The sequence below is a fragment of the Brachyhypopomus gauderio genome, chromosome 13 (assembly GCF_052324685.1).
Source record: "Brachyhypopomus gauderio isolate BG-103 chromosome 13, BGAUD_0.2, whole genome shotgun sequence".
In the NCBI taxonomy this organism is placed as follows: domain Eukaryota; kingdom Metazoa; phylum Chordata; class Actinopteri; order Gymnotiformes; family Hypopomidae; genus Brachyhypopomus; species Brachyhypopomus gauderio.
The window spans coordinates 8,965,710-9,073,105 of NC_135223.1; the positions used below are offsets into that span (position 1 = coordinate 8,965,710).

Consider the following 107,396-nt stretch of genomic DNA (forward strand, 5'->3'; position numbering starts at 1 on the left):
CTTTAAAGTAAGAAAACCAAGAGAAGCTGGAACCAGGCCAGTAGGACAGTCCAAGGACCGGTGTGTACGGACATACGGAGGTGTGGAATTGAGTTATAGAGATGGTACAGCCTCGAGCTGGACTTTTGACTTATGTGAGGTAGTGGACTGCGGGGGAGCCAATGCCTCATACAGAGGATGTGATTTGTACATATGTTGGACCAATCAAGTTAATGCGGGCTGTCAAGGAAGGGGGAGTTTCTATAGTGCAGACTGGTGTCCTGGTTGGGGGTCAGTGATAAAGTACTCAGGGAGATGGAAACCGACATTAGGAGATAAGAAAGGTAACCCTTCCACGACCTCTTTGAGCAAATGGTGGGTCGATGTGTCGTTTCAGCGAGATTATCACGTGTCCCAAAATCCAGTGACTTTTTCTGTCAAATGGAATGGGCAGTCTGTAATAACAGACCGTTGTACTTCACCCTGGGGGTGGAACAATCAGGACGTGACATATGGGGAATAATTAAACTCAGCTATTTAGCCAAACCCAAGCCACTCAGCCCAGCAAAACCTGAGGCAAAAATAGAGAAGATGGAGGATTCAGCAGACAAGTTCACTCTAACCACAGATTTCACTAAATTATCGTCCCAGCAGTTAATAGAATTAGCAACCGGTTACAGCGGCTCGAATTTGTGGTTGTCATGGCTAGAACAAAACAGTAGAGAAAATGGGTTAGAAGGTTGTGTGGCCTGTGCAGCGGCCCGACCCGCGTTAATGACCTCACCAGCCCCAATGAATCCTGAAACAGATCCAGTAGGATATCAGTGTATGTTGAATTTAACTAAGGTGAGAAGTATTACGACCTCAAATTGTTCCAGCCTGGACAGTATTTTTCCGTATGTCAAAAATTTGGAAGGAGGTAACGCTCCTTCCGTGCCAGTAAAACTTAAAGGACAGTACCAATGTTTTAACTTGACCGAGAAAGACGCAATCATGAGTGTGGGAGAAATTGAACCAGATTGGTGTAACGCCACAACGAAGGTCCCGGGGATAGGGAGAGTAGCCCGGGCAGGGATCTGGTGGTACTGCGGAGGACACACTCTGCTGGCATTAATACCAGGAAAAGCTAAAGGAATCTGTGCTATGGTTAGACTAATCACACCAATAACAATGATAGGGCTGAGGGAAATCACACCGCAGCCTGCTATAGCCCAAGGGAGAAAGAAGCGTGATGCCTTTGATTTGTCCATAGGGTCACCAACATACATTGACTCCATAGGAGTGCCTCGGGGGGTTCCCAATGAATACAAGCTAGTTGATCAAATAGCTACGGGCTTTGAGAACATTCCAATTATATCAGCCTTGTTTCCAGTAACACCGAACAAGAATGTAGATAGGATCAACTTTGTCCATTACAATGTGCTGAGATTAACCAACCTAACGAGAGACGCAATAGAGGGGCTGAGCGAACAACTGAGAGCTACCTCACTGATGGCCGTACAAAACAGAATGGCTCTAGATATGCTCCTGGCGGAAAAAGGGGGTGTATGTTTCATGTTTGGCGACAACTGTTGTACCTTCATTCCCAATAACACAGCACCGGATGGGTCGGTGACCAGAGCTCTGGACGGACTGAAGGCTTTATCTAAGGAGATGCAGGAGGCCTCAGGTATCAGTAACCCCATGGAGGAGTGGTTCACGAAGGTGTTTGGGAAATGGAAGGCACTAATTATGTCCTTGTTTATGTCAGTAGCAGTGTTTATTGCAATTGTTGTTATTTGTGGATGTTGTTGTATACCATGTATCAGATCTCTCACCCAAAGGTTGATCACAGCCGCGATTGAGAAGGGGGATGCAAAGAACCCACCACCATACACCATGCCACTGATGGTGGAGGATGATGATGACATATCATCTGAAGAAGACGATTCTGTGTGAAAAACTTGTTGTTTTTGATTAATTATGCTTGCTTTGTAGGTATTGGCAGCGTCAGCGACTGATGAAGAATGAAGACGCACCACACATTAGAGCACAACCAACAGCACATGAAAGCTGATTCACTAGCTTAAAAGTAATATGCATGACACATGGGCACATTAATAGAACGGGTCGAGGTGATCTCCCACCAGGCGGGACCTGGGTCTCGGGGACAACGTCAAGTCACGAGACCGTGGGAGATGAAGGGGGGCATCTCCGAATAGTCTGAAAGGTCTCGGCCCACGACTGGGGAGTGATCCAGAACCCACCAATCACATAAAAGAACACATAGACGTTGTACTAACTGACATAGTCACACTATGAATGTATACACATTTAGGGATTTTTATGATTGTCTTTCTTTTAATAAGTGCACTGGGCTAGATAGATTTTAGTATTAGACTAGAGTTAGACCAATGTTTTGGTCTAAAAGGGGGAATGTTGGAAAAAAGAAAATTAAAGGCTAATAACTTGATGTGTCAATTTAGTGTTTTTCAGGAAGACTGGGAAAGCAGGAGTAAGGAGGCCTCAGTGGCCTTGAGGAGAACAGAAGGGGCCTATTCAGTGCAGGATGTGTAGCAAGCAGTTTTTAGATAACCAGGCACACAGGCTGGGAGAAGAGGAGCAGGTGAATTTCCATGGAGAGCAGCCAGGATTGGGGGAGTTATCGAAACTTAACAAATCGAAACTTATGGACAGGGAGTATGAAAGAAAGGACATCGCCCAGCACGAGAGGCTTTTCGCTTGGACACTGCTGAGATCCACTTGGGTTAGGTAGATTCCTAGGCAACTAGCACCAGTGCACTGAAGAGTTTGTACCACGAATACTTCTATTATATTGCATTCATTAATATTCTATATAAATCATTTTAAAAGAACTTTTGTTGTCAAGACTTTGCTTGGACCACTCAGTCAAAAACCAGTCGGTTCATCGGGGCGGTGTTGGGGCCCGTCTGGGTCGGAGAAGAAAATTCCCAACAAATGGCACATGTTGAATGTGCTGAATACAACAAAAGACACTTGTCTTACATACGTGTGCAAAAAATGTTTTAAAAGTTTTATAAGTTACTGTTGAAAAAGGTTATGGTGGTGTGCTTGGTTTGTATACAAGTTTTAAAAGAAATTATTAAACTGCATATCCATGTTTCTCTTGTCCATACAGTGCACACAGTTAGTAGTCATGTAAAAAAAAATGGGTCTGTACAGGAAGCATGATTTGATAAGGGAAGCATTATTTATGATATCAGCCTATCGAGATATTAATATTTTACATGGGTAGCATAAGGAAGCTATAATGGATTTAAATCTATTCTTCCCTTGTCCATACATACAGTGCACGTACTTGATTTTATAATTACAATGTGTCATAATACTGAGTTAAGCCAGGTTCATACTACACGATTTTAGGCAGGTTTTTCAGTCGCCGACTGTTTTTTGTAGATCGCCGACAGAAATCTGGTCGGAGCAGTGGCGGATGCAGCCGGCAATTTTTGGACGGGCCAGTGTGTAATTGGGGTGGGCAAGCGTGGGCGAACGAAAGTTGTTGAGTGGGAGCGGGTGTCGAACGAAATTTGTTCGGGGTGGGCGGGGTATATGATCATTAAATGACTCGTGCGCTAGGCGAAAAGTTTTTATTTAAAAACTGTATTCTGTATTTTATTTTATTAAAACTGAATTCTGAGCTTGTGATTGGGTGGGCCCAGCTGCTAATCAGGGTGGGCCCGGCCCACCCAGGCCCACCCGTAGATCCGCCCCTGGGTCAGAGGCAAATCGGCGATCACTCGGCCCTCGCTCAGTCGTGTAGTGTAAACTGCTGAAAGACGGTCACCGACTCATCGCAGATGCCAGGCAAATATCTAGCATGTTTAATATCTAGCCCAGTCGGCGACGGAGTCAACAGCAGCGTCTAGCTACAGCCAATGGGAACGTGGAGAGAGAACCGCGGCACCGCTGACGATATCTCCTTTTTTTTGACATGTCCAGTGACCTGTACCACAACAGAGGAAATTTCCATTTAGGAAATGACCTCTCTTCTACGAGGTGTTGCTGGTTCTCACAAGAGTTTCGTTTTCTCGTGTTTTTGAACGGCAGCCCGATGAGTCGTCAGCGATTCCCCAGTCGTTTAATTCGTGAGCCCGATCAGTCATGTAGTGTGAAAGCCACAACAGCACAACCAGTCATGTAGTGCGAACGGCACAAAAACCTGACGACTGAAAAGTCATGTAGTGTGAAGCAGGCATTAGGCTATATTTTATAGGAAACACACAACTGGAAGCGTAAATCGATAACGTAACCATTTCTCGATGGCGTAGCACAGATCGATAGAGTCTGCTGTCGATTAATGCTACGGTAGCATTTTTCAACAAAGTAGCACAACTCGACAGAACACCGGGATCACGCTGACAGAGATAGGCAGCCCCGTCGACAGGGGGGGACAACCAGGTCTATTGTCCCGGACCCCAGCGCCAGGGGGGCCCATCAAAGAGCCCAGCAATTTATTTTTATTTAAAGTCTATAATTTTAAATAATCTTGAAATCTTTCATTACTATAACTTTCTTTACTCAAAATAAGCTAAATGGCTAAAATATATGTTTTTTTCTTATCTATCTGCATATTTTCCATTAAGTGCATACACCCCCGCCTCACACTGAAATATGGTTTGATCCAGCACCGACTGTAGCCGGCTGGTACCCGCCCAACAGCGGCAAATACAGTGGTGGATCGTTAAAGTAAAGTAAATACAGAAATCTGGAGCGCAGAAAAGAAAGGAAAAACATTTACCTGACGAATTTTAATGTTGCATTGTGTTCCAGGTTTGAATAATGCTGAAATTTAGGCTAAAGTACTTGAAAATGCTTGAAATTGTAACTACTTCGTTTCACAACAAATAGCTGTCTGACTGAACAGTTCCTGTATTACGTTAACAAATACGAGCCTCTTGTAATTCCAGGACAAAACATGAGAGAACGTGAAGACGTTAAGATTGGGCGTTTTGAAAATAAACAACCATTAAATAATGTGATAAAAAAGCGAATTATTTCGAATCATTTCGAGTATATTTAACTTAATTAAAAAAAATTTTTTTTAAAGTTTAACGTGCTGGGAAATATTGAAATGGACCTTTAAAGTGATGTACAAGTGCTTTAATTCCACCTTGTAAAGGTGTATGAACCCTGCAAACGTGAATTTGTTCATTGCGCTGAAGCGCGGCGCGCGCGAAGTTACAAAATTCGAGAGGTGCACGACCTCGCGTCTTTGTGTTGCTTTTATTATTTTTTCTTTCGACAGCGCGTGAGGCCCGGTGGCGGTGCCATTGCGATTACGTAATTTTCGCCGCGCGGACCCTCGCGCCGCGCCAAGTATAAACCAGTAAGCTGTCAGAAACAGCTTTGATGTGTGGCTATATTATATACTACAGAGGAAATTCAAATGACGTTATCGGGGGGGGGGGGGGGGGGGTACATGAAACCAGGGCCGGCGCCAGAACATATACAGTGAGGGGGCGTCAGAAAATTTCGGGGGGGGGGGGGGGGGGGGGGGGGTTGGCGAACGCAAGTTGTTGAGCGGGGGATGCCGTGTAACGATTTATGAGCGGCCGAGGGGGCGCCATGTAGCGATTGTTGTAAAATAAATGGGTCTTATTATTTACATTGAGGGGGCGGGACACCTCAACTGAGGGGGCGACGCCCCCATTCGCCCCCCGTGGTGCCGGCCCTGCATGAAACTTTCTTGTCCCGGGCCCCACCAAGACTGTCAACGGGCTTGGAGATAGGTAAAGCCTATAGTCAGTGTGAAAGAGACGCGAGCACACAGAACAATGCAGATAATTCAATGCGTGCAAAACGAAACTTGACCGTAGAGATACGGGAAAGAAAAAATAATAAAAGCAACACAAAGACGCGGAAAAAAACAAAACTGCCAGGGGAATTCTGGCAGCAGGCAAAACACGCCGCAGTAAAATAAAACCTTCCCAAAATAAAGGTAAAACGGATAGGAAGAAAACAGTAGGGGGAAAACTTGAGATTGGCTAGAAAGCAGCGCAGGAGATAGAGACTCGAATAAGTGAAAGACAAGCAAGAAAAAGGTGGTGAGACACCTTGCAAACGAACGCAACAAGCAGTGAAGCCAGGGTAAGGCTGAAAGCGTAATGGCATAACCAAAACGATTCAACAGTGATTCGTCTCCACAAGCATCCTTAAGAAGCCTAAAAACAGCTGAGACGAATCACTGCTGATTACACCGATTAAGTCTGGAACTGTTGCCTCCAGTGACAGCTGGGGGAATGGCATCCGAGCCAGCCCTGACAGTTATACTTGATCTATGCAAAACAGGTTTTTGATCTTCCTGCAAAACAAATCAAAATATATGACTCATATGGGAAACACTCCACGATTGAAGAGGATGTAATGAAAATGTTCAGGTATGACTTTTTTGGTATTTATTAGGATTAATGTGATTGTTTTATAATTTTGTATTATAAAAATTGTATTCTGTATTATAATCACTGAGATGTTTGGTCTTTGTTGTTGTAGACATGCCTTTCAATATCATGGCTCATTACATGGCTGGAAAATCTGTACACCTCAAATGTGGCAGCAGTCAGATTCTTTCAACTGAGTTTGTATGAACGGTATGGTTAATATTTTTAATTTCTTTATTTGTGTGTCATTTTTTAAACAGTTTAAATGTTTACTAATTTACAGTTACATTACATTATATTACAAAAAACAGATGGCCAAGATGGACATAAAGAAAGTAAACATGTCCTCAGAAGTCCTTCATCATGAGCAGCTGTGTCATCTGTGTATTCATGATGCTTCATGTTTGGTCAAGGACTTGAAATTTGACATAGGAAATTATATCTTTGATTTTACAGTTAATAAATTGTCTCAATGCAACAGTGATTAAAGTCCTTTTATCTTTCAGGACATTCCATCACAACAAAAAACTAAATACAAAGAAAAAGGAGGAAACCACTGTCTTGCACAGGACATCTTTGCTTGTGTATATTAGAGTCAGAAAGGTTATTTATTTATATTAATTATTTATTTTGATTAATTCTGTTAATTGATGCAATGCACCAAAGCTATTTCAGTGCTAACACATTATTATGTAAAAATTGAGTGAGTGAATGAATGTTAAAATATATAAAGACATTTAAAGTCATGCATTTTCTTGTATGTACAGGTCAATGCACCCACAAGTGAAAACTGTCAATTGGGTGCAATGTGACAATTGTGATGGTTGGCTGCACTTTGAGTGTGCAGGGATTGATGTCAAGTCAAAGTCAAAGTGAACTTTATTGTCATTCAGACTTTACAACAGAGTGCGTAGCTGAACGAGATTGTGTTTCTCCAAACTCCAATGTGCAGATATAAAAGCGCAACACAAGACATACAACTAACATGACATAAGTAACAAAATAAGCAGTAAAATGTATGTATTAGTAGTGAGGTATATTATAGGAGGTAGATTTGCTATAAAATAAGTAAATCCTTTGCAGACATATTGCACTTAGAGGGAATATATATATATATATATATATATATATATATATATATATATATATATATATATATATATATATGTGTGTGTATATATATATTGCACAAGGTCATACTATTGCACGTTATAACAATAACTAACTTAAGTTATATAAAATAAACAACCCTGTAAACTTTAAATGTGTAAACTTGAAATGTGTAAGGTGGTAAAAAGGTGCATAATTGTAAAAAACAATGAGTCTATTGCACACAACTTGCAGCATTAAATGTATATTAATGGCGTCCAAGGGTTTAACAGTCTGCTCGTTGGGAGGTGTTTAGCAGTCTGATGGCCTGGGGAAAGAAATTCTTGCTCAGCCTCGAAGTCCTGCACCGCATACTGCGGTAACGTTTTCCAGAGGGCAGCAGACTGAACAGTCCGTGAGCTGGGTGGGTGGGATCTCTGACCATCTTGGTGGCTCTGCTGTGGCACCGTGATGGGTACAGATCTTTTACAGGTGGGAGTGGGGTCCTGATGATGCGCTCTGCTGTCCTCACCACTCTCTGGAGTGATTTCTGTTCTGCAATGGTGCAGCTGCTGTACCAGACCGTGAGACTGCTGGTCAAGATACTCTCTATTGTTCTTCTGTAGAATGTTGTGAGGATGTGAGGGGGGAGGTTAGCTCTTCTCATCCTTCGTAGGAAGTGAAGGCGCTGCTGTGCTTTCTTAACCAGGGAGGTGATGTGTGTGGTCCATGTCAGGTCATCTGCGATGTGCACCCCCAGAAACTTGGTGCTCTTCACAGACTCCACAGTTTTGCCATGGATTGTGAGCGGTGTGTGCACTGCACGTTTTCTCCTGAAGTCAACAGTCATTTCTTTTGTCTTGTTGACATTCAGTGACAGGTTGTTGCTGTCGCACCAGGCAACAAGTTGGTTCACCTCCTCTCTGTAGGCAGAGTCATCGTCGTTACTGATGAGGCCCACTACTGTAGTATCATCTGCAAACCTGATGATGTGGTTTGAGTTGTACTTGGCACAGCAGTCGTGGGTCAACAGAGTGAACAACAATGGGCTCAACACGCATCCTTGGGGAACACCCGTGTTCATGATGGTGGTTTGGGAGGTGTTTTCTCCAACTCGCACTGTCTGCGGTCTGCCTGTGAGGAAGCCCAAAAGCCAGTTGCATAGTGAGGTGTCAGTGCCTAATGGGCCAAGTTTTTCCACAAGGTGCTGGCTGACTGTGTTAAAGGCGGAGCTGAAGTCAATGAAAAGCATCCGCACATAACTGTTCTTGTTTTCCAGATGAGTCCGACTCAGGTGGAGTGCTGTTGTTATTGCATCATCAGTGGAGCGGTTGGGGCGGTATGCAAATTGAAGTGGGTCGAATGTTGGAGGCAGTAGAGATGTGATGTGTTCTTTGACCAGTCTCTCAAAACACTTCATTATGATGGGAGTCAGTGCGATGGGTCGGTAGTCATTCAGTGTTACTGCTGGTGACTTTTTTGGCAGTGGTACTATGGTTGTGGCTTTGAGGCACTGAGGCACAATGGCTTGGCTCAGAGAGGTGTTGTAGATGTCTGCCAGGACATTTGCCAGCTGTTCAGCACATTCCTTAAGTACATACCCTGGAATGTTATCAGGACCTGCTGCTTTCCGAGGGTTGACCTTGCGCAGAGCCTTCTGAAATAGAAATAGAATTTCTCAAATGTGACCACATTTGAGAAGGAAACCCCATTCAGTTGTGGTTGTCATCTTCCATATCCATACAAAAGGTAGATTATAGTCTTATATACACAACTGTATTGTAATTATACATTTTATTTTGTGAAAACATTTGGCAGATTTTTATCATGAATATTTTTGCCTTTATGTGACTGACAAATTAAATATATATATATTTCTATTTCTAGTACTCATGCTGCAGTACGGAAAGGACTGGTGATTAATCTTCTAAAAGATGAGGGAATTGTGGTAGAGTAAGTTTCATAAGATTATTTTATGCTAATCATGATTAAGGCTTGCCAAAGTGTACAATTTTTTTTGTCCTTTGATTTTTTTGGTTTTGCATAGTTTCTTCAAAATGAACTTGTATCTGGATCACTGAAGTCCAGCAGGCTGTATCTCCACCAGAACCCCACATTTGACCTAAAAATGAAGCAACAAAGAGACAGAAGCACTTCAGTATTTGATGAAGATCAAGTAAGTAATTAACTTTTAACTAACCAGAAAAATGTAAACAAATTACTAAAATTGACCATTTTTTAGTAGGGAAGTACTGTATTTTCCGGACTATAAGCCGCTACTTTTTTCCCCCCACTCTTTGAACCATGCAGCTTATAATGAGGTGTAGCTTTTCTGTAGATTTTTCTTCACCCGTCAGCAGTGATGGCTTAGTTACCTTGGAAAAAGTAATCCGATTTCTGATTACTCCTTTTAAAAGTAACTGTTAGAATACAAGTTACTTTAGTAGTTACAAACCTGGAACACAATGCAACATTAAAATTCGTCAGGTAAATGTTCCTTCCCCTGTTTTTGAGGGGTATTTCTTTACACTACCACATATTGTTACGGTGAATACAAGAATGATGTGTAAAACTCGCTCGCTGCTCTCACAGGTTCGCACGCAGCGTGCGGAGTCGAGCGCTACGGTCAGACGCAAAAGTATAACTGAGCCAAGAAGAAAGCAATAATATATATTTTACTAAGGAAAATAAAAATAGTAATGCACAGTTACTTGAATAAGCTACTTTAATCTGATTACTGGACTGGAAATAGTAACTCGTTATATTACTCATTACTGAAAAAAGTGGTAAGATTACATCCTGACATCACTGCCCGACAGGACGCGGAGCAGAGATTTAATCAGGTGGTAGGTCAAAGTTGTAGTCAAAGTGCTCATTTTCATTGAGCTCATGCAAGCAGCAGGCACGACGGAGAAATTTTTTTCAAACCAACATGTGTTGTGCCCAGTGACAGTATATATAATGGACGGTACTCCACCGTTGACTCCCATTGTGAACTTTTGAAGCCACCAAGATGGCCGCACGGACACCGCCATGTTGGATGTGCCTGCGCAGTAGATGAAAATTGGAGCCAGAGCATGCGCATTAGAACCGGTAGGCTGGACAGTATCTCCGCCAGAGACCGTATCTCCGCCCCAACATTCATTAGGATATGCCCACCAGTACAGACACTTTTGACGTTTTACAAAATAAACAAAGGTAAAAGGTTTTAATACTGCTGTCGAGAGTTTTGCTGTAAAGAGTTTTGATAGTTTTGCTGTTGAGCGCGTTCACGTTTGAGCATCTGGTATTAGATGTCAATCAACGCAGCTATTAACTGTCAATCACCTTATCGCCACACCCCTTTAAATAACACTTAATAACTTCTATAAAATCTGTTTATCGTAGAGAAAAACACTGGGAGAAATACTAACGCAATGGGGTCTTATAGAATTGACAAAATAAATAAAAATTCTAAGTTTCTCGTCCGACCTTTTCACTTACATGGGAATGGGCGGGGTTAAAAGTTGTACTGCAGCTAGCCACTAGGGGGCAGCTGACTCACGGAGGCTTCACTTTTCACTAGTGTCGTCCAGTCCACTTATATATACGGTCTCTGGTTGTGCCAAATTCCAAGTCTTCTCGTTTGCACACGCATAAAATCACTACAGATGAATGAATGAATAGCGCCTTTCTAGAACCCAAGGTTGCTTTACAATTTTAATACAGGTACAACTCGTACACAACCAATCACACACCGGCGAGAAGCGGCAGCCAATTGCGCACAGCGTACTCTCTACCGGGATCCACAGTCCCCTGGGGGACTGAATGGGGTGCAGGAAGGGGAGAGAGGACAGACCCTAGTGACAGAGCACCATCCACCACTGGGCATACAAGCGCACACACATTCATGCACACACACTCAGACAACTGCTTTTTTAATGGTCATGAAGACACACAGACACACTAAGGGAGAATTTGTCAGGGAATCAGGGAATGCCAATTTACCTAACCTCCATGTTTTTGTACTGTGGGAGGAAACAAGAGACCCTGGAGGAAACCCACGCAAACGGGGAGAACATGGAAACTCCACTCAGATAGGGACTTGAACCCAAGACCCCAGTGCTGAGAGGCAAACTCAGCCTCTCTCTCAAAAATCATTTGTGCCCAAATGATGATATTAGGGAGTTACAGTGATTATAACTTAGTTCATTGAGCACTCTAGTTTTGACCTAACTAGATATTTAGACATAATACTGCTGTAATACTGCGAAGTCATGTGTGAAGTCAGAGGTGAACTTCGGTATAGTCAGTGTGGTTTTTTTATTTTAAATAATTAACACCCTTGAGCCAGTGTGGCTTTGGACATAAATGATGCCGTGCCGTTTGCTGTGATGGATAATTAAAGTCTAGCTCTTATTTATGCATAGAAACATAAATCGATAATATAGCGTCATTATGCGCAGATAAATGAGGGGAGTCGGATTCTGCCGGGAAGTCAGAATTCGGCATAACACTGGCTGAAAGCCAAATCTGTCACACGTGAAATGCTACAGGCACCGTTGGGAAACTGATCAGTTCAGTTAAATGTATTCAGTTCAGAAGATATAATGCAGCTTTTAGCCTGGTGTGACTTATACTTATATTTATTTTATGGACTCTGTCTGGTGCTGCTCATATGTGCCCATGATGTTTCGGCTGTTTTGGTCTATGATCGGCAAGCGTTACTGCAGATTAGACATTCGGTGGAAAGTTTGTCTGCTGCTAAGAACTTTGCTTTTCCCGGACCGGCATTTTGTTTACCTGTTGGCGGGCTGCCGGTGTTGCGTGGTTGGGGGAGTGGGTCGGAGGCATCGCAGACGAAGTGCGGAAGAGAGGAAAGAGAGCTGGTGTCCAGGTGAAACTTCGATGGTTTTGGAAGCGAATGCTGCTGCTCTCCAGCCTTGTGCTCCAGGAATTCCTTGGGGGATGTTTGGTTCCTCGGGGGGACAGGAGGCAGTGTGCGCGGCATGGAACCGGTGCGGCCGTGGCAGATCTTCCTACTTGCGGGTGGTGAGTCCTAGTGTATGCGGAGTTCCAACTATTCCTTGGCGACCTCACCAGCGTTATTGGAAAGGCCGGAAATACGATGGACAGCGTGTGATTCGTCACATTGCATGCGCCGCTAAACCTCCTTCTTCCTACGTTACGGTCACTTCGGAGTTCTCATTTAGAATGTGTGATTAATGCTCGCTCTGTGGCAAATAAGGCTCATGTTTTAAATGACTTGGTTTTAGAAAACAGGCTGAGTTTTTTGTTTTTAACTGAAACTTGGCAACATGATATGAACTACACTCATTTAAATGAACTCTGCCCTCTGGATTGTTCTGTTACTGGGACTCCTCATTCATCTGGTCGTGGTGAAGGGCTTGCAATTATTTGGAATAAGCAGTTTGTTTGCCAGCTAGTTAACACAAATACCTATTCCACATTTGAACTGCAACTCACTAAAGTTGGTAGGGCAAAGCCTTTTTATTGTGCCGTAATTTATCGTCCCCCAGGACCAGCTGGTCAGTTTTTATTTGAGTTTACGGATTTCTTGACTTCTCTTATTAAGTTGGATAGAGTTCTTTTGGCTAGAGATTTTAATTTGCATATCGATGACGTCACTGATTGTATAGCCACTGAATTTCTATGTATTACTGATTCTTTTCATTTTAGGCAGTTTGTGTCAGGCCCCACTCATATAGGTGGCCATACACTAGATCTTGTGTTTTCTTTTGGATTAGGCATAAATCAGATTTGCTGTGAAGATCTTCAAATCACTGATCATAGATGTATCTTTTTTTTATCTCTCTGGCATTTCAGTCCCCCTCTGTCCCAAAAAAACATTCCATTCCCGCATGATAACTCAGAATGCAGCTCACCAATTCTCAGATCTTTATGATTTTAATATAGATTCTGATGATACTGAGTTTTTAATGCAGTCCTTCAATGAACATTGTTCTGTAATAATGGATAAAGTGGCACCTGTAAAATTGAGGACTGAATCTACCTTTAATACTGCCCCCTGGCTAACACAGGAGGTTTGTTCTTTCAGGCTGAAGTGTCACAGGGCTGAGAGACTGTGGAAAGCTACGGGGTTGGAAGTGCATCGCCTGTACCTTAAAGATCTTTGTTTTTCTTTTAATGTTTTAGTGAAGGAAGCTAGGTCCTCTTATTTTTCTAAGTTAATTTTATCGTCTAAGAGAAATCCCAAGATTTTATTTCATACCATAAATAATATAGTTGCTCCCTCAGTCACACCTTCACCTTGTTTTTCGGATGAGGATTGTAATATGTTTGTCCTTTTTTAATGAAAAGGTGATGAAAATTAGATCTAGTATTCAACCTGTGATTAAGAGATTGAAACCTTCTACTTGCCCTTTAGATGTCATACCATCATCAGTATTTTTTTTAGTATTGCCAGATATAGGTCTGACAGTATTAACTCTTATAAATTCATCATTGTCATCAGGTTGGGTTCCTTCTTATTTTAAGCATGCTTCTTGTTCAGCCATTGATGAAAAAACCCAATCTGGATCCTGCAGAGCTAAAAAAATTATAGACCAATATCTAAACTCCCCTATATGTCGAAAATTCTGGAGAAAGTGGTGGCTAATCAACTCACTGCTTTTATGGAGAAGCATGATGTATATGATAAGTTTCAGTCTGGTTTTCGGAAGCGACACTCTACAGAGACAGCCCTATTGAGGGTTTCTAACGATTTGCTGATGTCCTCTGATGTAGGTGACTGCTCCGTACTGATACTGCTTTATCTTAGCTCGGCATTTGATACTGTTGACCATCGCATTTTAATTAATAGATTACAAGAGTGGGTGGGGTTATCTGGTACTGTTTTTAAATGGTTTACATCCTATCTAACTGAGAGAAGTTTTGCAGTTTCAATAGGAAACTATGTTTCTGACTCTGCTCCACTGTCATGTGGTGTTCCACAGGGTTCCGTTTTGGGGCCTTTATTATTCTCTCTTTATATGTTACTTTTAGGTCAGATTATTGATTATTTTAATGTTCCATATCATTTCTTTGCAGATGACATTCAGCTCCATTTCTCTTTTAAATCCAGTGAAATTCAGAGTCTTCAGAGGTTGTTGGATTGTTTGGAAGCTATAAAACACTGGACGGCTGATAATTTCTTGCAGTTAAATGCAGATAAGACAGAGATACTGATTTTTGCTCCTGAGAAGGTGAACCCTCTTATCAAATATGTCCTTGGGTCTTTTTCTTCTGCTATCCACTCGAGTATGCGTAATTTGGGAGTTGTATTTGATCAGTTGATGTTGTTTGACAAACATGTTAAACAGCTCACAAGTTCATGCTTCTTGCACCTAAGAAATATTAGCAAATTGAGATCTGTAGTTTCTAATGCAGAATTAGAGATGCTTATTCACTCTTTCATCTCATCTCGCATTGATTACTGTAATGCTCTTTTTACATCTCTTAGTGTGTCTGCTCGAAATTGCCTTCAGACAATTCAGAATGCTGCAGCTAGATTGATTACTCGGTCGAATAAACGTTCCCATATTACTCTGTTACTCTCATCATTGCATTGGCTTCTGGTTGAGCAGCAGTTCAAAATTCTTACCCTTACTTTAAGAGCGTTACATGGCCAAGCTCCCATGTATGTAACTGATCCAGGCCCGTAGCCAGCATTGTGATGGGGGGGATCTTTTCCCCCAAAAGTGGACTTCATTTGGCTCTCTACTCCAATGCCCCCTAAATACACGAGCGCACTTCAAACCTTTTATTTTAAACTAGGGGTGGGCATAGATAAATTTTTTTAATCTAGATTAATCTCACTGAAATCTTGAAATTAATCTAGATTCATCTATATTAAAATGGCTCATATGCGTGCTACCCAATTAATGACTAAAAGTCAGTTTTTGAGATAGGGTTTCTTAACACAGAGGGTGCATTAGACTAGGGGCTCATCTCCTGTTTCCAAAATGCATCAATGACTGCTTGAGAGAGCTGTTTTACTTTGATACTTCAAGAAAAAAAACATGCTCAATAAAATGTAGGCTACTCGTGTTCAATGGTTTATTCAGTTAAACATGAATTTGTAAGCCTACATATTGTACATTAAAAGGGGTTGATAACATGTTTATTCAGCTAAACATGATATTTGAAATGTAAGCCAACATTTAGTACATTTAATTTGGGGGGAACTTTTTCAAAAGCCGGTTTTGGTCCTCTGCAGTTTTAACGGTTAAAAAAGAAATATTTAAATAGCGAAGAATCTAGCGCTAGGACCATGCAGAAAACGACCGCTCCGAGCTCCGCTCCGGTAACACTTTACGTTCCTAAAAATGAATTTTCCATGAAGCAAACCTGGCGACTTTGTGGCTATATCCATGTAAACACACGTACGATTAGTAATTCACAGGTTTGAAAACTCGTTCTCGCCCCTACTGTGCAATTTGGTTAGGAATACAGCCGAGCTAAACTATCAAGTTGAAAGTCATCATAGTTTGCTTACCCATTTTGACCCAGTTCCCAACCCAACTTTAAGAATAGATTAACGGCGATAATTTTTATATCGCCCGATAAGAGTATCAAATTAACGAACACTGTTAACGCCACCACTAATTTAAACATATTATTAATTTTAAGCAAGGTTGCCAACTTTTCAAAATCACTAGTGAGATTAGATTGGGGGGGGTCGAACGAACCCTTCGATCCCCCCTGGCTACGGGCCTGTGATCTTCTTCGTCCCATGTATCATCACACCCTCTCAGATCCAATAACTTAAACTTACTTTCTGTTCCGCGCTCTAGGTTAAAGACACAAGGTGATCGAGCATATGAGGTCGCTGGAATACTCTACCATACTCGTTGAGAGTTGTTGAATCAGTGGAGTCTTTCAAAAAGCAATTGAAGACTTACCTGTTTAACAGGCCTTTGATTAATTGTTCAGGTGTATTGTGTCATTTTAATGCATATGAAATTTCCATTTTATTGTTTGTTTCCTTTGTAAAGCATTTTGTGACAGTTGTCTGAGATAAATGCTATATAAATAAATTTTACTTACTTACTTATACAGCATTTTCCTTTTTTTTTGCACTCTATAGTCGAGAAAATACGGTACATGCCCTCGTTGTTACATGCCTTTGTTTTAAACACTGTTTATGATAACAGTAATGGTGTCTTCCCTCAGTAAACTAGATGTTAAACTCATCTACTTGCATTCTGCCTACAACTCTCCTGTTACAGTACTGTATTAAAATACAGTCACATACCTCCACCATCACATCACAAATTAAGGTGGTGGATGATATCGATGGAGATATTGTAGCTTTTGTAAGTTTTATCCCCCACACCTCATTTTCAGCCATCTATGCAAAAAACAAAGTGAAAATTTATAGAGAGAAAAAAAACAACACTTGTTTACTTACTGTGCATTCAAAAACACCACAGTTTTGAGAATCTCTGTTGTGGACACTATATGCTTCAGCAAGATTCCAGGTCTCCTGAAAACCCTGTCTATATATGAAAATCAATCACATTTTTTAAACTGAACATAACAATGGCCTTTTAATAAAACTAGTATACTTTAATTACCTTAGTATGTCCATTTCCCAGTCTTTTGGAGAAAGAGTTTTTGGCTAGTTTTAACATGGTCCTTATGTCAGATATACCTTAGTATAGTTGTAGTATAAAATCTGAATACTTGCCCAATGAATAAAATGGTTCCCACTGTCAAGGGTTTTACCACCAACAATCCTGGGGAAAAAGATGACTGTGTCTGTTGCAAGGCCCTGTTGGTATTGTTTTAAATGATCTAGTACAGACATTTAGGGCAAGCCTTATAATTATGCTTTATAAAGACTCTTGATTGAATCACTTAATGATTGCTTACATTTTAAATAATTTAGCAAATCTCCATTCCCCATTCCATACGAAATAATTTAGTAAATAATAATAATCTTTATTTATATAGCACCTTTCATACATACATGCAACTCAAAGTGCTTTACAGTATAAATAAAAGAAACATAAAAAGAAGACAAAAAGAAAATGTTAAAGAAATTAAAGTAAAATAACATAAAATGTAAAAAAGTAAAGTAAACAATATAATAAAAAAGTAAAGTAAATAAAACTAATTAAGATAAGTAAATATAAGAAGATAAAAATAAAATATTAAAATTAAAGATAAAAAGAAATAATTAAATAAAGTGACAAATTATAAAATAATAGACTAGAATTTCTTAACTAAAAGCAGATCTAAACAGGAAAGTTTTGAGACTGTTCTTGAAACTATTCAGGGATGAAATGCATCTGAGCTCTTCAGGAAGAGAATTCCAGAGCTTTGGGCCATAGTGGCTAAAAGCACCCTCACCAATCTTTAATCGGCATCTAGGAATCACCAGTAGATTACTGTTTGAAGACCTCAGAGACCTGACTGGAACATATCTAACCATCATTTCACTGAGGTAAAGAGGGGCAAGACCATGAAGACATTTAAAAACCATATATATATATCTATATATATATAAATGTATAATACTTCCATGATCTTTTTGTTACAGGATGTAATTGTCAGGGCTGGCTTGGCTTACCACAGGAGGGGGCTCATGAGTCAGCACTAGGTGGAGCATACACAATCAGCAGTGATCTGTGACACCTGGTGTCCTGGTTACTTAAGGAAGTTTGTTGTGCCTATCACTCTGTCAGTTTTTGCTGTTACAAGGTGTCTTGCCACCTTCCTCTCTCTTGCTACTCTTTCACTTATTCGAGTCCCTATCTCCTGCGCTGCTCTCTGGCCCATCTCAAGTTTTCCCCCAGCTGTTATACTTCCTATCAGTTATACTTTTAATTTGGGAAGGGTTTTTTTGTTTGTTGTGGTGCTCACCTGCTGCCAGTTACTTCCCCTGGTGTCTTTAGTTCTGTTTTTACGTTTTCCGCATCTTTTGAGTTACCTTTATTGTTTTCTCCCATCTTTCTACAGTCGAGTTTTGCTTTTTACGCATCGAGTTTTTCCGTGTTTTGTTTTTCCTCCCAAATTCATTCGGTTGAGTATTTCTGTGCTCGTTGAGTGTTCTGCGTTATTGTTTGTTTGAGGTACTTTTACTGTGAGCGTGCATTTCTCTCTCTCACTGACTACTGGCTTGGCCAATCTCGCTGTTTGTGTGAGCTGGCACTTGGGTCCACCTCTTTCTGTTTTTACACGCGGTGTGTACACTCCTGTACCCACCACGTTACAGTAATTGATACTGAGGTCCTGTAGTCACGCCACCAGCAAACAAATTCAAATGTTGGGAGGAACTTGAACTGTGAAACAATTTCACAAACAATTTTACAAATATTATGTTAAGTGATACATAAGCTGACCTTATGTCCATCTGCTAACTGACTAATCCTGCAGTTTACAATCTGTGATCATATCATTTAACTCAAATCTATATCATAATAATCCTTATAAATTTAGACAAACATCCTTACATCATCAGTTAGCCAAGGGCAAGCTGGCACATAATCCTGTCAAGTTTTCCAGAGGCAGAATAGACTGAAGATCTGGTAATCTTGCAAGACAGGTCCAATTCCACCAGTGGCTGTTTCACATTATTCACCTTCTTGTGTAATAGCACAAGCTGTTCCTTTGGAAAAAAAAATGCATAGAATTATTTATTCATTCATTTAACTTCTAAACCACTTTATCCAATTTCATGAAAGCCTGAGCCTTTCCCAGCCTTTCCCAGCAGCACTGGGCACATGCTATGAACCAGCCCTGGACAAGGTGCCAGTCAATCACAGGCCACTTGAAATGTGGGAGAAAACACGAATACACAGAATATGCAAATTCCACACAGGCATTGGCTGAAGCAGGAAATAAGCCTGGATCACTATAGCTGTGTGTGTATGGGTGTTTGTGTGACAACATATAAAAACATACTTCATTTTCTTCCAATTGGGAAGAGTGTCCCAGAGAATTGTTGACTTTAATGACTACTTTCTGTACTTTTTTTCTGGAAAGCTTCTATCAACAATCTTTATTTTTGTCACTGCCTCAGGAAAAAAATATATTTCCTGATCTGCAAGAAAAATGATAAAATATCTCAAACTGAAGTTCACAATCATTATCAAAATGTCCATTTGTAAACACTGAATACACTGACCATCACCAAAGAGGCATATTCTTCCATTTATGCCAACAGTTGCTTTCCCCTTAGACAGACAGACAACATTTTTTTCAAAGAAGGTGTTGTTCATTTGCTGATTGTGCAGGTGAAATACCAGGTGTAGCATGAACATGTAATGCATGCCCTTCAGCAGGCAGAGGAAATACCGGGAATTGGCAAATTCTTTGTTCAGCTGTTCTGCCACTGAGGAATTGAGGACTCCAGTCAGTTCTGGAAGAAGATCTCAACTTCCAAAAATATATTTTTTCTGGTCTCTTCTGGTTCCCTTGGTGGAATCTGTCATAGGGCAGGAGAGGCCAACCTGCGACTCTTTGCTTGGTTTCATGCGGCTCTTAGGGTGCACTCACACTAGGGCCATTCAAACCGTGCATGAAGTATCTTTGCTAAACTGTAATTCTGCTTTGAGTCTCGTTGGTGAGACGCGGTCTTCTGTTGTACGTTTTGGAATAAACCACATACAAGGTGCAGCAAAGACGACTGAGGGAGGCTTCAAAACTACTGCCGCTGTCTTCCTAAAGGTGAGCGCAGGTCAGTGGCATTGTAACAAGTGTTGATAACTGAGTTTATCAGTTTAGTTCAGCGTTCACTTGAAGAGAAAAAAAAAGGATAGAGGAGCTTGGCCCGGATCGTCCAAATTTACAAATTCAGCAGAAGGCAAGTGATCGAGGACGAGCTTACACCCAATCCTTTTCCAGCTCTTCCTATGACAAACGGAGCTGGCACACACACACACACACACACCAGTGATTACTAGGGGGCTGTGGATCACACGTGCCCAGAGCGGTGGGCAGCCCTAGCCCGGCGCCCGGGGAGCAGTTGGGGTTAGGTGCCTTACTCAAGGGCACCTCAGTCATGGGGCCTCAGGTCTGGGAATCGAACCCACGACCCTCCGGTCACAAGACCAGTTCCCTAACCGCCAGGCCATGACTGCCCCATGTACTGTCCTTGGTGATCATGTGAGCCCTCCTGAGACAACGAGTTCTGTAGAGGTCTTCCAGGGAGGGGAGAGAGTGTCCGATGACCTTCTGCGCCATGTTGATGATCCTCTGTAGGGCTTTTTTGTGTTAGAACCCCATTGGAGTTCTGCATCCATGTACACCCCCAGGAACTTGAAGCTGGACACCCTCTCCACATACTGTCCATCAATATGAATTGGCTGCAAGTTGGGCTTCCTTCTTCTGAAGTCTACAATCAGTTTTTTAGTCTTGGAGGTATTGACACGTTGCCTCAGAAGGACCTGGACTTCTTTATTCATCCAGGGTCTCTGGTTGGAGTAGATCCGGCAACATTTGTCCACAGTGATGTTTTCTACACAGAAGTTGTAGGAAAGCACAGAATCGGTGTACAACTCCAGATCCTCATGCTCGAATACAGTCCAGTCTGTACTCCCAAGACCAGCTTGTAGCTGCAGCAGTGCTCCTTCAGGCCATGTTTTCACAGTCTTTGTGGATGGAGGGATTCTCCTCCTGCAGGGTGTGTATGCAGGAATCAGCAGCATGGACATGTGGTCAGACAAGCCTAGATGTGGTAATGGGGTTGTCCTATAGGGTTTCCTGATGTTGCTGTAAACTGTTATTTCCCCTCGTTGCACACTGGATGTACTGCTCAAACTTAGGGAATACTGTTTTTAAGTCCGTGTGGTTGAAATCCCCCGCTACAATGTGCACTGCATCCGGGTATGAGTTCTGTTTGTTGCTTATGGCTTCATGTAGCTTGCTCAAGGCTCGGTTGGCATTCGCATCGGGAGGTATATATACCGCCGTTACCAAGGTTACACAGAATTTGCGTGGTAAATATGTGGGCCTGGCTTTAACATTAATTTCTCAGCTCTTCATTGTTCATGGAAGGGGACATTAACTAAATCGCTTATGTTAGTATTTTTTAAACTTTGTTATAATTAATTAGTAAAATTTACTTTGCATTAAATATAGTGGGGTAACAACTTTCACAGCTTATCTTCTGCAAATTCTGCTGTCACAAAAACTTTTAATGCAACTATTAATAGTACTGCCAAAGTACAGTTTAAAGCCAACAAAATACAAAAAAGTCTCACCCAGTTTGTCATTGGAGGCCCAGATCCAGGAGGCTTTGCCAATGAACACATGGCACAGACTTATTGTCTAAGTCAAAGACTAAACAAATGGAAAAAAAAACTTTTACAACAGCATTTATTAATTATAATATACAATGTTGGGCAAAACTACTAGTATACATTAGCTGAACATCATGTTAAATTAGCATTGAACTGAAACTTTTTAGTCTAAGAGTTTTAAGAGTTTAGGTAAAATTAGTTAACAGTCAGTCCATTAAGCAGTTTATTTTGTGATGTGACAATAACATTTTGGTTGTGTTAAATGTTGTGCTGGTATTATTTAGATGCCCTGCAGCAGTGGCGTGCACACATAGACATCAGGTGGTTGCTAAAGCACCACCAACTCTGCTCTTTATCAACGAAAGTGCCCTTTTGAAACTTCGGGGTTTTTTTTTTTTTTTTTTTTATTATCATTTTACTGAGGTCGGTTTTAAATGATCTTTTGAAAACCTGAGCGATTAAAAACAATGCCCTAAAATAAGCCACCACCTCGCACACACCCGACCTCTCTCTTCCTTTAACACCATATGCGCTGCAGCAGCAGTTCAGTTCAGCGAGTGGAAGGAAGCGTCTTTAGCACAGCACGCACGGTCACAGATAGACTTCTTCTCCTGTGCCCCACCAGCCAGGTCACATACACATCAAGTAAAATCGTACCATTTGCCCTCTAAGCCCAACGTGAAATCATTTTCTTGTGCAGTAAAATGTCTCTTACAACACCAAACTACTAAGCATTTTTAGCCGACTGGTCACCTGATAAACTAGTCGCTTTAGCCCAAATCAATGAAAGATAACGTGAGGACGACCACATACAAATAATTAAGGTAGAGTTTGCAAATCTATGTATTAAGCTGAACGTCTTCTGTTGTATACGTTTTGTTAGGCAACATAAATTAACACATTCATTTGTGAAAGAAGAAATGGGAAGTTCCCCATTACCTGTGAAAAATGCCCATCTGCATTCATGTAATGACAACACTCAGTAGCCTATAACCAGTGTTGGGAACGTTACTTTAAAAAAGTAATTATAGTTACTCACTACTTGTTCAAAATGTAACTGAGTTAGTAACTGAATTACTCTATAATAAAAGTAGCTCGTTACCAGGGAAAGTACTTTTGCGTTACAGTAAAAAAACAGTTATATGCCAATGAATAAGGATTTTTTTGAAAAAGCAGTTTTCACAGTCAGCTGAAATGAGTAGATCAGAAAGGTGTTTAACTTTGGATATTTATTGCACATCCACAGACTAGTGCAGGATAAAATCCTTTAAAATCCCAAATCTTTGTGGAAAAAAAAGAAGCAAAAGTAAACAGTTACACTATATAAAGTGCATTTACATCTATCAAATGAAATTAAATTCTCTCAACCTGAGACATCTGGTTGTTCCCAACAGAAGTAAACTTAACAATAAAACCTCTATTCTTAATTAAATAAATCAAATACCCAGTCCGGTAGACATTCAGGAACTTGTACTTTCTTAAATAATGTTTATATCGCCACCTTGAAAATGCTAATTTTTCTTCTGCTTGCTCCTGACTCGCCATTTCTGCCTCTTCTCCGTTTGTGTCTGTGTCATGTCACTAGCACGCGTGTAAAAACACTGGGTCTGATTGGCTACCATAACGCTGCCTTGGCCAATCGCTTACTGACTTGTTAAGTTAAACAGGTGTTACACTGAGAACTGTGACCTATCGAGATCTGTTACTCCTCACTAGCCTGGGCAGCGGTCCGCTCGCATTACTGTTAGTATATCAATATATAGTAACGCACTGCTTTTAATGACCAGTAACGTCAACGGCGTTGTAACTACAGGAAAAGTAATTAATTATATTATCCTGTTACTGACAAAATGACGCCGTTATTTTTAACGGCGTTATTCGCAACACTGCCTATAACTCCTTCTCCTACTTTTTGGTCTTTTTACTGTTTTAATTGTAGACCTATATTGATTTACTAATTGCAAAATATATGCAACAAGGCCTGAGACAGTGGAGGGTAAACAGAAGTTAACTGAAGGACATGACTGTATATAGTTAATATTGGATATGAATATTATCAGTTGGCTGCGTGACTTTTTCCATTGAAAATTCACGTTTAGAGAATGTGACAAATAAAAGTCAAATTTCATTCAACATGTGCGTACGCTAAAAAGGGCCTTCAGCACTGCCCTTGTCATCTAAACCAACACAAATATTAAAAACGTGTTCAACTCTTCCACTTTTGTAGTTTATGGCTAGAAAAAATAATTATTTACTTTCATTTATTTTAATTTGCAGAACACAGACTTGAAGTAACCAACATGATAATGTTATTGCATTTAAACATTTTAAATGAATTTAATTCTAAAACACTTAACTTGATGACAATAACCCCACAGCTGGTACCATCTTTCTGAACTGGATGGGCCAGAACTCCTCCCTTCCACTTTGTCCACCCATTCTGGTTTGCCATGGCACGTTCTCCTCATTTTCAGGTAATCAATCACTGTATGTGATTTATCATAGAATACTTTAATATTATTTATTTGTGTAACAAAACAAAATGTTTGCTATTTATGACTGAAATTGTATGTACATTCCAAACATATTTTTATAGTATATTACAAATCCTCACCAAAATATTTCCCAAATGTTAAGTTCTTTGCCATGTAATTTTTTTTTTTACATTTTCTTTCCTCAGGCTACACTCATAACTAATTAGTGATTTTATTTGAGATTTTCTGTTTGTTTCTCAAATGGTGCAATTAAATATTCATGCCAACATATGCATTACATACAATGAAAAACCCAAGGTTAAATGGACAATGATTGGGCTGTGATTTCTTCAGTACTGCACAATTGGATCTTGAACATAAAAAATAGCCACAAAATGATATGATTGATGTCATGAAAAAATACCTATTTTTTTGGCTGCAACATTGGATTCTTCTTCCTCTGTGGAAACTTTCATTGGATCTACCAGGTATACAGTCTGGTTTATGTACTAAAAATTAAAAATAAGCATTGGCATATTTTTATGACAATTTCTCGATTTTGAGATTGTACATGCAAGAATAATTTGCTTACTATCCAGAAACTTCCAGTGGACATGGTCTGGTAATTGTCAAAGTTCACCTATGAACAAATATGAATATTAATTATGCCATTACACATTGCTGTAGTTGGGCCATTTTTACAACAGTATTCTGACTCACATCATTCATAACACTTTATGTCCAAATCTCTCTCTCACACACACACACACACACACACACACACACACACACACACACACACAAATACATCCAGCCATGCAGATTACCTTCCGCAATGTGTGCCGGGCAAGCTGTGTTCTTTCACCAAACAGAATCAAACCTGAGGTATAATGATTCATAATGTATGCAGTGTTCCCCATCTTGTTTGCATAAAGATGCAGAAGGCTTTCAACGATGTATCAAGAATGGTGGGAAGGTATGTTTTCGTATTAGTACTGTACATTGAAAAGTCATGTACTGTATTGTTTGTAGGTTTAAAACTGTAACTCCACAGCATTTGTAGCCTACAGTTAACTTTTAAAAATAGAAGTTTGGAAAAAAAGATATCAAGGCTAATTATTTATAAAATCAACAAGTAATTTCTGTTCATGAAATATTTATCACATTTACTAATATCAATTACAAATTTCTGTACATATTGTACATTATGTACAAAACCATTGGGACAACTACATAAGCCTTTATGACCTCACATTCTAAATGCATAAGCATTAATACAAAGTTTATTCCCTCGTTGCATAGCACCAACCTGTAACAACCTATGCATAACTGCATTATGCATATGCACAAATATATTTTGTTCCTAGACATAATTATGACATTATATAACCCTATGCTTTAATGTATTTCATCAACGCTACTAATAATTTGGAAAAATAAAAGTGTACCTCGCCTGTTAGCCACTGGTGAGGTTGAAGTGTACACAGTTCACTATGGTGGACAATAAAACTGTTTCCTTTGACCTGGGAGGGAATTACAGACACCACAACCTCTGTATGGTTCTTTTTCCACAAAGATGTGACCTGCATATAATTAATTAAAAACAAACAGAATATGCACAAGGGTAAACAAAAATATTAGAATGTTCTTTCCCACAGCTATAAAAAATCTGTTCAACCTTTTCTTTGATATTTTAGGCTTAGTTATTATTATCCTTTTAAATTGTTAATAATTATTGTTTGTAGTTAAGTATGAGCTGTAAACTACCATACCTCTTTGTGTAGATTTTTAACATTTGTTGGGGAAAGACTCTTTGAAGTCTTTGTAAGTGTTTCTTCTTGTGGATGGGGTCTTTTCGATTCCTTTACTGGTTTCTGTGACGTTTCTGAGATGTCGCAGTGTATACCAGGCTTTGCTTTTAAATTTCCCTCTTGGGTTTTTCCAAGGGTGGCAACAATCAGTGAGGAATCAACCTATTGGCAGTGTGGGTACAAACATGACATATCTCATTTAGTTTTTAGTTGTCTTTCAGTCTTAGTTTTAGCCTTACTGCTATGCTGTTTTTTTCTGCTGCATTACATATACATTATGTATCTTCTAATTAAGTAACACACTAGTAAATAAAGTTTGGTAAATACACTGCAATAGTGGATGCTTTTGTAGTTACTTTGTAGTCAATTACTCCCCTTGCCATAGCCAAACTAAAATAAAAATTTCTTGGTTGTCTATAACTTATTTTTTGTCACTGATAAATGACAATTAGTAATTATTGTTAACTGAGTGAAATGAACAATGGATATACATTTATGAAATACCTTGTTAGTAGCTGTTTTGAAGGGGAATGGCTTGCGGATTGAAGAAACGTATGTCCCCCCCCTCTTTTTCTGCTGCCTTTCCTTCCATATCTCAACATTCACTTGGAATGTCTAAATGAAGATATAATACATGAAAGCAATCAGTGAGAATTGAAATTGATTTGAGATCCAGTTATAGAGCAAACATACATTTCACATTATAGCATGACACTGATGTTTATGAGTCAAATCAGATTTGCAATCAAATTGCTTAATACATTGTAGAAATTGGAGTTTGCACATGCTGTGGACTTTGCAAAGTTTGGCCAATCACTATTGTCATAAATGTACCTTATAATGCATGACGGTATATAATTTAACTGTAATGGTGAGGATTGAGAGAAAGCAAGACGTAGCAGATGTAACGTGGTTTGGTTTATTATTGGCGTAATAGGATACACAGCAAAACATACGCAGAGTAGCTCGGTCAACAGTGGATGTGAGACAAACACAGAGGCACGCTTAAATAGACAGACAACAATGAGACGCAGGTGTGACGAGTAACTCAGACGAGACAGATTGACAGGTGAGAATAGGGCGACACGCCCACACACACACAGACGTGAGTCCGAGGAAGATGTGGGGCTCCCGTGACATTAACAATATTTTTGTCACTGGGACAGGTTGTGTAACGCTTTAAAAAAATATTTGTTGGATGCATTATTGTAACCATAATGTTTTAATGTTCGTTGCTGGATTTTGCAAATAGACATTTACAAAAAATTATTAAATACTTAAACGGATTTGTCATTTACAAAAAGGAATGGTGCTTACTGCTATTTTGTGTGTTTTGTTAAGAGCATGATATAATAAATGTAATGCGCTAACCTTTCTTTGAAAAACCCTTTCATACTCCTTCAGCAGAGCAGTATTGGTGATTTGATATCGGACAACAAAATCATCTAATTTGGTGAGCCTTCTTGACTGGAAACGGATATGTTTCAAGTCCCATTGGCTCTTCTCCATGATTCTTTGTGTCTTATTGTAACGAACTGCGTGACGCAGATCATGGAGGTGGACACAAATGCTGAGGAGAGCGAGATTTATTAAATGGAATTCCATAGGCAGAGTCAAAATAACGGGCAGGGGTCATACCAGGCAGGCAGTCCGAACACAAAATGTACACAGGCATACTGACAGGGAATGACACCACTGGAAACAGGCACAGGTACACAGACTTGGACAGACACCACTACGGGGACAGGAACCAACACAAAACCAGGGACAGGACTGGGGAGCATGGGCAACGAGACAAGCTCACAGGGCAGAGTAGGAAGTACATTAAGTCCATGCCACTAGAGGGCAGCACAGTCTCTGGGGAAACAGGCGTGGCTGGCAGACGGGCAGTGGGAACAGGCGTGACGGGCAGCGGGAACAGGCGTTGACCCCCTCTGGGTCGCGGGAACAGGAACCGGCGTGGTGGACCCCTACCGGATTGCGGGACCGCCAAGCCGACGTCCTCGGGGGGCGGGACCGCCAAGCCGACGTCCTCGGGGGGCGGAGCCGCCATACTGACATGGCCACTACTTCCCCCCCCAAAAACTTCTTGGGGAACCATAGGGGAGTGGCTGCCGGAATCAGAGGAGGGAGGTCCTCATCCACGGCATCCTGGGTGAGCCTGGAAGAATACACAGACACAAAAGCCTCTCGGTTGCTCTCTCTGCGACGGCTCCGCCTCCCTCGAGGCGTCGGGAGCTCGCAGTAGCCATTGAGAGCTAACCGAGGGTTAAGCCAACGTTCGTCTGTGCACTGATTCCGTCTGCCCGTAACTTGCACTACAGGTTGCTCCTCCCTGTAGTGTTCACCAAGTCGGACAGACACATAGCACTCAATAGGAGTCTCGTCGCGAAAGGCAGTCGAAACCGAAAGTGACTGTGCTTTCTTCTGTGTGCGACGAGACTTCCTTGTTCCCACAGCGCCAGGAGAATTCCTGTCTCTGGTTCGTTTGTGCTGTAACACACGAGAGTTACTCCATGGAAGTAGCCAACAACTTGTTACAGCGACTGAACTCACCAGAGTCTCACTCCCTCGCTGTGTCCTTGTATGGTCTGTTATTATGTAACGAACTGTGTGATGCAGAACATGGAGGCGGACACAAACGCTGAGGAGAGCGAGATTTATTTAATGGAATTCCATAGGCAGAGTTGAAATAACAGGCAGGGATCATGCCAGGCAAGCAGTCCAAACACAAAATGTACACAGGCATACTGACAGGGAATGAAAACAAGTTTAAGTTTATTTATTTATAAAACACTCTCTACACACCCAACACTGACCAAAGTGCTGTACATAAAGTCTAATGACTACACATGAAAAACAACAAACATAGGTAAGGAAATCACATATTAAAACATGTTAAGATGTTAAAACGAGTAGCCCACCATAATACACAAGGCTAAATAAAATGAATAAAATAAAGATAAAAAGTGTTAAATCATGAATAAGCTCACTGTTCGAAAGCAAGTTTGTATAAGTGAGTCTTTAGACCTGTTTTAAAAACCAAGACAGAGGTAGCTTGACGAATAGCAGGCGGCAGACTGTTCCACAGTCTTGGAGCGTACACCGAAAATGCACGATCACCTTTGAGTTTCAAACGAACCCTAGGAACAGCCAACAAGTTGTGTGATGATGATCTCAGAGATCACAGTGAGACTGTGGGGGTAACCATATCCGCAATATAAGAAGGTGCCAGACCATTTAATGCTTTAAAAACAACTAAAAACACTTTAAACTGTATTCTATAATGTACTGGAAGCCAATGAAGTGAGGCGAGAACTGGTGTTATATGTTCTCTTTTCTTAGTTCTGGTCAGTAATCTACATGCAGCATTCTGGACTAACTGTAGGCGATGCAATAGAGACTGGTTAATCCCAATGTATAAAGAATTACAATAGTCTATACGTGAAGAGATGAAAGCATGGATAACTTTTTTCAAGGTCAGAGAAACTAAGAAAAGGCTACAGTTTTGCAATGTTTCTGAGTTGGAAGAAACTACTTTTAACCACAGTGTTGATTTGCTTGTCAAATCTGAGACCGGAATCAAAAACAACACCCAGATTTCTCACTGAGGACTTCACATATGATGACAGGTGACCAATGTTAGTTGAGACATTGTTACACAGATGTGGAGTACCAAAATAATAAGCTCTGTTTTGCTTTCATTGAGGTGAAGGAAATTGACAGCCATCCACTTTTTTATGTCCTCGAGGCAGTTCTTGAGTGACATAAAGGAGCTATTGTCATTGGATCTGATAGGAAGATACAGCTGAATGTCATCTGCATAAAAGTGAAAGTTGACATTGTGCTTTTTAATAATTTGACCTAAAAGGTAGCATGTATAATGAAAAGAGGATGGGCCCTAATATGGACCCCTGTGGAACACCAAACCTCACGTCAGCTGAGGTGGAATGGCAATTGTCCATATTTACTGAAAAAGTCCTATTTTCAAGGTAAGACTTAAACCATCTTAAGTCCACACCCTGTAGTCCCACCCACTCTTTTAAGCAACCAGTATGTATGTTATGGTCAACTGTGTCGAAAGCAGAGCTTAGATCCAATAACATGAGGATGGCACCATTTCCCGAATCGACAGTTAGCAAAAGGTCATTTGTCACCTTAAGGAGCGCAGATTCAGTGCTGTGCATAGCCTTAAAACCAGACTGAAAAATCTCAAAAACACTATTGTAGTTTAAAAATGGTAAAAGCTGAGAGTATACAACCTTTTCAAGGACCTTAGCTAAAAGTGGCAATTTAGAGATTGGGCGATAGTTACTAATTATTGTAGCATCAAGGTTCTGCTTTTTAAGCAAATGAGTAACTACAGCATGTTTAAAAACTGCAGGAACCACACCAGTGGCTAGAGAACTATTGATAATGTTCAAGACAAATGGTCCTATGATATCAAATGTTTCCTTAATCAGCTGTGGGGGCATAAAATCAAGCGGAGTTGCTGTTGGCTTTACGCTCAACAATAATCCTCTGAGCTCTGGCAGGGAAACGGATTCAAACTCTGAAAACACCTTTACATGACGGGACAAGTGAGCAATCTAAACCCACATCAGGAATAAGAGACCTGAGAGTCTCTGTCTTTCCAATAAAGAAGTCTAAAAAATCTTCACAACGGCCATGAGATGGATGTTCTGTACCTAATTCCGGTTTAAGTAAGGTGTTAATGGTGCTGAACAGAATATTTGGGCGGTTGCAGTTTTTGGCAATTGTTTGAAAAGTATACTTCTCTAGCAGATTTAACAGCTAGCTGATAATCGCGTAAGCAACTCAGGAAAATGTCAAGGTTCACTTGTAGTCTGTGTTTTTTCCATTTCCTCTCGGCTCTTCTACAAGCCTGTCTAATTTTCTGAGTGGCTGGATTTAGCCAGGGCTGTACCTTAGATTTAAAACGTTTAAATCTCATCTCAAAGGGGCAACAGAGTCAAGAACATTGGAACAATTTTGATAGAATGACGTTACTAAGTCATCTACAAAATTGAAGTTATCCAAGTCATGAGTAGTTAACTTCAAAGAGTCTGAGAATACGCTGGTAAAGTCACTGGCTGTGGATGAACTGATATGCCTACACAGACGACCTAAAACAGGAGCATTGATATGCCCAGTAAAAATGGAGCTAAAAACTACTGGTCTGTGATCAGAAAAACTAGCCTCTTCAATAACTAGGTTATCGATATCAATTCCGGTTGAAAATAACAAATCAAGCATATGGCCTTGGATATGAGTTGGTTCATGAACCTTTTGATTAAAGTTAAAAGATTCCAGAAGCTGTGCAAAATCATTAGCCATGTATTTATCAGGGCAACAGACATGTATATTAAAATCTCCTGTAAGGAAAAGTAGAGTGGACTTTAAAAACTAGTGATTCAAAACTTTTGAACACCCCAATGTTCACAATTTAACATCCAAGTCGTTGTTTAAAAACCACCGCAACTCCTCCGCCTCTACCCGTACTCCATGGCACATTGAAGAAACCGCAGCCTGTTGGGCAAAGTTCCAGGAAGGGGGCGTGGTCACCAGCGGTAACCCATGTCTCAGTTAAAAACAACAAATCCAGTGTGTGGGAGGTGAAGAAGTCCTGTAAAATGAACGTTTTATTGTAAACAGAGCGTGCGTTCACCAGTGCCATATGAACTGGCACAGTACAAGGCAGCGGGAGTTGCATCCGCTCAAGTGTTTTATGGTTATTCGGATCTACGCCTCTGTTCCGGGTCCGAACCCGCAGCCGAGGGTAAGATTGTAAAGTTGACTGTTCCGGAAACACAGGTACCAGCCAGTTGTAAATCGGAGCACGCCGGGTAAATCCCAGCTTGTCCTCCGAATAATTCCTTATTCTCACTTGGACACCTCCTCGTTTCCCCAGTTTCCTACGACGCTTCTTTCCGTGGATAAGGCAGGGATAGCGACAAGCCCATCTCGGCCAGTGAGCCACAAACTCTGAGTGAAAGCCACTTTGTTCCCCAGCACTCCGGTTCCAGGGATCCCCCATAGAGGTACGAATGTTGAGTAGTGTTTGACGGTCATAAACTAGCACCAACGGATCACTAAGAGCACTGCCACAGAACAGTAGCACACAACACATAACTAAAACTAAAAACATAACAGGCAGAGAGAGACGGCTTGCCGACAGACACACTGGCGCCATCTTGTCCCAAGCTGACAGACACACTCAAGACAAACAACAAGTCAGGAAGACCAGAACATAAACTCACAATACTCACAAAACTACAAAATCCACACAGGCATGAATGGGCACGAGAACTGAATGAACAAAATAACCGATACAGACATGGGAGACACATGGACTATAAATACACGGAACTTAAACAGACACAGCTGGAAACACTGACGACAAGGGCGTGGCAGACAATGGGGAAACCAGGGCAACAGACAAGCATTATGACCCACCTAGCATTATCCCAGTCCACAAAGCAGCATATGGAAGCAGATACTTAGCAATGTGAGCCACAAGGCCTTTACAGTAGTAAATGTTGGGTTCACCATCTGTCTCCAGTGGAGCTTCTGAAATGACATGCTTGTAATGTCAATGGTGTTTCCCTTGATTACCTACATTTTAATGTAAATTTAAGTGTAAGCATAATTTGGATGTGTTAACAACAAAATGTACATGCCAACAGCAGATAGATTCTGACAACTACAGTGGGTACAAATATGTGCTACATTACTAAAAGTTCATTTAAAAAAAATAGCCTTTTTATGTTTTTCATAAAAGAACACTGTCACGGTACAGCGGGCCCCGTACTGGTCGCCTCCGTCTACAGTGGCAGTTGTCCTGTTGTGTTGTGTTCGTCCCTCAGGTTCGTCCCTCAGGCGCAGCCCGCGATCCGTCTCACCTGAGGGTTGTTTGTTTATATATATGTTTTGTCTTTGTACCAGTTGACCGCTGGTCATTATATCCTTCATTTGGATGGAGTCATGGGTTTCTGGTTTGTGCACATTTTCTATTAAACCATCCTTTTCCCCTGAGACTTGGCATGATCGTTTCCTTTTTGTTTCGCTCACCCTGCCCGTCACAAAATGACCAGCCACTTTTCGGAAGCCGCCAGTCTTTTTCTTTCTCCTTCGTTCGTGGTCATGTCTCGTGGTAAGTGTTTGTCTGCGTGGTGTTTGTATGTTTCATAAGAGAGTGAGCTGGGTCAGTCTCCGCTTGTCCCGCCATGTTTAAATGTTTGTCTGGTATATTTTATGTAACACTGCGAGGACTAGAAACCGTGACCTCCATAAGTCTCCTCTTTTTATGAACATGTGTTTTTTGTTATGAAGTGTGTGGACAGTCGGACCGAAGTGTGCTGCACGCACACGTTTGAATGGTGTGCATGTGAGACGCCAGAGCCTCTCGTCATTGTCGCCTCGCGTCCATTTGTCCTTTGTATTTTCGAGTTCATTTCGTCCTAGCGTGTTGCTTGATTTGTTGTGTTTAATTCCCCAGAGGGACCGCCCCCTAAAAAAATTTTTTTTGGGGGGGGGGGCTATGGGGTCCCAAGTCCCCATGTGGCTCGGAGAGCGTAGTTCCGTAAGGAGGCCCTGACCATTTGGAGGGATTCGTGAGCCAGTAGGTGCCCCTGAACTCTATTAAGTAGGCAAGGTATGCCTGGGGGTTTGTGAAATAGGATGTCGCCTCCTGCTGAGAAGGAGTTCTCTCCCCCCTGTGTAGTGGGGTTAAATTGGTCAAAATGGTAGGTGTTCCTGTGGCGGATTTCCCAGGCCTGTTGGGGTGCCCAGGGCCCTGGTCTCTGGTGCTCCTGGGTTGGGTGGAGGAGTCCACCTTGCGATGAGTGGCCCCGGGAGGGGTTGACTCCCCAGGAGCCTGGGGTGACCCCTAGCAAAGGGCAGGGGTCAGCTCCGAGATGTAAGATAGCCGGGAGCGGTTAGTGGGTGGAGTAGCCTCGCCCCAGGGAGGCACCCTGTGCACTCAGGCACCACGGATGAGTGGGGAGCTGTTGCTCTCCGTCCGCACACCATGGGGGCCTCAGCGGTCAGATGCCCGCTAGGGTGCGATGGCCCTGTGACCGACTGGGGCGTGGTTGTCATCTCATTGATGGCCCAGATGGTCCAGGGCCCCGCCCAATGAGGGGGAGCTAACCTATGTGTGTGTTTGTTACAGCTCCAGGACTGCAGGGAGCAGGTCCCTACCCTGTCCCCGCCAGTGCCGCTGTTCGGCATACGCAGACCACGCAGCCTGCGTAGGGCCCCAACCATACTCCGGGGCCTCCAATTTACTGAAAAATGTGTTGAAATTGACAATTTTTGTCTTTAAACATTGTATGTGCCCCTACCTCATTACTTAATCGGGGTAAATAAATTAATAGTTTTTTGCCCAATATAAAGCCCCCATGATCCACCTCCGCCCCGATTCCCTGAAATGGCACGGTCCTGTCTTTCTCTGTTCGCTGTGTCACCTAACACCAAGATTGCCAGATGTGATGATTTCCAGTCCAATAAATGCTCAATTAATGCATCCAATAAATGCATAGAGTTAGATGAAAAAACGTCCCCAATCTGGCAACCCTGGTCCTAAGTGTAGCAATGCGAGCTCACTTTCGAATTAAATGCCTAAATGACATGAAGTAAATGACAATGAAGCAACAGCATGACTCCAGAGCTGAAAAGCGGAGGAAAAGAAAAAACAAAAAGATGATGCCCGTGCAACACTTGCTGGTAAATATATGTTAAAGTTACTATCTATCATACATACTATCTACTATCTATCTATCTATCTATATTTGTGTTAGAAGCATTTGATAGAAGCATTTGTGTTTCTGCTTGTTTGTGATCTAAACAGCAGGCTTGAATCTTGCTCTTTGTATTATACGTCTTGGATATTATACGTCTTGGAAGGGACCCCTTCCCCCCACCGCCTCCTTCCGCTTTAGTTTAGTTAGTTTAGTTAGTCCGTTGGATCGGCGTGTGCGGCTGGACACCTGGCCTGCGACCTGGCGCTCGACTTGAGTGTTTGTTCTGTATCTGCGGACGGAGCTCGGAGGATTGGCGTTCGGCGTGTGCGGCTGGTTGCCTGGCCCGCGGTCCGGGGCTGTCTGCCCAGTTCTGGGCGCTCTGCCCGGTGTCCTGGTTTGGCACTTCGGATTGTGGCTTGTTTGGCTGGGCTCGTGGGAGGCTTTCTCATCAACTCTCAAGTATGGCGTCCTACACTCATTTATATACCATTCTGATACTTTGTATGATCTCTATACCACACAAGACTGTGAACGATCGCCATTGCCTTGCGATATTACCTTCCAGCGAAACAGACAGTATTGCCCTGTATGATAGAGACTTGGACGCTTGGATAATTGCAAATGTGTTCAAATTCGTGTCAATTGTGTCTTTTAATATGCTGCCTATGTGGTCATCATACGCCTTGAATCAGTTTTACAATATGTCCTGTTTATCATTTCAATATGTTAATTCCCGGAACGCGCACAAAGAAAAATTTTGTAGTTTTTCTTGTGCTCTCTCTCGTTCATTGATTTTGTTGTTACTTCTGGTGTCTGGCAATGTCCATGTAGACCCTGGTCCCCCTATTAATATTGCCACTTCAGTTACCGAGCCAAATCTAAACGGCATAAGCTTCATTGATTTCTGCGAACGCAAAAACTTTGGTTTTTTACACATCAACGCAAGAAGTTTACTCCCTAAAATCGATCATGTGAGAGCATGGGTCGAAAGTTCTAATCCCGAGGTCTTAGTGGTCACTGAAACCTGGTTACGTCCTTCTTTCTCTTATACTGATTTAAATATACCTGGTTACAACTTGTTTCGACAAGATAGATCATCTAAGGGTGGAGGAGTTGCATTATTTGTTAAAGAACACCTTCTGTGCTCTGTTTCACTAGCCAAGTCTATTCCCAAGCAGTTCGATTTACTCGTTCTTAATATTAGGCTTTCCACGAATTTTTCATTGTCAGTGGCTGGGTGCTATCGCCCTCCCTCAGCCCCTGCATGTACACTGTTGGCCTTAAGCAATGCCCTGGTCCCATTTCTAAAGTCTGAACTGGTTTTATTAGGGGATTTAAACTGGGATATGTTAAAAACTCCAGAGAAACTAATTCAACAGCTTGATTCTCTTAATCTTCATCAGCTAATATCCCAACCCACTAGGTTTAATCCTAAAACTCCTGAAAGAGCCTCTTTGATTGATATTATTTTAACTAATTCCCCACATCGTTACCTTTCTGGCGTATTCTGTAATGACATTAGTGACCATTGTTTCATAGCCTGTGTCCGTAAAGGTCACTCTGTTAAACTACCTGCCCTCATTAGTAAAAAACGGATTCTTAAACATTTTAACATTCAAGCTTTTTTACGTGACATAGTTGAGGTCAACTGGAGCAGAGTCAGCCTGATCCCTACGGTAAATGATGCTTGGAATCTATTCTTAGACCTTTTTAACTCAGTTGTTGACAAGCATGCACCTATCAAACGTTTACGATTAAAGAATCGTAATAGCCCTTGGTTTTCCCGAGACTTAGCTGTACTATTACAGCAAAAAAATGCTGCTTGGCGCAAAGCACGCTTGACTGGGTCCCCCCTAGACTGGCTTCTGTTCCGACAGATTCGGAATAAATCTACACAAGCAGTGCGTCAGTCTAAATCTAATTATTACAAGGAGCAATTTAAACGTTGTGGTTCTGATTCTCGTCTGTTCTGGAAAACTGTCAGAGAGTTGGAACATAAACCAGTCGGCACGCCGTCGGCACTAAGATCTGGCGATATTTTAGTCTCTGATAAAAAACGTATGGCGGATATTTTTAATCAACATTTTAGCAATCCTGGTCAGTTTTATGAACCCTTAAATTCTGCTGGGCTGACAAATAGTTTACTGGACTCTCTCCCTATTTCCCCTCCCTTTGCAGCTTCTTCTTTTACCAGGCCCAGTTCTACGTTTACAATTCAGCCCTTTTCAGTATGTGAGGTTTTAACTGAACTGTTGGCACTGGACCCCAAAAAGTCCCCAGGGTTAGATGAGCTAGCACCATTTTTTCTAAATTCTGCAGCTCGTTTTATTGCAGCCCCTGTCACAGATCTTTTTAACTTATCTGTTTGTTCATCTGAATTACCCGCTGATTGGAAAACAGCTATTATCCGTCCTCTTTTTAAAGGTGGTGATCAGGCTGATCCAAACTCGTACAGGCCTATCTCTATTCTGCCATGCTTATCTAAAGTTTTAGAGAAACTCGTAAATAGGCAGCTCACTAAGTATCTCGATGAAAATAATATTCTTTGTCCGATGCAATCTGGTTTTCGCCCAGGCTATGGCTGTGTCACTGCCACCATGAAGGTCCTTAATGATATTACTCATGCATTAGATGCAAAACAATATTGCGCCGCAATATTCATAGACTTAGCTAAAGCCTTTGATTCTGTAGACCATTCCATTCTTCTAAGTAGGTTGGTCAGTGTCGGAGTTTCAGATCATTCTTTGGCCTGGTTTTCTCATTATCTTTCTGATAGGACACAGCAGGTTAGGCTAGATAATTGCCTTTCTCACCCTTTCTCTGTACTTAAAGGTGTTCCACAGGGCTCAATACTAGGACCTACATTGTTCTCTATATACATTAACAACATCTTTCATGCTGCACAAAATTCATTTATTCACCTGTATGCTGATGACACAATCTTGTATGCCACTGGCCCCTCCCCTGCTTCTGTGGAAAAAGGTCCCCAGGACAGTTTTATTCAAATTCAACAGGCTTTTTGTACCCTCAATCTAACGCTAAACTCCTCTAAGACCAAAGTTATGTGGTTTAGTCGAAAAGGGATGGAATCCTCTCCTCCTCTAAAGATCTCATCCATCGAGGGTAAGGTTCTGGAATTGGTCAACACTTATAAATATTTAGGCATTTGGTTAGACAGTTCACTATCATTTTCCCATCATATCTCCATGTTACAATTAAAGATTAAGGCAAAACTCAGTTTTTTATACAGAAATCGTTCTTCATTTACTATAGCGGTCAAACTTATGCTCATTCAAATGACTATACTTCCTCTGTTTGATTATGGTGACATTATCTATCAATCAGCTTCCAAATCCTTGCTTCATAAGTTGGACACTCTCTATCATTCTGCCATACGGTTTGCAACAAACGCTCCATTTAGAACTCATCATTGTACGCTCTACTCATCTGTTAACTGGCCCTCTCTGTTCACTCGACGTAAAATTCACTGGTTTACCTTTATCTACAAAACTCTACTTGGTCATTCACCTCCTTATCTATGTAATTTACTGCAAATAGATTCAGCTACATATAACACAAGGTCTTCATCATATATTAAGCTAAAACCTTCTAAAACATCTACTGCTCTAGGCTGTACTGCATTTCAACATGCTGCTGCCAACGACTGGAACAAACTGCAAGAAACCCTAAAATTGGACACTTTTATTTCATTAACTGCCTTCAAGGACTGCATTAAGAAATTACTTATTGATGCTTGTAATTGTTCTTAAATTTTTTATCTTCTTTACTTCTCTTTTTCTTTTTTCTGTTTCTCTTTTCTTCTCAAGTGTCCTGTGGCGCTTGTCAGGCCGCCATTGTAAATAAGAATATTGTTCTTACTGGCTTGCCTGGTTAAATTAAAGGTTAATAAAATAAAATAATAATAAATAATAAATTGTACATTTCTTATACTATTTATCTATCTATATTTGTGTTAGAAGCATTTGATAGAAGCATTTGTGTTTCTGCTTGTTTGTGATCTAAACAGCAGGCTTGAATCTTGCTCTTTGTACATTTCTTATACTATCTATCTATCTATCTATCTATCTATCTATATTTGTGTTAGAAGCATTTGATAGAAGCATTTGTGTTTCTGCTTGTTTGTGATCTAAACAGCAGGCTTGAATCTTGCTCTTTGTACATTTCTCATACTATCTATCTATCTATATTTGTGTTAGAAGCATTTGATAGAAGCATTTGTGTTTCTGCTTGTTTGTGATCTAAACAGCAGGCTTGAATCTTGCTCTTTGTACATTTCTTATACTATCTATCTATCTATCTATATTTGTGTTAGAAGCATTTGGTAGAAGCATTTGTGTTTCTGCTTGTTTGTGATCAGAGACTTTCTGGGTGAGGCTGCTGCCTCAGTCTTGCTCTGTGAATTAACATAATAAAGGGTGATGTTTGGCTTTGCTAATTGCTGGCAAGAAGGAGAAGAAGGAGGGGTGATGTCCTCAGAATCCTGAATTCTCAGGAGCTCTAGTGTTAAATTGTTTGATTACTTAATGTTCAGATTCCCCATTAGGGCAAGGAGAGGGTGACACCTGCTGGTAAATGATTTTGTTGTGGTTGTTTATGGTTTCACAATGCCACCACTGTTTTGCTTGACGTGTAATATTTTAATAGTAATAGTTTTTTTAATATTTAGGTATTTTCCTATGTGTCCATAATTTAATATAATGGTTTCATGTAGCTTTTCATGTAGCCCTATCATTATGGAATACACTGGATACTAGATAAAATAATATTGTGTTTTACAGTTAAACAGAAAACCTTAACTGATGCACATTTTATGCACTTGTTATCATATTATGAGCAATAGTACAACATGGTATTTTGTTTGGGGGAAAATGTAAAAAAATTAATGTTTTTGTATTTTTGTTTAGCATTACTAATGCTATTTTCCAATTTAAAACATTTTGACAGGATCAATGCTTAAATATGTACAAGGAGCACCAGCAATTCAGCAAGAGGATGATCAAGAGTCAAATGATCAACCATCTATACTTCAAGCAGCCAACAACCCTGGCAAGGTTCCAGTTCAGGTACAGACACGCAAACCTTAGAATGTAGTAGGCCTACTACATCCACATCTGAAAGCCTTCCGTCTTTAAGTGATGATGCAGAGATAAATGTGCCATCTCCAACAGACCCCGCCCTTTGGCCTGTAAATATTTCAGACAGTGACAAAGTCGAGCTTGTGGGGAGAGGACCATTTATGGTTCCAGACACATTTTCTTTCCCAAGAGGCCCAGATGGAAGGGCATTTCACACCAGCCTGCAATTTAAATGCCTTCCCAATAAAGAAAAAAAAAATTAAAGAAGCTGGATGATCTACTCTCCACAGAACAATGCTATGTTCTGTTTTCCATGTAAGCTGTTTGGATCAAAGAGCATTAAGTTAACAGAAACAGGCTATAGCGACTGGTCCAACATAAACACCTGCTTGCGCAGCCATGAATGTAGTTCAGACCATACCAATTGCATGTTGAAATGGAGGGAACTGGATATGAGACTAAGGAAGAATCTAGCTATAGACCAGCAGGAGCTGTCCTTAATGGAGGCGGAGAGGAAAAGATGGCACAATGTACTGAAACGGCTGTTCTCAATCACCTTGTCTCTAGCTACCAGAAATTTGCCTTTTAGGGGCTCTTCACAAAGTTTATACACACGACAATTTTTTGAAAGAGGTTGAGCTGCTGGCTCAGTTTGATTCAGTAATAGAGGGACATGTGGCCAGAATTAAAGACGAGGCTTCCAGAACGCACAATGTTTTTGACAACAAACTCAAAACGAAATAATTGAGATTATCTCCTCCCAGACAGTTCAAAACATTGTGGCAAAAATCCAAGAGGCAAAATATTATGCCATCATCCTTGATTGCACCCCAGACATCAGCCATAAGGAACAAATGTCTCTTGTGCGCATTGTGGAATTGGTGCCTGAGCCACACATTAACGAGTACTTCCTTGTATACATGAACGTGGTTGAAATGACGGGCCTCAATCTGTCAAATGTTGTTCTGGAAAAGTTGAGGGAACTTGGTATTCCCTTTGACAATTGCAGAGGACAGGCCGATGATAACGATGCCAACATGAAAGGAAAGAGGCAAGGAGTGCAGGCCAGACTGCTACAGCTGAATCCAAGGGCGGCCTTTATCCCTTGTGCCGCACATACAATGAATCTGGTCATATCAGATGCAGCCAAGTCATCTACAGATGCAATTAGCTATTTTGGATACCTTCAGAGGCTGTTTTGTTTCTTCTCAGAAGCCACACAGTCGTGGGACATCTTACTCAAACATGTTAAGTTGACTCTGAAATCATGGTCTGATGTAAGATGGGAGAGCAGACTTCAGAGTGTTGTAGCTGTCCGAAGTCAAGTTAAAGAAGTGAGAGAAGCTCTCTTAGAAGCAAGACAAGCAGTTACTAAACCTGTTGCAAGGTCAGAGGGTCAAGGCCTGGCAGAAGAGTTTGGCTCATTCAGATTTCTGATGTGCACTGTTGTTTGGGCTGAAGTTCTTTCCATCACCAGCCAGGTGAACAAGGTGCTGCAGTCATCCTCAATGCAGCTTGACATTGCTGCCAGGCTCATCGAGACTGCAAAAGCCTCTCTTACAAAGTACAGGCAGTCTGGGTTTTCTGAGGCCATAGAAACTGCCAAGGAGATGTGTGAGGCTCTTAACATCGAACCTGAGCTCAAACAGAAGAGATTGAGAAGCACTAAAAGGCAGTTTGGTTATGAAGCACCTGATGAGCCCTTCAGTGATGCACAAAAGAGACTAGAGGTGGAATTTTTCAACCGTGTCGTTAACTCTGCTCTGACATCGCTGCAGGAACGGTTTGAGACCATGAGTCAAGTGAGAGACTCCAAAACCTTAGCAGTGGCCCTGTATACTATCAGTCAGCACTGTGGTGGCAAGAGTCTGCCCGTGACCATGGGGATGCCCTCTTGAGTTTCCGACATCCTCCTACAGTGTATATTTCAGACATTGCTGGACGGGTGGCTCCACATGTAAATAACCGCACAAATCAACGCTTCTTCCAGCCAAATGATGGAAGACTTTGTGCTGTTTCAGATGAAAATATTCAAGTTGCAACCAGCAAAAATCTGCATATACATTTACCCTGGGTCTCAACGATTGGCTTTACAACAGGAAACACTAACACAAAAGATAGTTCAGGGGACCGGTTGTCCTGCATTCACCCTGATACTGGAACCAGCAGTAGGTACTCCCTATATGATCGATTCCATCAGAAAAACCAAAAAAGACCTGAAGAACTACTGAGGAGTCTGAAGTTGGTACCAGATCTGGCAACCTTGATTAATTCACCTTCTGCTGAACAGGGGTGAGTTTCCCGAAATGTTCGTAGCGCTAAGTACTTCTTAACCTCATACGTTTCATACGAGGTTACGAAGTCCTTAGCGCTACAAACGTTTCGGGAAACCCACCCCAAATCAACAGAGAGCTCTCAGCTAGTAAATATTCATTTTGTCAGATGAAGGACATTCATTTTATGTTTTCTCTGCGACTATATTTCCATTTGCACAATCAGAAAATAAATAACAAATATATGAAAGACTTGCAGAGACAGACCAAAGAAGTCCTGCAGATGGGCCCCAGTCGAAAACTCGCATTTGGGACACAAGGTACACTCATGCATAAAATGATTCATGAACATCATGCTTTTTAGATTTTGTTATACTCACTGTCCTTTATCATTATCCATTTTGCTAATTCATGGTATCTTATTTATACTTTAATGCACATATGTCAAAGTCAAGGCCCGCGGGCCAGATCCGGCCCGCGAACTGATTATCTATGGCCCCCTGGATGATATTTAATTACTATTAGAACCGGCCCGCAGACCACAGCCGCCCGCTGGTGTTTTGCACGCACAAACACTACATTCCCCACAATGCAACGGTATCCCGCGAAGTCACTGCAGCGCGCACAAGCGGCTTAATTATTCATCAGCAGTCAGAGCAGATATTAACATTCAGCTATCCCCCTCCTCAAAAATGGCTAAGCGTAAGGTGGACAGCGAGAACAGGGGGTTTCAAGCCAGGTGGGAGGCAGAGTATATGTTTACGGAGGTAAAGGGTAAACCCGTGTGTCTTCTGTGTGGAGAAAGTTTGGCAGTGATGAAAGAGTATAATTTAAGAAGGCACTATCAAACGTCTCAGAAGCACACAGACAAAGACAAGAATATGGACACGGAACAAAGGCTACAGAAGGTGGAAGAATTAAAACGAGGTCTTAAGTCCAGGCAGGCTATGTTCACATATGCCAAATCACAAAGCGAGGCTTCTGTCAAGGCTAGCTTTATTGTGGCTAAAGAGGTCGCAAAATCAGCCCGGCCCTTTACAGAAGGAGAGTTTATCAAAAACTGTATGCTTGAAGTTTGTGACGCAGTGTGCCCAGACAAAAGACAACTGTTCTCAAACGTGAGCCTGAGCAGAAACACCGTTGCTGAACGTGTAGACCAGCTTTCCACCAACATATAAGAACAGCTTATTAGAAAGGGGAAAGATTTCATTGCATATTCTCTTGCTGTGGATGAGAGCTCAGACACGTCTGACATTGCCCAGCTGTCCATTTTCGTCCGTGGAGTAGACTCCAGCCTGAACATAACAGAGGAGTTTTTGGCATTACGTCCTATGCATGGCACAACTACAGGACAAGATCTGTATGAAGAGGTATCCAGATGTGTAAATGAGATGGGACTGCCTTGGGAAAAACTCGTGGGATTAACCACAGACGGAGCACCCGCAATGTGTGGGCACAGGAGTGGATTAGTGGCGAGGATGCGGGAGAGGATGCGGGAGGAAAACGTCACAGATGAGCTGACAGCTTATCACTGCATCATACACCAAGAGTCGTTGTGTGGAAAAGCCTTAAAAATGGAACATGTAATGAGCACCATAACGCGAGCAGTTAACACCATCAGAGCCAAAGGTTTAAATCACCGCCAGTTCAAGGCATTTCTGGGCGAGTTGGATACAGAGTATGGTGACTTACCGTATCACACAGAGGTGCGATGGCTAAGCCAGGGAAAGGTGCTGCAAAGATGTTTCGAGCTGCGTGAGGAGATCTGTCTTTTCATGGAAAGCAAGGGGAAAGACACAACAGAGCTCCGAGATGAAACTTTCCTGTGTGAAATGGCGTTTCTCTGCGACATCACAAGCCATCTGAATGTGATGAATCTGCAGCTGCAGGGACGGGGATGTGTCATCTCTGATATGTACAGTACAGTGAAGGCCTTTAAAACCAAGCTGAGTCTGTGGGAGACGCAGATGCAGAAAGATAACTTAAGCCACTTTTCCAGCTGCCAGACCATGAAAGAGAAGCTCTCTACCGCTGTGTTCCCGAGTGCACGGTTTGCTGATAAACTGAACATACTTGCCGCCGACTTCCGACGCCGATTTGCTGACTTCGAAGCCCAAAAAAGCAGGTTTGAACTGCTCAGCAATCCTTTTGCAGTTGATGTAGAAAGCGCACCACTAAATCTACAAATGGAGTTGATTGAGCTCCAGTGCAATGACACACTGAAGGACAAATATGAGAGAGTGGGTGCTGCTGAGTTTGCACGTTTCATCCCCGACACGATGCCCCAGTTGCGCATCCAAGCTGCTCGGACGCTCTCTATGTTTGGCAGCACATACCTGCGTGAACAACTGTTTTCTTTGATGAAGCTAAACAAAACAACACACAGGAGCCGTCTTACTGATAATCACCTTCACTCAATTCTAAGGATTTCCTCAGCTCAGAGCCTAACCCCGAACATTGATGAACTTGTACAAAAGATGAGACACCACCAAGTATCAGGCTCAGCCTCAGATAAGTGAGCATCACAGAACAGTAACGTTTCATTCTGGTAAATGTTTACATTTGTTTCTACAAGATGTGTGCCATAGATTTTTGTATTTTATTTAATTGTATTTTATTTAATTGTATTTATTTTTCAGTTAAATGAATACAGGGAAATTTTCAGATAAAGCCTTGAGAAAGAATACTGATTTATTTTTTATTTTATTATTTTGTTATTTGAAAGCAGTGATCTGTAGGATCGTAGAGCAGCACAATAATGCATTTTAATTTTATAATGCATGCACTTTTATTTATGCATTTATTTTGATATTAAGAATCATATTTTGTTTTTTGTTAATTTTTTGCTTGTTGAAAATGTTTTCCCTTGAAGTTATGCCTCTGTCAGTAACAAAATATTGCTTTATTCATTTAAGCATTAAATAATATACACTGCGTTAGGTAGTGAACTTGGTTCAGTAGGCTATGTTAAATCATTTCAATATGTTTCAATAAACATTGAACCAGTCCGGCCCTCGGCTTGTAGCAAATTTGGTTTTTTGGCCCTCGGTGTATTTGACTTTGACATCCCTGCTTTAATGCATCTTCATACAATTAAGCTAGTTAAAATAAAAATATCCCATGAATACTTTTTAATGATTATGATTGCATGATGATTGTAGAATGCTTATCTTGTTTCTCCTTTCCTATTTTACTAACAGACAGAAGACAACTCTATTGTCCATATTCATAGAGGCAAACAGAGCCCCAGAGTTCTTCTGGCACCACATTTTCAGTCACAATGTTTTCTATAGAGCCTGGAAATTTGGTAATTACAGTTTTTAAAGTTTCAAAGGCCACTAGATTTAATGTGGAGATTGATTGATTTTTTTTTTTATACAGGAAAAACTCCAAGAGGTGGCTGCCAAACAGTTCTTCAGTTCACAGATAATGCTGCACTAAATGTGAGATCTGATGAGCATCTGTCCTCAGGACCTTGTTGAAGCGCCAGTGTCCCCAAAGTCAAGGCTACCCTGGCTTTTTTTTATCAGTTCTTTTTAAAAGTATTATTATTTAAATATTTTATTTAATCCTGTATTTAAAAATTACGTATAGATATTTGTTGCTTTGTTAATTAAAGGCTGTTAATTCCCGCATTGCCCAGATCGCAAAAGAAAAACAAAATGTAAGTGTGACGTATTATGTATGTAACAGAAACAAGCCTTGAACAAGAAATCAATTCTGTACCAATCTTTTAAAATCCCAGGTTTATTAGTTTCTGTTGTAGTCACTACGTTTTTTTCACTTGCCTGTAGACTGTGGCCCTTGCAACACACCAGTTTGTTGTGTGGCACAGAGAATGGCAAGAAAACAGGCACATACCTGAAAATGAAACAGAACAACTCAAGGTAGTATTTCCAAAACAAATAGCTTTTATTAAGTAGTATTTAAAATAACTTATGGATATAATGTTTAACATTAATGTTTTTATATTCATAGGATGCGCAGAAGGTCCTCTGGCCACGAACTGTTGGAGAAACACTCTGACCTGACTCACTCTGGGGAAACCATTTTATTCTTTGGGTGATGTTCACTCATATATATATATATATATATATATATATATATATATATATATATATATATATATATATATATATATATATATATCTTTATTAAATTTGTGTTAAATTTCTTAACACAAACCAGGTCTTTGATATCCCTGCATTAGGAGTGTCAACATTTGCTGAGGCATATTCATATTCCTGACAGATGAAGCCCTTCAAATAATGAGTGACAGAGGCCTCATCTCAAGATGCAGAAAAAAAGAATGTTGGGGAAATGAATGCAAAGGCATCTTCTGAAGAAGTGGACTGTGTTTTTCCAGTCTTTTAGGGAGAATATATTTATATATTTTTCTGTGTATACAAATCAAAAGGACAACTGGTGTCAGTTTGGAAGAACTCGTGTCATATTCGATAGTCGGGTCAGTGGCACTGCCAGTGTCGATTGCAGAGCAAGGTCACATGCATACACAGGTACCTTTCAATTTGGTACATTTTTCAGGAACATCCATATTTATTAAAAGCAACAGCAGATTTGAATTTAGAGGATATCGATGACATGGAAGAGAGAGCCACAGACAAAGACAAACCACAAAGGCAGTATGCTGAAAGGTTGACCGATGTGATTAAAATGAAAAAATATTTGTGGAAGGGAAAAAAATCCCAGAAGACCTGCCTTATGACCTTGCCACTAAAGAACAGCCAGTCCCAGTCAATTGAACCACTGGAGATGGTAAGTCTATACTACCCTGGACCGTGTCCTCCAGCTCTGGACCAGAGACAACTAGTGACAACACACGGGACAGTATATTGCATTTTCTCTGTGACCAAAGGTGAGTTATTCACGAAGTTTTAATTTTTTTTTTTGCTATATGAATGCCTAATTACAAATTGTTGTATATTTCCAGCTGTTCCAGTTTATGTAAAAAGGTGTCAAGTTTGCAGAATGGTTGTCAGATTCCAAAACTATATGAGTGGGTTTCACAACTTCAATGACAATGTTTTTTTGTCACTTCCGTTATACTCGCTAATGACATCTGGAATCTCAGTGAGCACACATAATAGTTTTAATTTAGAAATACATTCTATTACATCTGTGGTATTATTTCAATGCAATTAATATTATTTTTCTTAAAGTGTTTTGTTTTTTTTTTGGGGGGGGGGGGGACAGAACCACATAGCAGTGGGCCTGAATACACTTGAAGATCACTCCAAAATCATTATTCCTCATGAGACAATTAGAAGAGCCTTCTACCATTTCAGTGCAATGAGGAATTTCTCTTATGATTTTACCTGCCTTCGATGTGGCCACAATCCACCCATTTTAATTGCAGATGCAAACTGGAAAACTGCATTCGATGTACCAGGTGAAACATTCCCCTTTCTTTTAATTATTTGACAGATTAGAGTCTGAAAAGATTTAGATATTGTTGTGACAATCATGTATGTAAAATCAATGTAGTTTTATTTTTGGATGTAAATAATGACAGTTATGACCATCAGAAATTAAGAACAGCCCTTTTCTTACTTATAGTGTTCTGCTAGTATATTTTGACAGGACAGCTGGATGGAAAATATTTAAGGAGCAAGTCAGAGGTTGAAACAAAGTATATATGATTACTTATTTTTTCTACTTGTCCATGTATTTTACAGTTCATCCACTAAAGTGCCCGACTACTACCAATACTGGTCCAGAAGACATCAAAGTGAACATAAAGACAAGATGGCAAATGCTTGAAAAAGAAACCATAGCATCTGGATTTTGTGATGTTGTTTTAAAAGTTAATTTGCAATGCATTCTGGAATACACATTTGTATTTATGAATGTTAATCATGGTCATAATATTTTCTCCTTAGTCACTACTGCCAACAATCAGCACTCTGCATTCACACCATGGATTGGAGAAAATACACAAGTTCATAATATTGTCCCAAAGACAATAAAAAAAAAAACAGTGACTTCAAATCAAGTGGCATGTGCAGCATTGATGAGGATACCCTATTAAGTGTTTTGGAATCAAAAACGGTAAATTACGAATGATGCACCAAACTACAGTATAAATAATATCGATATTATTAATTATAAATTAATTAAATATATATATATATATATATATATATATATATATATATATATATATATATATATTTTTTTTAATTAAATTAATATATAAATTAATATTTATATATAAATATAGAAATATATCTGTCTACTCAGCCAAGGAAAGAGGAGTTAGTTGCTGCCTGCCATGCTCTCCAGAAGCTGGATCCATAACGGATATCATAAACAGGCTTGAGGAGCTGCTTCTTTACAAGGATTTATACCCTAAAATGTTCATCAAACTTCAGAAAACTGGAGGTACAATCGGATACTTAAGATACAGCCATTCAGAAGATATCATTATTGGTGTTCAAAATTGCAAAAATTCTGAAAAGTTATGCACATTACTATTTAGTGTTTCTGAGCATAAACATTTAGTTTTGGTAAACATTTTGTGAATGTATTACTGAACCAATATTTCAGTTGGTGTTTTAGTTCTGTTACAGCTGTAACTGCTTGTAATTGCTGTAATTGTAAGGTGGCGTTTTACACATGGGATGTATACATTCTGTTGTGTATTATGAGTCTCGGCTGTGGTGGCAGGAGTCAGCTCATGATCATGGGGATGCCCTACTGAGCTTCAAACATCCACCCACTGCTTATATTTCAGACATTGCAGGACGTGTGGCACGACATGTCAATGACCACACGGCTCAGCATTTTTTCCAGCCAAATGATGGTCGGCTTTGTGCTTCAAGTAATGAAAACATACAAGCTGCAGTTAGCAAAAATCTGCAAATACATTTCACATGGATTTCACGCATTGGGCTAATGTGTGGAACTGCAGAGCAAAATGATGGTTCAGGGGATCGCTGGTCTAGCAGTCATGCTGAGACGGGAACGAGTAATTCCACCAAAAGAATCAGAAAAAAACAGAAGAACTACTCAGAAGTTTAAAGCTGATGCCAGATCCGACACCTCTGGTAAATTCGTCTGCGGCTGAGCAAATCAACAGGGAGCTTTCATCAAGCAAATACTCACTCTGTCAAATGAAGGACATTCATTTCATGTTTTCTCTGCACCTTTATTTCCATATGCATAACAAAAAAAAAAAAAGAAAAACAAGTACATACAAAATTTGCAGAGACAGACCAAGGAAGTACTGCTGATGGGTCCAAATGGAAAACCAACATGCAAGGTACACAAATGCATATAGGGGCAGACAAATATACGTAGTCACTATCCACTGTTGTAATTCACAGAGAAGTCTGCATTTGGATTCTTTTTGTTCAGCTTTTAAGATACAAGTAATATTTTTGTAACTCAACATTAGGAAATAATGTTTTTTTTATTATTTAGCATTAAAGTATATTAGATTACCTTGTGCTCACAGAATGTAGATTTAACATGTTTTTATTTGATTTCTAGAGAGAAGACTACTATATTTTCCAGATGCAGAATTACAGCCACAATCTGAGCCCCATAGCCCGTGGCAGCACATTTTCATTGTTCCCAACAGAGCCTGAATATTCGGTAAGTATATACACTGCTCAAAAAAATAAAGGGAACACTTAAACAACACAATATAACTCCGTCAGCCACACTTCTGTGAAACCAACCTGTTCAGTTAGGAAGCAACACTGATTGTGAATCAATTTCACCTGCTGTTGTGCAAATGGAATAGACAACAGGTAGAAATGAGAGGCAATTAGCAAGACCCCCCCCTATAAAGGAGTGGTTCTGCAGGTGGGGACCACAGACCACTTCTCAGTACCTATGCTTTCTGGCTGATGTTTTGGTCACTTTTGAATGTTGGTGGTCCTTTCACACTCGTGGTAGCATGAGACGGACTCTACAACCCACACAAGTGGCTCAAGTAGTGCAGCTCATCCAGGATGGCACATCAATGCGAGCTGAGGCAAGAAGGTTTGCTGTGTCTGTCAGCGTAGTGTCCAGAGGCTGGAGGTGCTACCAGGAGACAGGCCAGTACACCAGGAGACGTGGAGGAGGTCGTAGGAGGGCAACAACCCAGCAGCAGGACCGCTACCTCCGCCTTTGTGCAAGAAGGAACAGGAGGAGCACTGCCAGAGCCCTGCAAAATGACCTCCAGCAGGCCACAAATGTGCATGTGTCTGCACAAACGGTTAGAAACCGACTCCATGAGGATGGTATGAGGGCCCGACGTCCACAGATGGGGGTTGTGCTCACAGCCCAACACCGTGTAGGACGCTTGGCATTTGCCAGAGAATACCAGGATTGGCAAATTCGCCACTGCATCCTTCAGCATGACCGGTTTGGCAGTGGGTCAGTAATGGTGTGGGGTGGCATTTCTTTGGAAAGCCGCACAGCCCTCCATGTGCTCACCAGAGGTAGCCTGACTGCCATTAGGTACCGAGATGAGATCCTCAGACCCCTTGTGAGACCATGCTGGTGCTGGGTTCCTCCTAATGCAAGACAATGCTAGACCTCATGTGGCTGGAGTGTGTCAGCAGTTCCTGCAAGATGAAGGCATTGAAGCTATGGACTGGCCCACCCGTTCCCCAGACCTGAATCCGATTGAGCACATCTGGGACATCATGTCTCGCTCCATCCACCAACGTCACGTTGCACCACAGACTGTCCAGGAGTTGGCAGATGCTTTAGTCCAGGTCTGGGAGGAGATCCCTCAGGAGACCATCCGCCATCTCATCAGGAGCATGCCCAGGCATTGTAGGGAGGTCATACAGGCACGTGGAGGCCACACACAATACTGAGCCTCATTTTGACTTTGATTACATCAAAATTGGATCAGCCTGTAGTGTTTTTCCACTTTAATTTTGTGTGTGGCTCCAAATCCAGGCCTTCATTGGTTAATAAATTTGATTTCCATTGATGATTTTTGTGCGATTTTGTTGTCAGCACATTCAACTTTGTACAGAACAAAGTATTCAATGAGAATATTTCATTCATTCAGATCTAGGATGTGTTATTTGAGTGTTCCCTTTATTTTTTGGGCAGTGTTTTTTTCCATTTTACTTTTGAAAGTGGTCTCAACTAATCAGTTGTATTGTATATTTATGTAATGTTTTCAAAGTAATTGATTGTACAATTTCAAGAGTTTGTCCTATGTAAAAAGACATGAGGAATGACTGACAGACACTTGCCAGGTTCACTGATAATGCAGCAATAAACCTCAGAGATCTCATGAGCATTTGTCCAGATTATCTAATTGAAGCTCCAAAGTCCCCAAAGACAAGCCTTCCCTGGCTTACTGACGATGTAATTTGATATCTTCCCAATATTTTTTTAATTCTTGCTTTAAAATCTCGTTTTTCAAAGGCTGTTAATTCTCGTGTTGCCCAGATTGCAAAAAACAGTAAGTGTGTAAGTGTGACTAAAATGTAAGTGTGCTGAGTTGTGCATGTGATACTCCAAAAATCTAATCAAACATTTTTTTCATGCTTAAGAAACTCTGTGTAACTTGCTTTTCTCTCTTCTCCATCTACAAGACAGTGGCACTTGCAACACACCAATTTATTGTTTAGTACAGAGAATTGCAGACTAACCGGGCACTTACCCAACAGTAAAATTGCCCTTCTGATGGTAAAATAAATCCTTGAATTATACATTAGTCACATTTTGCAGGTTTAATGTCATTATATAATTTCGTAAATTACTCCTTACATTTTCTATGAATGTTTCTTTATTTAAAGGATGCAAAGAAGGTTCTCTGGCCTCGTATTGTTGGAGGATCCCTTGTTTGAGTGGGTAAACCATTTTTTAATTTGGATAATTAAATTTTCACTTTGTAGCACAACACATTTTTACTAAATATAAAAAGCAGTTAATTGTATGTTTTTAATGTTATTGTAATGCGGTAGTACCAACGAGTACACACCGCATGTAAAAACTGAGTGAGAGGTGGACCCAAGTGCCGGTGTTCTGTCGAGTTGTGCTTCACATCGATGTGTGCTAGTTTGCGGTTTTGCGCATGTGCAGACCCACAGGCTTGTCATTTGATTCAACGCCCATAAATCTATGCTCCCTTTCTGTTGAGTAATTTATCTTTTTTATAATTTTTTAATAATAATAATGTTGTATGCAAACACATACATACAACATTCGAGGTGAGCAATATATATATATTTTTTCATTCATAGCTTTTGACCTATGTAAATATTTTACATATTGGCTTTGCAAAGATGACATGAGGCAGGATTTCATGAGGCAAATTCATGGTGGTGCCTCCACATTTCTTTCCATGCTGTCTACTTCACTGTAATCCATGCCTTAAAAACAAACAAAAATATATATATAGCGCATTATACTCAGTACCCTAAAATGATTGTATCCCAAACTATTAGAACATGCGATAGCCTGCTTAACAAGCCCACTTTTAAAGATTAAATAAAATTGCTCATTGAGTTACTTGTTTGCTACTTTACTTTTAACATTTTATTTAATAATTTTTATGAGGGCGATCAACAGCCGTTGTTCTCAGTCCATGGTCCATTTTTACAACCATTTCTTTTGCAAGTATTTCTCTTATTATAATGAAATGTACAATTTTACATCCAAACAAAACTATAAAAGTTATCCCATCTCTCTCTCTCCCTCTCTATATACATATTCACTGAATTCACTGAAAAGGGTGAGCATTTATTTGTTTAAATGTAGCCAGTGTCTTGGTAAGGTAGCTCTTTAATGAATGTTACTCTTACTCTTTGCAGAAGATTATCTCCAGAGGAGAAACATCAGCGCTGTCCAGACATCCCCACAATATGTTAACAAGGCACGATTTGAAGTGGCCTGTGCACTGCTGCAGTGTAAAGGTCAGTGGTATCAAACACTGCATGAAAGCAGTGCCATAAAGTTTTCTTTAGTTAAAGCCCATATAAATCCATATTCCATCATCTGACTCAAAGGTAATGAAACTATCAATCTGAGTCCTGTACCGTAAAGCTTCTGCAAAGACTCTTTACTACATGATTATTTCTAGAGAATGAGTGAAGTTGCTACGGTTTTAAAACCATACTAAAATCATTGTTTCTAGGGAATTCAGATGATTACTGTGTGCAGAGCCGGCCCTGACCAATGTGGTGCCCTAGGCGAGATTTTGGTTGGTGCCCCCTGTATCATCAATCATCGGGTTGATTGTGTCACTATTAAAGAAACAAATAAAAAGCAAATGACTTAAATATTACCATATAACAAGCAATAAATATAAAGGTGTTGCACAAAAAATATTTTAAAACTATTTTACATAATGTAGTGCAGAGAACAACTTTTAAATATTAATAATAAATAAAAAAATAAATAAAAAACAACAACTACCACCAGTGCAAATCAGGGCAATTTGCCTACTGCAACATTATTATTTCAAAAGTGCATCTGCAATGAACAGAGGAGCATATGTGTGTTTTAGTATATATTTATTTTAAGCTAAGCTAATCATAGCACCTACTAGGATTGGGCAGTATGATGACAGTGGCGGTTTTCATCATACAGAGATCATACAGAGGGGAAAAAGCCACAATGACGATTGAGTGTTAGTTGTGAGTCAAGCGAGCTGGTTTCAAGGAAAAACACAACAGCTACAGATTGGCAACATTTTGGATTTGTTTCAAATAAAAATGAGAGACCATTGGAGCACGCCCCCACAATTCTAATTCGATAATATGATTGGTTGATAAAACTGCCAATCTATAATAAAAGCTCTCAATGTAAAAGGGTCTTTCTCTCTTTTACCTAGAAACAACGGTGTGAAATATTCTGATTGGTTGATTTTTTTATTTCACCGCTGAGGTTTTTTTCAAGCACAAGTACAAAAAGTGGATTTGAAAGCCGATTTATAGGAAAAATACAAATTATTGGTGAAGCATTATTAACATATATTACATATAATAGATAAAGCATCCTTTTAAAGATCAATTAACCTTCAGAGAAGGCGTTGAAGTCCCTGACGTCAATGGTATAGTGTTAGTTCACCACATATTACCATTATATTACCTGTTTTTTGCCGCCTTTCCTCCTCCACGTTTCTCATTTTTCTACCCTGGGCACCAGAGGACTTCTGCCTTTTTGAGGTCTTTACAGGGAGATGTCACTCACTCTGTGGTGTACAGAGAAACAGTAACGAGGTGCGCAAAGCGCGCGGGGGAGGGCGGGTTGGCGCGCGGTTGATAGGTGTCGTGTGTTGTTATTATAAGAATTATTAATTTGACTAATATTATTAAACAATGAAATTATGATTATGTGGACTTTGCTTGTTTTCACATTTATTAATTGTTCATTTGTTAAAAAAATAAAATAAAAATGCATGCACGCGAGCGCCCCCCTGGACAGCCGGCGCCACTAGCATTTGCCTATATCGCCTAATGGAAGGGCCGGCCCTGACTGTGTGGTGTATTCCTTGCTAGAATCTGATGCAGACAAGAGCATGATTGAAATGTAATGTATAACAAGCATACTTTGTATTATTAGACAACTGGAGCAGTATTAGTTCCAATATGTACCTAATGGCTTTTTTTGGGGTAGGTGCAGTGTGATTTCTGCAGGGCAGATGTTGAATGTGCTGAATACAACAAAGACGCTTGTCTTACTTTTTTTAAACATTTTTTGCACACGTAAGTTACTGTTGTAAAAAGTTCTAAAAGAAATTATTAAACTGCATATCCATGTTTCCCTTGTCCATACAGTGCACACAGAGTTAGTAGTGATGTAAAAAATATGGGTCTGTACTGGAAGTATGATTTGATAAGGGGAGCATTATTTGATGTATGATACCAGCCTATCGAGATATGCTACCCATGTAAATTTTAATAAGGAAGCTATAATGGATTTAAATCCATGCTTCCCTTCTCCATACATACAGTGCACGTACTTGATTTTATAATTACAATGCATCATAATACAAAGTTAGGCTATATTTTATAGGAAACGCACAACTGGAAGCGTAAATCGATAAAGTAAGCATTTATCGATGGCGTAGCACAGATCGATAGAGTCTGCTGTCGATTAACGCTATGGTAGCATTGTTCAACAAAGTAGCACAACCGGCTCACGCTGACAGATAGGCAAAGTCTATCGTCAGTGTGAAAGAGACGCGAGCACACAGAAGAAAAATAAACACAAAGCAACGCGGATAATTCAACACGTGCAAAACTAAACTTAACCATAGAGAAACGGGAAGGAAAAAATAATAAAGGCAACACAAAGGACATGGAAAAAACTCAACTCGTAAAACGAAACTGAGAATGCTAGGGAATTGGGGAAGTAACTGGCAGCAGGCAAAACACGCCGCAGTAAAATAAAACCCTTCCCAAAAAAAAGGTAAAACGGATAGGAAGAAAACAGTAGGGGGAAAACTTGAGATTGGCTAGAAAGCAGCGCAGGAGATAGAGACTCGAATAAGTGAAAGACAAGCAAAAGAGTGAAAGTGAAACGAACTCAACAAGCAGTGAAGGCAGGGAAAGGCTGAAAGCATGATGGCATAACCAAAAACGATTCAGCAATGAATCGGCTCCACAAGCTTCCTTAAGAAGCCTAAAAACAGCTGAGACGAATCACTGCTGATTACGGCGATTAAGTCTGGGACTGACTCGGTTGCCTCCAGTGACGGCTGGGGGAATGGCATCTGAGCCAGCCCTGACAGTTATACTTGATCTATGCAAAACAGGTTTTTGATATTCCTGCAAAACAAATCAAAATATATGACTCATATGGGAAATACTCCACGATTGAAGAGGATGTAATGAAAATGGTCAAGTATGATTTTTTTTTGGTATTTATTAGGATTAATGTAATTGTTTTATAATTTTGTATTATAATCACTCAGATGTTTGGGTTTTGTAGACATGCCTTTCAACATCATGGCTCATTACATGGCTGGATAATCTGTACATGTCAAATGTGGCAGCAGTCAGATTCATTCGACTGTGTTTGTATGAACGGTATGATTAATATTTTTAATTTCTTTATTTGTGTGTCATATTTGAAACAGTCTAAATGTTTACTAATTTATAGATATATTACAGAATGCCTCAATGCAACAGTGATTAAAGTCCTTTTGTCTTTCAGGACATTCCATCACATTCCATCACTTTGCTTGTGTATATCAGTCAGAAAAGTTATTTATTTATATTAATTATTTATTTTGATTAATAAAGACATTTAAAGTCATGCATTTTCTTGTATGTACAGGTCAATGCACCCACAAGTGAAAACTGTCAATTGGGTGCAATGTGACAATTGTGATGGTTGGCTGCACTTTGAGTGTGCAGGGATTGATGTGACCACATTTGAGAAGGAAACCCCATTCAGTTGTGGTTGTCATCTTCCATATCCATACAAAAGGTAGATTATAGTCTTATATACACAACTGTATTGTAATTATACATTTTATTTTGCGAAAACGTTTGACAGATTTTTATCATGAATATTTTTGCCTTTATGTGACTAACAATTTATATATATATTAGTGGTGGGACTTTAACGCGTTAATTTCGATTAGTTAATTACAGGAAAATTAACAAACTAAAAAAATTAACGCATTTTAATGCATTTAACGCATAAAACACTTTTGCACCGTGGAATGTTTCTCAGTGCACGAGTTCCAGGCAGACAGATTATATGGACGCACAATAAGATGAGCATGATGGAGATGACTGAAGAGGCTACGCTGGTGGATGGAAAATTTAAATATAAGAAACTTCCAGATGGAAGTACAACTTCGTTACCACCTCAACGCAAAACATGTTGGGGCTAACGCGCAGGTCAGTAATGATAACTTTAGGGGTGACCTGCAATAGTCGCTGATTCGACTATAGTCGACTATACCCCCTAGTCGACTATGAACGTCATAGTCGAATGTACCATTCTAACTGCATGGAGGTGCCCAAGGATGCTGCTAAGCATTAGTTGTTACATGAAATGTCTGTTTTCGTTATATATAGCCTTTTGTCAAATAAAATCTTCCTAATTTATGTTAATAAATATTAAAAAATTATGTTTGCGCATTAACAATTGGCATTCCAATTCCTTACTACACATTAATAAATCACACCCTGCAGTTGCACAATCCAAATGAGCGGAGCTGAACACGCTACAGAATACGCAGCATCTACCGAGATTATAACGGCTACTAAAAAACTTTAAAAGTATTTTGAAAAAGATAAAGATGAATCAAACAAAAGTATAGTGCAAGTTATGTCATCAACGTCTTTCATTTCGCACGACAACAACCAATGGCATACAATTTAAAATGCATAAGGCGAAAAAAAACAGTTCAGCCGTGTCGTCTCGTCTCATCATCTCGGAAAGTAGGCCTATAAACATTTTTTGTTGTTGTTTGCTTTTAAACCTCATTACTTGAACCTTTCCTTATATTTTTTTGCTGTTGTGTGGCAATTTTTTTATATTTTCAGGCAGGCATATTTTATTTAAAATATTTTTGACATTTTGCACAGTGCCTGACTGACAGTTCGATATGCGCACTGCGCATGACGGTTAATGTTCTCTAACGTTTCATTAAAAAATAAATAAGTAAATAAATAAAAGCTGAATAAAGCCAACCTACCGTGTTGATTCATTTATCTGAGTGTTTTAGGTTTTTACTTTGAAGAGGAAAAAAGTCCTGAATGAGAACTATTGGTTGACTAAAGAGAAAAGCTTCGACTATGAAAATCCTTAGTTGAATACACCACTAGTCAACACAATTGGGTAAGAATAATAAAACGTGTGATTGGTGTTCTCCTTATCAGGAGAGGAGGCACAGTAAACAGGATCTAGGGGAAGTGGAAAAATACAGGGAGAGAGGTAGAGACACACACACAGATAAGGGAGTGAACTGAATGTAAGTGTTCTGACTGAGGGTCACAGACAGAAAAATCACAAATTCCCTTACAACCCCCTCTTAGAAGATTACTTAAGATTACTTAATCAGTGCATGGGTTGACAAAACCATGCACGGAAGAGTTGAAGAGGTATGGAGCTTTTTCAGTGTCACCAGACCCTGAACCCGAAATCATTATTACTTGAAAAAAAAGTTCAAATGAATGAATCATTTGAGAAAACTTTCTGAATCGAATCATTTCCTCAGGTGATTAGTTCCTTGCTCAGTTCCTTTCTCAGTTCTCAGCTCAGCTGTGTTGGCCAGCAAGGGAACTGCTGTGTGGTCTGTGAATCACTGAATCACTCCCGAATCTGGTGGCGGAGACTCTTATTGCGAGGGAACTGTGCATGCGCAATGATTCGTTCACTGAAATGAGGGCTCCCGTTCACTCACTGATTCGTTCACTTAATGTACGGTCACTGTGATTCACATTCGCGCTGCCACCCAGAGGACTGTTGCTGAGAATGTGATTCATGTTTGCACTGCCACTCACTCACATGGAGTCAAGCCATATAAATATAAACACACACCTCCCCCTTGTTTTAACAGATTTAGTTTCTAGAAACAATCTAAAAGTGTCATGTAACAAGTACTGTATAAAACAAGTAGCAACAGAAATAAACCTAAGTGAGTTCTACCATATATTGTGGTAGAACAAATATATAAATGTCAAAGTTATGAATAGAATTAAAATATGAGAATTACAGAAAGCTTATTACACATTTCAGATTATGGCAACAAATATATCAATAGAAGAACACACTATGATTAGCCGAGCACAAAATGGCAAAAACGAATAAATACTACAATAAAACTAAAATAAAACAACATTAAGCTTTTACTCCAAAGGGTATTTGATAGTTTTTATTGTTACTATTATAGCTGCATTGTCATGTGAGAATACTGTCTGTGATTTTGAAGGCAAATTTTCACTTGAACTGTCACATCCAAAGAAAGTCATGAATCTGTCAATCAAACTTTGGCTCCTGGTTGTCTGGATTGACCTAGGTTGTTGCCATGGAAACTTGACTTCAGAGGAGTCTTCAATTAAGGCTTTAACTTACTGTTGCTAGCTAAATGAGGTGTCACTGTAATAAACTAACGAGAACGTATTGTGTACTGTATGCTTGACTTTAATTTTAAGTGTACTTCTTTGTTTTTCATGTGTTGTTTTCTTCATTGTAGTTACATGCAGAACTCAACCATCAGGTCTACAAGGGAGGGATGAATACACACGCGTACACACTTCATTGAAAGCTGTCCATATGTGCAAACAATCATAGTATGTCCCTCACACCTATACAAATACTCACATACATTATGATGGTACAGGGTATCTGCACATTTTTTAATCTCAAATTCAATGACTTAAGACCTTGTTATTTTCTGCATGGTCCTAGCGCTAGATTCGGCAAAGTTCACATCGCGCCAACTACCATGCGGAATATACGGCCGTTGCGGAAATGATAATATACATATCGTCGGTAAAATAAAACAGAACAACTGAGCAACACACACTTATAATAATTTAATGCCTCCCCTCATACAATTCCAGACATTTTAAGACATTTTTAGGCCTTGAATATGGAAAACTAAATTTAAGACATTTAAAGACTTTTTAAGGACCAGCGGCTACCCTGTAGTAAACCTTTGGCCATTTTAGAGTTGTGCTGAAATCTTCAGCATCACCTTCACCCTTCTTTCCTGTTAATTGGTATAGTCCAACCATCTCCTTGTACCCACTAACACCCTACCTCCAAAGTGAGAGTTTGAGAGTGAGAAAGTCGAGTTATCAAGATGAGTGATTCCAGAAGTGTTGTACGGACACAAATTCATTTCATTTCAGCAACAACTGCATCATGCACAATTTGCAAGGCCAAACTGTCCACCAAATGAGGTTCCACAAGCAATCTACACCGGCATTTAAGGTTGAAACATCCCAGTGTGCAGCTACAGGCAAGAGATGAACCTCAGCCTGAGCCTGCTCCTACTATCAGTGCTAGCAGCACCAGCACTGCACCAGCAGCAAGAGGAACCAGCACCGTCAGCACTGCTCCTCCAACCAGTAGCAGCACCATCACTGGTCCAGCTCCAGCTACTGTTGCCACACCACCAGGGGAAACAGGAGGTAGGCCCCGAGTAATAGGAGGAACACAAGCCAGACTGACCCATTTTGTGTCAAGGCCTATCAACTCCCTTAGACAAAGGGCTTTAGATGAAATGCTGGCAAGAATGATTGTAAAGGATTTTCAGCCATAATCCATCACTGAAGACACACCCCAACTATGTGTTTCCCAGCAGGAAAACACTGTCCAACACAATTATTCCAGACATGTACAGGAAGACGCATGAAGAAATAAGAGTGAAGGTGGATGAAGCCAAAGCTGTGTGCCTGGACATCCAGATCGTTATCATCATTTATGTCAGGGCTGGCTCGGATGCCACGCCTTCTACCTCCACAAGAGGCACCCGAGTCAGTCCTAGACTGAATCGGCGCAATCAGCGATGATCCGTTTCACCTGTTGCCATGGCTTCTTAAGGAAGCTTGTGGAGACGGATCATTGCTGATTAGTTTTGGCTTGCCCGTTACGTTCTCAGCCCTTTCTCTGTTCTGCCGTTGTTCTCTTTTTGTGAAGGTGTTTCGCCACCGTTCTCTCTCTCTCTCTCTCTCTCTCTCTCTCGTCTCTACCTTTTACTTATTCGAGTGTTCATCTCCTGCGCCTCTTACTGGCCCATCTCAAGTTTTCCTCCAGCTATCTCTCTTCCTATCGGTTACTCTTTTATTTTGGGAAGAGTTTTGTTTTGTTGCGGCGTTCGCCTGCTGCCAGTATTCCCCTGGCGTCCTTAGTTCCATTGTCACACGTTGAAGTTATTCTGCGTTCTTTCCGTTGTCTTTGTTATTTTTCTCTCCCATGTGTTCATGGTTTTGTTTATTTTGAAATCAGTGGTGAGGAGTAAGTGTTTTACTGTTATTATTGCACAGTCAGAATAATGTGATTATGAAGGCCTAATTTTCATTTGTTCAATCACATCCAGAAAAAGTCATAAATCTGTCAATCAAGCTCCTGCCTGTCGGGCTTGACCCAAGTCAAAATAAATAGAACATATTGTGTTGTCTATCGGTAATGAATGTTCTTGTTATAAAAATATTATTACTAATAGTATTATAAATAATAACCACGATAACAATATACATTATTATTACTACCATCAGGCCTCAACCTTGTTTTTCTTTCTCTCAGGTATGTGACTGCTTCAAAAGTGATACTTCTGGCAAGAGGTCTGCAGATGATTGCTTCAATCGATGGATGAGCTGGAAACCTGACAGATTCTGCAAGAACCATTTGCCAGCAGATGTCACACTGTTTTGATAAAATTGAGCCCCATGCTTTGCTCTCTGAGGCAGCAGCACTGAAAAAGGCCTTCAGGAAGGAAGTAGATGCTGATAGGGCCTATCAACAACTCCGCAGTGCTGCAGCAAGGGTGACACTCCCCAACCAGCAGGCTGAAGGAGAAGAGGCAGCTCAGGGAGCAGCAGGAGGAGACAGTTCCACTGAGGAGAGACTTTGACCAGCAGGTCTCCGGGCTTGTGACCAGTAGGCCACCTTTATCATGATGATCTTGTTTGAATTTAATTTGCTCTGCACCTACAACAGTGAGTGTATGCATGTATATTTGTTCCATTTAAATTAATTTATTTTAGTTTTTCTTGACCTTTTTGTTTTGCAAAAGCTACTGTAATGGTAGCTAGCTAAGTAATCCAGCTAACACAGTACTAACATTACTACTAACCTTATTTTGTAGTTAGCTAGTTAAATACCTGTCTACTTTGCTGACCAACATGTTACTCTATGACAGAAAAGGCATGGAGTTGATAAATGAAGATAATACTTACATGTATGCTGGTGTGACCTCCTGGTGGTGAGAATGCAGGCATCAGATGTGTAAGAGGGACAGAAATTGTATCCTGACAGTCACAGTTGTTAAAACTCAAAGTTCCAAAAGCAAAGCATTGAGATTCAGTATGAAATGCTTGGGGTAATTTTTGACCCCACTTATGTAAAAATGGGGTAGTGACACAAAAACTGCAATTTATTAAAATGTATACATTTGTAAAAATTCAAATGGCCTCAAGTCACAAACATGTTTTATGAGGAATACCTGGAATATGCCAGCATGTTTGGACACACTGAGAACCTGAGGGGTGAGAATGTACAGTAGACAGTTTTGGCCTTACATGAGCATCTCTCTGAATAGTAGTTTTCCTGTTTCAGTATAAGCAGCCGATGTGTCATAGAAACAGCCGATGTGTCAGTGGGTCAAGGCAGACCTCCATTGTTACGTGTTAACTGTTAAAATGTGAATATATCTACTGAAAGATAACGGCTTTTCGGCAGAGCTGTGCACAATCCTACGTGTACCTTAGAAGGTCACACTACAGATACAGTAAGGTACATGTCAATGCTGTGTGGAGAAAAACATAGAAACATTGAAACAAGCAATGATTCGACATGTGTGTTTTTCTTGATGTGCATCAGGAGGAAGAGGTGCAAGAAGAGGAAGATGTTAGTCATGACATTAGAGACAAAGACGTAAGCAGAGGAAACATCAAAATTAAATTCTGAGTCTCCAGAAAATGATATGAAAACTGACTCATCTCATGAAGTTCTTCAAAAGGTGTCTCTCCTTTCAAAAGGTGTAATGCTCTGGGCTCTAAGAAGAGCATTGATATTTTCCACAGGCGAACAAAGGAGGACATGGTGTACCTGGATGCAACAGGCAGTATTGTAAAAAATACCCAATCCAGCTCAGGACCCTTTGGTGTATGAGCTGGTAGTGAGAAACCAAAGCAAAGAATCTCCTCCATTCCCTGTAGCAACATGTGACGTGTCATCACACCACTGCATCTGTTCTATATTTTCAGTTCATTTCAAACAGATCATGCCAAACTTTATGGACAGAGGAACATACAACCAATATCGATTATATGTGATGGCTCTATAGTCCTCATGCAGGCCATATCACAAGTGTTGTCAGACAAGCCTCAATGATTTGCTGCTGAAGTACGTCAACAGTACTGTAACTGGAAAAGGCACTACAGAAGAATTAAATAAAATCCTATTCTCCATCGTTGTCTGAGCCATATAATGAAGAATGCAAAGGCACTGTGCAAAAAACAGTAAGTAAAATGTTTATAAGTTAATCTGTATTACATAAATAGGCCTACAGTATGTATACGATGATAAATCTATGCGATCCATGTCACCCCTAGTGAGCCCAGACACTACAGGCTGGCCATGCACATCTTTGGCCTCTTGACTTCTGCAAGCTCAGAACTGGATGAGATGCTCTGCACTGTTCTCTTCTCCAGCCCATGTGCTTCTGAGAGTGTTGAGAAGCACTTCACCAACTTACAGGACATGCTCACTGCAATTGGAGAACCACCTGTCAATGACAGTTCTACTGTCGCTGAAGACTTTGAGGTACATACTAAATGAAAATTTCCAATAATATATATTTTTATTGCAACATTATACAACTAATAAGTCATTTTAAATGCAAAGCACATCATGGACCTGGCTTGTTAGTTACCCAGTCTCTCACTCACATTTACAGTTTTTTACGACTGCTAACATGCGTTTCCCAATACTTGAGATACATTTTCAAAACTCCAAACACAGCAACACATTTATCTCATACAAATAGCCAAATAGTTAATATACTGTTCAAAAGCGCATTTTCTTAACTAAATACCAACTCTGCATTTCACAACACAAAGTTCCCTTTACACTCTTTGTTAAAACCGGAATCTATTGCATCCAGGATGGACATTTGGTCATGAGGCCGATGATCATACACCTTCCACCTCCAGACTGAAAAAAGTTCATTAGTGGGGTTGAGGCGGGTAGGGCGGGAGGAAAAGGGACATCACTCTTGGATGGTCTATAAACCAGTTTGTGATGACATGAGAATGACAGAATGCTACATTGTCCCATCACGAATGTCCTCGTGTTTCCTCCCACCTGTTCCCTTTCTGCTTCTGGAACCAGTTATTGGTAGAGTTCATTCAAAAACGAAAGGAGGCCACTGTTATAGGGACCAATCTGGCATTTGTGAAGGACCAAACCAGCACTTGAGATTGCAGGACAAATTATTATAATGTGCTCCTCTCTGACCTGGTATATTACTGTACTTCATTTTATTTCATTGATCTACCGTATATGTGCAAAAAATATGTATTACAGTAATATATTTTCAGCTGCCTTTGTAAATGTGTAAATGTAAATGTGTAAATGTACAATATTTTGTCAATTGTGATTTTTACACCCCAATCCAAATTTGTCCTCCGCTTTTAACCCATCTGTGCAGTCAGAACACACACACACACACACACACACACACACTAGTGATTACCAGGGGGCTGTGGATCACACGTGCCCAGAGCGGTGGGCAGCCCTAGCCCTGCGCCCTGACATAGCCCTGAGGGCCATGACTGCCCCTGTTTGTTTTTGCAGAACTTTGCATTTTATACAATATTTAAGGTTTTGAACCTTAGGTTTTCATTTTTTATATGCTGTGTGTAAGCATTTGTAAATAAGACAAAAATGATCCAGAATTTTGTTATTGGATAACTTTGTATGTATAGAAAATGTAAACATTATAGAAACATGTAAAATGACTGCATTTTGTGCCAAAACATGAATTGTATATTGTATAGCCACTGAAAACCGATGTTAGAGTTCTGAAAATGTGACAACAGATTGGACAAACGCATGTTAGCATTCGTAAAAAACTGGAATATAATTCACAAGGTGTGCAGTTAATACTGAAATATCTTTGCATCAGTGTCTTTCCCTTCATAAAAACACAGCCACAACCTAAGGGAGAAACAGACAAAGTGGAAGTTTACGGTGTCTGCAGAACCTCCCATAATAAAGAGGTGATGGTCCAGTGCAGCAGATGCAGCTCCTGGTACCACCCAAACTGTGTGCCTGTGCCAAGCAGTGCCTTAGACACCACAACAGAAGATGGCATTGTCAAATCTACACAGATTAAACAAGTGGTAGCAGAAGACCAAGAAGATGACGACCATGCTTATGGCAGGAAATGTTCTGAAGTCTGTTTAAATATGTGCATTTAATTGTTTATATGATGGTTGTGGTGGAAGCAGTGATAGTAATGAAGATTGATCAGAATTAATAAATCAATATGTATAAAAAAGTAATATATTTTCCATCTCATTATTTCAAAATGCACTGGCAAATCACATGAATAATATATTAGCAAGTGTACTTCAAGAATATAGTAGAGTAATTTGATAATTTGATTTGTGTAATTTATTGAGCTCCAAATAGTGAAAATAAGCAACCAAATCGCCATTTAACATGATTTTGCCATCTTCTTATTTGAGTTTGGTATCATATGACTTAAAATGCCCAACAGTTAAAATAACTGAAAGGCAAATTATGAGCATTTTAGATATATTTAATTAAGGTTCAGAACATCAATTCATGGGATTTCAATATCTGCACTTAGATTTCCTCCTGCGTCGTTTCCAAAAGCGCTACCGTAATACCTGAGCTGTCAGTGTAGATAACCAAAGTTATCCAAACAGCGTTCATGCAAACAATAGCCAACACAGCACAAGCACCGGTTACTTACCACCGTTGTCTTCCCCGTCTGAGTCGTGCAGGCCGCTTTCGTACAACCGTGACGTGTGGGTTCGCGTCGCGTTCAAGCTGTGCGCTGAAGCCGGGCAACTCCGTTGCTGATATTTTGCTGACAGTGTTGACGACTGTCCAACAAACTTCAAAGTCGTTGAGCGGCTGAATAGGGGATGCCCGACGCGTTAGAGCATTTGAACGTAAATCCAAGCTTCAGGTAGCGTTGTTTTATTTTGTATCAAATCAAGTATTCCAGTATTTAAAGCATCAGCGTCCACAGACCCCCACAATCCACAAACGACATAAAATCCAGATGCAAGCAGTAATTCATAGGCAACGTTCACGTTAGCAACTTACAGCATTTAAACGGTCAGCAAAAGTACGCTCCCCCCCATCACCCACTCACTCACACTACACCCTCTCACCTAGCAAGTGCACAGGTGATATTACAAATCATTACCGACACCACGTGACCCAAATAGTACACGTCATGACATAAGTGCACACAAGGCCTAAACCCAAGTCTACGCCTGTCCACAACATGTACTATTCCAACAACATGTACTATATCCCTTCATAATGTGTACTATTCCAACACATTCATCCCTTCCTTGGCTACTTTCTTCTTGCCCCAGGCAGCTCTGTGGACAAGTTTAATGCTGGGTAGGATATGTCATATATTCACTTCTAAAAATAGATAAAGCAATGAACATTTTAACGTATAATCTTCATTTTCCTTTTATTTATAATGTTCAAATACTGTATATATTATTTGTGAATGTAAAATCTAACATCCATAAAATGTTTTAGGAGACATGCAAAGACATGGGATTGCTTATCAGCAATTTTCAAAAAATTTAAGAATTTCACAGAAGGCAACGCCGGTAAAGTACAAGTTGAATATGCATTTAGCTAAATACAGTGGAACCTCGGTAAGTGAACGCCTCCGATAGCGAACAATTTGGATAACAACCAAAGATTTAGCTAAAAATTTGCACTGGATAGCGAACAGCTACGTAACCCATACGGTGAAAGTACCATGCGCATGCGCAGTAGTCCTAGGTAGGTCGTTCGATGGGTAGCACAGATTTTCATAACACATGTCCAGGGCCAGAGCGGGTGTGATGCATGTCCCGGCCCAAACTACTGAGATTAACATGGGCCAGCCCAATGTTATTTGCACCTGAAGACTCGGCCAATCAGCAGTTTTAGTGAGAAGGGTAATGCTGCAGGCTGGAGCCCCGGTGGGTGTGGGTAAAGGGCGTAGCATGTGTCAATCATTTTTTACTGCAGCCAATCATCTTAACAGATCTGCCAAAAGAAGGCGGAAACTGCACGGTGAAGTTCTTTAAACAGAAGTATATGCCGCTCTTACACAAAAGTAGTTGAATAAAAACATTAGAAGAGCCATGACTTTAGACATTTTTTTACTGCAGCCAATGGCGTTTACGTCCTCTCCTACACAGCAAAACCTGGAGTGTTAAATTTTCAGAGTTAAACATTTCCGAGTTAATTTTCACTCCCAAAGAGTAATTTTAACACTGTTAGATTTAACACTAGAAGTGCCAAAGCGCCTACAAGCGCGAATGGTAACCTACTTATCAAGTCAATATCTCAAAGAAATTAATACAGTAAAAAATGATTGACAGCTAACTCTGGCTGATAATTAGCTTAATAAAAATTGATTGACAATGAAAGTCTAGTATGTGATTGGCTGCAATCGAAAATGATTGACACATGCTCCGCCCTTTACTCACGCCCACCGGTGTTCCGGCCTGCAGCATTACATATATGGTTTTAGTTATTATCTAACTGCGTCACTATGACAACACGGCATATGACGGCACAATGCAGGAGACCCTATAAAAGTCGCCACACAGCATTTAAACCACAGATGCTTTAATCATCACTGCGGTTGAAGGACTACAGCGTGTGCGAGTAAAGGAGAGACTATTCTAAGTGATCATGAGTAAACAAATGAGGAAGGTAAGTTAATGTTCCTTTGAGCTGGTTTCATAATCTGACTTTAGTCCGAGTAAACTAGCTTCTCAGTCTATTTATTGAAAATTCCATTCCACGTCGAGACAGTTCTCTAAAGTTGCTTTGTAGCATTTAAGCAATAGTACACGAGAGGGAGTTTGTTATCGCGGATAACATCACGGCTGTGATTTGGTTGTAGGCACTAGACCAGGGGTGGCCAATCCGCCAGAGACCAAGAGCCACTTTTTTTTTACTGTGTTACGGCAAAGAGCCACATCATATTTTTTTGTTGACGGGGTGGCGAGTGTAAATTGTTGAGGGGGGGGGGGGGTGTAATGGACAAAAAATAACTATTATATCGCGATCGATGGATCGCCAGTAGTTGGCGAATTAGTAACTCGTGTGAGCGTGTGAAGACAGTCAAATGCGTGTTTTCCACTACGCCGGTTTTAAAAGTATTAGCGGCTCGCTAGGCTTGTAAACAAACCGCGCACCACGAAGGTGTAGCAGTGTGTCGCCCTCAGAGCTGATGAGGTAACCGGTGAGAGTTCGGACCGGCTGGGGAGCCGCATGAAACCAGGCAAAGAGCCGCAGGTTGGCCACTCCTGCACTATACATTGCCTCCCGCTCCCGCCAAAAAATTGATTTTTGTTTTAATCCCGCACCCGGGATTGTTTTAATCCCGCACCCGCCCGCTACATACACATTTCTGTCGCCCCCGCCCTCAATCCTAATATGAATTGAATTAATTAAATTTAGTGCTTGAAATATTCTTATGTATTAATTAAAACAGCAATATAGCGATGGATCGCGCTGTCCCATTTCTTACCACAGTCCAAACACATGCCGTCAGGTGACGTACACCAACACTTTCTGCACGCTCTCACGCCACACATCCGATTTCTCACGCCGAAAAAAAAAATCTAGTTTATTTACCTCTGATCCATATCTATGATTCAATGAGTTACTAGTTCGCTCTGACGCCATTATATCTGGCGAGCGATCGATCGCGATATAATATTTGTGTCCAATTTACGCTCGCCACCCCCGCCAAGGTTCAAATCTCTCTCCAAGTGATCTTGAAAAGTCAGTCAAGAGCCAGTCCGTACAGTCGACCTAATCGTTTTTGTGGTAATTGTAGGTTCAGAATTTGATGTAAGTGTGGAGTCACACTCTTTTCTGAGTCTGTCCAAACTGGCTGCAGGTTATGTTAAAGGCATCCATTTGATTAATTTTTTGCAGGTTGTTTAAGCACAGATACGAAAATGTCTTGTGTGTGTGTATATGCCGTTGCTTGACAACGCGTCCGCAGTGATACAGATTTAGAAAATTGAAGATGTGTAACCAATTAATATTGGTTATTAACCATCTGAGGTCATTATTAAGATCGATTAATATTCTCTCCTTGAGAGTCCAGCGGGGTTGAAAAAAAAATCAAAATTATAAAATGTTCGTATTCCCCATATCCTGTCTGAGCGGATGTGCGCAGCCTGTATTATCTTCACAGAAAAGGGTAGCATTCTACAACGTGCTTAACGCATAATGTAGCCTACTTTAAGATAGAAGGGCTGTATAACACGCATGGTTTTATTTAGAAATATACATTAAAAAACAATACATAGGCCTAGCTCATGAACATATTGCTAATTAATTATTGTGAAGTATTCAGCGCAGTTTCCGAAATTCAATTGTGGCGTGGAATTACGTTATTTGTTGGTCTTTAGGGTATCACACATTTTACATTAGGCTGCTACTGGCCCACTACAAAACTTTAAAAATTCTTATGCACAACATTTTCTTTATTCCGCGATCGTTAGTTACCCAGAAATTAATCTATTCATGAACCAAAATCAACACATTGGCTTTCAAAATATGATGTACCCCCCCCCCCCCCCCCCCCCCCCCCCCCCCCCGTGTTAGTGGAGTCTAGACCGATTCATAACTGCAGTCAGTCAAGGAGAAGATGTATTATGAAGGGAAAAACATAATGTCGTCAATTATTACTTCATGCTATGTTTACCCATGTCAGTACGTTTATATATAGGCCTGCATGAGAAAATCTACCGTTTTCTATGGGACACTCTCATAAAGCGTCACTAGTTTCCTCCCTTTTTAGCGCATACACAACAATTCTAATAACGTCACCTTGTGGAGGATTTTGAGAAATGCTAAATTGGTAATCAGGAACGACTCATTAAAAGTCTTTTTTTCTTCATTTTCTCTACTACAGACAGCAGAAGAGCTTCCTGCTGAGGGCCGTGATGTGTCTGCCCCCAGCGTGAAAAGCAAGCAGGCAAAGAAAGACTTTTCTCCATGTGGGAACTTCGTATCCACCTCTGGGACTAATCCAGCTGTTCTAACTGAAGAGTAAGTACTCACTCTCCACACATCACATACTCAATCTTTACATACATGTGCTGGAAGATTAAACTAGGTGACAATGTAACACTTTTTTTTCTTTTTTCAGACATTGGCAAGAGCTGAGGAACACACTACCATGCAATGTGAGTACGAAAATACGAATCTGTCTCTCTGTCTTCCTGTGTGTCTGTCTGTCTGTGTTTACTGGTAGAACAAAACACAGTACAAATCAGGGTAGGAGTTACCATAGCAACATGAGCCTTTGGCCATGTCTGGTCAGACCTTCATAACCTGGGATTAATTTGTAAATCAAACGTTGCCGGAACGCAAGCGTAAATTGTTACACTGGTGGTATAATATTTTACACGGATCGAAGCAGAGTTCCCAGAACGCACGCTTCAAAATTAAAGAGTTCCCGGATCCTGTTCCGGCAGGATCTGGCTCAAATTAAGCCCTGTTCATAATGGTACACGTTCTTTGCATTGGCATTTAAAGAAATAATCAGCTTAAGGTTAAAAAAAGAAAAAGAAAAAAAAAAAGGTTTTGGATACTGATTAACGTTTTAGACTTGGCTTTAACCTAACTAGATGAAAATGGAGGATTTCATTGACGTGCTGGAAAAAATCTCAGCATGGGTGAAAGTAGCTGTGAAGGAGGTGATTGCTCCAGGTTTTGAGTCAGGCCTGTTAGGGGTGAGGTCCTCAGCAGGAATCTGCATCTCCAGCAGCCCTCATGAGGTGGAGCATGGAAAGACACATGATTCTGAAAGTTGGTGGTGAGTATTCATTTGGAGTATTAATATGCTGAGTTATTTACTCAGTTAAACTCAGTCCACAAGCACTGAGTTTAACGGTTTTGGCTTAATTGTATTTTTTTTAGTTTTATAGTTTATTGGGAAACTTTAATTTCAGCAGGTTTGATGTGGCCTCAAGAAGCAGCACAGCATCTCTGCCAGAGCCTCTCGGGGTCATCTTTGACATCTCAAAGGACAAGATCTTCAGCCTGATCCACGGAGAGGTCACGAGGGCCATTATGAATATGTTGCCACCTGAGACAAAACGTTATCTCAACATGAAAGAGACCATCAGCGTCATGTCCGCTATTGTGGATGACTCCCTAAAACAGGTGAAGGGCTAAAAATGTTTTAGTTCATTTATTCTATTATTTTTATTATTAGTCATGTTTTCCTCCATAGTTGATGTGTTTATATATCCATTAGCAATATATGCAGTGTGAGACCAAGGCGAGTGATCAGTGACTACAATCTTGTTTACTGCTCTTGCACATGTTGTTACTCTAGATGAACTCATCTCTTCGGGAGATTTATTGCACTCCTGACCTCTATGAAAGTGTTAGACTGTCTGTAAGCCACATTGAGTACGTTGCCCACCATCTGATGCTTGGAGTTATGACCAGAATGCTGGGTTTTCTGGAATTCTGCATAATCACAAGCTGGTCAAGTGACATTCGAGGTTTCCCCACACACATTCATGACGAGCTGGATGAGTTGCTGCCTTTGGTCACATCGGCAACAGTAGGTGCAACTGTTGAGCACATGTTGAGCGTCTGCAGTGAGGGAACATCAAATGATGTTGCTGGAGATGTCTCAGACAGACCCCTGTGGGACTTCCTACAGGCTGTGTCTAAACACATCAGCTCTGCAGCTCTGAGTGGCAAAACCTCATCCTCAATTGACCGGATTATGCAGTTGCTGGAGTACAGCAAGCCGAGACCCCGTTCTGAAAGGATCTTGGAGAGTATCATTTTCAGCAGCACAAATGAAGATCATAACATGGGCATGTTCAATAATAAGGTGAACACACATGGGCTCTTCAGTATGTCCTGTGAGACTTTCCAGCTCGAGGCTTCCAAGAGGGTTAGCAATGTCATTATGAGTGTTACCTCAGAGCTCACAAAAGTATCCCAGGTGTCAATCTTGAAAAATGCAGATTTGAGCTCACCTCCAGTTTCTGAAGCTTCCCTCAAAAGTAATGCCTTTGCTTCAGCAGTATCGATTGTAAATGGAATTACCGATGCACTCAGAAGCTCTTTTGAGGAGGATTTGTTAAAGATAGCTCATCCATCCACTGACCCAGCACTGTACAAATCTCAAGTGCAGCTGGTATCAGAAAAGGTCCTGAGGTCCACCCAGGCTAAACTTAAAGATGCTTTGGTGACAAACCTCCTCATCAGGGCTGATGTAATTATGGCAGCCCAATCCAGTGGCAGTAAGTGCTACAACCTACTACTGAACTCGAAAAACATCGCAAAGAGCATTATTGAATGCATGTTGTCAGTGCTTCCATTCTCTGAAGTGCACATTCCTGGACAACTAATAGCAAGGGATTTTTTAACATCTCTGAAGGAAAGGCTGGAGGTTCTATGCATGAGGCCGATGTTAACCTCATCTGACATTCATTTAGAAGCCCTCAGTGACTTCATAACTGTAGACAGTTTTGAAGTAATTGCTGAGAAATTGATCAGCAGTGGTCCCCTTAAGCAAAATGAGAAGTCTGAGTGTTCCTGGAAAGCATTGGAAAGCATACTCTCCATAGACTCCCTCAGGCAGTCCTCCCAGGAGCTCATCCCTATAGTGGGGAACTTAATGCTGGGAAGGATTGCGGCTCTGGACCAAGAAAAAGCACAAATGAGCTGTGGGGAGACTCAGTCAGTGTTGTCAGATACTGACCTCTCCAATGAGGCACTCCAGTCAGGCATCGTGAGGAGCTTTGTGAAGACAGCTACAGAAAAGCTTCTCCAACAATGCCTTGGTCTGAAAACCTGCACCAAGCCTGACACTGCATCTTTCTTTGAGCGCTACTGTTTTGGAAGCCCATCCGTGAGGGAGGCTGACTTGGAGGTGAGGCAGTCACAACAGCGATGCTGCTTTGAACTGTCAGCTGTGATTGCCCACACTGTGATCAGTGACCTCACTGGCATCACCACCTCTCAGTCAGAACAGGACCATACAGGCTCTGCTCTGCAGAAGAAGAAATCTTCTTGTCGGTGGTTCAGGTTTCCAAGATTTCTGAAGCTGAGATTCAAGGTATGTTTTTAAAATGTCTTCATTCCCAGTCACACCATTAGCTTTAAACTCTGCTTTTCTGAATGATTTTCAACTATATATTTATGCAACTGTCAGAATCATATTTTGAATGATTTTTATCAAATTTTCTGCTCTTTGTTAAGAAATGGACAAAGAAAGTGCGTTTTCACACAGAGGACCAGGTGGTGGACAAACATATTCCAGATGGTACGTGTTTTAGTATTTCTATGGTGAAGTTGAGTTGATGACAGTATTATACATAAAGAAGGGAGGGGTCCATGGTTTAGTTGTGTTCCATGGTTTAGTAGTCTTTCATGCTGCACAACTAATAAGGCATGAACAACAATAATGACAACAGCATGGAAGACTACACACAACATCCCTCTCACACCGTCTACTTCCTTTGACAACTATTTCCTTTCCTCTTTTGTAGCACCATCCACCTCTGACAAGACCATCCCTAAGATCAGGAGAAAGTCGTTGCGTACCAGACTGGCAACAGCTTTTACCAAGATCTGCAGAAAATCAGGGGAATCACCTACTTAGGTGATATTGCTGGAATTTAAAAATGTTATTCAAATAAAATGAAAAAAAAAGAAAAACAGACTGCTTCATTGTGACACCTACATGGTTACACATGACATTAAAGGGCTAGACTTCTTATTCATTATGGTACAATTCCCATTTTTATTGTACAGAAACTTCTTGTACAGAAGCTTCTACGAAACAGACTTGGTAGAAGGCAATATGCATGACTATTGTTGGCAGATTGAACGGATGATTTATTTTATTTATTTATTTATTTTTTTGCCCACCTCCACCCCCCCATCTTTGGAGGACAACTTTGTTTTTATGTACAGATTAAATGGCAATTATAACAATTCTGTATAATATATAGTGATAACAATATATAATATAGTGATTGCAATATGCAAAAAATAGGCAGGAAAAGAAAGAAGAAAAAAAAAACGGATGATTTCAAGCCCAACAAAATTCAGTAATAACAGTACTGCATCCTCACCCCCAAATAGCATAATAACTACCAATAATATTCTAGTTGGACCCCATCATCTCATAGAGAAATAGAGACAATCGTATCTAAACAAATAAAATAATGAACCTAATTTGTATAGCAGTTTGTTAAGCAAGGTCTATGGTGATTTACAGAAAAAAGGATGTATGAAAGGATAATAAAGCTTACATCTCCCTGAGCTCAATCACCTCAGGAAGGTATTTGGCTGTAACGCTGGCGAGCAATGGCTTTTATTTAGCCAAGAAGCTGCACAGTTAACGCCTCTCACTCAAAAAGGAAACCTCTTTCCGTCAAAAGGAAACTTCTGTGAACTGAATGAAAAATATATACTTAAAAATCATTTGAATTTATCAAGATGGTAAACTGAACCTGTGCCGTCAACACTAAAACTCCAGTGTCGGGGCAAAATGTATATTCAGTCTTTCTGTAATCATATTCAGTATTCATATATGTATTGACCACTATTAGTAAGCAGTGGAAACAAAATCACTTTACACTGTGTTCCAAATTAATATGCAAGTAATATTTTCTCAGATTTTCCTAAATTACCTATATGAATTGCAGTCATTGTAATTTTCTAGTCATCAACTATTAGAGTACAATTGAAAGGTTTTTGAACAAATTGCCAAATATATATATAGCATTAATGTACAGGTAGGCTACTAACCTTTATAACCCTTAATGAATAATGTACTTATCTTTAATGGTAACAAAAATAACGTAGCTATTGTAACTGACCGTTCTCCCCATCAAGATCCTATGTGATACTTCCCACCTCATCACAAATGTTGAAACCAGATGGCCAGGATCCATGCATGATTCCACACTGTACAACAAATTTGAACAGGGTAGGCCTGAGGTAGTTATGCTAGCACCACTCAGATTAGACCTGGAATTAGTAAGTGTTCAATTAAAAAAAATATTTAAAAACTCAATACGGTATTATAAATGTGGAGAATATAATAATATAATCGCGACCTTCTGCTAAATATAAAAATATCATTTTCACTCACGCATTAACTCTGTTGGCAATTTTTTGACATGCTGACTGCCTTTCTCTAGCAGCTACCGCAGTATTACATTTACGTTTAATAATATCTATATATTCTGCATACGCAGTCATTAATACTTCAAGCTACAGTGGTGTGAAATACGATGCTCGGCTGATTTTCGCGTTTAAGTCCATGATAAATCTTATTTATCGGTCCTCAATTAAGAATGCCGTTAATAGTTACGCGTGAAAGCGCTTCTGTCTGGGTCAACCTTCTCAGAGTTGAGCGACCCTGATTACTTTAAGTCCGATCAGCCATTCTGGAACCGAAGACTCTGTAAGACAACTCAGAGTTCAGGGTTAAGTTTAGAGTTTGTTAAAGCCGCTTTCTGGAATACCCCCCTGGTCATTATATCCTTTATTTGGATTAACGTCACGGGTTTTTGGTTTGCGCACTTTTCTATTAAACCTTCCATTTTCCCTGAGACTTGGCGTGATCGCTTCCATTTTATTTCGCTCACCCTGCAATATGTGGGGTATGATGTAGAAAAATAATAAAAAAATTACTGGTTAAAGTAATTGGATTCAATCTTAGCATTATTATATCACAATCACTTTTATGATTTTATTGAAATCATCTCTAATATGTATTTTATGAATTTCTTCGATACAACAGCTCAATTCTAATTCTTCAGGATAAAGGTGCTCCCTCCTTTAAACAGCTATAACATATATTTGTATCTGGCTACAAACAAAGCTACTTTATGAATTCATGCAACGCAAACATGTCTTAAAAGCATTTGCCACCATTTTACTCTTATTCTGTGTGGGCATATCTTTTTTACACTTACTGTAGTCATGCTTAAATTGCAAAGCTTTTATTTATCATTTATACATTTTTAAATCTTAGCATAGAGCATAGAGGCTACAAATTCAAACTACTATGCAGCTTTTAAACACACCTTTAACCTAAATATCTAAAATGCTATGATAACCTAAAATGGACACTTGCTGCTCATCCAAAACTTCTCAGTCTTGACCATTTGCTATTTTATCAGAATAAGGGCGCGTGGCTGCCAGATTTTGGGAAATATGCTAATTAATTAATTGTTTTAATTAATTAATTAATACTGATACTAATCAATCGTCATTGCTCATCATTCTCATGTAATAAAGTCCCTGTGTTATCCTGACGTTACTACCTGCTTATGTACTACACTTTCCCGCTCAGTCTGTCCCTCGGTTTCTCTTTCACAAGCCTGCATCTCTGGCTGCTGCTCTCCCTGTCTGCTGCTGCTGTCTTCACCTACAGAGGACGCGGAGGCTACAGCAGCGAACATGTCTGTGATTTTTACACATTTTGTAGCATCTACATCGAGACTCTACAGTTTGTTCGCGCGTAACTTCTCCGCACCTCCTTTCTGCCGCTTCTGTTGCTCCATGCTGTCTCTCCTTTAACAACGCACTCAACACTGAACGTAGCGGGAGTTACAGCGGACCACGCAGAGAAAGGGTGGGGCCGCTTTCGTCCTATATGCTGATTGGTTCAGTCCACTGTCTATATTGAAGATGGGCCAATGGACCGCCCCCTCTAAATTGTGGACCGGTCTCTTAGAAAAAAAGGGAAAAAAATTAATTATTCGGCCCCTGAGGAATGCCCGGTACGCCAGATTACCAGTCCAGCCCTGCTGTGTCCTCTCCAGAAAATGGAGGTATTTTCAAAACACTGGAAAATATAAAATGCCATATGTCTGACAACGAACCGGAGTGTGGAATGTCCTTTAGTCAAAGTCCTGGTTTACTTCTCTTCTGTCATTACTTCATAGACAATCTTAACGCAATTATCCTTTCTACACAGACCTTACAGAGTAGGGATTGTTTATGGTGGCTGAAGTGATCTAAACATTGACTGGTGGACATTTTAGACCTCTCCGATGCTTGACATTAACACAGTTTGTCTATGTAATAGAGCCAGGGGCGGACTGGGGAGAAAAAGTGGCCCGGGAGTTCCTGACAGACTGGCCCACTAATATCCCTCTACTGCACGGTGTTGCCATATGGCAACATACCATTTCTTTGCAATTTCCTGGTATTTAAAAAGAAACTTCAATACTGATTGGCTTTTACATAGAACCTGGGGCCTTATTTTAACCAATTATGTGCTTGGGGGACATCACATGACATTTATTCCTTCCAAAGTCGTGCTTTTTCCCACACTGTTCCCATACTGAGGTCACCTGACGAAGAGCTGCTCAATCTACAATGATTTTGCCATTTTTTCGTCCATTTACAGCATTACAAAAAATACTGACAGATTCTGTGGGGCATTATGACTTAATTTTATTAGAAAAATGTTTAAATTATGATAATATTGTCTTTTTATTCAAAAAATTAGGTGCGTTGCCAAATGGAACATTGTGCAACAATGGAACAATATAGTCAGTGGAGCTAGACAGACACATTGTAGTTGAGAACTTTTAAAGGACTGTATGTGCTGGTTCTGATCTTAGGATGCGTGTTGTATGGGGGGTGTCGGTAAGAACACCACGAAGCGGTTGTCTTCTTTCCTTTTGTCTCTTTATTAAACTTCACCCTTCGATTACATGAGTAAGAGTCTCAGTTGCGTTTGTGCGTGTGTGTGTGTGTGGTCTGTGAACACAGAATAAGGCTAATCAACATACTGAATTAACATGACTTGCGGTTTTCTGCTTAGCATGCTAATCGCGATTAGCATGCTAATCTAACAATAGTTGCACATCAACACTACAACATATAAACTTCGGAACTACCTACTAGCTAGTTATCTAAACACTTAATAACACTTACTTGGTTAGAATGTACGCACACAACTCTTCACATGCTGTCATCTTAAAGCTGTGATCTAGCCAACTGAAGCAATAACTTGCATGAAGCAGCAAAGCTGAACGTATGCTCTATGCTCCGTACAAAACTGACTAAACTGCCCGCGAAAGGGGGCGGGGTTCGGCTTCAGTGCTAGTCTTTCGTACAGCCGCCCCCGAATTGCGGAGGCAATTCGCTCATGAGAAAGATTCAGACGGTTCTCAAGTAGACGAAGGATGACCTCCATCACCATCGGAGTCCCGAAGAGCAGGAAGGCGGACGAGCCGGGCTACTGGACGGGTGTAGACTCGGTCCTTCACCTGGACATCCGCTGACCGCACTCGTCCATCTGCACTCCGGTGTGCTGTGATGATCTTCCCGATAGGCCAGCTTGCTCTTGGTAGCTGTGGGTCTACCAATACGACCACTGCTCCCTCATCGAGGTCCTCTGTAGTATCGTTCCACTTCTGGCGACACTGTAGAGTGGGCAGATAATTGCGTATAAATCTTGCCCAGAATTGGTCGGCCATGACTTGGCAATGCCTCCACCTCTTCCTCGTCAAACCTCTGACCACTGGGTACACCACCTGGGGCAACGCACCATCAGGCCGCCCCATCAGAAGGACATTAGGCGTCACAGGGTCTTCATCAGCAATACTGGACGAGGTGTAGCCCAAAGGCTTAGAGTTCAAGATGGCCTCAACTTCCAGTAGTACTGTATGAAGCACTTCCTCTGATACTGACTGTGCTCCTATCACGGTGTACAGAGCAGACTTCGCCGATCTAATTTCCCGCTCCCAGACCCCACCGAAATGTGGGGAAGCAGGAGGGTTGAAGTGGAAGGCGATCTTCCGCTTTGCCAGGAGCTTCTGCAGTTCTGGATTCATGCTGGCAAACGACTCACGTAACTCCTTCTCTCCAGCCTTGAAATTGGTCCCTTGATCTGAGTAGACCTCTGCAGGGGTCCCCCTGCGAGCTATAAACCTTCTGAGAGCCATCAGATAGGAATCCACATCAATACTGGGTAGGAGGTCAAAGTGCACTGCACGGGTAGTGAGGCATTTAAAGATAATGCCCCACCTCTTTTCAGTGCGTCGGCCAATCTTGATCTGGAATGGCCCGAAGCAGTCGACACCCGTCGAATAGAACGGTGGCTGGAAGAGCCTTAGACGAGCTGCAGGTAGGTCAGACATTTTTGGCACTGTGGGACGAGCTTTCCATTGACGGCACTCTCGGCACTGGTGCTGTATGCGTCGGATGGCTTCTCTCCCGCGCAGAACCCAGAAGGTCCGCCTCATCTCCGCAAATACACGCTCAGGCCCTGGATGACATAAGCGGGCATCATAGTCCTGGATCAGGAGCTTAGTAGCTGGATGGGATGGGTCTAAGACAATCGGATGGATAGTACTAGGATCCAGCGCCTCTGCTCGTCGCAGTCTTCCTCCTACTCTGATAATCCCGACCTCAGGATCCAGCTCAGGCGAAAGGGTGAGGAGCCGACTGCTCCTCTGGACCGGTTTGCCAGCCTGAAGAAGGCGTAGCTCCTCTGGGAAACAGTCCTGTTGCACTTGCTTGATGATCAGCATCTCCGCCTGCTGGTAGTCGGATGCAGTTTGGACTAAAGGTGGGGCAGCCGCCCCATCAAGCCCCTGGACAGTGGATTCAACCAGATACGTCCAGCAGGGGTACTGCCTAGCAGTGGCAATGCTGGATGGCTCAACTGTGGATGTCAGGCCACAGAAGATAGACTTACGGTACTCCGCTGCGTCAGGCTCGGGCACCGTGTCAGGCCTCACTGGCCACTCCTCCGGACGCTTCAGGAGGAAAGGTGGCCCCTGAGACCACCGGTTTGCTTGGGCCAACTCTCCCAGAGTCTTGCCTCTGGTAATGTCATCCGCAGGATTCAGAGCGGAGTCTACGTAGCGCCAGCAGCTGGAGTCTGTTAGCTCTTGGATTTCAGACACGCGCGTGCCCACAAACACCTTAAAACGGCATGACTCTGATTGAAGCCACGTCAACACTGTGGTCGAGTCGGTCCACAGAACGACGCTGTCGATTTGTAACGTGAGCTCCTTTGCTAACAAGCTGGCTAGCTGTGCTCCAGTGAGGGCTCCGCAGAGCTCCAGTCTTGGCATCGATGTCAGCCGGCGGGGAGCAACTCTGGATCTGGCCACAAGGAAGGACAGGTGGACTCTCCCTTCGTTATCCTCCGACCGTAGGTATGCGACCGATCCATAGGCCCTCTCGGATGCGTCGCTGAAGATGTGGATCTGTCTTGCGTGAGCGTTGGCTTGAGCCGATACATAGGGACGGGGAAACGATATTTGTGGTAGTAGCTGAAGCTCAGCTTCCCAGTCCTTCCATTCTTTCTGTAAAGCCTCAGGGAGGAGAGGATCGTCCCAGTGGCGCTGTTTATCCCAGAGACGCTGGACAAGCACTTTGGCACGCGTTGTGTAGGGCAGTATATACCCCAGGGGGTCATACTGTCGAGCAAGGACCTTGTACACGTTGCGCATCGTCAGTGTGCCATACTCTAGGGGCCGGTGCTTATAGCCTAGACAGTCTGATTTCCAATGCCATGTAAGGCCGAGAGCAGATTCTGGATGGCTGGAGTCCCCGTACGATAGCCAATGCTCGAGGCTGTTGGACTGAGCCTCCTTGGGGAGGTGACTGATGGCACATGGGACGTTGCTTGCCCACTGGCGGAGTTCGAACCCACCAGTGGCAAGAAGGTCACGGAGTTTGTCCACGAGCTCCCTGGCTTCCTCGGCGGTGTGGACGCTCTGTAGGCAATTATCGACGTAGAAGCACCGCTCTACAGACTGCCGCACATCTTCATCAGGAGCGCTGTGATCCCTGACATGTCGATGAAGTGCGAATGTTGCACAGCATGGAGAGCAGGTTGTACCGAATGGCAAAACTTGCCACTCGTACACGTCTGGGGGATCTTCTCGCCTCATGTCTCTCCATACGAACTTGAGAAGTGGTCTGTCCTCCGGCAAGAGCCTAACTTGGTGGAACATACCGCGTATATCGCTGCTGATTGCTACTGCGTTCTGTCTGAAGCGCAGCAAGACGCCGATAAGTGAGGCACCCAGTGTGGGTCCAGGCAGCAATGCTTCATTCAGGTTTAGTCCACGGAACTGGTACGAGCAGTTAAACACTATGCGATTCTTCTCGTTGTGTCGTACCAGGTGGTGGGGAATGAACCAGGATTCACTCTCCGTCGCGAGGTCAGTGCCTAGCTTCTTCACTGATCCTGCTCTGACCAGGTTACTGATCTCCTTGCAGTATGCCTCCGCCTGCTGTGGGTCCCTAGCCAGCCTCTTCTCAGTACTCCTCAGACTGGGCATAACTGCCTCCTGGGTGGCCTGGAAGATGGGCATTTGGCGCTTGCGAAGCAGGGGGGTGGCATAACGCAGGATGCCCTCTATTTCCACTCTTGTGGTCCTTGCTTCCAGCAGAGCTACGGCCTCCTGGTCTTCCTTAGACCGAGTGACGGCTTTGTCACTACGAAATGGCAGCACGTCCATCTGCCACAACTTCTGGACGTTAGCCATCAGCTCCGTGGTCTGTGGAGACACTATGGTGAAGAGGCACTGCTGTTCTGGCAGAGTCTGCTGGACTAGCCTAGTGGGGCCTTGCAGGGTCCATCCAAGACGTGTGTGGATAGCCGCAGGCCCCCCGGGCGGTCCCAATCTCACTGGCTCGACCGGTGTGAGTAAGTGAGGGTGGTCTGCACCTATGAGCACAAGGGGCTTAACCCGGGTAAACTGCTCCAGGGGGAGACCTACCAGATGCTTATACTTCTTCTGAAGGGATGTGACTGGGTAGGAGCGCTCAGCAAGATTAAGGCGTGGTGATGTGAAGGCATGTGTGATTTTGAAGCTCCTCTTACGCTGACCAGCTGAAGATAGGTGGAAGGAAACACAGGTTCCCCTGAGTACTTGGACGTCCTGTCTTATGGTGCGAAGACTGAGTTCTTCGGTGGAGCCCTCTATCCCTAGCTGACTGGCGGCCTCTGGCAGGAGCATTGTGCGCTCCGAGCCGTCGTCTAACACAGCATATGTCACCAGATTCCGGTCACGATAGCAAAGCACCACTTTGATTACCTTTAACAGGACCCTAGAGGACTCTGATGGGCGGTCCAGGTAGAGAACATCTGTGGTGGAGCTGTCTGCACTGCTCCCGTCCTTGGGAGGCTCATCAGTGTCTCTCTTGTTGATCTCATGAAGGACCTTTAAGTGCCTACCTTGGCACACCTCACACAGCTTCTTCAGGTCACACCGAGCAGCCTGGTGTTTCCTTGCACAGCGCCAACATCGCTTGTTCGCTCTGATCCATGCAGTCACTTGTTCCTTTGTGAGCCTTTGAATGGCTTGGCACCTATTCAGGAAATGTTCAGGACTCTCACAGTATGGGCAAAATGGCTTAGCTTTGCCCCTTTTCTGTGATGGCGCAGGTGGCCTAGGGGGATCCGCACTGGGTGATCCCTCTGCTCCATGTAGCACTGACATAGTTGATCGGTTCTTCTTCTTCTCAACTTTGGAGCCATGCTGCCCTTCATACCTGTTATCTGGCTGGACCTCGGTGTCTTGGCACCAGGACTCGTATCTTAGCCACTCTGCCAGGTCGATCAAGGAGTATGTGGCTTCTGGCTTCCAAAGCATGGCACGGCGGAAGTCAGCTCTCATCTCCGATGGGAGCTTTGTGAGTAGACGAGCAACGTGTGTGCCACATCTGAGCTCTACTTCCCCTTCAGGCCCCAGGGTCTGGAGCATGCCAACGAGGGACTGAACTTGTAGAGCGAACTTCTCGAAGGCTGCGGTGTCTCCACGCTTCACCTCCGGTGCCTCCATGACAGCAGCTATTCTCTTGAGAACCACATGGCGGGGCTGACCGAACTTCTCGTCCAATGCTGCCATGGTGTCTGAGTATGGAGTGGGCGAGTTTAGGTAAGAATCCGCTATTAGACATGCCTCTTCAAGTTTCAAGTGGTCGATAAGGACTTGATATTTAAAGAGCTCTGTGCTGTCTTCAGGTAGCAGATTCTCCAGACTTATCTTAAGTCTCGCGTACTCCACCGGATCTCTACTTTTGAAGATTGGAATTCTCGGCTTGGGCCCTCTATACACTTTCTCCCCAGACACAGATGATGCAAATGATTGCTGCCCACCCAGGGGTAGAGGCTGGCCTGCTCTTGGGCTATGCGGGTAACTGGAGTGTTGGTCAGGTCCGTATCGGGCTCTGAAGCTCGAGGGACTGAAGATCGAGGATGAGGTTCGCATTCCCGTGGTTGGCGGTGGCGGAGCAGCTGCAGGCCCTCTGGGCTGCTTGGCCCCTGAGAAGTAGCCTGCTTGGTTTGTGGAAGGCAGGCGAGCTACTGGCGTTGATCTTGAAGCAGCGCTCTGCTTCAATAGCTGTAGCTCCTTCATCATTCTGTCTATCGCTGAGACCATTTGATCTTTATCGTAGCCCTCTGGCTGTGATAGTGGCCATGGTGGGGGAGGCGGCCAGTCACTGTAGTCATCTGCTTCTCTGTCTGCAGCGCGTGGCGCTGGAGGTGGAGGAGGGGGTAGATCTGACCACTCTTCCTGTTGATGCTCTACTTGAGCATTGCTGAGGGTCTTCACCCTCTCTGTGAGCGACTTCACTTCTCTAGAGACATCTTTAAGTACAGCCATACTGTCTAGTATATGCCGATGAGATAGATGAAGTTTCATGTTCTCGATGCGAATCTCCTGTAGTTCAGCTTTGTATGCTTGAACGGGGTCACTGCTCTCATCATACTCAGGGCTGGATGGACGTGGCATTCTACGCTGTTCACGCCGCCTCTCGTAACCCATGGCGTGAAAGTGGGGATGGTCGTCCTCTTGTGCGCTGAGTGTTGGATCCCACTGAACTTGGCGGCCAGAACACTGGGTGTAAGGGCTTGTGGTGAGTGTCATCTCAACTCCTTCCTCCATGTGGGGCGTCCACTCCCTCCCCGGTGAGTCTATCCGCATCTCTGTCGATCCACTGAGATGTTGTCTATAGCTGGCTGCATCAAGCTCATAGTCTTCAAGATAGGCAGGGGGGCGCGTCTGCCGCTTAGGACGAACTGCTTCACTGCTTTGTAGCATCTTGATCCCAAATCAACACGAATCCGGCTCGAAGGACCTAATGTAGTTGAGAACTTTTAAAGGACTGTATGTGCTGGTTCTGATCTTAGGATGCGTGTTGTATGGGGGGTGTCGGTAAGAACACCACGAAGCGGTTGTCTTCTTTCCTTTTGTCTCTTTATTAAACTTCACCCTTCGATTACATGAGTAAGAGTCTCAGTTGCGTTTGTGCGTGTGTGTGTGTGTGGTCTGTGAACACAGAATAAGGCTAATCAACATACTGAATTAACATGACTTGCGGTTTTCTGCTTAGCATGCTAATCGCGATTAGCATGCTAATCTAACAATAGTTGCACATCAACACTACAACATATAAACTTCGGAACTACCTACTAGCTAGTTATCTAAACACTTAATAACACTTACTTGGTTAGAATGTACGCACACAACTCTTCACATGCTGTCATCTTAAAGCTGTGATCTAGCCAACTGAAGCAATAACTTGCATGAAGCAGCAAAGCTGAACGTATGCTCTATGCTCCGTACAAAACTGACTAAACTGCCCGCGAAAGGGGGCGGGGTTCGGCTTCAGTGCTAGTCTTTCGTACACACATAGATAGATAAATGGTGTAGGACTAGACAGATATGTTTACAGATATGCTTATATGCTTACAAATATGTTTATTCTTTTGTGTACCATGTCATAAGATAAATGGCACAAAGTGGTAGGCCACATAAACTGACGGAGTGGGTTCAGTGGATGCTGAAGACCTGTGAAGAGGTCGCCAACTTTCTGCAGAGTCAATCACTACAGACATCCAAACTTCATGTGGCCTTCAGATTAGCTCAAGAACATTGCACAGAGAGCTTCATGGAATGGGTTTCCATGGACAAGCAGCTGCATCCAAGCCATGCATGTACAAGTGGAGGGAGATTATGGTGTGGGGTTGTTTTTGAGGAGCTGGGCTTGGCCCCTTAGTTCCAGTGAAAGGAACTCTGAATGCTTCAGCATACCAAGACATTTTGGACAATTCCATGCTCCCAACTTTGTGGGAACAGTTTGGAGCTGGCCCCTTCCTCTTCTAACATGACTGTGCACCAGTGCACAACGCAAGGTCCTTGGAGTAACGCAAAGACATGGATGGTAGAGTCTGGTGTGGATGAACTTGACTGGCCAGCCCATTACCCGATAGAACACCTTTGGGATGAATTAGAGCGGAAACTGAGAGCTAGGCCTTCTCATCCAACATCAGTATGTGACCTCACAAATACGCTTATAAAGAATGGTCAATATTCCCTATAAACACACTCCTAAACCTTGTGGACAGCCTTCCCAGAAGAGTTGAAGCTGTTCTAGATGCAAAGGGTGGACCAACGTCATATTGAACCCTATGGATTAGGAATGAGATGTCACTTTTTATTACAAATTTCTCATTGATTAATCAATTGTAACATTTTCCAGTGAACAAAACTAATTATACTCATCTATGAAAGTTCTATGATCTGTATGATCTTGTTTCCATTGTTGCACAATGTTGCCATATGGCAACGTACCAAAACGTACCCCTTAAAAAATAAATATTTCTAAAAAAACTTTAAATATGTAAATCTAAGTTAATTTTAAGTGATAAAAAACACTGTAAAAAATTTTTACATGTTGGTGTAATAATGCGTGCAGTAGATGGATATATATATATATATATATATATATATATATATATATATATATGTGTGTGTGTGTGTGTGTGTGTGTGTGTATACTGTATATGAATCTATACATGGCACATAGTGTATATGATGGCGTTTATTGTCATATAGACAATATTAATTCCAGCAATAATATTATTATGATTACAAAGCCACATAGTGGCTTTTAAATAGTCCATCATAAGACCACCAAACAAAGTGCAAAGTGCATCCTAAAGAACAACCTACAACTCTAACGTATTTCTTCCTCTTACCTATTTGTGGTGGTTAGTTTTAATCTAAGAATTTCAATAGCTTAAAAAAAAAAAAACAGTGCGCAGTGCTGAACCTTTAAGACCGCCACTTGCGTCCGTGTTAACCGTGTTAAGGTAATTTGTACATGGTGCCTTAGACGTTGCAGAGCCGACAGCAGTACATTTAAAATAACATGTTATCTACAATTTAAACTGCTGTATGTTTTCGTAGTCCGGCCAGGATTTTCTGGGACAATTTGGTTTTTTTTCTGATCTCCGCTGCATACCGTCAGCCCGCATCAGCTGGCCCAGTCCGCGGCCCGGTCCAACTCGTTTACAGGATCAGTCCGCGGCCGCGTTGAGCAGGTTAGTCTGACTGGAGCGGGGGAGGTAATAACACCGTTTTAAACAGCAGCGTGACTACGGGCCGGGGCCGCAGTGCGCGGCAGTGGCTCCTCCACGGGCCGACTAAAACCACCGGCGGCCCACTAACCCATCGGCCCACCGGGGATTCCCCCGGTAGTAATGTATGCCAGTCCGCCCCTGAATAGAGCTGATAATTTCTCGCCTTTAGATGGTACAATAGAGTCACTGTGAGCACGCACGGCGTTCATGGTGTTCAGGGCATTTTCTCCTTCCGTAAATAAAAAAAAACCTGCCCATGTTGTCCTCCATGAACATCAGCATACCAAAAAAAAAGAATAATAAAACCCAGCTTTGAAAATTATTTATATACAAGTCACACACGATAGGGACCGAAAGAAGTTTGTAATTTACACATTTGTATATCTGCAAACGAAACAGTACAGTACATGGAACCACATGGACACATTCAAGCCGTCAAAGGTTACAACAAGACATTTAATAATAAAAACAATGCATTTTACTTGCTTGCGTGCCGATTTAAAATTCAAACCTTGGGCTGTACTAAATGTGCCTCAAAGACCGGATATAATCACAACCAGTATATGAAATATAATGGCTATTGTATGAGCTGTTCCTGATGACGTGAGCGAGACTGAATACAGGTTTACTCTTGGGACTGGGACTCCTGGTCTCAGTTTAAGATACTGGAATACTGCATGGGGACAAACTTCATTTGTCTCTATAATAATGATTATATAATGATCCGCCTTTTGCGCTCTCAAATACTTTCAGACTTTCCAGATCCATAAAGAAATTAACATACTTCATCTTGCAATCTAACAACTGGACAGTTATTTTAGTAAATACACAAATTAAAATAATTATTTGTAAAAAGTATCATAATTAAATGAAATATAATTGAACGAAGTTCAGAAAGTGAATTTGTCATGCAAAGAGAAAACCTGAACAAAGTATATAAATTGTTATCATTTCCGACAGATGCAGTAGCCTACATCATTTGTCAGGACATCAGAATCTAAATAAAGTCTGTCTGGATACACATGAAGTCTTCACGATAATGAAATAACTAATTAGGGAAAAACTTGCATGTAAAATAGTAAAATACATTATTTATTGTGCATACCGTTAGTTATTTTATCTACAAAAAAGCAACTAATTAGTGAAAGAAACTTGAAAGTTGTTTAAATTAAAGATTAAAACGAGTACGATGTACGATTAGTTCCTTGAGAAAAATATGGCTCATTTTCCTCCATCTACTCTTATACGTCATCAAACGTTCGCGTATAAATACGTGCTGTCATATAGCCGATCTGCTGACATACACCTGGATTGGTTTAGAGTACTTCGAACTTTAATAACCACAAAATCCGTGTTTTCATCCTTTTAATTTTCGACCCCGGCTACACGCTGTTTTAAATACAAACATGGATCTTTTACTAAGTTTACAGACAAACTTTCTGTCTGTAGTTATGGCTGTCGTTGTTTTATTTCTAATCTGGAAACGTCTCGGTAAAGGCTCTCGGAGTAGTTATGGAAGACTCCCTCCGGGTCCGAATCCTGCTCCAGTGGTCGGGAATTTTTTTCAGGTGCACGTGAAGGAGCCGTATAAGTATTACATTGAGGTCAGTAAGCTATCACACCAGTGACTTAAATCTGTTATTTATGATACCTGAGGGTTGTCTGCACAGAGGTTGTACACGTCTCAGACATATTGGCTATTGTTTCTGAGAGTTCTTTCAAATAGGGTTGGTGGAAAATATCTATGTGAAAACGACACAATGCACTAACCAGGGGCAGGTGGGAAACGGGAGGTATATTCTGCACCAGTTGTTATTGTATGTATTTGTGTTCTTCTAACATGCACCTACAGCTTAGGGAAATATAACAGATGTTCCATCCAGTCATTTTAGATTGTGCTCTATAGATCCCAATGATGGCTTGTCCTTAATCTTTGATAATTCATCTGACCTTTAGCAGATGTTTAAATGAGGTAAATGAACAATTGACAGACTCCACCATGTCATTATTTAACAAAATTCAAGCCAAGGTGGAGAAGCTGTGTGTGAAATATTAAGTTCACCCCATGATTCAATAATTTGTAGAATCACCTTTAGTAGGAAAAAACGATGTAATAATTTTTCTGTATGACTGTCAGTCTCTCACAGGAGTTCTGTCCCACTTTGGTAATGGGGTGGACTGGGACAAAAAATCGGCTTGTAATTTATGTATGTGGGGTACGACGTGGAAAAAATAATTACTGGTTAAAGTAATTGGATTCAATCTTAGCATTATTATATAACAATCACTTTTATGATTTCATTGAAATAATCTCTACAACAGCTCAATTCTAATTCTTCAGGTTAAAGGTGCTCCCTCCTTTAAACAGCTATAACATGTAGTTGTATCTGGCTACAAACTAAGCTGCTTTATGAATTCATGCAATGCAAACATGTTTTTAAAGCATTTGATATTTTTACTCTTATTCAGTGTGGGCAAATCTTTTGATAATATTACTTTTATATTTTTCACACTTAGTGTAGTCATGCTTAAATTGCAAAGCTTAAATTGAACGCATTTGGCCGTCTGCTACATGTTTGTTGTTGCCATAGAGGCAATCCCCAGCATCGTCTTGAGATCGCAGTGCGCGATTTCAAAATAAGAGCGGATAGCGCGATTGAAAAAAAAAATCCTAAAAAAAAAACACTTTTCAAAACAGCTCGCGGGCCAGAAATAGATGTACTATTTGAGTATGGGGGGTCTATAGATTACCTGGTATGGTTGGGTTCATCGTCCTCTTGCACCCAATGTCAGCCAAGGTTTAGCTGTTGAATAGATGGTCTCATGTTTGACTCCAGAATCCCATGGAATCCATTCCTGGGAAGCATTTGTGAGTACTTGTTAATACATGCTTTCTTTAAAACCCACCACAGCATTTCAGTTTGCTTCAGTTCTGGACATGGACTGAGCCATTGCAGCACCTTTTTGTCAACCATTTGGCTGTAGATCTACTGGTGTGGTTGGGTTCATTGTCCTCTTGCATGACCCAGTTGAGCCCACATCACCCCTCCTCCACCAAGGAGCTGGTATGAGGGGTTTATGCACATACTTGTTCACATGTTTTTTTGTACATTAATGAACTTAATCATTTAACATGCTGATGTCTTGTTTTTTTTATATTTCTGTTAGCATTGCCTGGTCTGAACTTGGGGTGAATTTGCTGGGACATCCACTCCTGGAAAGACTGACAACTGTATTGAATTGTTTTCCATTTGCAAATAATCTTTCTAACTACACAATGATAGACTTCAAATAGTTTGTCAGTGATCTTATAACCCTTTGTACGAAAGGCAGCAACAACTGCTCTAAGATCTTTGCTGCTAGCATTCCTCTTTGGCGTTATGTTAGCATAGACCCGAATGTTCCAAACCAGGAAAATGCCACAATTTGATGGTGCACTTTTTACATCATAAAGTACACTAGGACGTCTGGATATGTGTACATTGAGGCCCTCAGGCAGCTGAAGAGAAATTCTGAGCAGCACAGAAGACTCAGAGTCAGTGTGCAGTCAGATAGGCTCCAGTCCAGTTTATTGTGGAATAAGTTATTTATACGCTGGGTGTGAAAGAAGAAGAACAGGGTGCAAAGAAAAGTGTAAAAACCGCATATCACCATTGGAGTCACTATTAACATACATATTTATACATATACATATTCTCAGAATCTAGCATATTCTTGGAACTTAATTAATACAGCTTTTCTTTCCAGGAAGTCTACAATCAAAAATAACATTTGTCAATTAGGATGTAAAAAAATGACAGCAAGACAAATATGTTGACAACTTTTTCCACCTTTAATGTGACCTATAACCTGTACAATGCAACTGAAAAACAAACAGAAATCTTTCAGGGAGGTGAAGTAAAAATAAACAACTAAGGGCGAACTCACACTAGGCTCTGTGATCCGGACCCGGGTATGGTTCCCTGCCAAAGCACGGTTCGTTTGGCTAGTGTGAGCGCTCCAACCGTGCCCGGGCCCGGGCCCGGTTCAGTTAACCGTTCTCGGGCCCGCTTGAAGAGGTGGGCCAGGGCACGATTCATGTGGACTCGGGCACGGTTCGCTTCTAGTGTGAGCGCTATCCGTGCCCGGGCCCACTTGGTGCCTCGTCTGATTGGTTCATTTCGCTGGAACTCAAACATGACGTCAGTGATGCGACGCTCACGTTAAACAGTCATAGCGGCAAGCTTGCACCGTGTTTCTGCACTCCCAAAACGACTCCAAAAATACAATAAAAAGAGAATCGTGAACTCCATAGTTTTGTGCGAGCGCGCTTTTTTTCCAAATAAAGTGCCGTTGTGATGACGTAAGCGTGCTCGGGCCGGGTTGATAAAGGCAGTGTGAGTGCAGGCCAGAGGGGGAGTGGGGAGGGGGGATAACTGGGCCCCAGCACGGAACGAGCAAACCGTGCCTAGTGTGAGTACGCCCTAAGATAATGTGGTTGCATAAGTGTACACACCCTTTTAGAACTGGGGGTGTGGCTGTGTTCAGATTTAACCAATTACATTCAAACTCATGTTAAATTGGAGTCAGCACACACGCGTAACCAATTAAAGTGCCTCTGATAAAGTTCAGCTGTTCTAGTAGGCTTGTCCTGACATTTTTGTAGCCACATCATCCAGTACAAGCCATGGTCCACAAAGAGCTGACAGAGCATCGGAGGGATCTCATTATTCAAAGATATCAGTCAGGTGAAGGCTAAAAAAAACACTGAAGACTGTCATCAGGAGAAAACATGGCACAACAGTGACATTACCAAAAACAAGATGTCCGTCCAAGATTGATGATAAGACAAGAAGAAAACTGGTCAGGGAGGCTGCCAAGAGGCCAACAGCAACACTGAAGGAGCTGCAAGAATTTCTGGCAAGTACTGGCTGTGCAGTACATGAGACAACAATCTCCCGTCTTCTTCATATGTCTGGGCTATGGGGTAGGGTTGCAAGACGGAAGCCTTATCTTTCAAAGAAAAACATCTAAACCTGGCTTAACTTTGCAAAAAAGACATCTGAAATCTCCCAAAAGCATGTGGGAAAATGTATTATGATCTGATGAAACCAAGGTTGAACTTTTTGGACATAATTCCAAAAGATGTAAGTGGCACAAAAGCAACCCTGCTCATCACCAAAAGAACGCCATACCTACAGTGAAACATGGTGGTGGCCGCATCATGCTATGGGGCCTTAGTCAGGGTGGATGGAATTATGAACAGTTCCAAATACCAGTCAGTGTTGGCACAAAACCTTCGGCCTTCTGTTAGAAAGCTGAAGATAAAGAGGATCTTCATCTTTCAGCACGACAATGACCCAAAGCACACATACAAACCAACAAAAAGAATGGCTTCACCAGAATAAGATTAAGGCTTTGGAATGGCCCAGCCAGATATATATATATATATAAATATATATATATATATATATATATATATATATATATATATATATATATATATATATATATATATATATATATATATATACAGCATTAAATATTAAATATTAATCAGCCAGAGTGGCTCACTAGAAAGGGCTGTACAGATGCATGATTGCCAGTTGTGGATACCAGTAAAGCAGTTTTTAAGTGTAACCGTAATGCTTAATATCATAAATGATTCATGTACTGATTATTCTTCATTGATTTTGTAAAATGTATATTTTGTAGGAAATACAAAAGAAATTTTGATTAACAGGAAGAAATTTTGATTAACAGGAACAGTGTTTGAATAGCAGAACATACAGAGTTCGAGAGTGTGGCTGTGGCTTTAGGTGAAGGGAGCAGAGGTCTAGTGTTTGAGCTCCTATTTTTTTTGTAAGGGAGCTGAGCTTTAAGAAGACTGAGATATAAGCGAGGAGGATTGTTTATTCATCTCTCCTCCAAAGGTCTTCATGATCATTTCCCTTCATGCCAGATGATCAAACAAGGCCAGCAGAAGAGACCCCTTTAGTTGTACCGAGTTCAACCTTGACTATAACCACTGTTGATGTAGGTGATAATTGAGAAATTCCAGTCATGCCTGTGGTAACTTATCAGATTTATTATGTACTTGTGGAGACAAACGATGACCAGATAAGTAGCCGTTGCATTAATTGTGATACCTATCGTGGTACTAAACCTGGCACTTGAATTGAGTTGAAATAGGGCTGTTTAAGCAGGAAAATCACAACATCTGCTGTTTGATATTCCTGGACCAGAAGTATTCAACTCTGGACCTCAAGTTCAATTTCAGGTCCTGTGTTTAATAATCATTAGTAGTTCATTGAATGAATTGTAACTGATTGACCAGTTAATCTCCACACTCCAGGGCACATATGTCAAAGTCAAGGCCCGCGGGCCAGACCCGGCCCTCGAATTGATTATCTATGGCCCCCTGAATGATATTTAATTACTATTAGAACTGGCCCGCAGGCCACAGCCGCCCGCTGGTGTTTTGCACGCACAAACACTACATTCCCCACAATGCAACGGTAGCCCGCGAAGTCACTGCAGTGCACACAAGCGGCGAGGGTCCGCTCTGCGAAAATGACGTAATCGCAGTGGCTCCGCCCGTGGGCGAGGGCGTCGCGTGCTGTCAATTTGCGAGGTCGTGCACCTCTCGAATTTTGTAACTTTGCGTGCACCAGCACGTTAAACTTAATTAAGTTAAATATTTATACATCTATTCGAAATTATTCGAAATAATTCGCTTTTTATTCACATTATTTAATGGTTGTTTATTTTCAAAACGCCCAATCTTAACGTCTTCACGTTCTCTCATGTTTCGTCCATGGAATTTCGTTCTGGAATAGATATTTGTTGTGAAACAAAGTAATTACAATTTCAAGCATTTTCAAGTACTTTAGCCTAAATTCCAGCACTTTTCAAACCTTTATTACTTTATTCATTTAATGTACCTTACAGAACATGTTTTCTTTGAAGGAAGTTTGTTTTTATCTGTTTGCTTGTTGAAAAATGTTTTCACTTGAAATTACTGACAGATCCATTAGAAAATATTGCTTTATTCATTTAAGCATTAAATAATAAACACTGTGTTAGGTCTTGGTTCAATAGGCTATGTGCAATCATTTCAATATGTTTTAATAAACATTGAACCAGTCCGGCCCTTGGCTTGTAGCAAATTTGGTTTTTTGGCCCTCGGTGCATTTGACTTTGACATCCCTGCTCCAGGGGAAGGGGATTCATCCGTTTTGTGTTCACTAACCTCTACCAATTAAGATTTTAAAATGCTGTTTGCATGATTTATCAGCTCAGCAAAAAGTATGGCCCTGTCTACACCATCTGGTTTGCCAGCACTCCTGTTGTGGTGATTGCTGAATATCAAGCTCTGAAAGACTCCATGATTGGCATGGGAGAAGAGTTCAGTGGCAGATTGGACTACCCCAGCTTGATGAAATCCACCAAGGGATATGGTAAGTTTTATAAATATAATGTTCTATAGAGTCTGGTTTTATTCACAGAGGTGGGAGTCAGAATGGCTGTGTTCTGTTTTGCAGGTGTTTTGGTGAGTAACGGCAGCAGGTGGAAGCAGCTTCGCAGATTCAGTCTGACAACCCTGAAGAACTTTGGGATGGGACGTAGGAACATTGAGGAGAAGGTGAAGGAGGAAGCTCGCTGTCTGGTGCAAACATTCAACACATTTGGAGGTACTGGCCCCTTGCTATCTGATGACATTGTCATTTTTGGAATGCAATTCTCCAGACACACTACTGTGTGAGCTATATGACCATTTAAACTTGTACTCTAGTAAATATCAACACTTATGAATGTGCTCATATGACTTGCTGTAATTAATGTCACTGTTCATATTAATTACATTTGAATCTAAATATTTTATTTTGTAAATGTAAAAAAAAAAAAGAATTATGTTTAAATGTGTATTTTAGGATCCTTATTACCATTCAGTTGAATGACAAACGTCTAGCTCCAAAAAATGTTGTAAAAACATTTATTTTCCTTACAGACTCTGCTTTCAATCCCCAAGACTCATTATCTGAAGCAACGTGCAATGTGATTTGCTCGGTTATTTTTGGACACAGATTTAAATCTAAGGACCCACAGCTCAAGATGATCATTGAAACCAGTGATGAGTACATTGATTTCTTATCGAGTCCTCTTGGGCAGGTAATGTACCTAGTCTGAATTTTAGATAAACAACACAATGCTTTTCTTTGCTTGAGTAGAGGAAACAAAAAACAGAACTAATCTAAACTCACCATGGATTTACTGCACTTCCCTCTCTGGCAGTGCAACATACTGAATTTTGTTATTACATTTTAAGGGAATTAAGAAATACAATCAATTTAATCTCACCCAAACCTTTTAAATCCCAATCTCTGAGAATAGCTAGAATTTCATCTGAGAAGGTCTAGTTGACTAGGTTTTATGTACACACATTTATCTACATATTTGCTATTTCTGAATGACTTTGTCTCTGAGGTTTTTGTAACTAAACATTACGACCCATCACAGGAGATGTTCAGTTGAATGCAAACAACAGTTAAGACCAGGCAAATAATAACCCTCTCTGCACCTGTCTTTTTTTTCCTCTTACAGGCCTATAACATTTTCCCTAGATTAGTTGGCCTCTTTCCTGGACGACACCATGAAATATTTAAGATGCTTGAAAGAGTCAGATGTTTTCTAAGACTTGAAGCTGAGTCAAGGATGAAAACATTAGATCTTAATTCACCACCACAGGACTTTCTTGAAGCTTTCCTCATACAAGCTGAAGAGGTAAAATTGTCATCAGTGCCATTAAGATAGCATGCATGTTTTGGTATGCATTTTTATCCAAGTAACGATATGTCGGTCTGCAACAATAATTGTTCATGATGTTGTTCAAGTTTTGCCAGAAAACACCTAATTGTGGTATTATTGATATATAGAGTTACAAAATAGCTACTGAAATAGGAACATAAATAATATTTGTTCTTGTCTCTTCAGATATCTGATAAACATTAACATTTCTTTTTCTACTAAACTGCATAGAATCTTTTTCAAATGGATCTTTCCTCGTTAAAAAACAAATTTTAGCAAAGCTGATAAAGCCATAACTACAGAGTGAAGGACTCAGAGAATGTCTAATTACTGTGAGTTTCTTCTGCAGGAGAAACACAATCCCAATACAGAATTTAATATTGACAACTTATTGAGCACAGCCTGGAACTTGTTCAATGCTGGTACTGAGACCACCTCCAGTACACTCCGACATGCCCTGCTGCTCATGATGAAGCATCCAGATGTCCAAGGTGACCAATCGGACCACTTCAAACATTCATGTCTCACCACTGACACTGAAGCCGTGCACCTCCAAACTGCCTTAGTTTGTCCTGTGAAACATATACTGTTTTTGGGCCTGTGATCCAATATGCATGCAATGGCTTAGAACAGGCAATGCAACTTTATTTATATAGCACCTTTCATACACACTGGCAATTCAAAGTGCATAGCTATGGTACGACAGCCCAGACTCTAGTATAATCTGTCCAAGTGGAAGCATGTTTAAATTAAATAGGAATGGCTCAAGAATTGAACCTTGTGTAACACAAGTTACTGGCACTTTGTTGATTTCAACAAAATAATTCCTGCCTTGCAGATAAGAAGTGAACCATTTAGGACTGATCTTTAGAGACCAACCCACTTCTCTAGTCTATCTATAAGAATGTTATGATCTACAATATCAAAGGCTACACTAAGGTCAAGCATTAGTAGAACAGATGGCTTCCTTGAATCTATAATCAGTCGAATGTCATTAATTACCTTAGAGCAGTTTCAGTACTGTGAGTAGGTCAAAATCCTGGCTGAAATGTGTCGAGACAGATAGAAAATCAGTCAGTGTAATGATTGTAAGGAGCAGGCGAGACACAAATGTAGGAGAAGAGGGGTTTAATCAAGGTAAGCACAATATGCACCAACTGACAAATGACCAGAGAAGCATATACGAACCAACTCAATAGTAGACATAACTCCGTCAACAAACAATGAACAACACACGTAAAACACGACACTAATACAGGCATGGGGAATATAACTGATAAACTAGTTATGAACTACGAACAAATTGGCGTAAAAACCGGCAAACAGAACATGAGAAGAACGAGGAATATAGACAAGCAGATAAACTTACCCAACTAAAATACAAGACACACACAGATACCAATCAGAACATACAACAGAGCGAGGACGAGAAACAGACTGCAAAACAAAGAAACAGAAAACGAACTGGGAATACAAGGAAGCGGAGAGGGCAGAGGGAAACAACAAGCTGAACACAGAGATACCGACATACAATGACTGACAACCAATAAATTGTTTTCCCAATAAATAGTATGTTTCAGCTAGGTTTGTAATTATTTTGCACAGATGCCTCCAAATTTCTTTGAACAGAGGCTTCACCACTGACGTTTTCAGTGCATTAGGGAAAACACCCGATAAGAGTGTTTACTATCTGACGTATGTCATCTGTTCTTGAGTGAAACACATTCTAGGCAGTGGTTCCCAAAGTGGGAGGCGCGGAGCTATTGCAGGGGGGGCGCGGAGCTTGGAAGTAAAACATGTGCACATGTGTCAATATTAGGGATGCACCGATTCCGATATTAATATCTGAAAAAATTCTAGATCGGGTATCGGTGACAATGTGACCGATCCATAAAAACAGATCTATTCAGTCTAATTCTACGCTTGTAGCGCTTTTCGGAGTTAGTTCAACCTTAAATATCCACTCTGTCCCAGATAGAAGTGAACTTGGACAGTTAACAGGCTAGTGAAACACGAAGCGCACAGAGGAGAGGTGAATCACTGACTCCACTTAGTCAGTTTATTTGCTGGTTGACCAAAATAAACCTGGGCTCCAGCACTACTTGACTGTTCATACATGAACTGGTGAGTTGTCCAAAGCTCATTGAGTGCGTTACTTACAGAAATAAAATAAAGAGCAGTGGTCTGAGTCGGTCTACGGCAGAAAGCTAAAAAAAACAACAATATTCCATACACGCGCTCAACTCCCTCCCTTAAAGAGACAGTACACATATTTCTGGCCGTTACATGCTTTGTGCTCTGCGTGATGTCTGCGCTAGCAAACTAGCCGCATAGGTATAGCTGTTTCCCCTATTTCATCTCCTTATTTATTTTAAATTATATTTAGAATTCTTGAATCAAAAGTTTCTTGCAGTTAATTTTTTTCATGTTTGACCAAAGTTGTGAACCTATTGTTTTTGTCAGTTTCAGGTTCTTTGGTATTATTTATTTTACATTCAGTGTTATATTCATAATTGCACTGACTGAACAAATGCAAGTTGTGTTGTTTTTACATGTTTTTATGTGTGTTTAAGTGTGCTATACTGGTGCAGAGTTTTCAATAAACTTGTAATTCAGTATGTCTGTGTTAAAAAAAATGCTTTAAGTCGATTCAGCACTGTTTTACTCTATCAGATCGGTATCGGATTGGTATCGGCCGATACTAAGCCTCAGATATCTGAATCGGTATCAGAAGTGAAAAACGTGAATCGGTGCATCCCTAGTCAATAGGGGGGGGCGCAAAAATATTCTCATCTACTAAAGGGGGGCACGACAGAAAAAGTTTGGGAACCACTGCTTTAAGGAGGTATTAGGTAGAGGGTCAAGGCTGCATGTAAATCAATCACTGACTCAATTAAGAATTCATTGTTAACAGTACTCAAAGTCAAAGTCAGAGTCAAATTTATTTATATAGCGCTTTTCACAACACACGTTGTCACAAAGCAGCTTTACAATCGTATGGGTCCAGATCAGGGGTGGAAAGTAACTAATTACATTTACTCACATTACTGTAATTAAGTACTTTTTATGAGTAATTTGTAATTTTTGGAGTAGTTTTTGAAATATGTAATTTTTACTTTTACTTGAGTACATTTTGATCCAATTAGTTTTACTTCACTACATTTGAATGCCCTCACATTACTGAGTAAAAAAATATTGATGGTGAAAAATTAAATGCGGGCAGAAATTTAAACTTCTGAGTCCCAGAACTGAAGGCCAATTGCATGGCCTTGCCTTGCGCGTGCCCTTTCCATTGTCTCATAATCAGGTCATAATATGGTGCACTTTTTTTTCCAAAAGGATGAGATTGTTCTATCTTTAAATCTTCTATCTACCAGGTTCTGTGGGATCCTGTGGACATTTTATTGTGAAAAGTGGAATCCTGTGGGCACTGTATTTTGAATAGTTGGATCCTGTGAGCGTTTTAAATAGTGGAATCCTGTGCCCATTTTGTTTTATTTTGAGATGTGGGATCCTGTGGTCAATTTATATTTTATTTTGAGTTGTGGCAACCTGTGGGTATTTTATTGTGAATAGTGGGATCCGGTGGGCACTCTATTTTGAATAGTTGGATCCTGTGAGCACTTACTTTTAAATTGTGGGATCCTATGAGCATTTTTTAATTTTTGATGTGGGATCCTGTGGGCATTTTATTGTGAGTAGTGGAATCCTGTTGCATTTTAGTTTGATTTGTGGCATCTTGTGGGCACTTAATTTTATGTGCATTTTGTTTTTTGAATAATTTGTAATTTAAATTTCTTTATTGTTATCATAGTGTTGTCCGTTGGACAATAGGACTGAAAATTGTTTGCACTTTATGGTACAGGTTGTGACTGTCCTTGTGCTGTGAGGAAGTATGTTCCTGAGCCCAGCTTATCTTTTTGCAAGTGTGGATGTGCACTTAAATACACTTTGAAATCGATTAAAACAACTTGTGCTGAATTTGGTTCATGATTCATCCATGCATTAAATAACTGAAAGTAAATAAGTAACTTTTACTCAAATTACATTTTAAATGAAGTAATTTTGTACTTTTACTCGAGTAAATGTTGAGATGCGTAATTTTACTTTTACTCTGAGTAGATTTTAGGCAAAGTAATGATACTTTTACTCAATTACAATTTTTCAGTACTCTTTCCACCTCTGGTCCAGATCCCTATTGAGCAATATAAATATATGCTACTACAGTAGAGGATCTTAAATTTACACCAGGGGTTACAATGAATAAATTACAATAAAAAATGTACAATGTATAAATTAGTGATATGGATAGTTTTGTAAAGTGCAATAGTGTGATTGTAGACATGTGCTACAGTAAAGTGACAGTGGGGTGTAAATATGGAGCAGTAAGGTGCAGGTTATTCCTGAGGAAAGAGTTCTTTATCATTGGAATTACACATCACACTTCTGTACCCATGTCTGGACGGTCTGAAGTCATTTCTGATTCAGAACTCTGATTGCGGTGGGGAAGGAGTTCTTTAATCTGGAGGTCTTGCATATCATGCTCCTGTACCTCCGGCCTGAGGTACAGGAGCATGATGTGCAAGTCTTCATGATCTGCAGTCTTCACCACTCTCTGTAGGCATTTGCGGTCCATCTCGGTCAGGCTGTCGTACCACACGGTGATACAGCTGGTCAGGAGGCTCTCAATGACGCAACTGTAGAAGTTGGTGAGGATCACAGGAGACATCCCAACCTTCTTCAGCCTCCTCAGGAAGTACAGCTGCTGTTGAGCCTTCCTGACTAGCTGACTGGTGTTCAGTGACCATGTGAGGTCCTCACTGATGTGGACCCCCAGGTACTGCCCACCCTCTCCACCTCGAGCTCCCGGATGAAAAGTGGCTGATGAGGTCTCCTCTCTTTCCTCATGTCCACTATCAACTCCTTCATCTTGTCCGTGTTGAGAGTAAGGTTATTTTGATCACACCATGACACCAGTCTGGTCACCTCCCTCCTGTAAGCTTCTCCATCTCCTCCAGTGATACGTTCTATCACTGCGGTGTCATCAGAAAATTTCAGGATGATGTTGTCTTCGTGGGAGGCGACACAGTCATGGGTGAACAGGGTGTAGAGAATAGGGCTGAGGACGCAGCCCTGTGGAGTGCCGGTGTAGGTGTTGATGCTGGCTGAAGTCCTGTTGCTAATCTTGACAGACTGGGGCCTGCCCGTTAGGAAGTCCAAAAGCCAGTCACAGAGGGTGGGGTGCAGGCAGAGTATGGAGAGTTTGTGGGTGAGCCTGTGCGGGATGACCGTATTGAAGAGCATCCTGATGTAGGAGTCCTTATTTTCGAGGTGGGGAGAGGGAGTAATGAAGGGCAGCAGCGACTGTGTCCGAGGTGGACCTGTTGTGATGGTAGGCGTACTGCAGGGGGTCCGTTATGCTGTCTTGGATGTGGGCCAGCACCACTCTCTTAAAGCACTTCATAATGAATGGAGTTAGTGCCACTGGCCTGTAGTCGTTCAGGCAGGTGGGGGGGCTCTTCTTGGGGAAGGGGACAATGGCTGTCGTTTTGTAGCAGGTGGGAACAATGCTCTGGCTGAGAGAGAGATTGAAAAGGGAGGTTAATACAATAGCCAACTCGTTCGCACATGCTCTGAGGGCCCACCCAGGAATGATGTCTGGTCCTAATGCTTTGCCTGGCTGTGTCTGTGTGGACCTCCTGGTGCCAGTGCTGGAGGTTTCGAAGCGGGTGTAGACGGTGTTGAGGTCATCGGGTAGGCTGTATGTGGAGCTGATGTTGCTGGTGGTAGTCCTGTAGTCGGTGATGTGTTGTAGCTCTTGGATTCCCTTGAGATTTATGTTTTTGTGGAAATCCAGGTACAATTCTTGTAGCGATGTTTTGGCTTCTTTCCAACTCCTAATTGCCACTTAAACTAACTTTCTTACCAAGTTACTAAGTTTTAGTATTGATCCAAGGGCATTGCGAGAAGGGAGGGACTACCTGTCGTTAATATTCAAAGTAAGGCATTTCTGTGTAACATGCTCCATAGCCCGAGTTCAGGAGGAGATTGATGAGGTTGTGGGGCCAGACCGGTGTCCCTCCCTGGATGACAGACAGAACATGCCATACACAGATGCAGTCATCCATGAGATCCAGCGCAACCTGGATGCCGCTCCTATTGCTGTTCCTCACAAAATGCTCCGTGACACTGAGTTTAACGACTATCTCATCCCCAAGGTATTTGATTTGTTTTTTATGGAATGTGCAGTGCTTTAGCCAAGTCGCTTTTTTGCAATTTCCTGACAAACTCAGTTTTTCACTTTTCCATTTTCTTAGCTGAGAATATTGTGCTGTTTCTGCAGGGAACAGTTATTATTCCATTGCTGTCCTCTGTGCTCTTTGACCCTAAACTATGGAAGAACTCGGACCATTTTGATCCAAACAACTTCCTTGATGAAAAGGGACAATTCAAGAAGAACGATGCATTTGTTGTCTTTGGAATGGGTAAGTTTAAAGTTAGGAAGTGTGTCCCTGACTCAACTCCTGTAATGTATACATTTACATTTTACATTTACATTTACGGCATTTTGCAGATGCTCTTATCCAGAGCGACTTACAAAGTGCTTTGCATCTGATCACAGAATTCATCCTAGGTAATAGTACGGATAGGCCAGAATTCAAGATGACTTCAAGAGTCAGACTACTACTAAACTACAGGAGTCAATGTCATTACCTAGTGTTTTGCAAGTTAGACATTTACCAAGAAGCACAAATAACCATAGACAGACAATGTGTCCACTTCTTTTACTCCTCTCTACTTCCAGAACACATTGTTGGAATGTCAGGATATTTACAGTTAAGTTTGGACCTGTTAAAGAACAATATCTCAAGCTTGTACAATTATTTGCCTTCCATTTTTTCATAAACTAAATTTTTTCCTATGCTATAACACACATTAGTAACAAATGAAACAGTCAGCTCAAGGTCTGCTAGAGCTGCTATATTCCATTTCCTAAATTGAAATAGAATAACCTTAAATATACCCCATTATGAGACCTCCTCTGTGGATCCATCTTATCATGGAGGGGTTTGCACGGCTGCATGTTGTCGGGGGCAACACGCCTGGTAAGGTCTCCCAAGGGATATTGGTCCTAGGTGATAGGCCAGACAAAGAGTGAGCCATAAAAATCCCTATGAATTTATTAATATCAGGACCCAGTTACCCTTGCTCAGATCAGGGTTACCAGGGCCTCACCCTGGAGTCAGGATTGGGGAAGGGGCTCCTCTGCGAGCACCTGGTGGCTGGGTCTTTACCCATGGGTTCCGGCTGAGCTCAGCCCAAAGGAGATACATGGGTCCATATTTTCATGGGCCCACCGCCTGTGGGAGAGGCAGTACTAGAGGTCCGGTGCTTTGTATATCGGACAGTGGTCGAAGGCAGGGGCCCCGGCATTCTGATCCTCAGTTACTGAAACTGGCTCTTGGTACATGGAATGTTACCACTCTGATTTGAAAGAAGCCTGAGCTGGTGGGTGAAGTTGACTGATACCAACTAGATATAGTTGGGCTGACCTCAATGCAGAGTTTGGATTCTGGAATCAATCATCTTGAGAGGCTGGACTTTAATCCTTCCTGGAATTGCCCATGTTGAAAGGCAGAGGGCTATGGAGTCAAATTAGGGTCTTTAATGGTGACGAAAAAAAAATAATATCGCAAATATAAGATTAGCATTTTGCATTTTACGTTCCTAATTTGTTTCTGCAATACTTTCCCTCTTTTGCGTTTCTTTCTTTTCTTTGCGTTTCACATTTTATGTTGCTGCTTTTTTTTGCAATACTTTCTCCCTTTTGCGTTTTTCTTTTCTTTGCGCATCACTGCTTTTCTTTGTGTCTCACATTTTACGTTCATAATTTTTTTTTGCGCTTCTCTCTTTTCTTTGCTCCGGTTTTACCCTCTGTGTGGGGGCCGGGAAAGAGGCGTGGCCAAGAGCAAAAGGCGTGCTGTGAACGTTCAGCGTCATCAGTTGAACCGTCACACAGCACGGTAATTTGGTTACTGGTATCATGGCAGACGGTCGCCCAGCTGGACCACAGGTATATGCGTGCAGACCACCAACTCTGCCCTTTATCAATGAAAGTGCCCTTTTAAAACTTCGTTTAAAAAAAATATATTATTATTATTATTATTAACATTTTACTGAGGTCGGTTTGAAATGATCTTTTGAAAACCTGAGCGAATAAAAACAATGCCCTGAAATGCGCCACCACCTCGCACACACCCGACCATGCGCTGCAGCAGCAGTTCAGTTCAGCGAGAGGAAGGAAGCTGAACTGACGCTGAACGTTCACAGCACGCCTTTCGCTCTTGGCCACGCCTCTTTCCCGATATTATTTTTTTTCGTCACCATTAAAGACCCTAATTTGACTCCATAGAGGGCAGGAGTAGGCTTACTCATAGCTCCCCGGCTCGCTGCCTGTGTGGTGGGGTTTTCCCGGTAGACAAGATGGCTGCTTCCTTGTGCCTTTGGGTTGGGGTATGAGACTGTTTGTGCTTATGCACCAAATGGTACCCAACCTTCTTCGAGTCATTGGAGTGGATACTAGGAGGTGCTCCTTCTGGGGATTCCATTATTCTGCTGGAAGACTTCAATGCTTTAATGGTCAATGATAGTAGGACCTGGCAGGGTATGATTGGGAGGAACGGCCTCTCTGATCTGACCCAAAGTGATGTTATTATTGGATTTCTGTGGTCATCACAGTCTATCCTTAATGAACACCATGATCTAGCACAAAAGTGTCCATAAGTGCACATGGCACCAGGACACCTTAGGCTGCGATTCCATGATTGATTTTGTAGTCGTATCTTGGACACTTGGGTAAAGAGAGGATCTGAGCTGTCAACTGATCACCACCTAGTGGTGAGTTGGATCAGATGGTGTTGGACAGACCTGGCTGACCCAAACGTATCATGAGGGTTTGTTGGGAACATCTGGCAGAGGAACCTGTGAAAGATCTTCTACTCCTACATGCAGCAGAGATTTGACCACATCCCAAGGGAGGCCAGAGACATCGAGTCTGAGTGGGCCATGTTCCGTGCCTTCATTGCCGATGTGGCGGACCAGAGCTGTGGGCTTAAGGTTGTCGTTGCCTGTCGTGGCGGCAATCCCCGAACCCAGTGGTGGACACTCCGGGTAAGTGAGGCTGTCAAGCTGAAGAAAGAATCCTATCTGACCTGGCTGGATTCTGCAACTCTGGAAGCAGCAGATGGGTACAAGAGGCCCAAGGGGATCATGGCATTGGCTGCCACAGAGGCAAAAACTCAATTGTGGGAGGAGTTCGATGAGACCATGGAAAGAGACTTTTAGTCAGCTCTGAGAAGATTCTTGCAAACAGTCAGGCAACTCCGGTGAGAAAAGCAGTTTACAACCAACACTAAATACATATGTATGAAGCTGGGGAGGTGTTGACCTCGACTAGAGACGTCATTAGGCGGTGGAAGGAATGCTTAGAGGATCTTCTCAATCCCACCGTCACGCCTATCATAGAGGAAGCAGGACTTGGGGACTTGAGTGAGAGTTCGTCCGTCATTCGGGCGGAGGTGACCAGGGTAGTTGTGAAACTCCTTGGCTCCTTGACAGTTTGGTGGCCTCAGGATTCCATGTCTCTCTTTTGCAGATGATGTGGTCCTGTTAGCATCATCAGGCCAGGCACTCCAGCTCATACTGCTTTGGATTTCAGCCGAGTGCAAGATGTCAAGGATGAGAATCAGCACACCTGAAACCAAGACCATGGTCAAACATGCCCTCTCTGAGGCAAGAGTGAGTCCTTTCCTCAAGCTATGGAGTTCAAGTATCTTGGGTTCTTGTTCATGAGTGATGGACGGATGGAATGGGAGGTTGACGGGTGGATTGATGCGGTGGCTGTAGTGTTGTGGACACTCCACTGGACTATTGTGGTGAAGAGAGAGCTGAGGCAAAAGGCAAAGCTCTTGATTTACTGGTCAGTCTGCATTCCAACAAGCTCTGAGTAGTGACCGAAATAATGAGATGAGATGTGAATACAAGTGGATGAAATGATTTTTTTCCGCAGGGTGACCGGTCACTTCCTTAGAGATAGGGTGAGGAGTTTGGTCATCTGGGATTCGAGCTGCTGCTCGTTGAGGTGGTTCGGGCATCTGGTTTGGATGCCCCCTGGGTGCCTGCCTGGTGAGGCATTTCGGGCATGTCCAACTGGGAGGAAACCCCGGGGAAGAAACCCTCGGCTGTCCTGGGAATGTCTCTGAGAAGAGCTGGAAGCAGTGACTGGGCTTCTTTGCTTAGTCCTGTAACCTGGAGCTGGATAAGTGAATGCAAATGGATGGATAGATAGAAATATAATACCAACAAAGTGGTCATTTCATTGACTACTTCATAACCCCTGAATAATTAAGACATAAACTTCCACCGAGCAACAGTATATTTAAAATGCCAAGTGACTACTTTTTAATGTAACGTGTGTGTGTGTGTGTGTGTGTGTGTGCGCGCACGTACCCGTGCATCAATGTGCTTCACAGGTAAGCGGGCCTGTTTGGGTGAAGCTCTGGCCCGGGTGGAGCTCTTCATCTTCTTCACCTTCCTTCTCCAGCGCTTCACCTTCAAGGCCACCCAGCCATCAGAGGAGATCGACACCACCCCCCTCATCTGTAGCTTTGGTCGTATTCCCCGGTCGTATGAGTGCTTTGCTGTGCACAGGGCATAGACAGCACTCAGCAACACCAATAACCATCGGCTACAAACAAAACCTGTGATTATACTTCCCTTTCAAATGAGACCAAACTGAAAGCATGCTGCTGGTTAATCTAGAAATATTTAGGATCAAACTACACTATGTTTATGTAGACAAATAAACAGTTTTCAATATACAACATAGGTTAAAGATCTTGTTTTCCATCTAGTTTTTCATTCTCAAAATTTTGTGGGACCTTACTTTCTTTGTAAATTTGGTTAATAAAAAATTTAACAGATTACTACTGGGTTTATGGATGTGATAAGGCCAGTGAATTATGAAAGAGATTTATATAATTTGTACAATACTGCCTAATCCCTGCTTCTGCCTGTTTATCAAACCTGACAGCTACAATGCTACATAACAGAGGTTATTAAATGTCGAAACAAGCACAGTCTTAACAATACAGGGTTGCCAACTCTCACGCATTGAGCGTGAGACACACGCATTTGACCGTTTTCACACGCTCTCATGCCACACTCTGATCATTTCTTCTATCACAAGCAAAGAGCCACATCATACACAGTAGCACACTGACGAAAATACCAGGGTGAACTCAAGTTAAGCGAAAAGCACATAAAAAAAACAAACACAAACTTCTATATAAACGTAAGGATCCGGAACGCCTCTAAAGCACGGCAGGGTTGGCTAATGTAAATGTTCCGAACTGCGCCCAGGTGTGATATGCTTCAGGACTTTGGCACGGTTGGAGGAGTTGGGCCATGGCACAGCGAGGTTGCTCATATATGCGCGCACGCACACTACGAGCTCTGTTATGTACGGAACTGTTGTTTTCTAGGTAAAAAGTGGATACACTCCGTTATCAACACTCGTTGCAACACCACTGACCTCACCTTTAAGAAGAAGAGAAAAGGCGATGTGATTTATTCCAAAACGTATGACAGGAAACCGTGTCTCACCAACGAGACTCAAAGCAGAATCACAATAGCACAGATACTTCATGCCACAGGGTTGCCAACTCTCACGCATTGAGCGTGAGACACATGCATTTGACCGTTTTCACACGCTCTCACGCCACACTTCCGATATCTCACGCAGAAAAAAAACTCAGTTTATTTACCTCTGATCCACATCTATGATTCAACGAGTTAATAGTTCACTCTGGCACCAACCACCGGCGATCGAAAGATCGCGATATAACACTTAATTTGTGTCCATTTTACACCCCCCCCTCCTCAACAATTTACACTCGCCACCTCCTCCAGGTTAAAATCTCACTCTAAGCGAACGTCAAAAGTTAGCAACCCTGATGCTGCTAGTCTCATGTTTTCCACTACGCCGGTTTTAAAAGTGTTAGCGTCTCGCTAGGGTTGTAAACAAACCATGCACCATGAAGATGTAGCAGGGTGTCGCCCTCAGAGTGATGAGGTAGCCGGGCCACAGCACAGATCATTAGAGCAGGTGAGTGCGCGGG

The 107,396-nt window shown here is 41.5% G+C and overlaps 3 protein-coding genes and 2 long non-coding RNA genes across 8 annotated transcripts; 4 read left to right on the forward strand and 1 right to left on the reverse strand.

Moving 5' to 3' along the window:
* Positions 1-25,014: 25,014 nt before the first annotated feature.
* Positions 25,015-26,616, reverse strand: LOC143473493 (uncharacterized). The gene is made up of 4 exons (XR_013120537.1): positions 26,505-26,616; positions 25,962-26,162; positions 25,638-25,772; positions 25,015-25,134 (listed from the first exon to the last, which is right to left on the reverse strand). It is a non-coding gene; the product is annotated as an uncharacterized LOC143473493 (long non-coding RNA).
* Positions 26,617-42,670: 16,054 nt separating this feature from the next.
* On the forward strand, positions 42,671-45,116 carry LOC143473826 (general transcription factor II-I repeat domain-containing protein 2). Its single transcript, XM_076970986.1, has one exon. The coding sequence runs from the start codon at positions 43,445-43,447 to the stop codon at positions 44,630-44,632; it is 1,188 nt and encodes a 395-aa protein (XP_076827101.1). The 5' UTR covers positions 42,671-43,444; the 3' UTR covers positions 44,633-45,116.
* A 16,516-nt stretch (positions 45,117-61,632) lies between these two features.
* Positions 61,633-63,363, forward strand: LOC143474023 (uncharacterized). The gene is made up of 3 exons (XR_013120671.1): positions 61,633-61,723; positions 62,607-63,247; positions 63,341-63,363. It is a non-coding gene; the product is annotated as an uncharacterized LOC143474023 (long non-coding RNA).
* A 4,237-nt stretch (positions 63,364-67,600) lies between these two features.
* On the forward strand, positions 67,601-73,692 carry LOC143473582 (uncharacterized). 4 transcript variants are annotated; one of them, XM_076970653.1, is made up of 9 exons: positions 67,601-67,718; positions 69,943-70,079; positions 70,180-70,216; positions 70,661-70,848; positions 70,961-71,198; positions 71,374-72,933; positions 73,027-73,119; positions 73,263-73,326; positions 73,553-73,692. In XM_076970653.1, the coding sequence occupies exons 1-9, from the start codon at positions 67,698-67,700 to the stop codon at positions 73,663-73,665; spliced, it is 2,451 nt and encodes an 816-aa protein (XP_076826768.1). In that variant the 5' UTR covers positions 67,601-67,697; the 3' UTR covers positions 73,666-73,692. The 4 variants fall into 4 exon arrangements, with proteins under 4 accessions (XP_076826768.1, XP_076826765.1, XP_076826766.1 ...); XM_076970650.1 differs by having other exon boundaries at positions 71,374-73,119; XM_076970651.1 differs by having other exon boundaries at positions 70,985-71,198; positions 71,374-73,119.
* A 14,075-nt stretch (positions 73,693-87,767) lies between these two features.
* Positions 87,768-106,024, forward strand: LOC143474060 (cytochrome P450 2M1-like). Its single transcript, XM_076971337.1, has 9 exons — positions 87,768-88,034; positions 93,707-93,869; positions 93,954-94,103; positions 94,421-94,581; positions 95,014-95,193; positions 95,567-95,708; positions 101,248-101,435; positions 101,561-101,702; positions 105,750-106,024. The coding sequence occupies exons 1-9, from the start codon at positions 87,837-87,839 to the stop codon at positions 105,932-105,934; spliced, it is 1,509 nt and encodes a 502-aa protein (XP_076827452.1). The 5' UTR covers positions 87,768-87,836; the 3' UTR covers positions 105,935-106,024.
* The last annotated feature ends 1,372 nt before the right edge of the window (positions 106,025-107,396 follow it).

Bases quoted from the DNA above. Each gene is read 5' to 3' on its own strand.
- LOC143473826 (XM_076970986.1), top strand. From the start codon at position 43,445: ATGCATGGCACAACTACAGGACAAGATCTGTATGAAGAGGTATCCAGA.
- LOC143473582 (XM_076970650.1), top strand. From the start codon at position 67,698: ATGAGTAAACAAATGAGGAAG. The intron at 70,080-70,179 runs GTAAGTACTCAC...TTCTTTTTTCAG, and splicing joins CCAGCTGTTCTAACTGAAGA to ACATTGGCAAGAGCTGAGGA. The intron at 70,849-70,960 runs GTGAGTATTCAT...TTAGTTTTATAG, and splicing joins CATGATTCTGAAAGTTGGTG to TTTATTGGGAAACTTTAATT.
- LOC143474060 (XM_076971337.1), top strand. From the start codon at position 87,837: ATGGATCTTTTACTAAGTTTACAGACAAACTTTCTGTCTGTAGTTATG. The intron at 94,582-95,013 runs GTAATGTACCTA...TTCCTCTTACAG, and splicing joins TATCGAGTCCTCTTGGGCAG to GCCTATAACATTTTCCCTAG. The intron at 95,709-101,247 runs GTGACCAATCGG...CATGCTCCATAG, and splicing joins GAAGCATCCAGATGTCCAAG to CCCGAGTTCAGGAGGAGATT.